This window comes from Amphiura filiformis, chromosome 16, assembly GCF_039555335.1.
Source record: "Amphiura filiformis chromosome 16, Afil_fr2py, whole genome shotgun sequence".
Lineage (NCBI taxonomy): Eukaryota > Metazoa > Echinodermata > Ophiuroidea > Amphilepidida > Amphiuridae > Amphiura > Amphiura filiformis.
Window position 1 is genome coordinate 39,475,866 of NC_092643.1, and position 144,179 is coordinate 39,620,044.

The following is a 144,179-nucleotide window of genomic DNA, read 5'->3' on the forward strand; positions in this document are numbered from 1 at the left end:
ATTTATTTGATCAAAATGTGTTAAAATGGTTACAGCGAATACAGATACCGTATTCACTCGATAGTTAGCACATGTGCTTCCTATCGAGGGCTTTTGAAAACGTGCAAAAACGAAAAAAAATGAACAGCGCCATCCACAAAAGTGACAAAAGTGTAAAGGGTTTTGAGCAAATCATCGATACACATAGCTATATACAAACAATTAAACCTACGAATTTGTGTGTTAACTACATTAGCTCAGTTGGTAAAGCGACAGACTTTGAATCATCTTAAGAAGAGCGAACTGAGCAGGAGGTGGAGGTTCGTTATAAACTTTTCCGTTGCTTTATTTTTATTTTGGGGTTTGAGCTTTTCTTCATAAATTTGATCTTTGTTTTTCATTTTGTTTCTTTATTGTTTTTTATTTGCTTTATTTTGTTTTGTTTTTTCTTTTCTTTTCTTTTTCTCCTTTCTTTCTTTTATGTTCTATTCATACTGGGGTCATGGGTTATTTATTCAAAACATACCTATATACGAACAATTCAACCTGCAAATGTATGTCTGAACCCCATTAGCTCAGTTTGGAAAACGCCGGACTTCGAGACTCGATGAAGTTCAAATCTGTTCAGTATTTCACTATTTAGATTTTTTTTCTCTGCCATGTTTGTTTTACAGGTCTTTTTTAACTACGAATATAGGCCTACATTTGACAATTCTTGAAGGTTTTTTTGTGGGCTTTTTATTTATTTATTTATTTATTTTTACCAAAGGAACAATTAGAGATCAGTTGGATTAAAAGTGGAGTGGTTACATAACTCCTTGGTAACTGGATCACGCACCTTTTGAAGGCAAATAAATACGCTCATTTCGTTCTAATAGACAAAGTGATAATCGGATTACACGTAACACTTCGCTGGCGAATAATTGGATCAACTTTAAAATTTCACCCCTACATCCAATTTCATGCATTTCTACACACATGCATGCTACACCTCAATGGCAGACATAGCTGCTGGGACACAATATAACAATAATGGCGTTGAATGCCATAGACTTTGTGTTGCGATCATATCGATCGTGGTGCAGAACTCAAAAGCGTGATCCAGCTGACAGTGATAATCGGATTACACGTAACATTTCCCTTGCGAATTGTTACGCATAGTCGTGCTAAAAGTTGGTCGATACATGTTGAACTCAGCACAATTCAGAAATACGCGTTTTGCTTTGAAAATTCTCGGTCAAATAAAAACTTTTTTTTTTTCAGTAATGTTGAATAAAAATGTTGAATAAAAACATAGTTCTTGGATATGCATTTGAAAAAAATCCCGGTGTTAAAATTAGGCACGAAATTGTTTCCTGTTGGATTTTGATAGGACTCAGCTTCACCTAGACTGCGGAACGGAACTTAGTCCTCAATGATAGTCAGTCATTTATCTTTTGGTCGTTATACATGTTATATGACTATCATGATACATCTCCGAGGAGCAATTTCAGACAATTGCTTGGGATTACTGGGGCAGAGGTTAATTGAATCCTTTCATGACCACTGATGCATAGTCAAGTCTGACAAGGACACTCGGCACGAATTGAAAGACCATATCACTCTCGACAAAAGAATGCATGCATGTCAAAGGTCATACGACACCAATTGGTGTTTGTTATGCTCATCGAAATATGTACAGTAGGTCTATGTCTGGTTCCCTTCATTGTATGTAATGTCCTTCCATATACTTCTCCAACCCACTTGGTGATCAGAATTCGTCTTCGGCTTGCTGTTATGTCATTGTTGGCGTATTTTTGGCCATTTAATCAGGGACTGGAAACAGATTATTGTCAAGCTATTGTTATCAGATTATCTTTTCGACCTTCGATTGTATGCGAGTTGCGCCGAGTGCGCTATGTTTGAATTTTATTATTTACTCATGTTGCCCTACTAAATATAAAAAATTAAAAAAACTCCAATATCTTTTTTAAGTTATGTAAAATTGTGTAAAATGTCTATCCTTTGTCGAACACAATTTCTGTGTAGCATGGAAAATCATTTACATAGGATTTTGAAGACAAAATGTGATAATTTTGTGGAGATACAGAATGCTAGAACAAACAAAATTATATTTTTTCTGGAATGTGTACACCGTACGCTTGGTATTCCTACTGAAATAATTCTTAAGATGATGTTCTTTGAAGATTTATGTTGGCATTTCTAGAGTCTGTCATTATAGGCAAACATGTAGGCTCATTTCGCAATGTACAAGACAAGCCACGCGCTGTGTTGTAACTGTGCTTGGATTCGTAGGGTCTATTCAGCATCGAAGTGGTTACGTAATTCTCTTGGTTACCGGATCACGCTATTTTTATATCCTTCGAGTACCATATACTTTGTGTGGTGATTGTTTCGATCGTAGTTCATTACTCTGGCGCGTGATCCCGTTGGCATAGTAACATTACGTAACTTCGATACTGAATTGATCAACGTATTATTCATGCTTGCTCAACTGAGGATAATTTGTAAACCTGCAACTCGCATGGTACAATGGGTGGAAGCCGTTTACAGTCCCTCCATATAGAGGCCTTGCATGTGACGTATCATCCCGTAAATATGGCGGACTACTCAAATGCATTCAATAAAAGCATGATTGCAATCTACCGTGACAGTTCGTCTCACACACATAACCCTGCACTACGATCAAATAGGTTGATGACAACATTTGATTGAATGGACTGCACTCCGCTATAACTACGGTGAAGGACACCGGTTCAAATCCTTTGTCTGGAGCCAATCGATAATTTCATGCAGGGCCTCTATACAAGGTCCCTGATTCAATAAAGCACACAATCCCTCATTTCAAATCTTTAGTTTTGGTTTCTCTTTTGTTCAGAAACCAAAAATCAAGAGATTAAAAAGTAGAGCAGATCTGGTCTGCGTTCATAACACTATTATGCTGGGAGGACACAGTATAGGGTATATAATCAGAAGTATACAATAGCCTATTGTGCTAACATAATTATTATCATGATTGATATCGGAAATCTATCCGCGGACGACAGTTGATGCTCTCTGTCGAAGGTGGCATATTACACTCACGAGTTCTAGGCCTAGAAATCATATACATGCGCGTATATTGAAGGATGGGGTGGGGTTGGGGCTTGGTTTGTTTGTTTGTTTGTTTGTTTGTATGAAACATAAATGATGCATGGATATGATTTGATTATGAATTAGTTTATTATCCCCGGTAAGCACAACCCAAACCTCTATAAGAGGGGGCTCCCCTCTCCCCCACCTATAGAGGCCCTGCATGAAATTATCGATTGGCTCCAAACAAAGGATTTGAGCCGGTGTCCTTCACCGTAGTTATGGCGGAGTGCAGTCCATTCAATCAAATGTTGTCATCAACCTATTTGATCGTAGTCATGGTAGTGCAGGGTTATGTGTGTGAGTGAACTGTCACGGTAGTTTGCAATCATGCTTTTGTTGAATGCATTTGAGTAGTCCGCCATATTTACGGGATGATACGTCACATGCAAGGCCTCTATATAACCACCTCTTTTCACTAAGTGGCCCCCTCCTCCCCTACATTCGATATCTCCTCTATCTCGATCTCTCCTCCCCTTCTCTTTTCACTTCAATTAATGCTCTCTCCCATCTGTTTCTCTTTCTCCCTGTCCTTACCCCCTTATCTCCCCCACACACACCACTCACAATCTCTTCTCCCCTCTATCTTCTACTTTTTGCAGTAAAAAGGTTATTAGAGGTCATATAATGGCCTTCCATCGATTCTGGTACATGAGATTAAGGACATGAATCGATTTTGTTTATAGCACCTATGCAATTATAATAGTAATTTTGTAATGTCGAATGCAAATATTTCGATGGTCTATATTTTTTCACAGGTGAAATAGCTTAGGCTTATTCGGTTTTGTAAACCACGTCTTTCAATGTAGATTACCATGCTCGATTTCTCTCCTCGTGAATATTGCACTGCGAATTAAACATTTCTTTTGTATACTTAGAGTAGGTAACTTCAAATCAAATAATTTTACGATTCACACCACTTATAAAACTGAAACCAAAACCGAAACTGACTGACACAAATGTTCGGTTTTAAACAAAAAGTAGAAACAATGAGTTCGATATCTTATGATTCAAGTGGTTAGGCAGGACAATAGGAAACCACGTGACCAAAACCAAAACCAAAACTAAAACTAAACATTTGAAATGAGGCAATGCCTCATTTCAAATATATAGTTTTAGTTTTGGTTTTGGTTTTGGTCACGTGGTTTCCTATTGTCCTGCCTAACCACTTGAATCACAAGATATCGATCTCTTTGTTTCTACCTTTTGTTTAAAACTAAACATTTGTGTCAGGTAGTTTTGGTTTTGGTTTCAGTTTCTTATAAGTGGTGTGACGAATAAAATTACAGGATTTTCGAGTTACCTGATCTAAGTATACAAAAGAAATGTTTAAATTTCGCAGTGCAATATTCACGAGCAGAGAAGTCGAACAAAACAGTCTACATTTGAAAGCATTGATTTAGTTTGAAAGCATTGGCTTGAGACTACGAAATAGCCTAAGCTGATTTCACTGCCTCATTTCAAATATATAGTTTTAGTTTTGGTTTTGGTTTTGGTCACGTGGTTTCCTATGTCCTGCCTAACCACTTGAATCATAAGATATCGAACCCATTGTTTCTACCTTTTGTTTAAAACCGAACATTTGTGTCAGTCAGTTTCGGTTTTGGTTTCAGTTTCTTATAAGTGGTGTGGATCGTAAAATTATTTGATTTGAAGTTACCTACTCTAAGTATACAAAAGAAATGTTTAAATTTCGCAGTGCAATATTCACGAGCAGAGAAGTCGAACAAAGCAGTCTACATTTGAAAGCATTGATTTAGTTTGAAAGCATTGACTTGAGACTACGAATTAGCCTAAGTTGATTTCACTGTGAAAATATATAGACCATCGAAATATTTCCACAGACATTACAATAGGCACTTGACAGATTATGACTTCAGTGTTATAAACACTATTATACACAACTCTATTTATGTGCATGTCGCATGACGGAAGATCAATATCATAGAAAGCTGGTTTAAACTAACTTTTATTCAATTTATTTATTGGAGAATAGAGAGAGAGAGAGAGAGAGAAGAGATCGCCAGGGAAAGAGGGTATGTGTGTGTGTGTGTGAGGGGAGGGGTAAGGGTAAGGGAGAAAGAGAAACAGAGGGAGAGAGCATTGAAGTGGGAAGGAAGGAGGGGAGAGGGGGGCTCAAGAGTGGAGTGGAATAATAGGGAAGAGTCGATATCGAGTGTGGGGGGAGGGGGAGGAGGAGGTTATATATAGGTGGCGGAGGAACAAAGGTAAGAGGTATGGGTTGTGCTTTCCGGGGAATAATCTAATTCATAATCAAATCATCTACATCATCATGCATCGTTTATATTTCAGACAAATAAACAAAACACCCCCACCCCCACCCCTCAATATATGCACATGATGTCTATGCATAACTTATCAAACGAATCTCGGAACTCGGGTGTAATTTTATGGTGTCATGGAAGTGTGCCACATACGGCAGAGAGCATCAAAAGTCGTCCGCGTTGATAGATATCGATAATGAAAATGTTAGCACAATAGGCTATTATATACGTATGGTTATAGGCCATTATACTTTTGATTATATATACCCTCTTGTGTCCTCCCAGCACAATAGTGTTATGATTGCATACCAGTTCATCTCCACATTTTAATCCCTTGATTTTTGGTTTCTGAACAATAGAGAAACCAAAACTATATATTTGAAATGAGGGACTGTGAAAATATATAGACCATCGAAATATTTGCATTCGACATTACAAAAGGGCCACTACTGTAATTGTATAGGTGCTATAAACAAAATCGATTCATGTCCTTAATCCCATGTACCAGAATCGATGGAAGGCCATTATATGACCTCTAATAACCTAATGACTTTTACTGAAGCAATTTTTACTGCTGCAAAAAGTAGAAGATAGAGGGGAGAAGATTGGGGTGGGTGTGTGTGTGTGTGGGGGGCTGGTTGGAGGGCAAGAGGGATATGGGCCGGGAGAGAGAGAAACATATGAGAGAGAGCATTGGAAGTGAAAGAGAAGGGGAGGAGAGCTCGAGATGAAGATATCGAATGTAGGGGAGGAGGAGGGGAAAGGGGTAATTTAGGAAAGAGGTGGTTATATAGGGAGGGGAGCCCCTCTTAAAGAGGTATGGGTTGTGCTTCCGGGGATAATAAACTAATTCATAATCAAATCATCTCCATGCATCGTTTATGTTTCATACAAACAAACAAATTCCCCCACCCCACCCCATCCTTCAGTATACGCGCATGTATATGATTTCTAGGCCTAGAACTCGTGAGTGTAATATGCCACCTACCTTCGACAGAGAGCATCAACTGTCGTCCGCGGGATAGATTTCCGATATCAATCATGATAATAATTATGTTAGCACAATAGGCTATTGTATACTTCTGGTTATATACCCTATACTGTGTCCTCCCAGCATAATAGTGTTATGATTGCAGATCAGATCAGCTCTACTTTTTAATCCCTTGATTTTTGGTTTTTGAACAAAAGAGAAAACAAAACTATATATTTGAAATGAGGGACTGCCTCATTTCAAATATATAGTTTTAGTTTTGGTTTTGGTTTTGGTCACGTGGTTTCCTGTTGTCCTGCCTAACCACTTGAATCACAAGATATCGAACTCTTTGTTTCTACCTTTTGTTTAAAACTAAACATTTGTGACAGGTAGTTTCGGTTTTGGTTTCAGTTTCTTTTTAAGTGGTGTGACGAATAAAATTACAGGATTTTGAGTTACCTGATCTAAGTATACAAAAGAAATGTTTAAATTTCGCAGTGCAATATTCACGAGCAGAGAAGTCGAACAAAACAGTCTACATTTGAAAGCATTGATTTAGTTTGAAAGCATTGGCTTGAGACTACGAAATAGCCTAAGCTGATTTCACTGTGAAAATATAGACCATCGAAAGATTTGCATACGACAGTAAAAAAGGGCCACTACTGTAATTGTATAGGTGTTATAAACAAAATCGATTCATGTCCTTAATCCCATGTACCAGAATCGATGGAAGGCCATTATATGACCTCTAATAACCTAATGACTTTTACTGAAGCAATTTTTACTGCAAAAAGTTAGAGGGGAGAAGATTGGGGGTGTGTGTGGGGGGTGGAGGGCAAGGGGATATGGGGGATATGGGCCGGGAGAGAGAGAAACATATGAGAGAGAGCATTGGAAGTGAAAGAGAAGTGGGAGGAGAGCTCGAGATGAAGATATCGAATGTAGGGGAGGAGGAGGGGAAAGGGGTAATTTAGGAAAGAGGTGGTTATATAGGAGGGAGCCCCTCTTAAAGAGGTATGGGTTGTGCTTCCTGGGGATAATAAACTAATTCATAATCAAATCATCTCCATGCATCGTTTATGTTTCATACAAACAAACAAATTCCCCACCCCACCCCATCCTTCAGTATACGCGCATGTATATGATTTCTAGGCCTAGAACTCGTGAGTGTAATATGCCACCTATACCTTCGACAGAGAGCATCAACTGTCGTCCGCGGGATAGATTTCCGATATCAATCATGATAATAATTATGTTAGCACAATAGGCTATTGTATACTTCTGGTTATATACCCTATACTGTGTCCTCCCAGCATAATAGTGTTATGATTGCAGATCAGATCAGCTCTACTTTTTAATCCCTTGATTTTTGGTTTCTGAACAAAAGAGAAACCAAAACTATATATTTGAAATGAGGGAATGTAACAGGCACAATTGAATCGGAGCGGGATTTTACACACAATGAGCGTGTTTATAGTAAGACAATCTTTCCGTTATTTAGCTAAACTACCGCGCAGTCTAGATTTGCAATGGTTAGTAAAACATAAACAAATATAGATTGCGTGGCAGTCCAGCTAAATACCGCATAATCTGGCTCACTATAAACACGCTCTTTGTTTTTTTATTTTTCGTATTGCACAAAATCATAAAAGTATAATGGATAAGGTTAAAATTATAAAATGCAAAAGATTTCTTTGCGGTTAAAAAGCATGTCCATATCACGTTTAAGTCGCAGTTATTGTGTCCTTCTTGATGTAAAACGAAGTCAGTATTTTGAAATAGACTGCGGAACTCAGTCTTCAATGATAGTCATTTGATAGAAGGGAACCATCATCAGAGCCTTTGAAAAATATGGAATTTCTGTAGCGTGTAATGGCAAAGAGGACCATGACCACCTCATTTTAACATTGAGGGCATACCCAACTACATTGTTGAATAAACAGCCCATGACCCCAGTATGAATAGAAAGAAGAAAAAGAAAAGAAAAGAAAAAACAAAACAAAATAAAGCAAATAAGAAACAATAAAGAAACAAAATGAAAAACAAAGCAAAAAAGATTAAATTTATCAAGAAAAGCTCAAACCCCAAAATAAAAATTAATCAACGGAAAAGTTTATAACGAGCCTCGAACTCCTGCTCAGTTCGCTCTTCTTAAGATGATTCAAATTCTGTCGCTTTACCAACTGAGCTAATGTAGTTAACATACAAATTTGTAGGTTTAATTGTTCGTATATAGCTATGTGTATCGATGATTTGCTCAAAACCCTTTACACTTTTGTCACTTTTGTGGATGGCGCTGTTCATTTTTTTTCGTTTTTGCACGTTTTCAAAAGCCCTCGATAGGAAGCACATGTGCTAACTATCGAGTGAATAAACGGTTTAAAAAGAAAGGTTAATTTTGATTAAAACGGTTGCCCACATCTATGTGGAAATTATTACAGGTTTATTTCTGAAAATGATTAAATTGCTTTTTTTGGGTCAAATAATAAATATTCAATCAATATCTAATGCTTCCAGGTAGTACAGTTTTACTGGGTATCGTGTTTTTTTACACAACAAAACCAACCGATACATGTTCAGAATAGCTTCCATATTGACCATTTTCCATAGGTTGTTGACTTCAATCGGGTGAACACTTTTTGAATGACCCTCGTATAATAGTTTATATAATGCACTCGGTATGTTCGGGTGGGATTCTCTCTGGTTGATGGTGTACGGCCGCTTATGTGCCACGGTTTTGGGTTACCTTTTATCGGATTTTAGTATATCGATTGTTGAGTTTTCAAGTGCCCTTAAAAGCACTCAATTTGGATAAATTTGAGTGCTATTTGGGTGCTTTTTGTGAAAATTTGTATATTGAGTTGCAAAAACAACAAAAAGTAGTTACAAAAGAAAGTCAGCATCCGAAAGTCTACGTGGCATATCCCCCTTACAATTCGTTTTCCAAGACCACCCACTGCTGAATCTAAATGCACTATACGTTATAAGAACTGTACTATTATACATGAATAAATTCGACCCTTTTGGTAATATCCCAGCAACCACAAAAATGTTTTAAAAACGTTTTAAATAAGTTATATTTTGGCTTTTGGTTTAGGTAAAAACGTTTCAATAACATTAAAATGTCGGGTTATATAAAGGTCATGATAACGTTTTAAAACGTTTTGTATGAAAACACACTACAACAATATTGTTTTCAAAAAATGTTATTGTAAACTATTTTTACAAACATTTTTGCCAAATATTGTGTCAATACTTGAATAACATTATGTTAAAATGTTTGAATCCAGCAAACACAGAAATGTTCCTAAAATGTTTTCTTTTTCAAAACCTTTTAATAACATTTAAATGTCGGGTTATAAAAAGGTCATTAAAACGTTTTTAAAACGTTATTGAAAATATTTTGGGCAAATATTTTTCGCAAAATATTTTTCAACCCCAAAATAACATTCTGTTTAGAATGTTTTGTAAAAAGTTTTCAAGAATGTTTTTGGAATGTTATTAAAACGTTTTTATACCCTTTATATAACCCGACATTTAAACGTTTTCTGTAAAACATTTTGTTTGCTGAGCAGTAGATTATCAAAAATGTTTTTTAAGGTTATGAAAACATTTTATACTCTTAATATACCCTTTATATAAACCGACATTTAAACGTTTTCTGACAACCTTTTATAACCTTTTGCGAATGATGTCAAAAACGTTTTGTGTTTGCTGGGATACCTCATTAGAATGAAGTTTTGAAATGCTGACCGGAAGTTTGGATCAGCTGGTTCCTTTCGATCGTGCTGTAATCATCACGACATTTAGATATTGACCTTATGAACTTTCACCCTCCTTGTACACCGCGCGTGATATACATAATAAAGCATGACATGAGATCGCGAAGTAAACACAGACTTATAAATAAAACGATCAATATAACAATGGCAGGTCACTTGTTCGCTGAACTCCACTTGACCGACTTTATGATCAAGAACACAATAAACAGCGGAATTCCATTTAGTTTCCTCATACACACCAAATTTGAAATAATTCGTATATTAGCTTTCACCGAAATACCACTGAATACCACTGCTGAATGTGAAGAGTTTCAATACCTTAGGCATATGATAGGATAAGGAAGTGTTTGCTGGCTATACAGGGTGTCCCAGAAAATATTACCGGGCAATTGAATTTGGTCGTAAGTCAAAAAATAGACATCAGAATCCAAAATCTAAACAACAGCGTGTAGCCCATCTTATTCTGCATGTTATACGCCAATTTTACCGGAATCGGTTGACTGATCGCGAAGAAATGAGCGATTACATAACGCATGTGTCAATTCACTTCATTCCATGTTTGAAAGAAAGATCATTCAACACAATGCGCACTAGTGGTTAAACTGTCAATGGGCTTATATTTTGTTCTATGAAATCCTTTTCGTTCTTTTTAAACAATCTGTTTCTTGCCAAACATTTAATTAGGTTTTGTTCCAATTTAAAAACCTGCACGATGTTTAAAATGAAAGCTTGCATGTAAGATGATGCTCGATATTTGTAAATATCTTTTTTTGTTAATGTTGATATAAATGTTGCATAAAGAATTACTACATAAAGAATTCCAGCTGGCTTACAAATTTCTCACACACATTACTGTTTTCCTAATATTTACAAGAAATTGTAATGCAAAGTTTAAATCTTTTAAAACCTCAACATTAATGTTGCGTGGTATCAAACATCACACGTAAAGCTGGAGGCACTTGATTCTTGGCTAAATGTTCTTTGTAAAGTATATTTGCACAAGATGTAAAGTTGGAGAGCTTCCAATTGCAGAAATCAAAGTTTTCTCTTACAAACTGTTATTCATCTTCACTGAAACACCGTCGGATTTTAATAGATAATGTGGACTAAATTTATTGATATACACAAACTTTAGGAAGCGGTGAGCGAGTATGAAAAAAGCGCCTGTTGATCAAACTTGGAATGAACTCCATTGATGCACGCATTATGCAATCGTTCATTTCTTTAGAACCAGTCAACCGAATCAAATAAAATGTTCGTATATGATGCACAACAAAATAGGCTATGCAATACTATTTGAATTTTTTGATTCTGATGTCTTTTTCTTGACTTTTTCTCAATTTTATTCACTCGGTAATTATTTCTGGGACACCCTGTATTAGAGCTCAATGTCTCGGTGTCAAACGAATCGGGTGTTATATTCTATGTCGACACTTTTGACGATCTCCCGGGACGATCTCTGATGTATTTTCATTGGTTACAAACTGTTGTACTGTATATTTTTTCATATACTAGTCCAAGTTAAACACACATACGTGCAGACGTTTCGATAGCTACCAGCTATCTTTCTCAATGCTACTGTTGATGTGATGATCGCTGTACAGCTGTTGTTGATCGCTGCTTGGCAACAGAGTTGCCAGACGATTTCTCCATCAACAGGTCGTCATAGATGTGACCTAGGTTGTATTGGCCCTCGTCTCGGTTCATTGTTGCTCCTTGCTTTCTGATGGTGATTGCCTCCTTTATCCATCTTGTGTATTTATCACTCTCTTTTCCGACAATCCTTGCCTCCTCCCAATTGATGATATGATTATTGTCCACAACATGGTCAGTTATCGCAGATTTATGGATGGTAGATTGCGAAGCTTTCCTGTTGGCTCTAGTGCGGATATTGATAGCGACTTTATCTGCCTCACTTCGATGTTCATCTAAGCGCTTCCCGAATTTTTCTACCGGTTTCACCTATGTATGTGAGATCACAGGTTTTGCATGGGATAGAATAAATGACATCCGTAGAATTTTGCGGCTCGCGTTTATCTTTCGGATGGACGAGAAGGTTGCGTAAAGAGGTGTGGGGTTTCATGGCGGCATGGATGTTATAAGACTTCATGACTCTGGCAACACGCTCGGACACCCCTTCCACATACGGTAATGTCACAAATCCCCTGGATTTTTCACTGTCGTCTTTGGATTTCTTGCCTTTTTGCTAAGGAGTAGCCATTTTGCTCTTAACTTTATCCACAAACCAGTCTGGGTATCCACACTGTTTTAAAGCACCTTTAATTATCTTCTCCTCCTCCTCTTTGTCCTGATCCTCGGTGACAATCTTATCTTTCCTATCTAACAGTGTGCGAACAACCCCAAGTTTTTGATGTAGGGGATGGTGCGATTTGAAGTTTAAGTACTGGTTTGTGTGGGTGGCTTTGCGATATACTAAAAGCTTCACGGACCCATCTTCGCGGCGAACAATTAGAGTGTCCAAGAATGGTATCTTTCCGTCGACTTCTTTCTCGAAAGTGAATTTGATGGACTGTGTGTCATCGACTTGGTTAAGATGGTCAGTAAGTGGTATGACTGCGTCTTTGGCTACTACTTCCAGAATGTCGTCGACCATGATGCAGTCATGTCTACAGTAGAATTCATCTCGACCTTTGTAGGACTTAAACCCCATTAAAAGCTATTAAACCAAGATAACACTCATTGAAACAGCTCAACTGATTAAATCGGATCTTCTCTGGTTGTGCACATGTGTCTGTTTTACATGTGCGATATCGCAATAAAGCTGGTATTATAGCTTCAGTTGGGTAACCGATTATAAAGGAAACGAAAGGAAACAATGGTATGTGGACCTTTGTTCACGAAATGAGACAATGGCCTGCTTTTTGTTAACCAGCATTCTTGAAAATGAGCAACATAATGATTGTTGACTTAACACGGTTTGGAAATAATTTCTTCATATTTTTGGTGTTATCTGTCGTTTACATATCCTTCCTAAAACACAAAAGTGCGCCCTCTCCAAACACCTAAATTAGCTAAAAATTTAGGACATGTTACAAAACTATATTTTCTAGAATTTCATAGAATAGTTTAAATGTAGCTTGTACCGTTTTTTTGTGGCATCCTTCAGAACGGAGCGGTCCGTTACCAATATAGCTCAATATTTTCGGTCAAATCTCCATTCAATTAACACGGGGAGTTGGCTAGCTATGAGCTAGCTATGCTTTGCCCTCACTCATATTCTACGAAAGTGCGACCCCTTCTGAACATCTAACCTAGCTGTAATTTTAGATCATGTTAGAGGAATATATTTGCTAGAAGTTTGGAGAATAGTTTAAATATTGACCGGTTATTTTTCACACAGTGATGTTAACTAGGCAATGCCCATATACCTATAACATACACTGTTTGTAGAGGTCACGCGTCAATGGTGAGAGCACTGTGTATTGTGTATAGGAAAACGGACAGTAACTGCAGTATGCGTATCTTTTCCAAAGCTTGGGCTTGCATTCAATAGGGGCGGTCATGATGGCTGATTCCTCTAAGTATTCCATAAAGATGGAGAAATCGTCTGGCAACTCTGTTGCCAAGCAGCGATCAACAACAGCTGTACAGCGATCATCACATCAACAGTAGCATTGAGAAAGATAGCTGGTAGCTATCGAAACGTCTGCACGTAAGTGTGTTTAACTTGGACTAGTATATGAAAAAATATACAGTTTTATGGAACAGTCCTAATGAATTTGTTCAAAAGAACTGTTGTACTGTACATGATGTTAAAGAAAATGAAGTCTCTTCTGGTTCTTGCCTTCGTAATATACGGAGTAACAGGTAATGTGAACGTTTGATAACAATATGTAACTTTTTATGATCATGATGATCTTCGTTATTAAAATCACGTTACATGTCATTTGATAAAATCCCAGCAAACACAAAACGTTTTCGACATCATTCGCAAAAGGTTATAAAAGGTTGTCAGAAAATGTTTAAATGTCGGGTTATATAAAGGGTATATTAAGAGTATAAAACGTTTTCATAACCTTAAAAAACATTTTTGATAATCTACTGCTCAGCAAACAAAAATATTTTACAGAAAATGTTTAAATGTCGGGTTATATAAAGGGTATAAAAACATTTTAATAACATTCCAAAAACATTGTTGAAAAGTTGATACAAAACATTGTAAACAGAATGTTATTTTGGGGTTGAAAAATATTTTGCGAAAAATGTTTGCCCAAAATATTTTCAATAACGTTTTAAAAACGTTTTCATGACCTTTATATAACCCGACATTTAAATGTTATTAAAAGGTTTTGAAAAAAAACATTTTAAGAACATTTGTGTTTGCTGGATTCAAATATTTTAACATAATGTTATTTAAGTATTGACACAATATTTGGCAAAAATGTTTGCAAAAATAGTTTACAATAACATTTTTTGGTCTGCAGGAGGATGTGTGAAAACCATTGATTTCAGATAGCCCCACAAGTAGAAATCCAGAGGTGTAACATCAGGAGATCTTAGGAGCTATTCCAGTTGGTGCTTCAAAGCAATCAAGCACTATCACCAAAATAATTCTGCAAGGCGTCCTGTCAATTACTGTAAAGAAAGTGGTGAAACTGTGATTTTCATGTTATTTTAATTGACTTCGCGCACCTGCATTCAAACGGCTCACACAAAAGCCACTTAGTCCTTATTAATGTTGGCACGCCAGTGTAGTGGTTTTACAGTTCAGGGAGGACAAGATGTTGATTAAGTCTCAACCAAATTATTTTGACCAAATACCTCATACTTTTAGTGGCATTTGTCAAACTGTATACTTTATTTTTTATACACCCTGTACAGACACTATTATTAAATAACTCTATGGCAGCACGCAATTTTCCTAAAAATTACTATGACGTGATAGATTTCTGAAGCATCGATGCATGAATCGAGATCAAGTGTGTATACATATGAAAGTATATACTCACCATGACAATGGTAGGTCAAATTGTCCAAATTTTTTAGTTCCACTAAACCAACTGAACACAAACCATTGTGTAATTCGATTTGATTTGTTTCTTTTCACATACGTATTTTGAAAACCACTCATAAATATTACATGTAAACTTTGGATTGATGTTGACAAATAAAGTCCATAACTGTTTAAAAGTTTGAATTGAAAAAAAAAATCGTTATTAGTTTCCACTGAATTACCAGTAAATATGAGCTGGCTGGGTACTTTCAGCATATGATTGGATAAGGAAGTGCTGTTTGCCTTTCATTTTATAAAGGGTTCATTATTGTCTCCGTGTAAAAGGAATCAGTTATTCTATGTCGATCTCTACTGTATGATAGCATCTACATAGCTTACTACTGTTGTGCTGTTAATTATACCAAAATGAAATCTCTTCTGGTGCTTCTTGCCTTCGTAATATGCGGAGTAACAGGTAATTAAGACTATTGGGGTTTCATAATACTATGTAATTTTTATTATTTTTCTTGTCATTAAATTCACGTCGCATGGCGTTTGACTATTCCATGGTTCAGTACGACAGCAACTTAGCTCACTTCCGGTAATTTTTACCGGCGTGACCTCTGCTGTTACGTAACGCAATGTTGAAAATCAGGTGGCAAATACGGTTTTTTAGAAAACATCAAAACAATGGAATACACGGGTCGTTTCTCCCTTCATTTCCATATTGAGCCCATAGATAAGATATGAAACATGAGTATAAGGCAAAGAATAACGTGTAAAAGTTGAATTATTGTGGAAAAAATGAATGCTTTTGGTGCGCGAAGTAGCCTAAAAAATGAGAGAAAATGCATGTCACGATCACTAAAATGGTTATATCTGCAGCTTTGAGGAAACGCCGGTCTAATGCTTTTCTTTTGTGATAAACATCAATTAACCACAGCTTGTATTAAAATTTCAGCGAAAATGAGCGGTGGAACAACCTAGTCGTAGGTTGAAAAGTTGCGTTCTTTGAGTCCTCGTGCCGGAAGCGCACGTTGCAAGTGTCACGATGCTTCACGAAATGGATCCCAGCCGGCGCTGTCTATTAATATAGCAATTAAAAACGTCTATTGTTATATATTTTATAAATGCAAAATACTCTATTGTGTAACAAAATATTGTAGTCGTCAAAGAAGGTAGTATCATCTCATTTAACTGAAGTACAAGCAGTTTTGAAAAGATTGTTGTTGAGTGAGATCCTTGAACACGAACGAGAAATAAGATGGCAAAAGAATACCCTCTGCCCGAACAAGTTGCGATGGCTTAGTGGACAGAGCGAAGGTGTGCAGTGCCGAAGGTTGAGAGTTCGATTCCCATGTTATCTTATCGATGATGTGGAATTTTTCAGTTCGTTTTTCTTTTTTTTTCCTCTCCCTTTTGTCTTTAATAATATAGGCCTAATGAATGTCGGCTTGAAGGCCCACTTTTTTCATGATTTATTTCTTGTTCATGTTTAAGCCTAATCCTACATTCGAGTTCATATCTTTAAAAAAAAATGCATTTAAGTTCAGTAGCTTTCAATATGATATAATCAAATAAAGCATGTCAAACTTAAGTAATTTTTAAAAGTTCAAGAATATATATAGGCCTAGGCCTATCAAATAAAGGAACGTCAACACAGATTTTCACGATTTTTTAATTGGACTAGACCCTCCCATATCGGCAACATATTTTATGAGCTTTTATGCATACATATCAAATCATGAGATGCACGAATTTCAAACCTAATATTTTGGCATATTTGTAATTTTTACACAATGTTCAACTTACACCTCGGATTACACCACAGTTAAGCGGTCAAGATATTAAGTGTTTTCTTTCATTTTTATCTCGCTACTTCTGCTTCAAATGTAACGTGAAAACCTTCCTGACAGTTATTTACTAATATTATAAATATTGTTATAATTTTTGGAATAACAAAACTTCAAATTTGCCCGAAATCGTATATTATGGCTTTAATAAAAATATGAAAACTAGATTTAAAAATATGAGTTAAAATCAAATCAAAAATCAAAGAGAGGTGCTTGCGGGGTTCGAACCAAGATCGAATTTCCAAATACATGTATTTACCACTAAGCCATACCAGAGATATGATTAATTCGGTGACAATAATAGCAATGTTATTCCCACTCAGTGCCTCACTCGTATATTCTATTTCTGGAATGAATTAACACCGTCCAAATAATGTAACACAAACCTTTATGCTGACTTTTAAAAATGTTTGAATTTTGGGAGTATTATTTTCAAGTTAAATAACCAACAATGGACAATTGACAATGAAAGTTTCTTTGCAGGAAAAACATCGGCCGTACAATATATGGCGTGACAGTAGTCACGCACAAAGATAAACATTTCAACATGTTCAATATACGACTACGAATATACCCCAACCAAAATTCACGAAATTTTCAGGCAAGCTAACTTAAGTTATTCTATAACATGACACCCATTTTTGATTCCGGCGCTTTTTCTTGCTTGATGATATGAACATTTTTGTGTTCGTGACATGCAATTTTTCTCATTTTCCGAGCTACTTTGGACATGTTCAAGCTTCTTTTTTTCCATTTAATTCAACTTTTACACGTTATTTGTTGCTTTACACAAATGGTTGATGTCTTATCTGTGGTCAGGGTACATGAATGATGCATATACGACCCATGTCTTCCATTTCTGGAGCTATTTTGATAAAAAGCGTTTGCCGGCTAAAATTTCAACATTGTGTTACGTAACCCGTGTTCACCAACCCGTATAAATTTTCTGTCGAACAAAAGAGGTCACGAAGTTGCTGTCGTACTGGTTGGTCACCATTTTCCATTCAATTGAAATTCCCCCGCGGTGTAAATGGAAACAGTCCGTTTGTCCGACAAGGGCTAATAGTCCGAAATTTGTAAGGAAAGAGGTCAGCAATCTGAAGGGTCGGCAGTCCGAATAATCATTAGTCCGAAACGAACCAATCATCAATCATCAGTCAATCAATCGATCGATCAATCAATCAGATCAATCAATCAATCAATAAATCAATCATATCGGCAAAAACCAAAAAGAATTTGCACCAAGGCGCTAAAAACTAGGCAAAAAGCAAAGAGTACCCCATAATTATACAATGAAAATAATACTACCACTGTACAGCAATTTAAAGCAAATCATCGGTTGTAAGCTATTATGAAATTTGTTTCCAAATGCGACGAGCATGACCGGTCGGCAAATACTGTGTGTTGCGTGCGAAGTCAACAATGCAGCTAAAGACGTAGAACGAAGCACGGCACGCAGTGTCATCGCCCCGATATCTCCATGGTAGAAATCGCCATGGTAGGTTGAATCCACAGCCACGAAAAGTCATTTTATTCCGACCTTATGAGACGCATATAATTAGCCAAGTGACCTGACTAAGGCTACTGACAATAGCCGGGGTAATTGATTTCTCGCTGTGTGAGTAAGCTTGTATACGACATTGCGGTCAATGGTCATACTGCCTAAACTGGAGTAGTGAGTACAGATTATAGCCTGTGCGCTGTAGTACAGGACCAACGCAATATAAAATTAGCGATTTTGGTCAGATTTTGAGTTCAAGACTCACGGCCGTTTCTCAAAGCGCAAACTAACGACTATCATATCTGTTCAACACGTATTTTAAAGTGTATGAGACCAGATCTGGTTTCTTGAGACGAAATCATTTACGGGAGATATTCATCATTTTCTGACCCGGTATCCGAAGATTTTCGTCTGATATCAAAATCGTGCATAGCAACTCACGTGTATCGATCCCGTGTATTCATTTTAGTGTCTCTGCTGCACCAAATAATTATTAGCCAGGCGATGTCGGTGTGCGGCAGACATGTATTCAAGGGTATACCGGACGAGGACTTTAAAAGTCGGTATACGTTGTCTGATTTTCGCATTCTGCTAACAAGGCTAGCCGCGATGCGTTGAATGTTCTGAAGACGCTTTAGGAGTGTGCCACCAGTTAGGACGCGGGACTACCAATTCTTTATAAATGCATAGTCGCGCTAAAACTCGATCGATACATGTTAAAATCAGCACAATTCAGAGATACACCTTTTGCTATGAAATTTATTTTCTCGGTCAAATATAAAGAAATATTTTTTTTTCTTCAGTAATGTCAGTTAAAGACATAGTGCTTGGATATACATTTTTTTTAAATCCTGGTGTTAAAATTCAAGCATCATATTTTGTCTTTTAGTGTGATATTTTTGATTTTTATAGGCCTTTAGTTCGCCCGTGAGCTTTTTACGGGATTCATTTTTATCGTCTCAAACTAATATAGTTTGCTAAAGAAAGATATTTCCCACCTCTGTAAAACACATCGTGTGGGTCTATATATTATAGTTTTGTCAGAATTTCCGTTTTTATTTTACCCTTTTTCCCTTCATGCTCCGAAAATGTCAAACTCAGTACTTTATCTCCAGAACAACCAGCAGAAATAATCGATATTTCAATTGTTGTCAACCAGGTCCCTTTTCCATTGAAAACCAAGATTGCCTGACCAGCGATTTGGTAGCCCAAATCCCCAATTCTGGTAAATGAGGTGAATTTTGGAAATTTGCTCCGTGATAGCCTGCAATTTCAATTTATAGGGGCTATGGATTCCATGATTATGAAAACCATTTTGTCTGTTTGTTTGTTTGTTTATTTACCTAGGATGAGGTCCTTGGGAAAATCCACTGTCCAAACCTAGAAAAATTCGCGTGTTATTAGAGGGGATTTTAATTTTCTGTCCCTCCTATCTCCAGGTGAATTTTGAATGACCCCCCCCCATCGCGGGTTGGCATTTTCATTACACCCTTCAGACTTGCGTTCGGGTTTGTGTAGGCCTATTTGTCATAATTTAGCGCTATAGGACCTACTTTCTAAATGTAGGCTATAGCTATAGCCGTGCTATATAAATAGTATAAGGTACCGGTATGTAATATTATGTAGGCCTATGGGGGTGGGGTGGGTACTCAACACATTTTAACCATGACTTACAATACAATGCTCATTGTTGCCATAAATGATTTTTCCTTTAGGTCATTATAATAGGTTGTTATAAACTTCCATGTTTAACCTTGTATTGTTTTGGCTGCTTCATTATGACTTTCGGTGGGTTTAAGCAATTTCAAACAAACACAAACAAAAGGCACTATACCCAGTCACCTTCATGACAATTGAAACACTAGGTAATTTCTTTGCTATATTGAAGTTCTGGCAACACTGTATCCAGGCCGGGCACCCAGAGATATCGATCCACAATGCTAGTATTAGCCTAAGATTTCACGCGTGGATTTGAAAATTTTTCAGCTGGTAGTCAAAAATTATGGAATCAAAACGGAAATTCTGACAAAACTATGATATATCGCTCACGGTGATGTGCGTTAGAAAGTTGGGAAAAATCCTTCTTTAGCGAACTATATTACTTTGAAAAGCTAAAAGGTTGATCCAAAAAAAGGCTCGCGGGCAGAGTTGAAGCCTATCAAAATCGAAAATCTTACACTAAATGACTAACTTTCACGACTAAGTTTAACACTAAGATTTGAAAAAAAAATACAGTATCAAGCATTACAGTTTTTCCTGACATTTACTGAAAAATGAAAATTATTGCTTTTCATTTGGCCGAGAAAAAATTTTTACACTGAAAAGGTGTAACTCAAAATTGTGTTCATTTGAATACCAAATTCGATCGTTTGTATTGCCTTATTAAATGACTGAGTGAGCCTTGCAGAACAATAACAATCGGTAGTCCCGCGTCCTAACTGCCACAGGGTTTCAATAATCAAAGTTGATAGTCCGAAGGGTCTTTAATAAAATTAAAAAAGGTGCAAGGGTCAATAATCCAAAGGTTTGATAGCCCGAATGATCAATAATCCGCAGGTTCTTTCGCTCGAAGTGCCAGTAAGAATATAAATGAATAAGAAAAAAAAAAAAAAAAGAGAACAGCCTCTTTGTCCGAAGGGTCATTTGCCTCAAAAGTGTAAGGTTGGTGTTAAGGCTTAATTAATCAATTAAACTCATGATCTCAACACAAAATTAAGACGTAGGCTACCTTCATCTGGAGACTGGCAACCCCAGTTCGGGATCAGTGACCTTTTGGACACTTGACCCAAAACTCGGTCGTACACTCTTGGTAACTTGTATAGGCCCCCGTCGTGGTTGAGTGATGGTTGGTTGACTGATGTAAATTGACTCCTTCACACCCCTTTCAAACTATCTAGCGTCCCGATCAAGGATTTTGACCTCATCCAAATCAACTTGGTGGCCGATGGATTCAATGTGGATGTGCTGGAAGATTTCCGACGAAGAAATACTCGGACGAGAATCTTGTTTTCAATGTTCACCAATGTAGGATTCTGAACACTGAGACTAATAATAATTATTATTAGGGTTATTATTATTATTATTAGTAGTAGTAGTAGTATTGCTCTACTAATGATTATCATTATATATCTTAATTGTTTAATTTGATTCTAGCAGGAGTTCACTGCAGTGACGATTCTCTTTGGATGAAGTTTGTTTTCACTTTTCCGCACAATCCATTTGGTGGAATTCCCCGCGTATTCATCACAACGGAAGTGAATCATCCAGTAATGGTATCAGTGTCGGTTCCAGGTATTGGATTTATTAGTTCTACTAACGTAACACAAAATCAGGGAGCCACACTTGACCTTCCTGTGGATGCCGGTATAACAGATTCATCTAGCATTAAAGAAACCAAGAAGACAGTGATTGTCATTGCAACAGATGATGTATCTGTACGTGGATATTATTATGCTCCATTGGTCAGTCACGATGGGTGGTTTGTTCTTCCAACCTCAGCCCTGGGTAAGGACTATGTGGCAGTAGGATATGATTCGAAAGGTACTTTCTACTTCTCGGAGTTTGTAGTAACAGCAATTGAAGATGATACATTAGTGCACATTAAAGGACATATAGAATTATCGATGATTTTGCATCAGTATGAATCCTATCAATTCGTCTCTGACAGTGTAAATCAACCGGACATTACTGGTATGTCAATTAAGGCAGACAAACCAGTATCAGTAATGTCCGGTCACCAATGTGCCTATGTACCAGTCAATATACTTGGTTGTGATTATATAATGGAACATCTCCCTCCAGTGAGCATATTGGGACATCACTACATACTCGCTCCTTTCCTGGGACGTACTTCAGGTTTTGTATACCGCGTAGTATGTACATCACCTGGTGCAACAAACGTTTCCATATCCGGAGAAACCATTTCTGTATCAAATGGAGGGTTTTATGAAGGTGACTTTGTAACGACAGATGAAGTATTAACGGTAATGGCAGATAACCCTATCATGGTCGTTCAATACGCCAAGGGTGTTATCTCTGATGGTGTTGGTGATCCATTTATGCTTGTAATTCCATCAACGCAGAGGTTCTCTAACAACGTGACATTCCCAAGTGGAACCTTAATGGATAGCATGGATAGCATTCACTTTATTTCAATAATAACACCAGAATGCGATAGCATTAACTCTTTTAACCTGGATGGCGTGCCATTGAATAGGCAAACCATCGGCTTCTTGGAAACATTTGGTGGTGTGTTCTGCGTTCTTTACACTCCAATAAGTGCAGATTTGCATTCAGTTACTCATCCGTCGGCTTCATTCATAGTTCTCGTCTACGGGTTTGGTTACTATGTGTCTTATGGATTTGTAGCAAGATACCAAGTTCACACTGACAGCATGGATGTAGCGGTTAGTACGCCTACCAATGCTATTTCTTCAGGTGAGTCACTTATTCTACTTATATCTACGCAATTAATGTTTATAAGATTACAATACACACAATTGAGACTTTATACAATGGGTACAATTGACTTTTTCCCCAAAAGACTTAATTCTTTTGTTTTTTGGGGTAAAATCCATATCTTCAATACAAAGGTCAAATTTTTCAATTGATCGTCGGCTTTTCATCCCAGCTACATACACTTTAAGTTCATATCATTAGATTTATAAAGTTTACTTCAAGGACTGTCACTGTCAAAAATATCAATTTTTAATCATTTGCCATAAAATATGTATTATATCACGAATTTAAAAAAATCTCAAATTTCAAAGAGAAGATGTATTGAGGCACGTGCACGTGCCGTTTATTCCAACATGAGATCATCGTGCTTAAAATAGACCCAAAAATTATATTTTTGGCTGAATTCTTCCGGTATTTAATAATTGCATTTTAGTTCATTTCGATAAATTCATATTTTTTATTATTTTTACAGCCACCAACCCACCGCCGTCACCTCCAGCTACCTATGTCATAGCAGCCGTGACAACTGGTGTTATAGTAATTATATTAGTTGCCAGCATCTGTGTTGTCGTTTGTTACTGTCGTAGACGTGAAAATATAGGTAATGTTGTACAATTGTAATTTTTCCATAACAAAGATAGAAGAAAAAACGATCTTCTAACGACTAGGATGGCAAACCAAGGATCTTGGGATTCTGAGACTTGCATTAGTACTTTTGTAGTTTACAATTTGTAGTTTACGTTTTGTTGAGTGACCGGCCAATGCTCGGGACACTCACAAAAAAAAGTGATAAAAGAGATCCATCTTTACCCACTTCTTTCAAAACAACAATTATTGTCCTTTTTTACTAAATTTAGTCTACCTTTGTTTAACAATGTTTCTATTTCGACACTGTTTATGTGGCATCAGATAGATCACCGAAAGGTCTTTTGCTTTGAACACCCGTTTCCACCTTTGAGCCGCTGTCATTACATGCTCATCACTAATTTGAGTAAAAGCCATTTGACTCAAATGGCTTAGCTGAGTTTAGTAACATTATTATTAATTTTTGTTTTACAAGCAGATCAGATTGGTGAACAAGAAAACGCGTCAAATAAAGAAGTCCATCTAAATCCAACGTTTGAGTCGACTGTTCCCCACGACGATCCATCGCCTAATCTTTCCGATATCTGTATGGAAACTCGGCTTCAAGACAACGGAGACTATCTCGAACCTATGCCACATCTAAGGCCTGTGGAGGCTCCTGTTATGACACTAGATCGGCTTCAATTCATGAAGGAATTAGGGAGTGGTCAGTATGGTATAGTCTGGCTTGCTGAGACACAGATGATCACAAGGAATGGCGTTGTTACCAAAGTTGCTGTTAAAACTACTAAAGGTATTATTGTCAAAGACAGACAACAAACTTTGTTATATTTACGAGACCAAGACCTAAATCATTTTTGGATCCACGCAAACTGACACAAACAAAAAATAACACATGGTTTAATCATCTGAAGACTAGTAAGTAAACACAAGAGTTTGTTGTATATGATTCAATAACAATAATTGAAAACATTGAATAAAACTTGCAAACAATTTTCATGTTCTTCCCATTTTGGTACTTTTATTTTGTATTCAAACAGTTCGTGCAAAGACAATCAATTTAATGAAAACAGAACTAATGTAGATTTAACTTGAGCATTCACATTACTAGAGTATCTTGTCATGCGTACCCAGTCATGAAGACAATGCCATGTTCCATTATTTAGGGGTTCATTCATATATTTTCATGGTTGTTTATGCCCGAGGGGCCGCTTGCGGCCCGAGGGCATAAACAACCGTTTAGTCATAAAAATTTATGAATGAACCCCGTTCATACATACCAGAACATTTTGTGATTCTTATTTCATCAAAATAATAACAAAAAAGTACAAGTAACATTATTAAAAATCACGATTTTCCTTCATTTTTCCTACCCGGCGATCGCACATCCGGGACACCGGGCATAAACGCTGTTTATGCCCGGCTCTCGGCCAATCACGCGCGCCGTTACATAGCGTGTATGTATGAATATTGGTTTATGTGGTTTGTTAGTGCCACTTCGCCTGTTTTTTAATTATAAAGGCTTGCCATGGAAAAATGCTCAAAAAATGGACAAATTTGAGAATGTGACTTTTGAGATACCAACATGTACAGAACAAGGATTGCCAACAATTTTCAGCTGGAGTCGCACGTCAACTAAACATCTCAAAAAAGTAACTAACCCCCCTTAAATAATGGCCATTATTCAAAAAGGAGCTATTGTATTACAAATCTGTAAAATGCGTTGGAAGCAGAATTTATTTCTGCGCATTTTGACACCTCATTTGATACGATAGCCCAGAAAACAATAAAACACCGGTCAATTTAATGCAGTGAGGTCCAGATTTGAAAGTTACATACAAATTTTTACCATACAAAAACACTCAGATATCATTACACAGATTTCCTTCCATTACACTGAATACAAAATCAATACAATTTACTGCAACTGTCAATCTTGGGTTACATTGATTTAAATGTACGTCGTGACGTCAATATTTAGTCACAAATTGCTACAAATGAGGTGTCAAAATGTGCAGAAATAAATTCTGTTTCCAACGCATTTTACAGATTTGTAACACATTCACCCGTTTTTCAATAATGGTCATTATTTAAGGGGGGTTAGTTACTTTTTTTGATATGTTTATTATCGCAAAGTCACCGTGACCCTTTATTCTTAACCATTGGTTTGTATGGGACACCATCGAAAGTCGCTGGAATGTTGTAAAGCATTCTGAGAAAATAACTCATATCTAAACCTTTTTAAAGCTCCCACCTTCATATTTTTGCATAGGAAAATTATTGTTTTTCTATAGCTATTTCACAGTCTTGAAAAATCAGTATGATCTCTTATTTTACCTCTTGAAAAATCAGTATGATCTCTTATTTTACCTATAGAAAAATCAGTATGATCTCTTATTTTACCTATAGAGGACGCACCGACATCTGAAAAAGAAGACCTACAAAGAGAGATGAATCTAATGAAAAGGTTCCAGCTTCATCCGAACGTATTAGAGTTTTTAGGGAGTTGTGTTGACAGAGGTAATGTTATTTTTTTCAAAAGTAAATTTCATATTCAGCTTATGGTTTTTCTAATATAAGACGTTTCAATAGCGCAATAGCAATCGTACGAAATAAAATGTCCATGGTAAAAAGTAAAAAGCTACTGCATTCCACATTTTATCTCCTGTCTATCTCTCAAACACCTTGATGCTATCGTACTTTCATGCATTTTGACCACAATTTATCACAGATATCATTATCAATGCCACAGATCAATTTAAGTTTATTGTCTGTCAATTATTGTTTTGAATCACTTCAATACACGAAGGCGTTGTTTGCTAACCAAAAACTGTTCGTTTTATTTTGTCTTAAAGACTCACTATACGTAATTCTAGAATATATGGCAAAAGGCACGCTGCGCCAAGTTCTTAAGAACAGTCGTCGATTATATGATTATGCATATACCACTGTACGAGATACCCAGTCCAGTTTGTCTCAGACTCAGTTGATGATATTTGCACAGCAGGTTGCAAGTGGTATGGATTTCATAACTTCCAACAAGGTAAATAATTGTTTTCAAACACATGAAGACCTGAGCGCAAGAAGACCGTAAGTCCATATTTGGCATTTTTAGATATGATCGTTTAAACTTTTTAAAATAAGATAATTTGGAAACCAAAAAAAAGCCATAATATTGATACTACTCGGGTACATGGGTATAGGTAAGAAGAATCATTTTGTATATCAACCAAGTAAATGTCTGTAATATTGGTCGATATTGATTGATTTATCATTTTTGGACTTACGGTCTTCTTGCGCTCGGATTGAAACAAAAGCTTATAACTCAAAACTGAATGCAGATGTTGGAAATATTTAACCATATTGGTATCTATGCGCAAAGACGAGCAATTTGACACCTTGTTTGGTGAATTTGAAGGTGATTTGACATCATTTGACCTTTAACCGGAAGTGACCCTCTAACTCATTAACCGAGCTCAAAATGTATGATAAATTATATATTTTCTTAATCGTTGTGATGAGATGAGTAATTTGACATGTCTCTTGACGAAATTGGACAATTTAAAATTTTGACCCCTCTTGACCCATCACGTTTTGAGATCGGGGAATACCAGGCCAATGAACGTTCTTTTGGAAATGTAGTTATTATAATTTTTTTTCTTCTTCTTCCGGTGTACATTTTACAATCATAGTTTACTCAGATAAATACACATAATGAGTTTTATATACCAGTTTTTTTAAATATTACAGTACCAACACACACACATGTTTAGTTGTAAAGTCCCTTCCAAACCTGTCATTTATTTTGATAAATTCGGTATTTTGAATCTTTTAAAAGAATGAACCTTTCCAATTTATGATAATATTATATTTCCTTCTGAAGAGGGAATAAAGAAAGGGTCGAATTTAGGCATCTTTTTCTGTATATATAAAACTTAGTTAAAAGGAGAATTAAATTTAGAGCACTGTTTATTTTTCCTAAATCTGTCCCGAAAAGAATATGATTTTTGTTGAGAGTGATAGGAATACCAAGTTTTTGTAAGCCCCAGGTTTCGAGCTGAGACCAAATGGGTTTAACCCTTTTACAGTCTGATAAAAGATGAATTATCGTTTCGGGTTCCTCGTAGTACATTATATTATCTTTTCTTTTGTCAATATTAAACATAAATGTATTTGGGTAAGAATTCCATTTAAAATTCTGTACTGAAACCACCGTAATATGTGTCAATAGCCAATGTTTCACTCCATGATCTGTTTACTATAAGAATTAGGTAGCCTTCAATATGTTTCCCATGTCTGTTAAGATGAAGTAAGGATCGGGCTGGCCCAACAAGGTTGTGGTTTTACTATATATCTTTTGCACAATGTTATTGTGCCAAAATCTCATAAAAGGCCAGAGTTGTTATGGGATTATCTTAAGACCTTCCGGAATTAAACCAAGCGCAAAATTTAATAATGAGTGTTTATGCATAGTTTTATAATACTAAGAAATGTGCAAGTCAATAGGCAAGCATGAGGTAGACAAAGATGGGATAGCATGGGATCATCCCATGCAAAGATGGAATGTATTTCCTTCACACGCCTTAAAGGGGAAGATTGGAATGTCATCTTTCCCAGGGAAAGATCAGACAGCAGTCCAGCCCATGGCCAGACGGTAACATGAGTAAGTTTATTTCACCTTAAAGGCATGCATAGTCTTGCAAATATGGGCTAACTTTCCTCTAGGCTATCCACTATGTAATGAATTAGTAGGCTACAACCGGTCAGTTTATACTCTATTTTCACATCTGTTATTTTTATGTGTGATTTTAAGTAAGTCATATAAACACAAACACAATTACTTCCGTTTCAGTGCGTACATCGTGACTTAGCTACCAGGAATGTACTCGTTAGCGAGGATCTTGTCTGCAAAGTATCTGATTTTGGCTTAGCCCGGGAAGAGGAAGAATATCATAGGAAATCAAATGTGAGTACTTATACTTTGATTTAGTCAAATATGGTACCAACTGTATTTATCGTGAACATCGCACCTCCAATGCTCAAATACTGTATTCAAAAAAGCTAAAGTCGCCTTCCCCTGAAGTCAAAGGCTAAAGTCGCCTTCCCCTGAAGTCAGAATAATACACAGGAATGAACAGTGGCCTAGCTAGGGATTGTGGCGCCATGGGACAAGGATACAGAATGCCGGCGAATACAAAGCGCACATTATTGCATAAATCCAATACGGCTATAACGAAGAGAGACTTTCCCAGGGTTCATCTAAACAGGATGTTTTTATCAAATGTATCCATGCTCTGTCCATCGCATCTGATTGGCTGAAAATTGCATTTATAAGTTTACGGTAGTATGTGGCAAAGTGTTAGGTAATGAACCAATGAATTACATTGAAATTAGGTATGAGTAAGGCCGCTGCTGGTGACTCATGATAACGATTATGAAGATTCTTTGTTACATGTTTATGAAAACCAGATAAAGCTTCCAATACGATGGATGTCCGTAGAGTCTTTGGCTGATGATGTGCATACAAAGGAAAGCGACGTTTGGTCTTTTGGAATTCTTCTTTGGGAGATTATTACACTAGGTATGTACAAGTTACTTGAACTACATCGTTAACACCAAAAAATATCTCATGATATTTTCCTTAATCCTTGGTTGTCTGTTTAACCAGTCGGGCCGGGCGGACTCCTAACCTGGGACTTGATGGGACCAGGCTCAATCAAAATGTTCAAGCCAAGCTAAAAATGTTATTAAAGCCTGCTGACATTTATCAAAAGAAAAGAAAAAAGCAGACTTGAAGAAAAAGAGCGGGGAAAAGAAAGTACACTCCCAACAAGTTTGCTCTTCGCCCATACATCAATAAATATGAAATTTGGAATTCTTACTTCCATGTCCCGATACAAAGGCTGTCATTTTAACGGGTGTGACTATATTAAGGTCTCCGAATTTATTAGATCTCAGTTTAACAAATGACGGACATGAAAGCCATTATGGGACACATCATTGTCACGTGATTTAGGCACTTATCCCAAATATAGAACCCCTTTATAAGTATGGCGGGCACAAAAGGACAGGGCGTATTTTGATTTTGGTAATCTTTTGTCACCTAAGAATTACCCAAATCAAATTACGATATTTTCTTTTGTGTCCGCCATTCTTCAAAAAGCCTTATTGCAAGTACTTTCATAATTATTATCATTATTATCGCAAAATGGATCGCGGAGATTGTATTGAAAAACCTAATATATATTTATAGCAGTTAGGTATTAGTCGATAGTGCGGGCATGTCTTCACTCGCAAACCACCAAAATTCGTCATGCATTTGCGTTGTTAAAAAACCATGGTAATTCAGTGCCCTCTCAAGATATTGATGTTCTATGGTACAACATTTTCTCTCCGTTGAAAATTGGGGCAGTAGGTCAACTGCATATAGTTGTCATTATCGTCTTATCACTGCTTATGGCCTATAATCTTATTGCCTTTGGTGCTCAGTTTGGCGACCTGGTGGTGTTCTTTTTGGTGGTCTACATTTATATTAATTTTGATGTTAAATGTTTGCACTTATCTTAAGGTGCAAGACCGTATCCCGGTATGGGAACCAGAGCTGTTATCCGTGAGGTTCAACAAGGATTTCGAATGCCGAAACCAGTGCACTGCACCCAAGACCTGTAAGTTATAGTTTACGGTTATTGCTTTATTCTATTTACTCAAAACGTGAGGCAAAATCAATCCTTATGGGCAGTAGTACACAACACCGGCTTCAGTTCATTTTCTTGTTCAATATTTTGGAATTGTATTATAATCTAATATTATTTGATTTGTTCTGCTTTGTCCCAAGTTATGACATAATGAGTGCCTGTTGGTCATCAAATCCCCATGACAGACCATCATTTGCAGAGATTATTCGGAACATCGATAGAATCATAGCCATGAAATCAGTAAGTTGAATACCAATAAATAAATAAATAAATAAATAAATAAATAAATAAATAAATAAATAAATAAATAAATAAATAAATAAATAAATAAATAAATAAATAAATAAATAAATAGCATCTGCGTAATTATAGATGGACACCGGGTTCACTCTATCATTATAAAAAAAATTATTTGAAGATATCAAAGAGCCCTTGGCGTAAAGATTGTAGTGTGACAATCGCAATTCGACCATAAAACAATGTAACGTTTTATATCATTGTTTAGATCAATGCTGTTTTACAATTAACCAGCGTTTATCGCTGCTTTCCTTGTTGACTTTGCAGTCTTCTTTGGTGTGACCTTCTTAGCGGCTTACGTAAAAGGGACGTAAAAGCTATTTTACATCCCTCTAAAAATAAAATACATACAATTTGTGTGCGCTATTTTGAACTGTTTAGCATGACACGTGGTAAATCTCCGTTTACCATGACAATTTCATTTGACTTTATTTTAGACCATCTTTGATATTTTTCCTCTGAAAAGATGAATTGTTTGTTGATGGGGGAAGGGGTGCACCCACACATTCTACCTCCACCCGGTTACGTGTCTGCCAGTTAATAACAATCTGTGATGCGATCAAGCAAAATCAGTCGGAACTCGGAAATATTGATTTTGAGATATAGCCATACGACGGAAATATTTCCTTTTGTTTCCTTTTGTTTTTTAAAACTCTTTAATTGCTCATATCTTTGGAACTGGTAGTTCAATTTCAATGGGGTTTTCTGCAAAATCTATGTAAATGCTTTTTACTGTCCTTTAAGAAACTGAAAATTTAATATTTCAGAGTTCCGACTGATTTTGCTTGATCGCATCACATATTTGGTCCACCCACACATAGGCCTACTTGACCCCCCCCCTGAAAAAAATCGCAGCTACACCATTCATTTAATACTCAACTTTTAAATCATTTCAGGACTGCTTGTTACTTGACGACATCGACGAAGACATTTATGACGACACCGCAGTGATTGATGAAGATGAAAAAGTTTAGTATGAAGTGGCAAAGTTGTTAGAATATACAATGGCAAAGACAACTACTCAAATGTTGTTCGTTTAAAGAAAATATATAAAAAACACAGAAACATGCTTTCCATTAAAATGTATTCCTTGGTCTTGTTTATGTTCGTGTTTTCGACTTAGCAAGAAATTTATGACGGCTATTAATAATTTATTTTCCTTTGTCGATCCTTATTGTATTTTGGACATGACATAATAAAAAAAATTGGACTGCTATAATATCTTAGTAAAATACCCCAAATTGACAGGTAATCACTTATCAGGACACAAACGATGTTACGTATCACAGAAATTTGGATTAAGTGTTTATTAACTGCAACTCTTTGCAGTGTGATAATGCCACTAAAGATTAATTCATTGCTCACTTTATATCATAATCATATGATTTTTTACGCTAATATTAACTATTACACTACTCAAGTATATATTTAACCAGGATCACTTATGTTCATGAAATTGGTATATTGAATGATTAATCAAACACAATAAAGTTCTCTACCTCGGAATTTTTGTATGGACCTCTTCTTTCTTTCATCAGGTCGTGACATTTTTTACTTTAGACTTGATCACAGTCTTGTAGGCTGTTGTGAGTAAACCAAAGAAAATGAACTCGAATCTCAGTTGAGAAGAAAGAAACGCACTCAAAAACCTTTAATTTTGGACATAACAGAATGCAATCAAAAATGCAAAACCTTGCTTAGTGATACTGCCACTTCCGAGAAACTTGGAAAACGCGACCCTGCATATTGTTATATGGGTGATTCTCTGAAAAGGTGAACTTTTATGTCCCGCGACTTTCGGCGCTCATAAAAGTTTTAAAAGCGGATTTTGTTTTTCTTTTTTGGCTTAGTCATGGACTTTTGTATGTATAAAAATAGTTAAGAACATCCCAGTGGGGAAAAATTAATTTCTTGGAGTCAAAAAATTCTTCAATATCTGACGACCCCCCTGAAAACCCCATGTCCCGATGTCACGCACCGAATTTTAGTGATTTTGTAGTATTTTTGTGAGCAAGTGTTGGAAGTGAAAATTACCACTGACTGGGGTAAATATCATGTCTAAGAAGGTTTTTAAACCTTCTTAGAAAATGCTTAAAACCGCTTCTAAAGTCAATTTTATGGAATAATTCAAAAATGTGTGTCAAAAAATTGCTGTCCCGTATTTTTGCATCATTGCCGTCACATTGGCATCAAAACGGCTGGAGGTGAAGACCAAATATCAGAGGTCAATAATTTGACCCCGTACGCTGCCGTTTACAGACGACGAAAAACATCAACCCGAAATAGCTGCACATTGGCACTCTTTTACTGCCAATTTTGAGGGTATCTTCAAGTATACAGGCGCGTACCTTTATTCAACATCATCTCCAAACGTTTCTGATCAATTTGATATAAGTGTTATTGTTGAATTTTTCCGGAAAATAATGATGGTTGAATATGTCCCACAAGCTGTTGTGGTGATATGTAACATGTGGGTAAGCTTAACCCTGCTATTAACCGTAAGCAATGTCTGAACCATCATCTCCGCTACATCAGTTGGCGTCACAATTTGCCTTGGCGGAGATGATTCTCTATAGGAATTCGTGTAGAAATATCATCTCCGTCACATCACCATCATCTCCATCACAGCACCGGATCTTGAGATACAGCGAAGTCCAGTTTAGTTTATCAGAAAATGCTTACCAATTCTAAACCTTCTCATCTGTATGAATTTCATTTTCAAGTAGTGTGAAAACATTACTGAAATCAAATTTATCGGTGCAATTATGACGGAGATGATTCTCTATAGGAATTTGTGTATAAATATCATCTCCGTCACATCACTATCATCTCCATCACAGCAATGTCATCTCCATCACAATTGTTGTTGACCTTTATTTGACCTTTGACCCAGACAACATGGAATTTACTATTTGGAAATGTAATTGATATTGTATGTGTTTACTATGTCAATAGAAATTTATTTAGTTATTTCAAGCAAAATTATGAATATACTTAAGTTTGTATAAAAAAAATATAAACAGACATGACTTTTTCCGTACAGCCTGCCTCTCATTGTCCCAACTAAATGACGGAAGTACAAAATCATATTTTTTTAAATGAAAAAAGCAAACATGAATCAAGCAACTTACAAGTTATCCATAAAACTCATAATTAAGAGTTTTAACAATTTTTTTGTCCTTTTTTCCTTGTTGGCCTAAATGTGACGGAGATGATGCTCACCTGGCACAACCTGCAGATTACGCCCTCTATAATATAGAGGGCGCCCCTAAAGATTGCGCCAAATATTGTTTTCATGCACTTGAGACTTACATCCTTACAGATAAGTAAAGGAAACATTTTTATAATCATTTTCAAATTCATATTTGCCTATCTTCCAATAGTACACCTTTTCAGAGAAATACCCATATGAAAGAACTTGTATCGGTTAAGACGAATTGAAGAAATGTGTGCCATTAATAGGGTTGAATATCGCAAATTATGTTACTCCCGAGAAACCCCAAAATTGTATGGTCTACCAATGGTGCATAAATCAAACATCCCTCTTCGCCCGATAGTTAGCTGCATTGGTTTCATCACTTACAATTTGTTGAGAACATTTTGTCTCTTCTCGTTGGTAAATCAAAACACTATATTACCAAATCGCAGAAATTTGTTGAACTTACTAAAAATCAAAGAGTAGACAACTATGAAGAGGTCCATTCATGTGACGCCATCGCATTATTTACATTATATCCCGATAAACAAAGCGTTGAACATTGTTCACTCGCGCATGAGGAGGATACAACTCTTATAGAGTTTGATAGATTTGATTTATCTCCGGATCAGATTGTTAGACTGTGTTAAGTTTGCCTCAGACAATCTTTTGTACAAAGAATACTTTTACGAACAACTTTAATGTGTAGCTATGGGCTACCCGTGTCGCCGATATTGTGTAACATGTACATGGAACACCCCCTTTGCTGTGGTATCGTTATGTAGATGACACTCACTGCAAAATCAACAGCTCTTATTCTCAGGAGTTCACCAACCATCTGAATTCCATGGATCATGACCTTAAATTCAATACTGAAGGAGAAGAAAATCACTCGCGCATGGACCAATATCTCAACTTCGTACATAATCATCCCGTGGATTATAAACTTGCAGTGCTCCAGACTTTAAGTTAAAGGGTTGATACGATAGTCACATAATACCTTGACCGCGAAGCGGAGAAGTCCCATATGGACAGCGCCTTTTGTTTTTTAAATTTGGTGTGTATAAAATTCTGCAGCAGTTCTGTTCATGAGCACAGTTGGTTAAACGGAGTTAAGGGCTGGGGTATGAACGTTTGGACAGTATTTATTTTGGGACATTAGAGCACAGCAGACATATCGAATTGCATTCTGAATACGAAGAATGTCATTCTGATATCAAATAATTTTGATTTTTGAAATTCGCAATTTAATACACATTTTATGGCAAATCATTAAAATTGATATTTTGATATTTAACAGTACTTGAAGTAAACTTTATAAATCTGATGATTTATACTTAAAGTGTATGTAGGTGGGATGAAAAGCCGACGATCAATTGAAAATTTTGACCTTTCATATTGAAGATATGGATTTTTTCCCAAAACACCAACAAAAATTAGGTCTTTTTGGGAAAAAATCCATATCTTCAATATGAAAGGTCAAAATTTTCAATTGACCGTCGGCTTTTCCTCCTGCTACATACACTTTAAGAATATATCAATAGATTTATATAATTTACTTCGAGGACTGTTATATATCAAAAATTTGAAAAATATCAAATTTGTATAATTTGTCATAAAATTTGTATTATATTGTGATTTTCAAAAATGAAAATTATTTGATATCAGAAAGACATGCTTCGTATTCAGAATGCAATTCGATAGGTCTGAGGTGCTCTCATGTCCCACAAAAAATACTGTCGAAACGCAATAAACGCTCATTTTAGATCCCTTAAGCAATTTGGAACAATTGACCTAGCATTGTTATGGCGATCATTTTATTTATAAGTCTATGTTTGCTTCATGACTCATTATGTTCATTCTTTATTCCGTCACGTTCGGTGTACCAGGAGAGTGAACTTTCATAAGGTAAATGTCGAAATGACAGGTCATGATTATGGGTCGAATGTATAATATTTAGATTCAGATTTATTGTTCAACGCCTTACAATACAAGGTAGGGCAGGGGTGTCAGACCATTCTGAGAAATGGGGAAGGGCGGACGCACAGTGATGGATCTAGTGCAGTCAAGAGGGCAACTTGGGGAAAATGATGAAAAAAAAACCCGCCAAGCTGGCAATGCGTCGCGATGTGTCCCTTTACAAAATGATGGCCAAATTAAGGATGGTCTTAACCCTGGAATTGTGGAATCTTTTGGCCCTCATAACTGCTAAATTGTTGATCTAAAGATCACGGCTACCGCGTGACTGTAATATTAGCATCTACAGAATTACCACTAAATGTGAACAGTCTCGGTACCTTCAGCATTGGATAAGGAAGTGTTGTTTGCGGGCCATGTTAGGGCTTAATGTCTCAGTGTAGGCCTATTGTATGTAATGTCGATACTCGTGACGAAACTGACGATGAAGTGTCTTCTGGTTCTTGCCTTCGTAATATCCGGATTAACAGGTAGACTCTGAGAATTTGGTTATAGTATATAACTTTTATTATGATTTTACAGTTGTTGGAGGATAAGATGTTGATTCAGCTATAAACTAAAACATATGACCAAATACCTCGTACTCTTTAATCTAGTGGCATCATTCAAACTGTTTACATTATTTTGATACACCCTACATAATGAGCCTGGGATTTTTTTGAAAATGTACATGTAAAGGTGAAAAATAGGTGCAACAAAAGATTTTTGTAAGTTGAAGGCACATTAGTATCTAATTGAATACATGAATACAAAACCCACCCAAGTTCACACTGAGTATTATTATTATTATTATTATTATTATTATTATTATTATTATTATTATTATTATTATTATTATTATTATTATTATTATTATTATTATTATAGGTTAATAACTGCGCATTAGGTATTTGGAGGGCATTGTGAAAAATCTAAACATTTTGCCTAATTTGGAACCGAGGAATATCCCTTGAGGCGCAGCCCCGAGGGATATTCCGAGGTCCAAAGCAAAATGTTTAGATTTTTCACAACGCCCGATATATAACTGATGCAAAGTTATTAACCGAATTCATAACCGTCATTTTTAACTCATCACTCAACCAAATCTCAAGATTTTATTCCCTAAAAATTGTTGAAATAAACAATTTTTATCAAAATTTATATTTCACCCTTCAAAAAGTCGAACAGGCTAAAACGGCCTTACCCATTACAGCACTACGCAATCACGCCATGTGCAAATATGTGGTAGTTGCTTGTGAGTGAAGTGTTCCGGCGCAACAGATGCGAACACGCGGAAGTCATTGTACCGCGTAAGCATACGCGGGGGTCATTGATGGTTATCAATAACCTCCGCGCCGGTAAGCGTATATCATCTAATGAGCAATTTGATTGGGATGCACATGATGGCGTGATACGCGGAGGTTATGAATTATTATTATTATTATTATTATTATTATTATTATTATTATTATTATTATTATTATTATTATTAATATTAATATTAATATTAATATTATTATTATTATTATTATTATTATTATTATTATTATTATTATTATTATTATTCAATTTGAATTCTTTAGGCGTTTTGGATGAAGTTTGTTTTCATCTTTTCGCACAATATAGCTTATAGATATGGTGCAATTCCCCGCGTTTTTATCACAACGAAAATTAATCATCCACTAATGGTATCGGTGTCGGTTTCTGGTATTTGATTTACTAAGCCTACTAACGTAGCATAACATTAGGGCGCTACATTTGACCTTCCTCAGGATGCCGGTATAGCAGATTGAGGCTGATAGTATGTCCATAATGTTTATAACCTTGAATTGACAAATATTGTAACTTCATCTGAATTACCAGTAAATATGAGAAGACTCCGCACCTTCAGCGGATAATGTCGATACTCGTGACGATCTCTGCTGTATGATATTATCTACATTGGTTACATACTACAATGAAGTCTCTCCTGGTTCTTCTTACCTTCGTAATGTACGGAGTAACAGGTAATTTTGACTATGGGTAGTTACATAATAATGTATAACTTTTATTATAATCATTGTCACTAAATTTACGCCACATGACATTTGATAAAATGATTATTTTATCCTCAGATTCTCAAGCACCATTGAATGATCACCTATTTCCCATTAAATGGTTAGTCCTTATTTGGAGAACAAACGCGCTCGTAGAGTTTAATTTCCAACGAGGTGAACAACCCGTGTGCAGGGCCGTCGCTAGACCATTCTCTCAAGGGAGGGGGGGGTGTCGTGAAATAAACAGGCATCTCATCTATGGCAAGTGTCTAAAAATGATACACAGATTTGGGATCAAAGGTCTTTAAGGGGTCACTTCCGGGGTCACACATGACTTGCTATTACATAGTTAATATATTGTATTTTTTCATTTGAGGTTACGGCCACTTCCGGTTAGAAACCAAAAATTTTGATTTTCACTAAAAATGCTTCTTCTTCCACATATTACATAGCACCGTGACGTCACTTGCACCCATGCATCATCTATGGCCAGTTTCTAAAAGTTGTACACAGAATTGGGATCAAAGGTCATTTAGGGGCCGCTTCCGGTTAGAAACAAAAAATTTAGATTTTCACTAAAATGCTTCTTCTTCCACATATTACATAGTACCGTGACGTCACTAGCACACATGCATCATCTATGGCCAGTGTCTGAAAGTTAGCCACAGAATTGGGATCAAAGGTCATTAAGGGGTCACTTCCGGTCAAAAACTAAAAATGTTCAACATTTTTTTTATTAGCCAGAAAAAACATAGCAGAGTCACAGTATGTTCACACAGGACTTGTTATTACATAGTAAATATATGGTAGTTTGTCATTTGAGGTCAAAGGTCATTAAGGGATCACTTCCGGTATAAAACGAAATACCTACAAAAAATTTTACTAGATAAGGAAACACAGGACAGTAACGATATGTTCACACAAGAATTGTTATAACCCAGATTATATGTAATATTTTTGCGGGGTCAAAGGTGATTAAGCGGTCACTTTCGGTTTAAACAAAAAAACCTTCAAAAATACCTGGCGGCAGTGCATGCTCGCGGTCGCAAGCGACCGCAACCATATCTAGTTCTTCTTTCTTTCTTTTGTCAACCTTTATATTTGCTCTATCACTGACTTGCTTCCAACGATTTTAACCTAACTCTATCAAAATCATCACTGATCATGCCCCCACATGTCACATGAAACTCGTGGGGTCAAAGATCACGTATAGGTCACGTGGGCCAAAAACGTAAATTAAACTCAAAATGTTACTTCTCCCTCAAATTACGTAGGACAGTATCATCACTTGCACAAATGCATTGTTATTATCCAGTGTCTGTAAATCATAAACAGATTTGAGGTCAAAGGTCATTAAGGGGTCATTTCCGGTGTAAAACCAAATACATTCAAAAACTTTTTATTAGCTAAGAAAAACCTAGAAGAGTGACGATATGTTCACACATGAATTGAGTTTATCCAGTGTTTATGTTGTATTTCTTATGGGGTCAAAGGTCATTAAGGGGTCACTTCCGGTAAAACCAAATGCCTTCAATGCTACTTCTCCCACAAATTACGTAGGCCAGTGACGCAGTGTCTATGAATCATTTACATATTTGAGGTCAAAGGTCATTAAGGGGTCACCCTGTGTACACGTGGCATTTTTTTATTTGGGGTTAAAGATCATTAAGAGGTTACTTCGGGTATGAAACCAAACACCTTCAAAAAATTTATAAGCTAAAAAAACATTGGAGAGTGACGGTATGTTCACACATGAATTGCGTTTACTCAATGTATATGTGATATTTTTTTATATTCTTTAAGTGGTCACTTCCGGTATAAAGCGAAATACCTTCAAAATGCTTCTTCGCCCACAAATTACAAGGACAGTAACGCAACTTGCAAACATGGATTACGATAACCCAGTGTCTATGAATCATTTACAGATTTGAGGTCAAAGAGTGACGGTATGTTCACACATGAGTTGTGTTTACCGAATATATATGTGACATTTCTATTTGCGATCAAAGGTCATTAAGTGGTCACTTCCGGTATAAAACGAAATGCTATTTCTCCCACAAATTACGTAGAACAGCGACGCAACATGCACACATCCATTTATAACCCCGTGTCTATGACTCATACATAGATTTGAGGTCATGGGTCTTTAAGGGGTTACTTCCGGCATAAAACCAAATATCTTCAAAAATGTTATTAGCTAAGAAAAACATAGAAGAGTGACGGTACGTTTACACATGAATTGTGTTTACCCAATGTATTTGTGATGATTTTGAGGGGTCAAAGGTCATTAAGGTATTCGTAACTTACGAACGGTTACTTGTTTCACAAAGGGTTCAAAGTTTCGTGAAATACACCCCTGGGTCCATTTCACTAAACTTTACCAAGCTTCGTAAGTCTCAAATTCGTCGCAATTTACGACATGTCGTAAAATCCATTTCATTAAAATGACGAATTATATTCTATTCAATGTACTTGATTGCAAATCACACACGCATCCACACCTCCACATCCACAGAGAAGCAAACAAATTAGCATCATATTCCTGTAAAATGAAGTATTACCAAGGATCTTGAACAATAAAGGACAATTTCTATGCTTTAACCATGCACAAATACATCAATAATACTTGAGCAACATATATAGATACACCGAAGATCCCACTGGCATTTTAGATACATCAAGCTGAGAATTATGTGCCATGTCCATGCTCAAGAAAGTAACCTGATAAACAAAACTATATATATCTTGTATTCAATATTTGCAGCAACAAATGGTCAAGACGTGATACCACCAGTGGTAAGCAATTGCCCTTCAAACATATTCCGTACCGTTGCCCCAGGAACCCCATCTCTTCAAGTGACTTGGGTAGAGCCTACTGCTACGGATGAGACTTCCACTGTAAATGTTTTCCTAACGAATCGACCGGGTGATTCATTCACAGTGGGTACAACCAGGGTTAATTATATCTTCAGGGATGATGCCAACAACCAGGCAATTTGTACTTTTGATATTGTAATTACAGGTAAGAAAATGATTGTGGCACTGGCTGATTCACCATGTGCTTTGAAAAGTCACAAAACTTTATGTGTAATATCTTAACAAGTTTGAGTATAGATGGTGAAAACCGTGGGTGACAAATCTCAAAGCAATTTTGATTTACATAAATTATTTGCTAGTAAATAAATACATGTAGTAACTTTCAAGAACTTCTGTACAAAATGTTTCTAGGTTTTGCATAATGAATAGAAAATAGGTTAAAAAGAAACAAGTGTAGTAAATGTCTGAAATCAAACAACAGTGAGTTTTGTTTTATGTTTGTTTGTTTATCGAAGAAATTTACCTTATTCTACAATTCCACACTGCATGCTGTAAGCTCTTAATACCGCAACAGTCTGAATCCTGGCACAGTCTTTACTGGATAACCAAAAACGAAATAAATCGCAAATTTTTGGAGGAAGACTAGGCCAGGATTAAGGTTTTTGCTTTGACACCATTTAAAACTGCACAAAGTTTACATTGAGATCTAAATAGAATGAGACACCCTTTGCTCTGTAATTATTGGAGTCCTTGGGTCAAGGGTAGTCAAAGGTTTTTACTGGAGGCCCAAATTTAAAACCTAATTAAGTAAAGCTAGTAAAATCTTGAGTGTGAAGCGAATATGAATCGCAAGCATAGCGGGCGGGGCCCAGGGGCCTGCCTTGTGGCCCCTGGGGGCCGAGTCTAGGGGACAAAGCCTTGGAAATACATCTATTATATTGGTCCATTTACAAAATATTATTATTTACTTTTTTTCGCGGCAGTTCTTGCGGGTCATTTCATATTGTTACGAGCCGTAATGATTCAAGGCCAAAATCACCTTTTACCCAAATTCACACGAATGCACAATAATAATACAGTTTAATTAAGTTAGCAATGCAAAGCCTAGAAAAACTTTGTACAGAAGTTCATGAAAATTACTCCGAAATTTGCGATTTATTTCGTTTTTGGTCATGCGGTAAAGACTATGCCAGGATTCAGGCTGTTGCGGTGTTAAGAGCTTACAGCATGCTGTGTATTGTGGAATAAGGTAAATTTCTTCGATAAACAAACAAACATAAAACAAAACTCATTGTTGTTTGATTTCACACATATTTTTTATTTGCGGTCAAAGGTCATTATGGGGTCACTTTTGGTATAAAACGAAATGCTATTTCTCCCACAAATTACGTAGAACAGTGACGTTACATGCACACATGCATTTATAACCCCGTGTTTATGACTCATACACAGATTTGAGGTCAAGGGTTATTAAGGGGTTACTTTCGGTATAAAACCAAATATCTTCAAAAATGTTATTAACTAAGAAAAACATGTCGTAAAATTCATTTCATTAAAATGACTTACGAATTATATTCTCGCATCCACACCTCCACATACACAGAGAAACAAACAAATTAGCATCATATTCCGGTAAAATGAAGTATTACCAAGGATCTTGAACAATAAAGTACAATTTCTATGCTTCAACCATGAACAAATACATCAAAAATACTTAAGCAACATTTATAGATACACCGAAGATTCCACTGGCACAAATTTTAGATACATCAAGCTGAGAATTATGTGCCATGTCCATGCTCAAGGCGGTAACCAGATAAACAAAACTATATATATCTTGTATTCAATATTTGCAGCAACAACTGGTCCTGACGTGATACCACCAGTGGTAAGCAATTGCCCTTCAAACATATTCCGTACCGTTGCTCCAGGAACCCCATCTCTTCAAGTGACTTGGGTAGAGCCTACTGCTACGGATGAGACTTCCACTGTAAATGTTTTCCTAACGAATCGACCGGGTGATTCATTCACAGTGGGTACAACCAGGGTTAATTATATCTTCAGGGATGATGCCAACAACCAGGCAATTTGTACTTTTGATATTGTAATTACAGGTAAGAAAATGATTGTGGCACTGGCTGATTCACCATGTGCTTTGAAAAGTCACAAAACTTTATGTGTAATATCTTAACAAGTTTGAGTATGGATGGTGAAAACCGGGGTGAAAAATCTCAAAGCAAATTTTGATTAGCATAAATTATTTGCTAGTATAAATACATGTAGTAATTTTCATGAATTCTGTGAAGTGTTTCTAGGTTTTGCATAATGAATAGAAAATAGGTTAAAAAGAAACAAGTGTAGTAAATGTGTGAAATCAAACAACAGTGAGTTTTGTTTTATGTTTGTTTGTTTATCGAAGAAATTTACCTTACTCCACAATACACTGCATGCTTTAAGCTCTTAACACCGCAACAGCCTGAATTCTGGCATAGTCTTTACCGCATGACCAAAAACGAAATAAATCGCAAATTTTGGAGTAATTTTCATGAACCTCTGTACAAAGTGTTTCTAGGTTTTGCATAATGAATAGAAAATAGGTTAAAAAGAAACAAGTGTAGTAAATGTGTGAAATCAAACAACAGTGAGTTTTGTTTTATGTTTGTTTGTTTATCGAAGAAATTTACCTTACTCCACAATACACTGCATGCTTTAAGCTCTTAACACCGCAACAGCCTGAATTCTGGCATAGTCTTTACCGCATGACCAAAAACGAAATAAATCGCAAATTTTGGAGTAATTTTCATGAACCTCTGTACAAAGTGTTTCTAGGTTTTGCATAATGAATAGAAAATAGGTTAAAAAGAAACAAGTGTAGTAAATGTGTGAAATCAAACAACAGTGAGTTTTGTTTTATGTTTGTTTGTTTATCGAAGAAATTTACCTTACTCCACAATACACTGCATGCTTTAAGCTCTTAACACCGCAACAGCCTGAATTCTGGCATAGTCTTTACCGCATGACCAAAAACGAAATAAATCGCAAATTTTGGAGTAATTTTCATGAACCTCTGTACAAAGTGTTTCTAGGTTTTGCATAATGAATAGAAAATAGGTTAAAAAGAAACAAGTGTAGTAAATGTGTGAAATCAAACAACAATGGGTTTTGTTTTATGTTTGTTTCTTTATCGAAGAAATTTACCTTATTCCACAATACACTATACACTGCATGCTGTAAACTCTTAACACCGCAACAGGCTGAATCCTGGCATAGTCTTTACCGCATGACCAAAAACGAAATAAATCGCAAATTTTAGAGGAAGACTAGGCCAGGATTAAGGTTTTTGCCTTGACACCATTTAAAACAAAACAAAATATACATTGAGATCTAAATAGAATGAGAGACCCTTTGCTCTGTAATTATTGGAGTCCTTGGGTCAAGGGTTGTCAAAGGTTTAAAAGCTAGTAAAATCTTGAATGTGATGCGAATATGAATCGCAAGCATATCGGGTGGGGTCCAGGGCCTACCTTTATGGCCCCTGGGAAGCCTCCGAAATACATCTTTTATATTGGTCCATTTACAAAATATTATTACTTACTTTTTTCGCGGGAGTTCTTGCGGGTCATTTCATTTTGTTACGAGCCGTAATGATTCAAGACCAAAATCACCTTTTACCCAAATTCACACGAATGCAAAATAATAATACACTGTTTAATTAAGTTAGCAATATCTGGTCTTTAATTAAAATAAGTAAAATATGCTTGGTACATTAACAATAAATGCACATACAATATAATCACTCTTTTTAATTATCACTACTTAACCGACGGTCTTCTTCTTGGTGACCATAGACTAGATATCATACTGCACACAAATAGTATCCGTACACTTAAAGGTGAACCTCATTGAAAATAAAGTTATATATCAATGGAAAGCTTATGATGTCAGGATACTAAAAAATATTTTTTCCGATTTTTTTGATGGCCGATAAAGCTGAAAAATTAAAAAAATGATTGAATTTTTGGTCTTTTTTAAGGCGCCCAAAAAGCACCCAAATCAATCGTCTATGACCTTGGGAATGCTCGTGACGTAAGCTCAGGGTTCGCAGTCACGTGATCCTACTCGGAAACACTAAACAAGACTTGCTTCCTGTACTTTGCAAGCTGCCCGGCAAGTCTGATTTTCACAATAAAGCTTGAAATTAGAGGAATCTTCAAGTTGCTGGTTCCTTCTATATATATTAGAAATAATAGAATTATTGTCAACACATAAATTTTCCGTAAATTTTTGACAAAATCAGTCACAACTGGCTGGGTATAACTGGGTAATTGAGTTTGAATTTCGCACTGGGATCAATCCCATGCGCAAATGCTTGCTGCTACCGTTCATGTCATGGACTGAATAAACATGATCGAATAACAAATTAAATACTTGTTTGTGACATTCCCTATTCTTGATTCATTTTAAAATATCTGATTAAAAAAATATCGTCTTGCAGTAATCAAAAAATTAATAAAAAAACGCCGATTTCATCAAATCTAGCACATACATAGGTTTTCATATTTAGCGCATTGCGGTAATACATTCTTTCCACACAATCGCGATTGAAAGAAACAGATACTCGGGCAGATATTTTATTATAAAATAAATACAATTTAGGCTTAGTAGACCGTTATTTGATGGAATTCTGAAATCTGAATAAAATTAAAATATTGTCACTTGTGTCACGATTCTTTAATGATAGTACAATCAGTGTATGGTACTGAAAAAGTGAAACATTCATGTTTTATGGATTGCCGAACACGATGCGTAAATTGCTGCTGAAGAAGCAGGGACGGATATGCACAAACACAGCGACTCGCTTTGGGGCTTCGTCACTTGCGCTATGTGTTTCATGGGGTGTTTCAGCAGATTTGATCAATCGTTCCCTTATATTTGGAACATTAACAGGAATAAATTTTGCTGATGAAGTAGCAATAAGTTGGAAATATCAGAATCAGTGTGAATATCAAATCGGTCATTTTGTCTGCAAGTACAGTACAGTCGCGGATACTGTACACTCGGCGTAGTGAGACTCAGTCAGTCACTGAGCTCATCCCGTATGTGTCTATATACGAGTTCGCCTATCATACATGACCGGCCATGACCGGGTGTAAAGCTAAGAAATAATTAAAAAATCCTGTACATGTACCTTATTCTATTCCTTCATTTTCTCATTGTGATAAGTTCATCTCAACTTGGTGTGACGATCTGAACTGGTGGCACTAGCAGTTATTTTTTGTAATCTGTTTCCATTCCGGTTCTTCGGCGAATCTTCGTGCTTTACTGTAATATTCCCTATGTATATCATGGATGGCTTGGCCTATCCCAAATCACCCCGGCCAGCACTTTTCCCATTTTTAAATCCACACACTTTATTAAGGAACTTCATTCTTGATTTGATCATGATATTTCCTTCATGTTATTCTTATTTTATTGAAGATATTTTTCATGTAAAGTAAGTTGACAATGACTGAATTCGTGCATTGACCCGATGCATGCCACAGTAATACACGGACATTGTGTTTACAATCAAACCCGGAAGTAACTGTGTGTCCCTGAGCTGACGTCATCAACGAAAGCGCCCAATTTGAACGATTTCGTTTTGTAATTTAGGGGGGTGCCAATATCCAATCTTTGCATGGAGATTATGTCTAGCCTGGTACGCTATGCAAATGAAAAATATTCTTTTCTGCTTCCTGACATCATAAGCTTTCCATTGATATATAACTTTATTTTCAATGAGGTTCACCTTTAAAACAAAAACAATATCCTAAAGACACTCAACCTAAATTACCAAATGAAGTATAGTCAATAGACGGGACATGTTATTCTGCGTATTTTGATACCCCATTCGGAACAATGCGACTTTATTTTCCCAAATTATACCACTTTGACTGAAAAGGAAAGCATTTAAAAAGTGACAATATTTTACTTTTCTCTCGAATCACATAAAATGTTATTTTACTGGGTCAACCATATTCGAAATCAATTCACAACATCGTGATTTCTTAATTTTTAGCAATGATCACAATTACAACGTCGAGTGTATCTTCACCTCGCATGATGTCAGTTATTGAAATAAGGTTATTTACAATGTCAAAAGTATTCATTCAAGAACAGAAACAAATAAAATGGCGAATTTACACCATTTTATTTGATTGTGGTGTTTAAATTAAAATGTGGCAAGTTTTGCTTCTTTAGGATGTCAATTTACAGGATAGTAATTACTTAGGGAAGTACTCTCTAAAGGTCTCTGTACTTTCCAGAACAAAAATAAACCCACATACGCGACCATACTATTGTTTTCTTTAACTCGTTCGTGTTTTGTGCATGTGTTATTCTTTTGCAACGTTTAGTACCACACGCTACGAGGCACAACTGTTGATATACAATGTTATTCTGCCGGATTAACCAGCAAATTCAATTATTTATCTTCTAATATAACATCTGCTGGAAGTCAATTCACACGAACCTTTATGATTTCTTACATTTCAGCGACAACTACATCTACAACGTCGAGTACGTTATTAACCAGCATTATACCGGGTGAGTTATTTGATAAAACAGGGTTACAGGGTCAGAAAAAAACACTCTTCATTTGAACATCAGAAAAGGAAAAAGGGATTAAATGGGATGATTCATTTATACCGTTGTATTTGATGCCGGAGGTACCACCAAGAAGATATGATGTTAAATATATCCCCACAATATTCACAGTAGTAGAGGTGGGATATTGATTTCAACAGGCTGTTACAACCAGAAGAGGAAGTACAAATGTGCTATGGGAAGATATAAACATGATGAAGGAGACAGTTGTCGGAGGAAAAGGAACATGTTCCAAAGAAAAAGAAATCATTGATCTCACAAAGTACTCCCGAACTTGTTGAGGAAGGCCAAGGCTCCATGCAATACAAGTGATTGACGTTAACTTAACTAAGGAGTCAGAAGAGTATATGGGAGGATAATAAGACATTCATCGAAAACAGATGTAAAGAATTGGAGAGAAAGGAGTCAAAAAAGATGTTTCAGATACTGAGAGAAGTAACAAACAAGAACTGTTGTTTTGTTAATGATGACAATTGCAGGACTCTTACCGAAACTAAAGGACATAAAATACAGATGGAAACAGTGCAAACTGTCGAAGACCTTCGGTAAATATACAACCGATGTAGTGTACAATATGAACCACCACCACTCAATCACATGAATCGATGTTATTCCTGCAGAGCTATACAAATCATCTGGGGAAGAAGGTATTTTAATACACAAGCGCCGTATACACAAGCGCCGTAGCAGATTAAAATCTGCTACGGCGCTTGTGTGTAAAAATCTGGAAAGAAGGAATAAGCCGAAGCAAGCCGATTCAGAGAGGGAAGAGTAACAAATGGACCGCATAGTTAACATAAGGAACGTCGTTGAAAATGCAAATGACTGTATCCACATTATAATATGGGAAGTCATTCATAGGATGGGTTCTCCAAAGAAGTTAAATGAAAACCAAGAATCAGCTTCGTGGACACAGATTGGTTCAGCATAGACATAAACTCCGTCAATGATGCAAATTGCCGCCAAGTCTGTTCAATGTATATGCTGAGTAGTTAACGAGAGTAGCATTAGAAGGGTTGCCAGTTTCGATTAAGTTACTCATCCGTCAGTTTCATTCCTAGTTCTCGTCTACGGTTTTAGCCCCCGTACGAAGTCAAATGGATTTGTAGGGAGTCAAGTTCGCACTGAAAATAGTGGAGATGTGACTGTTTATAGTCCTAATATGCCTACCAATGCCAATAATACCAGGCCTATAAGTGAGTCACTTGTAGGCATGTCAATGGAGATGTTAGTCAGTTCACAACATCTTGACTTCTTAATTTTACATCTCCAACGTCGAGTATCTCTTCAACTCGCATGATATGTTAATGAAATATGATATCAGTTTCTTTGCAAGATCAGGTTGGATACTCAAATATATTCATCAAAAGACCAGGAACAAAAAATGAGATGGCGAATTTACGCCATTTTATTTGATTATGATACAATTAAAATATGGCAAGTTTTGATTTTACATGAGGGTAAATACCTAGGGAAGTACTCCTTAAAATTATCTGTACGCAGGTGAGTTTTATAACTGGACCTGAACTTGGACTGTCACAGGGTTCGAACTATTTTCATGTGACACCACACGGGGTTTTGTTTTCGGGATATTTAATGTAAAAAAGACCCAAAATATGACGATTGGCCCGGGTCTTTCAATGTTGACTCGGGTCTTATGAGGACTGTCACCCCTGGTAGGTAAAATTTGTACCTTATTCTGTACTTTTTTCTTTTTTATTTGACACCACTCCGGGAGGGGGGATCATAGTTACTTTAAAGGGACCAAAAATATGAATATTGACCGGGGCCTTATGATGAGTGTCGCCCCCCCGAGATTTTTAATGTAAAAAAGACCCAAAACATGAAGATTGGCCCGGGTCTTTCAAATGAATATTGAACCGGGTCTTATGAGGACTGTTACCCATGGTAGCTAAAATTTTTCCCTTATTCTGTACTTTTTTCTTTTTCATTTGACACCATTCCGGGAGGGGGATCATACTTACTTTAAAGGGATCAAAAATATGAATATTGACCGGGGCCTTATGATGAGTCTCCCCCCCCCCCCGTGGGGAAATATGTTTATTATATTCTTTACTTTTTCACTTTCATTTGACATCACTCGGGGACATATCCGCTTGGCATTACGAGATATGAAAAAGGAACCCCAAATTATGAATAATGATCCAGGTCTTATGAGGAGTGTCACCCCAGTGGGGAAACTATATTTATTATATTTATTACTCCTTTCTCGTTCATGTCTTGGCCTTTTGAGATATGTCCATTTAAGACCAAAAGGTTGCTGAGTAAGGAAGTAAAGAAGTTCTGACTACTAATATAGTCTGACACCACCCCATCCCACCCCATTCCATGGTTCAGCGAAAATATAAACATACGTATGTGATCAGCAAAATAGTGTCATTCTGTTGTGTTTTATGTTGTTGTGTTGCAACGTTTTAACTAAAGAAACAGCTGCTGGAAGTCAATTCACATTTTATGATTTCTTACTTTTCAGCGATAACGAAATCTACAACGTCGAGTACGATATTAGGTGAGTTATTTGATGAGACAGGATTATTTACATGCTTGGGCAGGAAAAACACTTTTCGTTTGAGTGATAGAAAAGGGAAAATGTATTAAATGGGATGATTAAATCGCTGTGTGAAGCTGGAGGCACCACCAGTAAGATATTATGTTGAATATGTCCACACGGGGATTTGCCATTTGGTCTAATGCCATTTGGTCTAATATCCATTTCGTCTACATCCATTTCGTCTAAACCCATTTGGTCTATATCCACTACGTCCAATAATCATTTGGTCCTTTAACCATTTGGTCCGATAACCATTTGGTCCGATAACCATTTAGTCTAATAACCAATAAGTCTAAAACTATTTAGTCTAACAACCATTTAGTCTAATACCCATTTGGTCCATAACCAATAGGTCTAATGGAGTCATTTGGTCTAATGCGCATTTAGTCTACAAACCATTTAGTCTTACAAGCATTTAGTTTATTAATAAATAAACAAAATGGTATTAGACAAACTGGTTATTAGACCATACAAGTATTAGACCTAATGGTTATTAGACCAAATGGGTATTATACCAAATGGTTATTAAAGAAATATTAGACCAAATGGTTATTAGACAATATGGTTAGTAGACATACCAATTATTAGACCAAACAATATTAGACTAAATGGACATTAGACTATATGATTATTAGACTACGTAGCAATTAGCCTTTCTGGTAATAGACCAATTGAATATAGACTAAACGGGAATTAGACAAAATGGTATTAGACCAAATGGCAACAGACCGTCCACACAAAGTTCACAGTAGAGGTCGGAAACATATTCTAACAGTTGTTACAAACAGAAAGCAAGAGCAAACTCCAAATGTGCTGTGGGAATACATGAAGGAGATACTGAGTTGTCGGAGGCAAAGGAACATGTTTCATAGAAGAAGAAAAAGTAAATCTCGATCTTGTTGACGAAAGAATAAAGGCCAAGGCTTCAGGCAACATAAGTTATTGGTCTCAACTTAACACGAAAGTCCCCATCAGTGTTAGGGAGGACAAGAAGACATTAATTGAGAACAGATTAGATTAGATACCATTAGATACAGAAATCTTCAATACTTCGTTATGAAATGAGACAACAGGACAGCATTGAAAGCAGATCATTCAAGGCGCAGTTGAAGGGTACATGGTGCAAAGGGAGAGAAGGTCAAGCAACATCATGGGCTGAGTGATATTAATAAATTGATGGGAAGAATTATGGCAGCTGCCACATACATAGCAAGATCCAGGGGTTAATGACAAACTCTTGTAAGGGCTACAGCAGCGCCGATGGGTTCCATCTGACAAGAGAGAGAGACCCAGTTATATTGATATGGTGATGCAATAATTATTAAAATACGAGGGTCTTTCAAGGAGTTCTACCTCCATCATCTTATGTGTCAGGATATTGAAATTACTAAATCTAGGCAACAAACTAAAAGTTATTTGATGAAATGTGATCTTTGGTTGTTAAGATATTTTGGTTAAAGCGAATACAGATTTGGTACAACAAAAACGGTTAAAAACGGAAGCCAAAAGGTTAGTAAGGCGACGAAAAAAAGAAACCCTGTCCTACGGGCGGACGGACCGTTCAAGTAGGGTCGGTCGGTCGGCCTTTTTTTTTTTTTTTTTTGAAAATGACCCAAAAAATCACCAAAATCTGTAAATAATTTGCAATTTGAAAGAATACAAAAAAAATATTTTGTTCCTGAAATTTCCGAAATTTGGGTCGGCATTCAGTTGTACAGGAAAATTTTTCTCCCAATTTGTTCAAAATCTGGGTCGGTCGGGCCCGTAGAACAGGGTTTTCTTTTTTCGTCGCCTAAGCATCATATTGTAGCTTTGGACAATGTCAATGAAAATGCTTTCAAGATGTGGTTGTCCAGCTGCTTACTCAGGATAAATATTTTGTTCTATATACGTGTTTTATATGAGAGGAAAACATCGAAAGGTTCCACAGACACACAAATGTCAGTGAAATTTGCCAAATTTCGACTAGACCACGTTTAACATAAGGGTAATTCGTCCTATTTAGGCAAAGGATGCATCTTGACGTGGAAATAAGATTAGCAATTTATTACATGTAATAACCTTACAAATTACAAAATCTGTGCATAAGACTTATTTGATTTTAATTATGTAACAATTTATATGACTAGAACCAACAAGAGCTCACCCGATCGAAATCAACAACCTGGAAAAACTGGAAAATGGTCAATACGAAGCCTATTCTGAACATGTATCGATTTTGTTGTGCAAAGGACATGATACCCAGTAACACGATACTATCTGCAAGCATTAAATATTGATTAAATTATTTTAACAAAAATAAAGCGATTTAATCATTTTAAGACAAATCTGTAATGACTTCCACATAGATGTGGGCAACCGTTTTAACAAATCTGTATTCACTTTAACCAACATATCTTAACAACCAAATATCACATTTTAATCAAATAACTTTTATTTTGTAGAGTATAGCCATGTCAAATTTCAATATCCTGGCACGTAAGATAACAGATGTGGTGGTGAAGGTAAAACTTTTTGAATGACCTCGTATGACAAAGTTGACGTCTTTTGGATGTGAATTTATATACAAGAGAAAACATTGCCTATAAGAGTGGCCTCAGAAAATCTTTAAACGAGTATGATGTAGAGAGGGGAACTTGAGCTTTAACATATGATTAAAATGATTAGAGAACAAATCAACCTATATAAAATTAAATACATGACCAGGAAAATCGTTCAATTTTGTATTTTCTCCAAATGTTTTTAACTTTTAAAATGTTTGTTATAGGATGTCTTTCGTTTGAAAAAACAAGTAACGCCACAATTGTTCCCAGTAAAGATTTGTACAACTTCGGAGATTCTATAACTGTGTACTGTCGTGAAGGATTTGAACTTCAAGGCGATGAAACACTGGTTTGTTTAAGTAGCGGACATTGGCATGGAGAAATACCTACATGTTCTTTGAACATGTTGAAAACAACTCAAGGTCAGCTTTATCAGAATAAATGCATAATTTGTATTTAATTTATTGTTAAGATCTGACAGATGTTTCATTTTCACTTACTATAGTAAATTCGGCAATAAGCGTTATACAATTCTACAAAGCCGTTAGTACAGGGCGCTATGAGTTTGGGATTTTCTGTTGCTACATTATTGGAACCAATGTTTTTTGGCATCCTGAAACCTGAAATGATACCAATTTGATTGGTTCCATTTTTTCTATGCCCCCTGTGGTTCACATAAGGGTCGAAGGTCACAGTGGGGCCAAAACTTAAAAATAGTCGCATTATGTTGTAATGTATCTCAAATTGTTCTTCTCATCACACAGAATTAAAAAAGTCAAATTGTCATATTTTCTACTGTGCTTAGTTCAGGAGTTTATAAGGTCGAATAGGTCAAATGTCAAAAATTTCATAAACAGAGGTCAAAATTTTCAAACGGTCCGATTTCTTCGAAACTGGTCTCAAATTACTACCCTTTATATATGTAATCTCAAACATGTACTCAATTCACAATAATGCAATTTTTATGGTCATGTCCACATTCATAGTTAATGCACTCAAAGTCCAATAGAAATATGTATATGAATAACCTTTATGAATAACCCATGATTTCATTCCATTCTGAGGTTATACATTTCTCAAACAAATTAATTTCCTATTTCGTTTGCCGAGAGGAGTAATTTGAGACAAGAGATATTTGACATTTGACCTAGTTTACTCTATAACTCCTGAACTAAGCATTCCAGTACATTATGACAATTGAACTTTTTGTATTCCTAGTAATGAGAGGAATAATTTGAAGTATATTATAATATGATAAAACAAATTTTAAATTTTGGCGCTTGGGAAGCATAGAGGGCATAGCAAGACAAATGGAACCAATTCTAGTTTTATTATTTGAGGTGTAAGGATGACAAAAAAACATTTGTTCCACTTAATGTAGTAAAACTAGATCCTAACTTGTAATACGTGTTTATTTTTATATTTTCCGAAACGATAGCAGCAACAACAACAGCAGCAGCAGCACCAACAACAACAACAGCAACAACATCAACAAACGGTTCTATGAACACCGTAATCATCGTGTCTACCGCGTCTGTTGGAGGTATTGTGCTGCTAATCATACTTGTTGTGATATTGGTGCGTTATTGCAAAAGGTAAAGTTACACATTAACTTCTGTGCCAAATCTGTCTTGATGTACATTATCAGGTCTATGTCAGCAAACTTAGATAAAAAAAAAAGAACAGAGCACAGCCTATCACTCCAAAAATACTATCCTAACACAGCTTAAAGATACGTCAAATAAAAAACTGAAATAAAAATATAAATAGCCTACAACATAACAGGTCAATGTGCAGTATGTCCCGAAGGACAAAATGATCTCTATAATTACATCGCAATCATATTTATATTATACATGTATACCCTACTAGTATATTTAAATTTAACTTTTACCAAAGAACATTTCCTTTTTTGACATATTTTACCATGACTCCACAAACAGTGGCCTTTATAAAAATAATAATCATTGTGCGATGATCAAATTTGTCCTTCTGATCTTTTAGAAGCCATGCATCCAAATCAGACGCAGCTCCTCCAGTATATTACGCAACGCACATTCCAGCAATACCAGACTTACGTAACCAGGGTATGCCGGATGCGAACAACGAAGAAGGAAACGACAATACAGGATATCTAAGTATTGATCCTCCTAATGCGACAGCAGGATCACGAGATGATTATCACGGGTTATATGCAGTTGTAGAATGAATATGGTTTTGGTGAATAAGGGGCACTGAGTAGCAATTTAGTCGGAATTTAGCAGCGAAGAACCGTTTGTCGTTACGGGCAAACGCACGCAAAAAAGGCTGGACAATTCGGAATGCAATTCAACATGTCTTATGGGCTCTCAGGTCCCACAAAAAATACGTGAAAACGTCGCTATCCGACTCCTTAACTAGATCGCTTCTCGACCAATCGGTTTGTCTACAATTCACAGCGAAAACAGTGGGATCTGACCCCGGTCCCCGCACTCCGTGCATCCGCGGGTATTCATGCTCGTCGAAAATTTCGCGCAATGGGGGTCTTTTCAGATGAAGAAATGCGATTCGCGAAACACACAAAAAAGGGGCGTTTTTTAAAAAACATGTTCGCGAAATTGAAAAAAAGGGTATTTTCATGGAGCAGTCTACGTGTTTCTGTCAGAAAAGGGTATGCTAGAAATATCGTTCGCGTTTTAGCGAAAATAGGGGTATTGTCGAAGGGCAAATAATTCGCGAAATCGCTAAAAAAAGGGGTGTTTTTCCCCTAAAAACTTCGCGAAATGAGATGCAAAAGGGGGTGTTTTTAAAGTTCACCGACAAGCATGAATACCCGCGGATGCACGGAGTGCGGGACCGGGGATCTGACACCAAAGTTTTGTTTGTTAAATACACCCGTGTTTCATTTCCATTGCGCTCATGCAACAAACATAGTCATATGTGGGGAGGCAGAGATGGGTCAAGTTTGCTTTTTTAGGCCAAACTGTGTTGCATAAAAAAGTGTACTTTAAACTCTTTAAAGTTTGATTTTTTTGTGTCCTGTTTACAGGTTGCTAAATTGGCGGCATGATGCGCAATTCCAACCTTTACTTTGCTCTCCTTAACTTACTCTCTTTCTTCCTGCATGTCCTTGCCTTTCTCACGCATGCTACTTACCTTTTGCTTGCTTTGCTATTCTTACTATACTTGAAGGATGTAGACGCAGTTATCAAACCCCACGTTCTCGAAGATTGCAAGTCAATCGCGTACCACCTACGCCTGTTAACAGACGGGGCTCTGGGGACAATAGCTTATGGCTGTTGGAGCAGTCTGGAAGTCTATTGTGATGTTGTTTGGGGAAGATGTAATAAAACCCTTAGCAATAAACTGCAAGTCTTATAAAACAGAGCAGCAAAACATTCATGGATGCAAATTGTGCGGGAGCAGGGAGCACCGCTCCTAGGAAATGACAGTCAATTGAGGAAAATGATGCCTTGAGACGAAAAAGAAAAGCGAGGAAAAAAGAGGGAGGGAGAAGAAAAAGAAAAGAGAAGAGGAAGAGGGCAAAAGGGAAAAGAATAAAAAATAAGAAGAGGAGGAGTAAAGTAGAAGATGACGTAAAACAAACAGATCTCGGCAAAAGATAACATGTTTTAACAGGTGACGACCGTGCTACTGAATGGAAGAGAGGAAATCTCAAGACACTGGTTGTGCAAAATGTTGAAAAATTATAAGAGCGTCAAATACCCGTGAATGTAGGCGCGGACCCGCAAATTTCCTACGGGTCCGCGTAAAAATGTAACCAATCAAAGAGCAGAAATTCCTAGTTTTGTTGTTCCACTGGAAAATTTGGTTCACATAATACGTCCAGCTCCCTGAGTACACTTTCATTTTAGTTTCCCATCAAGTTTTCAACCCGGGTCTTCAATTTTCTACAATCTACATACCGTCATGATAACCTCGACTACAGACAGATTTCACTCCTGTCGTACACTTGGAAATTAGTGAAGAAACCTTGACATTTTAAAAGCATGGGTCCGGGGTCGGACCCTTGAAAATTGGTGAGGACCCTTGGATATTCAAAGGCAAAGGCCTTGAATTTTTTTTTCTTATTTCAAGGCCTGGTGTTCATGGTGTTATAATGTGAAAATGGGTAACAATGAATATTCGAGGATATATACCATTCATCACCAGAGGCGGTTTTCAATGTAATTTAACAACAACAAAAAGTTGGGTGAAGGCAGATGTAAACTTATACAGAGGCGGCCTGAGGATTTTATGGGGGGAAAGGAATTCAGTGTATCAATACTGCCAGTGAGTACGACCCGGAAAATCTTGAGAAAATATTAAAAGAACAATAAAGCACTTAACAAGTTGTAAAGGATAGTTTAATGAAATGGACCATCAACATTAACAGGTAAACATAAAAAACGCAGTAACCAACCAACAGAAATGGAGATACAAGGGTCAGCGAGTGGCTGAGTGGGCACCTACTGACTACCACGATTTTGAGTAAACAAATGGAGAAGGCTTTGTCAAAAAGTCTAATAAACTAATAACAGATGGGCCTTCAGATTTAGTAAGAAGTTTGAAAGGGTGCTTGAGGCAATTGAACAATGCCATGCAAGGGGGGCAGAATGCCCCCTGACAAAAAACGAATAAGAAAAGTGCTCCCTCTGACAACAAAAATAAAAGAGAAAATGGGAGGGGCAAGGGAAAAAGTAAGTTATATATCATTGTAAAGGGTAGGAACTCAGCTTTTGCGTTAAAATGCCTGGCATTTTAATATGATCTCTTGACCATGAGGTCAAAGGTCAATATTTTGGTACAAAAAAGGTGTTGCATACTGTTTCTTTGCAGTTAAAATGACTTTTTATTGCATTTTTACATTGTTCCATTCCAATTAAACCCTTTCAAACTAATCCAAAGAAAGTTTGATTTAGTTTAAAGTATTATTAAGTTAATTTTGGAATGATTTTGATTGATTTTAGTGATTTATTTGGGTGGACATTATTGTTGATACTTTTATTACTATTTTGCAATGCTGAATAAATAACATACACAACTAACCCTAACCCTAATCTTCACCCTAACCCTAACCTAGACTAATTCCAATCAGCCGTCTACACTTCGCATGTACTGTGTATGCTTCGTAGTGACGACTAATTATCTTACAGCCAATATCATGACGGACTTCTGAAAACTATTCAATGCGACTTTGGTTGTGCGCCGTAGCGCGACTGACTAGCGGCGCCCGTGTACCGCGTCGCTGTACCGCGCCGCTGTGACAAGATCGCGCTCTGAACTTCTAAAAACAACAAACTCGGTCAAAAGGTCAATTTGGACACAACTGCGCATGCTCTATGCCACAGGAATCCTGTTGCAAAATCCGTCACTTTTTTTCCACGTAGTTTTCTCAGTCGTCAATCCAGACGGTTGACGACTGAGGGCAGCAGTCTAACCCTAACCTATAATCTAAGCCCTAATCCTAACCCTAACCTAACTCTATCCCTAACACTAACCCTAATGCTAATTATAACCCTTACCTTATCCCTAACTCTAATCCTAGTCTAAAATGCCATAATAATCATAACTCGGACCATTGACCCCATATGGGTTAGTCAGGAAAAAAGCGCAGTGATTTATAATGCGCTACGCACAGGCACAACGCTTAGACTTTGATCCACAAGCCTCAGCACACTTAACAGGTTGTCGCTGATCACTACGAACCGTGCAATATAGACCATTTCATATCAAGATCGGAAAAGTTTGGAAAACCGCGCTAGGGGTTAAATTGTACTCAAACTGGCGGACAAGAAATGTCATGAATTACGGTATCCTTTTGCGCGAAAATACAGCTTATTGAGCCAACATTTACATGGGGTCATCGGTTTAAATATTTTCCTAGCATATTAAGCTAACACTCAGCTACTTGGTTTTCACAATAAGATACTAATGGAAAGAATTATCAAAAGTTCGTCATTTTTCGTCAGTTGAATTTTGTTTACAGAACGTTTTTGTTTATGCATCACCTCTTCCAGAAATCAGTCTCTTACGCATCACAAGACACCACAACACGCACATTGAGTATCATTGGCAAAAGTACCTCTCTCATCCATAATTGACCGTCGAAAGTTCGTCGTAGTTTATGATGCCTGTTACACATCGGAAACTTCGCACTGTACATGATGCTGAAGAGGTACTTTTATGAGCGCGCGATAGGGGAAATTATTTCATGCTTCGGGTTTTATCGGAATGACTCAGTTTGAAAAGTGCTATAGACATTATATTATTAACAATCTGTATTGCAGCACGCCATTTCCCAATTAACAAACTGTACTACAGCACGCCATTTTCTGATACGTTAGTATGCCGCGACATAAAATTTATATAAAACAAAACGAGAAATGAGATCAATCATGTATAATAATGATGCAGGATGTTTTTTCGTCCCTTATTCGTATATAAGTTTTAATGTAATTACCAGTAAATGTGAACATGCAGGCTTGGTACCTTCAGCATATAAATGGATCAGGAAGTTTCGTTTGCCCTTCATTTTATAAAAGGCTCATTATGGTCTCTCAATGTAAAAGGAATCGATACTCGTGACATCTCTGCTGTATCGGCATTGCTATACTATTGTGTTGTAAATGTAATGAGGTATCGGTTGGCTCTTCTTGTCTTCGTAATGTATGGAGCAACAGGTAATTTTGTCCGTTAAAAGTTTTAAATAGTATCAATGTAGCATTATCAATAAATAGCTCATCATACTTCGTACAGGGACGTCATCGCGTGTGTGTTGTAATGAGAAGAAAATGAAGTCTCTGTTGGCTCTTCTTGTCTTCGTAATGTACGGAGCAACAGGTAATTTTGACCGTAAAGTTTTAAATAGTATCAATATAGCATTATCACAAAATAGTTCATCATACTTCGTACGGGGGCGTCATCGTATGTGGGTGTGTGTGTGGGGGGGGGGGGTTTGTCTGTGTAAGGTCTGCGTGCACAAGTCTATGTTGGTATGGGGTGGCGGTGGGGTGTGGATGTGGATGTTCATCTCATCTGATAGCCAGACTAGAGTCAAATGACTCTCTAAGTGGAGTAAACTAGCACTGACTCTCAAAATGAGTCACCTGATTGTCACAGGAGAGTCAGTTGACTCTACTTGTGGAGTCAATTGACTCTACATTCAGAGTCGTCGACGGAGTCAAGAAATTTATGACTCTTCAAGAAAGTCAGACTCTGGAATAATTTGGCTGTTGACACCGTGGAATGTATATTCTCCCACTCCTAAGGGATGGTGGTTCAGCCTAATTTTCCTCATCCTGCCGTCTGACGATCGCCTATATGGCGTGAAACTCAAAATAAAGTCTCCTATTCCGGTAGGTATATACTTGAAGTACATCTATTATCATTATTTTGTGCTATTACCGAACTGTCGGAGTGACCCTGTAATGGAGTCTGGGTACTCTAGAAGCAGAGTCCAGCCACTACGCGACTCTATGTGTAAAATGACTCCATATTGGGAGTCAAATGACTCCTGTGTAGAGTCATCAACGGTGACTCTTCCGCGGAATCAAGAAATGTATGACTCTTCAAGGGAGTCAGATGACTCCCAATATGGAGTCATTTTAAACATAGAGTCGCAGAGTGGCTGGACTCTGCTTTTAGAGTCACCCTGACTCCGGTTTGGCTTTCAGTGTATAGTAGGACGTAGTTTGAGCCTTCGCGCAACTTGATACTGCATTTTCGTTGCAACAATTCGATAGATATGCTGATCATGATATTAGACTAAACTAATGTTAAATGACGTACAATCAGAGACTGCGTATGAATATAATATTTGTAGTGATTAAATCCACATGGATCACTCATACAGAACTGGTTATTTTACAAAACACTAAGTGTTAAATTAAATCCCCATGGATCAAGTTTAATCATTCAAAATGCGGTCAGACTTATTAAGGGATGTATAATTATAATTATTATTTAATTATACGGTTATTGTTTAATTTGAAATATTCAGGCGTTGACGGGAATGACGATTCACCCTGGACACAATTTGTATTCACCTTCCCGTTCAAATATAAAGGTGGTCTTCCCAGTGTATTCATCACAACTGAAGTGAAAGATTCAGTACCGGTCTCAGTATTGGTACCTGGTATTGGATTTATCATTTCGGTTAATGTAACACATAAACAGGGCGTCACAATTGACCTTCCTATGGAAGCCGGTATAACAGATTTATCCAGTATCAAAGAAACAAAGAATACGTACACAGTCATTGTCTGTTCATGGCTATTATTTTGGACATGATTATACCAGTCAGGATGGCTGGTTTGTTCTTCCAACCACAGCCCTGGGTAAGGACTATGTAGCAGTAGGATATGATCCTTTAGTTTTAGACCATCGCATTCTCTTCTCGGAGTTTGTAGTAACAGCAATTGAAGACAATACATCAGTGTACATTAAAGGTCATAAAGAATTGTCGGTGACCTTGCAGCAGCATGAATCCTATCAATTCGTCTCTGACCATGTAAATCAACCGGACATTACTGGTATGTCAATCAAGGCAGACAAACAAATATCAGTAATGTCTGGTCATCAATGTGCCGAGGTGCCAGTCAATGTATCCGCTTGTGATTATCTAATGAAACATATCCCTCCAGTGAGCATATTGGGACATCATTACATACTCGCTCCGTTTCTGGGACGTACTTCAGGTTTTGTATACCGTGTAGTAAGCACATCCCATGGTACAACGCACGTATCTCTATCCGCAGAAACCATTTCTTTGTCAAGTGGAGAGTTTTATGAAGGTGACATTGTAACGTCAGATGAAGTATTAACGGTGATGGCGGACAAGCCTATCATGGTGGTTCAATACGCAAAAGGGGGTGAGTCTGATCGTATTGGCGACCCATTTATGGTGGTGATTCCATCAACACAGAAGTTCTCCAACAACGTGACATTCCCAAGTGGAACCTTATTGGGAAGCGATCAACAACATTATATTTCAATAATAAAACCAGGATATGAGAGCATAAACTCGTTTAACTTGGATGGCTTGCCACTGATTACACAAAATGCCAGCTTATTGCAGACATCAGATGGTGCGTTTTGCGTTCTTCGTACTTCAGTCAGTAGAGGTTTCCATTCAGTTACTCATCCGTCGGCTTCATTCTTAGTTCTCGTCTACGGCTTTAGCCCCCGTACAGAGTCATACGGATTTGTTGGGAGATATCAAGTTCACTCTCAAAAGAGTACAGATGTGGCTGTTAGTACTACCATGCCTACGACCAATGTCACCCATACCATGCCTAGAGGTGAGCCACTTTTAATTTTTAATCTGAAAGCCTATGATACATAGGAATGTGTGATGTGCAGTGGTAGCCTATGTGAAGGAGTCCTATAATAATACATGCCCAAATATTTCTATATGAAAATGATTCGTTTAGACCTATACTGCACCACAATCTTTGGGTCGCATTTGTTCAATTTCTCCCCAAATACACATTACTGTATTATCAAAATGTTAAATGTCTTATTATTTCTTCCCAAATAACACACATATGTGTAGGGTGGGTGGGGGTGTGTGGGATGTGGGGGGGTGGGTGTGTGTGTGTGTGTGTGTTACAAATCCGATTTGAAGTGCAATTTTGAGAACACGTCAAAAAATCATCAAAAATATCACTGATATATGGGGGTTTGCAACAAAAGCAGTTTTTGGCGGGATGCATGGGTAGGATGAGCATCCCGCCAAAAACTGCTTTTGTTGAAAACCCCCTTATATCAGTGATTTTTTTGATGATTTTTCTCAAAATTGCTCAAGTGGATGTAAGGGGTTTTGAAACTAAGCTCTTCATTTGTTGAATTGTTCCTAAAGAACCGTTTACTGAAATCACATCACTACACTAGCATTGCGGCGCTTTAATGTCGGAAGACAGATGTTTGCAGGACGCAAATAAGACGACTGAAATTAATACCAGTAGTATCTCCGCGCATATGCCCGCATACGCGTCTCTCCGCCGGCAATTGAGCGTACTTTATCTCCACACCGTCTAAGCTCAACTAATAAACTCTTCCCGATTCCTTTTCTTATTTCATTCTTCTTTTTATTTATAATACTAATGATCCCAATTTCTCCATACTATATACATGTATTTCTATTGTCTCTAAACTGGTTATGATACAACAATATGTTATTTCATGTATATTATGGAATAAGATATGAATATGGATGGATAGGTGGACAAGTCGACGTGTTTTCCGACACGTTGTTTTGATCCCTGTTCCAAAATGTTAGAAACATCTTAGACCGCCTTTGTTTTTACAGTGCAATTGTTGAAACAACAATAACATGATAAAAACAGATTGAGGCGAGCTGGTAAGAAGTCTATTGATTATGTTTATTAACATTCTACCATTGCATATTTGCTATATTCTTATTTTTAAGCAAAGAAGGTCAAATACCACCTATCACAATGCATGAGGTAAGGGGTGACTTTAAAGCTCAATCGCCGATGGCGGCCGGTTCCGTCCAGTTGGAGCCGGTATCAACCGGCGTTCTACTTGCGGTAGAGTTTTGATGCCGTCCCTAAGAATGTATTTTATCAAACCAACATAACTCATGTCACGTAGCATAATGTAAGAGTGCATAAGGTAAGAGTGTATGTTCTTATACGAAATAGAATACATATAACAATGTGTAATGGTAAGAGTGTATGTTCTTATACGAAATAGAACATCTCACAATGCAATAGGTAAGAGTGTATGTTCTTAAACGAAACAGAACACATTTCATAATGCATGAGGTAAGAGTGTATGCTCTTATACGAAATAGAACATATATCACAATGCAGAAGGTAAGAGTGTATATTTTTATACGAAATATAACACAAATCACAATGCATAGAGTAAGAGTGTATGTTCTTATACGAATTAGAACACATATCAGAAGGCATATGGTAAGAGTGTATGTTCTTATACGAAAGAGAACACAAATCACAATGCATAAGGTAAGAGTGCATGTTCTTAAACGAAATAGAACACATATCACAATGCATAAGGTAAGAGTGTATGTTCTTAAACGAAATAGCAGACATACCAGAAGGCATAATGTAAGAGTATAATATGTTCTTATACGAAATTGAACACACATCACAATGCATAGGGTAAGAGTGTACACATAACACATATCAGAAGGCATAAGGTAAGAGTGTATGTTCTTATACGAAATAGAACACATATTAGAAGGCATAATGTAAGCGTGTATGTTCTTATAGGAAATAGAACACATATCACAATGCAGAATGTAAGAGTGTATGTTCTTAAACGAAATAGAACACATATCATAATGCATAAGGTAAGCGTGTATGTTCTTGTACGAAATAGAACACAACTTCTAATGAATAATGTAAGAGTGTATGTTCTGGCATCAATGATCGCTTACTTGGCAAACTTCAACTCGCACAGAATGTTAGAAATCAAGAAGATTTGATCACATAACTCCTATTTTAAAAGACCTTCAACAGCTACCTATTCGTCGGAGAATTGACTCGTTTTAACTTGGAACGCTTTGAATGGTACTGCACCAGAGTATTTAACAAATCTTCTTCTTCCTTAATCTTCTGATTAACAATAATATTATTACTTGTTCCACGGGCTTCATCTGCATTTGTGACCGTACAGCACGAATGAGCCGTAAATGTCCTCAATTGTATTCTGAGTTACAGTGTAAAATGGGCATGAAGCACCATATTGAAATATTTCAATTGGTGCTACGTTCATCATTTTACACTGTAACTCAGAATACAATTGAGGACATTTACGGCTCATTCGTGCTGTACGGTCACATTTGGAGATCGATTTTTTTCACAATAAAGGTAAGAGTGTGTGTTCTTATACTAAATATAACATATATCACAATGCATAAGGTAAGAGTATGTTCTTAAACGAAATAGAACACATATCAGAAGGCATAAGGTAAGAGTGTATGTTTTTATAAGAAATAGAACACATATCAGAAGGCATAAGGTAAGAGTATGTTCTTATAAGAAATAGAACACATATCATAATGCATAAGGTAAGAGTGTATGTTCTTATACGAAAGAGAACACATATTAGAAGGCATAAGGTAAGAGTGTATGATCTTAAACGAAATAGAACACATATCACAATGCATAAGGTAAGAGTGTATGTTCTTAAACGAAATAGAACACATATTAGAAGGCATAAGGTAAGAGTGTATGATCTTAAACGAAATAGAACACATATCACAATGCATAAGGTAAGAGTGTATGTTCTTATACGAAATAGAACACATATTAGAAGGCATAAGGTAAAAGTGTATGTTCTTATAGGAATTAGAACACATATCACAATGCATAAGGTAAGAGTGTATGTTCTTATAGGAAATAGAACACATATCACTATGCATAAGGTAAGAGTGTATGTTATTAAAGGAAATAGACCACATATCAGAAGGCATACGGGAAGAGTGTATGATCTTAAACGAAATAGAACACATATAAGAAGGCATAAGGTAAGAGTGTATGTTCTTAAACGAAATAGAACACATATCACAATGCATAAGGTAAGAGTGTATGTTCTTATACGAAATAGAACACATATAAGAAGGCATAAGGTAAAAGTGTATGTTCTTATACGAATTAGAACACATATCACAATGCATAAGGTAAGAGTGTATGTTCTTAATGAAATAGAACACATTTCAGAAGGCATAAGGTAACAGTGTATATTCTTAAAGGAAATAGAACACATATCACAATGCAGAAGGTAAGGGTGTATGTTCTTATACGAATTAGAACATATATCACAATGCATAAGGTAAGAGTGTATGTTCTTATAGGAAATATAACACATATCACTATGCATAAGGTAAGACTGTATGTTATTAAAGGAAATAGACCACATATCAGAAGGCATACGGTAAGAGTGTATGATCTTAAACGAAATAGAACACATATCAGAAGGCATAAGGTAAGAGTGTATGTTCTTAAACGAAATAGAACACATATCACAATGCATAAGGTAAGAGTGTATGTTCTAAAACGAAATAGAACACATATCACAATGCATAAGGTAAGAGTGTATGTTCTTAAACGAAATAGAACACATATCAGAAGGCATAAGGTAAGAGTATTATGTTCTTATACGAAATAGAACACACATCACAATGCATTAGGTAAGAGTGTATATTCTTATAAGAAATAGAACACATATCGTAATGCATTAGGTAACAGTGTATGTTCTTAAACGAAATAGAACACATATCAGAAGGCATAAGGTAAGAGTGTATGTTGTTATAAGAAACAGAACACATATCATAATGCATGAGGTAAGAGTGTATGTTCTTATACGAAATAGAACACATATCAAAATGCATAAGGAAATAGTGTATGTTCTTAAACGAAACAGAACACATATCAGAAGGCATAAGGTAACAGTGTATGTTCTTAAATGAAATAGAACACATATCACAATGCAGAAGGTAAGAGTGTATGTTCTTATACGAATTAGAACACATATCACAATGTATAAGGTAAGAGTGTATATTCTTAAACGAAATAGAACACATATCAGAAGGCATAAGGTAAGAGTGTATGTTCTTAAACGAAATAGAACACATATCATAATGCATAAGGTAAGCGTGTATGTTCTTGTACGAAATAGAACACAACTTCTAATGAATAATGTAAGAGTGTATGTTCTGGCATCAATGATCGCTGACTTCGCAAACTTCAACTCGCACAGAATGTTAGAAATCAAGAAGATTTGATCACATAACTCCTATTTTAAAAGACCTTCACTAGCTACCTATTCGTCGGAGAATTGACTCGTTTTAACTTGGAACGCTTTGAATGGTACTGCACCAGAGTATTTAACAAATCTTCTTCTTCCTTAATCTTCTGATTAACAATAATATTATTACTTGTTCCACGGGCTTCATCTGCATTTGGAGATCGATTTTTTTCAGTCGTTGTACCTACGTTTTGGAACTTGTTACCTTTGAACATAATTAAAGGAACTGTGATTCTTTTCAGACATTTAAGGTTATTAACTATTTTAAACTGTTGTGATTTGGTAGTTCACAGCATCTTACGAATGGTAGTGAGCTTTGGCAAAAACTCTATTGCTTAATTCATAGCTAGCGTGTAGAAGAATTACAATATCACAGATATACTTTTATAGGTGATGCGGTTCTTGAGTTACGTTGTAAAGAGGGCTGACACAACAACACTTTTGTAAAACGTACATAACTCATTTAACAACAATAAGTTAAGCAAGTTTACAAAGTATACGATTTGTAGAATGAACTTTTGCAAAACAGCAAGGTTTTATTTTTCAATAATATATTGATCTAGATAATGAAAATCGATTTTTAGGTTGCTTCGACCAACAATACCTCGTCTACCCTTAAGAACTTATTTATATAACAAATTGTATTCAAAACGTAACTGATTTTTACTTATGTATGTCATTATTCATGGTTATACTTATATAGGCGTATATATGTATTTTAATGTTATTGTACTTTAATACTTATATGTATTTTAATGCTTCTTTGTACTTACTTGTTTTTCATATCTGCGCCTCGGAAAAGAAGATTGATGGCGCATTACAACAAATGCTTATTATTTTTATTTATTTTTATTTTTATACGACTGCATAATCACATTATATTAGGAAATAGAACGCAGGAGGCCACTTAGAAGGTATGTAAAATGCTTGATGCCAAACCTGTCACAACTGAATTTGAAAAGGGGCTGTGGAATAAATTATGTAAAATTAGGTAAAAGTTCCCAATGGCGTACCCGCTAGATACTCGATATGCCACAAATATATGTGTCATCCCTCTCGGTATAAATATCGTGACACCCACCCACCTCATGTTTACCCTTGATATTTTTGCGTTCAAAAAAGGCAGATTTCAAGTTTAACGTCCGCCCGTAGAATTGGATACCCTCACTAGAAATATTTCATAAATTCAGAGACACGATAGTGTTTTGTTTCAATATTAAGCTTGCCACACACTTTGCTCAGTTTTTGTCGGCATTCGTCGACATTGCGGCCTTTAACAGCGATGTTCGCGTACGGCTCTTCATAGTGTGTGCTCTTTACTTCATGTTTGAGCTTAGCTTCATCCTCCATTATCGTAAAAATCACGGCACCCCTAGCTTGAAGATCATCAAGAACCATACGCAAGTCGTTGTTGGTCATTACAAGCCTATGTTCTGACGGAATCAGATTCACGCCCAAGAGAAACTTCGTCGAGGGCATGCACGGTACGAAGGGCTTGATGCCGCATGAGATCATCATAGCGCACTTCATGAGATCTATGCCATATAGACGTTTGATCCAGTCGCGGATGTAAAAACCACCCATTCGGGCGTTGATTTCGATCAGTTTAGGTCCTAAATCAGTCATCTTCATCTCAACATTGTACACACCGTTGGACAGACCTAGAATATGAAAGGAAGTGTATATTATTATAAGCAGCAAGTTTTAGTATTGCTTAAGAAACTTGAAAGAACAGTCACATTTTATTTCCAAGTTCAGTTATTATGTCTGGGGTACATTTACATTTAAATCAATTAACCCACGTTTAAAATAAGCAGTTTTCTCTCTGAATAGCGAACAGCGCATACTTGATCAGGCTAAGCATCATGTGCAACCTTATCTGAGTTAACACTGGGTGCAAATGACTAAAGACGCACATTTTAGCCTGGTGCGGCTCCGAAAGTGAGGAGACCAAGCAGAGCACGGCTTGATTTTTTTTATATGGTGAATACTGAAACTCACCCGGGCGACACATCATAATAATTGTTTTAGCAAGTATGTTCCCCTAGGAATTTGAGATGGCGGGTCTTTGGGAGCTGAAGGCGTGCCGATACCAGGGGGATCTTTTGGATCTGCGAACGGTCCAAATCAAGGGTCTTTTTTGGTTTTCTGGATCAAATCGCCCGGCAAACCAGTTATGAGAGGAAAGAGCAACTTAGGGGTCATTAAAAGCTGAAATTATCAAAATCAATGGTCTTTCATAGACTAATTCCAATCAGCCGTCTACACTTCGCAATCCCCTGCGTATGCTTCGTAGTGACGACTGATTATCTTACAGCCAATATCATGACGGACTTCTGAAAACTATTCAATGCGACTTTGGCTGTGCGCCGTAGCGCGACTGACTAGCGGCGCCCGTGTACCGCGTCGCTGTACCGCGCCGCTGTGACAAGATCGCGCTCTGAACTTCTAAAAACAACAAACTCGGTCAAAAGGTCAATTTGGACACAACTGCGCATGCTCTATGCCACAGGAATCCTGTTGCAAAATCCGTCACTTTTTTTCCACGTAGTTTTCTCAGTCGTCAATCCAGACGGTTGACGACTGAGGGCAGCAGTCTAGGTCTTTCAGGGGTTTGTTTTGGTATAATTCGGGGGTCTTCTAGAGCGATGCAGTCCAAAATAGGGATCTTTCCGGGGGAACATACCCATATGTTCATTTGTGTTACCTATCTCAGTACAGCACTGGTAAGCAGCTGTCACCAGCTGGGCCTGTTTGTCGGAGGGCAGGTTTGATGGCATCAGGGCTACCGTCTCTGTAATATATGAGTAAATATTATATACAGTGACACTAAGTATTAAACTGGAAATCATGCAATTTTTTGAGATGGTAACAGCGTGATTATGTGTTTTCTTCGCCACCAATGTCTTCATAATCCTCAGACATTTACTAACCCTAACCCTAGCTAAGCATGATATTTCCTTGGTAAACATGGTATGTCCCATGTAAGATTGGCGAAGAAGTAAATATTTCAGTTCAGTCTGGAATCAAGATGGACGACAAGATACTTAGCCGAGTTAACGATCTCCAGTGTGTGGCCATGGAGGGAATATGATGCAGGAGTGGGCTTGCGTATGTTGGACACCTGCCATACTTGGCACTTGGTTTCATTAAAGCTCATTAGCAGGTCAGATTCCCACTTCTGGAGCGCGTCAAGGTCATGTTGAAGAGCAATTAAGTTAAGTCTTGTTGTAGAGTCAGAGACACAATCAGACAACCAGGAAGGTCGTTGATGTAGATAACAAACAGCAGGGGTCCTAACACGCTGCTCTGTGGAACCCTGGATGTCACCTGTCCTTCAAAGCTCTTATTGCCATCAACTACGACTGATTGGGATTGATTGGAAAAAATCCATGTTGTGCGTCAGATAAGATCTTACATGCGTTGAGATGACGAATAACAGCACAGTGCATAATATATTAGCAAAGCTTGCATAAGACTGAAGTGAGGGAGATTGGCCGGTAGTTCGCTGCATCAGAACGGCTGCCCTTCATTTTGAAACTTCATGAATTGTTTGGTAGCTTTCATTGTGTTTTACTATAGAATGTCACGCCAGCCATTTATGATGCCCACGATACGATCTCATATCAGTTACAATTTCACATTTTATACAAAGCGGACCATTAAAGTACGCATGACCAGGAAGGATACACTTTACAAACACGACCGGTAAACATGTAAATGAGTAAGCTTATGGTCTAAGATGATATACCGGTTAGCTATGATGTTGAACCAGCTCTCCGTATTAGTAATGATATTAGTAATGAATTGTTTGGTAGCTTTAATTGTACCTTACTACGCCATTATGATACAATCACGATCACGATACGATTTCAGTTTATTTCACAGCTTATAGGACCATTCACCATGTTTACGTGACCAGGAAATCAGCTGCCGAGTGCCGGCCGGACCAGGAAATCAGGTTGAACAGTTGGTGGCGCTATAGCTGTAAGAATTTTGGTAAGATCGGAACTCTTACAAAATGAACTTTGTCCTAAATCGTGCCACACATGGAAACCTCGGCATGTCTCCGCCAGTTAGCGCTCTAGCCTTGCTGAACCAATTTATTGTTTCCCAGTATTGGTCTATCTCGTCTCTCCGTCTCTTGCATTTTCTTCTACTGATGTGCCCTGCCCAATTCCATTTCATGTGTTTAGCTGTTTCTAAGATGCTTTGTGTCTTGAGTGTTTGTTCTCTGACTCATTTGTTTGTCTTTCCGTATAGGAGATCCCTAACATGTTTCGTTACATGTTGTGCTTTGCCGTTGCAAAAGAAATGCCCACCCCTTTGTCCGGCCAAAAATTGCCTGCCCCTCCCCCCTCTTTTTTCCCAGGGGAGCAGGTAATTATTACACAGCCCCTATATCGATAGATCGATAGACTATGGTGCGTGAGTGCATGACTATACGAGTAAGCTTGAGATTACAAAATATTACTTTCCTTGACACAATATTCCTAATAAATAAATGCATATGCATACAGCGTAAATTCATCTAAAAATGTCAAAAAGTGTGGCACATACCAGTATAAGCTGGATAGTTAGTCGGGCCATTATCGGTGACAAAGGCTGCGACCAGTTTCCTTTCGAAGATAATAATGTCAATATCGTGCTCAGAGCCTTCGAGGTGATCCATGAGTAGCATGGTATTGCCGTGACCGAGTCCGATTCCATGGTAGTCGTCGTTTATGCGGAGACTATTGGTGATAGCACCGTGCGCGTTACGTACGTCTTCCTCAGTTTTGCACATGTTTACACCGATGGCGCTGGAAGCATACTCGAGTTTGATGATCGCTGGGAAGCCGACTCTGTGGATAGAGAACACACATTTTATGACAATGTCTTGTTAACAAATCTAAGTTGAATGTGTAGTATACAAAGAGGCTTGGTGGTCCCGGCACGTTAAGTGAAGAGAGGCCCTGAACAACTGTTGAGTAGTCGTTAGACTATGCCATAGTCGAATTTTGATAAACAGAAATATGTTATTATTAATCATGATGAACGCCTCCTGTTGAAACTCAAAATTATACCGATGTTTATAATTAATAGTAAAATGGTCATAAAGAGTTTATATAATTAGTGACAGTAAAAGTAAAGTATACTTATGTTATTGAATGCAACATATCTTGCATAATGGCTCAATTTAATACTGACCAATTCTGATTTTGGAATCTACCAGTTTACTGATCGCGAAAGGCCGAGTAAAAAATGGGAAGCTAATAAACAGAGGGAGTACGGTGACTGAAAAGATCAGATGTGAAAATCTATCAATTGCACACAAATTAATGCTTAATGTAATAGCCGGAGTATGCAAAATGGGCAAGTGGACTACGGAGAAGTCTAAGTAGTCGTATGACCCCGAGCTCCACTGAGCAAGGGTGCAAAGTCTCAATGCTATAGTTATGACTATTGTTACACAGAATAGTACCTTATGTGTGACGCGGACGCAGACGAACGGTTGATCGTAATAGCTCTAAATCGTCGAATAGTCGAGCTAAACATCATACGTCAATTACTTACGATTCTCAACCTGTCAAGCATTCGCCATATAATCAAATGCTACAAAGCATCCACTTGAACTGAAGGCCTATAGATAATAACATCACTGCTCTTCTCTATCTGACTCATTAGCTCAGTTGGTAGAGCATCGGTCCGGTGATCCGAAGGTCCCAGGTTCAAATCCTGGATGGTCAGTGAAATTTTATCACTGGCTGTCATTTATGTATGTGGAGACTTGTGTTAAAAACCTTTCTCATAAAGCATCCACTTGTAACCATTTCAATAGATCTGTTTCTACTGGCAGAGTATCAGACAGTCTTAGAATAGCAAAGACCATTCCCCTGTATAAGAAGGGTGAAAGTATAACTATCATCCTGTTCCTGTATTACTCAAACTATCAAAGATGCTTGAACATCTTGCAAAGGCAAAGGAGCAAGGGGGTCTTCTGGTGACAGAAAAACAACTAGACTTAGCTGTGGTCTAAGACCACGAACACAGCCGTGTTGTGACCCCTTAATCACCTTTGACCCCAAAATATATGAAAACCCCATAGACATTGGCTAATGTCAATGCACGTGTCCACGTGGCATCACTTTGCTATTTTTTGTGGCAGAAGGGCATTTTGAAGGTATATCGTTTTATACCGGAAGTGACCCCTTAATGACCTTTGACCCCAAATGTGTGTACACCATATAGACACTGTGTTATAACAATGCATGTGTGCAAATGGCGTCACTGTCCTACGTAATTTGTGGAAGAAGAAGCATTTTAAAGGTATTTCGTTTTATACCGGAAGTGACCCCTTAATGACCTTTGACCCCAAATAAAATAATACCACATATAAACTGGGTAACCATAATCCATGTGTGAACATACCGTTAATGTGCTACGTTTTTCTTAGCTAATAGAAAATTTTGAAGGTATTTCGGTTTATACCAGAAATCACCCTTTAATGACCTTTGACCCCAAATCTGTGTACACCCCATAGATACTGGGTAATAACAAAGTGGCGTCACTGTCCTACATAATCTGTGGAAGAAGATGCATTTTAAAGGTATTTCGTTTTATACCGGAAGTGACCCCAAATAAAACTAGACTAAGCTGTGGTCTAAGACCACAAACACAGCCGTGTTGTGATCCCTTAAAGGGATCACCTTTGACCCCAAAATATATGAAAACCCCATAGACATTGGCTAATGTCAATGCACGTGTCCACGTGGCATCACTTTGCTATACTTTTTGTGGCAGAAGGGGCATTTTGAAGGTATATCGTTTTATACCGGAAGTGACCCCTTGATGACCTTTGACCCCAAATCTGTGTACACCCCATAGACACTGGGTAATAACAATGCATGTGTGCAAGTGGCGTCACTGTCCTACAGAATCTGTGGAAGAAGATGCATTTTAAAGGTATTTCGTTTTATACCGGAAGTGACCCCTTAATGAGATTTGACCCCAAATAAAAAAATACCACATATACATTGGGTGACTGCAGATCATGTGTGAACATACCGTTACTGTCCCATGTTTTACTTAGCTAATAAAACTTTTTGAATGTATTTCGTTTTATACCGGAAGTGACCCCTTAATGACCTTTGACCCCAAATTTGTGTACACCCCATAGACACTGGGTAATAACAATGCATGTGTGCAAGTGGCGTCTCTGTCCCACATAATTTGTGGAAGAAGATGCATTTTAAAGGTATTTATTTTTATACCGGAAGTGACCCCTTAATGAGCTTTGACCCCAAATAAAAAAAAAATACCACATATACATTAGGGGACTGCAGATCATATATGAACATACCGTTACTGTGCTTTGTTTTACTTAGCTAATAAAAAATTTTGAAGGTTTTTCGTTTTATACCGGAAGTGACCCTTTAATGACCTTTGACCCCAAATATGTGTACACCACATGGACACTGGGTAATAACAATTAATGTGTGCAAGTGGCGTCGCTGTCATACGTAAGTTGTGGGAGAAGATGCATTTTTAGTTGAAATTACGTTTTTGACCCCTATGACCCCTGCGTGACATTTGACCCCCAAGTTTCCCCCCACGGTCAATGATCATTGTGACCAAGTTAGATCAAAATCGATGTAAGAGGGTGAGTGCTAGAGCAAATGTAATGGTTGACAGAAGAAGAAGAAGAAGACTAGACATAGCTGTGGTCTAAGACCACAAACACAGCCGAGGGGTGACCCCTTAATGACATTTGACCCCAACATTTATTAACCCTCCATAGACATTGGCTAATGTCAATGTTTGTGTGCATGTAGCATCACTCTGTTATGTTATATGTGGCAGAAGAGGGAAGGTTTCTCGTCTCGGACCGGCAGTGACCCCTTAATGACCTTTGACCCCAAATAAAAATACCACTTATATATAAACACAATTCATTTGTGAACATACTATCACTGTGCTGTTTTTCTTGGCTGATAAAATGTGTTGGTATTTCGTTTTATACCGGTAGTGACCCCTTAATGACCTTTGACCCAAATAAAAATACCACATATACATTGGGTAAACACAACGCATGGTTGTTCCCAATTTCGTGATGTTTAAAAAATAGGGTTGTTTTTGACGATGGTGTGCTCGATATCAAAAAACAGGGTATAAAATCCAGAATAAAGGCCTACTAATAGTCGTATTTTTGCTTATTTTGGCGATGTATCTGATCGTATGCTTTGTATTCTTTGTACTTGGGCAAGCTTCCCATACCGAAAATAGAATTCGTATCGCTCTGCATTTAGTACGTGTTTAATATTATTATTATACAATACTCATCACAACAAAAGTAATTAGAATCTTCAAATAATTGTAATGCACGGTATAAATTGGACATCGCCTCAAAATGACCTTTTACATTTTGCTTCAGTGGTAAACGCTTGAGGATGGCCCTTTTTAATTAATGGTATGAAGATGTTTTAGGGTTCATACTACTAAATCTGCCTGTGAAGCGGTTTCCGGCAAAAGTTTATCACGCCTATAGTCCCAACTTTGCATACAAATTGTGCAAAATCGGTACAATATTAACACTTTTAGTGTTGCAAATCGTGTTTTGCTAGAACTTGTGAATGTGATCTCTAATTTGAACAGAAAACGCGAAAATTTGAGTGATGTTTACGATGATGAGCGCATGAATACACGAGGTCAAAACACGGTTAGCAGTCGGACGTAAACACGGGAAAATCGGGTCTTTTTATATAGCGCTATTTTTCTCAAAAAGTAGACCTAAAATTTGGTGTCATTTTCAGAAATCTCTACTAATTTGGCGTGATTCGGGCTCGAGCAAACTGGCATATGAAAATATTGAGAGAGAAAAAATCAGGACTCAGCGGGCTATTGAACCCCGGTCGCTGGATTACCGGTCCAGAGCTTTACCACTGTGCTACCTGATTTCACAGTCGGTACTCGGGCAATCTCAACTTAAGTCCCCATGATAACTCTCTCATTGTGTCTCAGCGGCCAATTATATATTAAATAATGAAGAAGGAGGCGGCCTATATGCTTCACCCTAGCAGGGCGTAAGACAATGCGAAACACAAATTAATATATGCGAGGATCGGAAATAAACGATGCAAGCTCGAGAAATTATAATCATTTAAATGGCGTGATTGGGGCTCGAGCAAACTGGCGTATGAAAATATTGAGAGAGAAAAAATCAGGACTCAGCGGGGATTGAACCCCGGTCGCTAGATTACCGGTCCAGAGCTTTACCACTGTGCTACCTGAGTTCACAGTCGGTACTCGGGCAATCTCAACTTAAGTCCCCATGAAAACTCTCTCATTGTGTCTCAGCGGCCAATTATATATTAAATAATAAAGAAGGAGGCGGCCTATATGCTTCACCCTAGCAGGGCGTAAGACAATGCGAAACACAATTTAATATATGCGAGGATCGGAAATAAACGATGCAAGCTCGAGAAATTATAATCATTTAAATGGCGTGATTGGGGCTCGAGCAAACTGGCATATGAAAATATTGAGAGAGAAAAAATCAGGACTCAGCGGGGATTGAACCCCGGTCGCTGGATTACCGGTCCAGAGCTTTACCACTGTGCTACCTGAGTTCACAGTCGGTACTCGGGCAATCTCAACTTAAGTCCCCATGATAACTCTCTCATTGTGTCTCAGCGGCCAATTATATATTAAATAATGAAGAAGGAGGCGGCCTATATGCTTCACCCTAGCAGGGCGTAAGACAATGCGAAACACTTAATATATGCGAGGATCGGAAATAAACGATGCAAGCTCGAGAAATTATAATCATTTAAATGGCGTGATTGGGGCTCGAGCAAACTGGCATATGAAAATATTGAGAGAGAAAAATCATGAGTCAGCGGAGATTGAACCCCGGTCGCTGGATTACCGGTCCAGAGCTTTACCACTGTGCTACCTGCGTTCACAGTCGGTACTCGGGCAATCTCAACTAAAGTCCCCATGATAACTCTCTCATTGTGTCTCAGCGGCCAATTATATATTAAATAATGAAGAAGGAGGCGGCCTATATGCTTCACCCTAGCAGGGCGTAAGACAATGCGAAACACAAATTAATATATGCGAGGATCGGAAATAAACGATGCAAGCTCGAGAAATTATAATCATTTAAATGGCGTGATTGGGGCTCGAGCAAACTGGCATATGAAAATATTGAGAGAGAAAAAATCAGGACTCAGCGGGGATTGAACCCCGGTCGCTGGATTACCGGTCCAGAGCTTTACCACTGTGCTACCTGAGTTCACAGTCGGTACTCGGGCAATCTCAACTTAAGTCCACATGATAACTCTCTCATTGTGTCTCAGCGGCCAATTATATATTAAATAATGAAGAAGGAGGCGGCCTTCAGTTGAGATTGCCCGAGTACCGACTGTGAACTCAGGTAGCACAGTGGTAAAGCTCTGGACCGGTAATACAGCGACCGGGGTTCAATCCCCACTGAGTCCTGATTTTTTCTCTCTCAATATTTTCATATGCCAGTTAATTTGTGTTTCGCATTGTCTTACGCCCTGCTAGGGTGAAGCATATAGGCCGCCTCCTTCTTCATTATTTAATATATAATTGGCCGCTGAGACACAATGAGAGAGTTATCATGTGGACTCATGCGGCCTTCAGTTGAGATTGCCCGAGTACCGACTGTGAACTCAGGTAGCACAGTGGTAAAGCTCTGGACCGGTAATCCAGCGACCGGGGTTCAATCCCCACTGAGTCCTGATTTTTTTCTCTCTCAATATTTTCATATGCCAGTTAATTTGTGTTTCGCATTGTCTTACGCCCTGCTAGGGTGAAGCATATAGGCCGCCTCCTTCTTCATTATTTAATATATAATTGGCCGCTGAGACACAATGAGAGAGTTATCATGTGGACTTAAGTTGAGATTGCCTGAGTACCGACTGTGAACTCATGTTTTACTGTGGTTAGAATCTGGACTGGTAATCTTGAGACCACAGTTTAATGCTGATTTTTCTGTCTCAATATTTTCATATGCCAGTTTGCTCGAGCCCCAATCACGCCATTTAAATGATTATAATTTCTCGAGCTTGCATCGTTTATTTCCGATCCTCGCATATATTAATTTATGTTTCGCATTGTCTTACGCCCTGCTAGGGTGAAGCATATAGGCCGCCTCCTTCTTCAATATTTAATATATAATTGGCCGCTGAGACACAATGAGAGAGTTATCATGGGGACTTAAGTTGAGATTGCCCGAGTACCGACTGTGAACTCAGGTAGCACAGTGGTAAAGCTCTGGACCGGTAATCCAGCGACCGGGGTTCAATCCCCGCTGAGTCCTGATTTTTTCTCTCTCAATATTTTCATATGCCAGTTTGCTCGAGCCCCAATCACGCCATTTAAATGATTATAATTTCTCGAGCTTGCATCGTTTATTTCCGATCCTCGCATATATTAAATTGTGTTTCGCATTGTCTTACGCCCTGCTAGGGTGAAGCATATAGGCCGCCTCCTTCTTTATTATTTAATATATAATTGGCCGCTGAGACACAATGAGAGAGTTTTCATGGGGACTTAAGTTGAGATTGCCCGAGTACCGACTGTGAACTCAGGTAACACAGTGGTAAAGCTCTGGACCGGTAATCCAGCGACCGGGGTCAATCCCCGCTGAGTCCTGATTTTTTCTCTCTCAATATTTTCATATGCCAATTTGCTCGAGCCCCAATCACGCCATTTAAATGATTATAATTTCTCGAGCTTGCATCGTTTATTTCCGATCCTCGCATATATTAATTTGTGTTTCGCATTGTCTTACGCCCTGCTAGGGTGAAGCATATAGGCCGCCTCCTTCTTCATTATCTCTACTAATTTGAACAGAAAACGCGAACATTTGAGTGATGTTTACGATGATGAGCGCATGAACACACGAGGTCAAAACGCGGTTTAGCAGTCGAACGTAAACACGGGAAAATCGGGCCTTTTTATATAGCGCTATTTTTCTCAAAAAGTAGACCTACAATTTGGTGCCATTTTCAGATATGTTATGCAAAATTTTGTTCTGATTAAGATGATATCAAATATATATTTCAAAGTAAGACGTAACTCGACCTAAAGCCTAAAACGTGACCCCTATTTTGCACGTAAAGTCTATGGAAAGCTATTTTGTGGTATGTACCCTTTACGATGAAGAGCCCAGTGAAGAGGCGGCGATAAAGGAGTCCCGGGAAAGTAGTTAATCACCGTAACCTTCCGAGTCCAAAATGTGTAACCCGTACATGTAACCTAGTTCTTTTGAAAGAAGACACTGAGCTAAATTGTTACAATGACCCCTGCGTGACCTTTGACCCCACAATTTCCATGTGACATGTAGGGGCATGGTCAATGATGGTTGTGACCAAGTTAGGTCAAAATCGGTACAAGCATGTCAGTGCTAGAGCAAATGTAAAGGTTGACAGAAGAAAGGTAGACGATCTCGTAAGAAACAAAACACAGCTCTCGGCTGTGTAATAAAAGCCCTCGACCATTGCGCGCTACCACGTGTAGGATTGTAGGCTGCTATGCTGTGCATACATGTCAAATTTGAAGGATATAAGTCTTTTAATTAAAATGACCTCTAAATGACCTTTGATCCCAATTATTTTTACACCACAGAGACACTGGCTATAGCCAATATATATGCACCAGGCACATATCCCTGCGCCGTGTAATTTGAGAAAAGAAGCATTTTGAAAGTATTCGGTCAGACATCGAAAGTGACCCCTTAATGACCTTTGACCCCGCCGAAAAAAATACCACGTATACACTAGGTGACATCAATTCATGTGTGAATATACCGTTAGTGTGCTATATTTTTCTTGGCCGATAAAAATTTTTGAAGATATTTTGTTTTATACAGGAAGTGACCCCTTAATAACCTTTGACCCCAAATAAAAAAAATACCACATATACATTAGGTAAACACAATTCATGTGTGAACATACCATCACTCTCCTATGTTTTTCTTAGCTAATAAATTTTTTTGAAGATATTTCGATTTATACTGGAAGTGACCCCTTAATGACCTTTGACCCCAAATCTGTGTACACCCCCATAGACACTGGGTAATAACAATGCCTGTGTGCAAGTGGCGTCACTGTCCTACGTAATTTGTGGGAGAAGATGCATTTTTAGCTGAAATCACTTTTTTGACCCTATGACCCCACAATTTTCATGTGACATGTAGGGGCATGGTCAATGATGAGCTATGATGGTTGTGACCAAGTTAGGTCAAAATCAGTACAAGCATGTCAGTGCTAGAGCAAATGTAAAGGTTGACAGAAGAAAGGTAGACGATCTCGTAAGAAACAAAACACAGCTCTCGGATGTGTAAGAAGAACCTGTAAGAAAAAAGACACAGCCGTGACTAACGTCAACGGCTGTGTAAAAAGGGGGTCATTGGGTGAGAGAGTGTTCAGTAAAACAAGAAAGGGGGAATTGGGTGAGAGGGAGTTGAAAATGGGAGTCAATGTGGCCGCACATCCCCGTCACCCATTTTTAGTGCGTGCCCCCCAGGCCCCAGCCCTTAAGCATTGTAAACATTATATTGTTCGTTACTATTACAGTGATATCTCCTTCATAGGCCAATGGTATACCATTCACCTTGTGTGTCAGCTTATTCACTTCAATATTTGATGTTTTATTCTTTTTATCAGCTATGACCCTGATCACTCTAACCACCCCCAATTCTTAAAGATGTTAAAAGTACCAGTGGGCATACTAAAATAGGCCTTTATCAATGTATTAAGTATGCTAGCCACTGGTATACCATACAGTACCAGAGCACTCTTACTTCCCTGAGGATCGGAAATAAACGATGCAAGCTCGAGAAATTATAATCATTTAAATGGCGTGATTGGGGCTCGAGCAAACTGGCATATGAAAATATTGAGAGAGAAAAAATCAGGACTCAGCGGGATTGAACCCCGGTCGCTGGATTACCGGTCCAGAGCTTTACCACTGTGCTACCTGAGTTCACAGTCGGTACTCGGGCAATCTCAACTTAAGTCCCCATGATAACTCTCTCATTGTGTCTCAGCGGCCAATTATATATTAAATAATGAAGAAGGAGGCGGCCTTCATGCTGTAGGCCTATAACTTTATACCTATAGCCCTGTGCCATTATATACTCTTTGCTAATTACTCTAATCTAACTCTAAAGTTTCGTCCTCCCTCCCCTCTGGCTGTTTTATAGTGACATGCCTTCATGGAGTTCTTGCTGTTGTCCACTGGAGGGTAACACAATCTCCCGGGGGGAGGCACTTTAACTTTGGAGGTGACGCGTACGTAGGGCTGTTAAGACCCCCTTTTTCAACATCGCTGTTACCCAAAGACCCCACATATTTTTACAAACACATGTTCTGTCACCCAAAGACCCCTTATTTTTTCATTTGATCTGTCACCCAAAGACCCTTACTTGTTCAATTTTAACAGCAACTTTCATGTATCACTGATTTTGTCACTTATTTTGATAAAACAAAGAAATTTGAAGCCATTTAGAACTAGAAATTCGATTTTCGAGGTTTCTGTTGCACTGTTTCGGCTCTCGCACAATCTTTGAACATGTGGTCACTGTGACTTGTGGCTAGTATAACACTGATTTGATAGTAGTCTAGTAGTATTGGATACAGGCTAGGGTTTGTCCCGGGGGTATGTCACAGATATCTTAAGTAGTATCTGTGAAAGTATGTTGTAAACTTTAATGCAAAATCAAAACATAGATAAATACTACTATCCTAGATGCACTTAGGCTTGAATCAAGACTACTATTTTCATGTTTTTGTGTCAGTTCCTGCAGAACTGACACCTTCTCCTACAGGTTTGACGATCACGTGACAAATCGAATCTGTGACGTCAATATCAATTTAAGGCTGTTCTAGTTAAATTACATACCCATTGGCATTTTGGCTGTTCCATTTAATTTACATACTCAACATTTCCCTGTGCACTTAGTCCATGAATTGATCCTGATTTGCATTGTCGTATAGAGTTATTTATATTTTTGTACACAACAGGGATGCTACTATTGTTTAACTAAATGAAGCATACTTTTGCTTTTATCTTTCTTTGTCCTTTATTAATTATAAATTAGGTGATTTAATTAATATAATTCTTTGTTTCAGCGACACAGGGGTAAACAGAAAAACAAAAACATAGGTCAAAATCCTTCAATTTCTGTGAAAATTGAACAAAAAGTACCCAAATCCCTACATTTTATATCTCCCTGTGTTATAGACAAATGTTATACGTCACATTTAAAATCATTTAAAATGACTTATAAATTGCCTTATGCTATAATGGGGTCTTATATATTTGTATTGTGTGAACTTTGTTTTTAAATGCCTTTGGCTTCCAGGTTAGTTTCTCGGAGCTGGTGAGGTGTATCTGATGCAATTTTGGCGCAAAATATGCAAATTAGGTAGCTAATTTGCATATTTAACTTAAAAATTGTTTTGGGGTGTTTTTTTTTGCCATTTCGAAGAACTGGTGAGGCGTATAGGGATGTAACTTGATGAGGTTGTAGTAAGCGGCAGTTTCTCGGTGAGGTGTATTGGGGTATAACTTGGTAGGGTGGTGGTAAGTGGCTGCCCTAAGACTTGATGCAATTTTTGGCGCAAATTAGGTAGCTAATTTGCATATTTAACTTAAAATTGTTTTTGGGTGTTTTTTTTTTTTGCCATTTCGAAGAACTGGTGAGGCGTATAGGGATGTAACTTGATGAGGTTGTGGTAAGCGGCAGTCGTAAGATCCGATGCAATTTTTGTTGCAAGATATGCAAATTAGTCACCACATTTGCCTATTTTTTTATTTGTCGAAATGCTTTTGGCCATTTTTCGTAACTGGTGAGGCATATAGAAATGTAATTTGGTGGGGTGATGGTTAAGAGCAGTCTTAAGATCAGATGCTATTTTTGTCACAAAATATGCAAATCAGCCACCTCATTTCCATTTTTTCTATTTTTAAAAACACTTTTTGCCATTTTTCGGAACTGGTAGGGGTATATAGATGTAACTTGGTATGGTGGTGGTAAAGGGCAGTCTTTTAAGACTGCCCTTTAAAAGATCCCACGTGATTTTTTTCTCAAAATATTCAAATTAGCCACCTCATTTGCATATTTGTTTATTTTTAAAAGGCTTTTGCCATTTTTTGGAACTGGTGAGGCGTATAGAGATTTAACTTGGTGGGATGGTGGTAAGGGCAGTCTTAAGATCCCATGTGATTTTTGTCGCAGAATTTGCAAATTAGCTACCTCATTTGCATATTTTTTATTTTTAAAAACGTTTTTAGCTAGAATAGAAGACTGACGCTGCGCCAAAACACGTATGTAAGTGTATAATTATTTAATGATAAATGAACTACCACTAAATGTTCCTGTCAGTGCTGTAGTGCAAAACTTCTCATGTAATTCCATCTTTAACATTACATTCAAATAATAATTACATTGTAAATTGGAACTGACACCAAATTTATATGAGTAGAACTTTATTGAATGACCCTCGCATATCCTTCTTTTTAGTACAACACAGTTCATCCTATCCAACAACATGCGGGCCACGTCCAGCTTGTGATTTATGGGGTGGTACGAAGAGAAATTGTGGTACTGGTCTGTGTGCGTGGCTTTCCTGTAGACCAAGTTAGACCAGCAGCTGAACAGAACCATCGGGTTTGCAAACGATAAGCGTATCGAGAAACGGTATTTATCCATCATGTTCTAACTCATAGATGAATTTGGTACTGTCCGTGGGGCACAAGTGTCATCGCCCCGATATCTTCATGGTAGAAATCGCCATGGTAGGTTGAATCCACAGCCCCCATGGCCATTTTATTCCGAGATGCATAATTAGCCAAGTGACCTGACTAAGGCTACTGACAATAGCCGGGGTAATTGATTTCTCGCTGTGTGAGTAAGCTTGTATACGACATTGCGTTCAATGGTCATACTGCCTCCACTTTAGTAGTGAGTGCAGCGCTGTAGTCCATACAGGACCAACGCAATATAAAATTAGAGTTTTGGTCAGATTTTGAGTTCAAAGCGCACGGCCAATTTTCAAAGCGCACGCCGACGACTATCATATCTGTTCAACACGTATTTTCCAGTGTATGAGACCACATCTGGTTTCTTGAGACGAAATCATTTACGAGAGATATTCATCATTTTCTAACCCGGTATCCGAAGATTTTCGTCTGATATCAAATCGTGCATAGCAATTCACGTGTATCGATCCCGTGTATTCATTTTAGTGTCTCTGCTGCACCAAATAATTATTAGCCAGGCGATGTCGGTGTGTGGGGTTGGTTTGATTTAGATGACTGGTTAAAATGTCAACTTGACTCTCGTTAACAAATTCCAGAATGCCATCCACATACCGTTTCCAGAGCCGCTGTTTACAGTCTAACGGAGCAATTGATTGTTGTTCAATAAACTCCATTTACAAATTCGCAACAATCAAGGACACTGGGCTCCCCATCGCAGCACAAAATCTTTGTTTGTAGATTTTTGCCCGAAACAAGAAGCACCGAGTACGAACCGTAGGAGATCGATGACATCCTCTACCGAGATCAAAGTCCTATTTTTGAGAGTCTCGTACTGTTGTAATCTAACTTTCCTGTGTTTGTAAACAGCGCGACGACATCTTGCGAGGTGTCAGCCACGTATATAATCCACTTCTGGGTTAGCTAGTAACAAAAGCCAAATGCCAAAACGACTCCATGCAGAAAATCACCTCTTTTTATAAAACTAAGCAAAATTACAACAATCACTTCAGGGAATAAACACACCAAAGTCATATCTAGCACATATGTCAAAAAGAACCTGAAAATTCATCAGATAAGCGAGAAAGGTTTGAAATTTCCTCACATTTTTGGTCAAAAATTTTTTCGAAAAAAATCATATTTTTTGGCCTAAAAATTGGCCATAAAAAGATTTCATGAATTTGAATTAACTGAGTAATATTCATAGTGTTTTCAAGTCAATTCCGCGGGAGACGGAAAAACGGATATATAGAAAAAAAGATATTTAATTTTATCCACAAATTGACACCTGAGTCGGAGCGTTGCAAAGGTGCCATATACGGCAAGTGTGTGTGTAAATGTATGCGAGTTATGGGTAGGGACAATAAATTATTTTGTTGATGCGTGAGATTCTACTCATTTTCCAGCTTTTTGCGTGAGATTTACTACCTAGGAGTGAGATTATACTACCTTGGCGTGAGACCGTGAGAAAGCCAATGCGTGAGAGTTGATAGCTCTGTGTATATTCCCTTTAAAACTCGTGGTACATTTTTAATTTATATTCTGTTTCCGTCATTTTTCACCAAATACTCTGTAAAAAAAAAGTTCTTTGCGCATATGTAACAATAATTAGAACTGAACTTTTCCACTTTGATCGGTTAACCTTTGAAATTGGGTGAAGTCGTTTTGAATTGCCTTGTATAAATTGGCATCATTATAGTTATTAATTACTGGAAACTGCTAAAAAAAGCAACATACTACTCACGTCTTGCAAGCTGTCTCAATATCGGCCTCCGACGAGATGGGACAGGACGCAGAGGAATAAAGGTTAGCAATGGGCCAGTGCGGGATGTCCAAGTTACGTGTACGCATGGTGGCCTGCGTACAGCTCTTCTTCTTTGCGACAGAAGCTGCTTCATAGCTTGAACCTGGAATCAGAGAGATTGTATTAACATTATATTATTAACATTTATAGTATAAACATTAACATTAATGTGTCTATTAAACAATTTTAGTGTTAAGGAGACAAAAGATCAAAATTTTCTTATAATAGATACATATTAGAAGGTTGCGATTTTTAAACCATGTGATCGTAGCCCGTCTTTCTATTCAAAATCACTCTCCTGTGACGGAGAGAGGTCGCTTATCTATCCAGTATTGAAGATTTTGCACGTACAAAATGAACGCGCGGATAACGTAGAAAATGTACAAATGTTGTGCATTTTACAAAGTATTTAAGACAGTCAAGGATAACAAACGAAGGAAATTCTAACTATAAATATGATCTTTTTCATTGTAAGAAATCATTATAATAAAGCAACAGTGAGGTGTGAAAATTTGACATCATTCATACACGAGGTTCATGCATACAGATTGTCCCTAGAAATGCGTGTAAGATCGGCCGTATAAAAAACCCTATTTCGATTTGCATCTCTGATACAAACGCACCGAATATACACACGATAGAAGTTGAAACAGACAGTTTTGTACGGCGGCGCGTCACGACGGTCATGCAATGCGACTAATTTTCGCCACAAAAAAAAACCGTATCATTTTGAAATTAGTTATTTTATTTTACACGTCTTTCAGTTAATTCCTTCACGATTAGATTAAGTTAAAACTAGATGTGACGCGGTCTAAAAGGACCACAAAGTCCAGCCGTGATCTTAATATGATCTCTGATGGCCTTGAAATGACGTTGGACAAAATTTAATAATAATAATAATGGTCATTATTATCTTTGATGAATCCAAGTGTAAAAATATTGGATCCAAAACTGAATAATGATAAAATTGGATGCTTTACGCCCAATATTAATTAGTCTCGCCATAGCTGGAATAAATATGGGCTCAATCGTTCCAATTTTATATCATAATCGGTCAAGTAATGAAGGAGTTAGAGCAAATTATATCAGGTTGCCAGACGAAGAGAGGAAACCACTGAAAAACAATAGTCCAGCCGAAGGTCAGGTGAACTGTAATTGAAGACCGAATTAAAAAGACTAGTTTGCGTCTGACGTCCTGTCAACCAGACCAAAAATGCCGTACTGCGCAGGTCAGCAACCAATCACACCGCGCCGTTGCCCTGACGTCAGACATCATATGCCAAAGCTACACGAAGGCGCAAAAGCTGGCAATAGCGATAATAGCGCAAAAGAGTGCGAATATAATACGAGTATATATATGACAATCGGAAAAGGATTCGCGATGCAGTTCACGAATAGTAACAGCGGAAGATGACTGTCACCTTCCGAAGGCAAACGAAATTGCGGTCATATTAAAGTTTCCGGTAATCATAACATTTTGCCTTATATGTTAGAAAAGTAATTATAAAGCACGAATCACATGGTACAATGACGTAATGGTTATTTGTGCTTAATTGCCGTCAGCCTTCATTGTATTACTGGGACGTCATTGCACTAGACAATTTCGGCGCCCAGGAATTTGAATATCACGTGTTGAGAGACGGATGTTTTTATTCGTTTTTATGGTCATTATGAGTTTGTTTTAAATAAAACCACGTGATTCGTGCTTGATAAATATTTTTCTTACATATAAGGCATACTGTTGTGATTGCCGGAGACTTCCTTTAAACCTAACTTTTATACGTTTTAAAGACGCCGTTTTACCTTTGGCATTCTACATCACTTTGTACGTTCAATAATTACATTTTTTGTTTGCTGGTATGGATCAGTATGCCCATATTAAGACAAATAATCACAAAGATCCCTTGGTGAAGATCAGGCTGCACACGATCTATGAGGTTGATACTGGAACATTGCATGATGGGATATAAGAAGAACGTCTATGTTGACATCAGTGAGTACGTATATCCCGATAGGCTCAAAGGGAGCTGAACCCCGAGAGTGGAACCCAACACGAGCGCTTTTTAAACGCATAGCATGCGCAAGTTGCAATTATGAAAATGGTCTTTACACGCCGTGCTATTCGTGATGTTAAGCTATTACCGTACTTCCTTGATGTGTCATGCGATTCGCCATAATACGCTATAAGAAATTTATTTCTGGGGTGATTTTGCGATTATGAAAATGGTCTGTCTACATGAGTGCTATTCTTTCTGTTATTTTTATTTCGATTTCAAGCTCTTGCTCTCGAAAACCACTGTGCGTGCGGTCCTCATATGCCGACTCAGTGAGTGGTGTAGCACGCGAATGTTTATATAATACAGTCCATAAAGTTTCCCTATTTTCAGCTGAGGGAGAAGTGATTTAATATAAAATCTAACGGAATAGGATTAGAAACACCTAACAGACTTCGACCGAATTTGACGTTACATTTTGTAGTATAGCGAGAATCCCTAGACTATACCTTTCGTCTTTAAGAGCACAGCACACATTGCGGCCAGCGGTCCACAGTCCTCCCAGAATGTGAGGCATCCATTGACTGTGATTTCTTTGTTCCGCAGGATCTTCATGATCTCCCGGGCGTGGGCGTGATCCTGTGTGTGATCCTCGATGTCCAGGTTGATGAACTCGTAAACCTGTAGAGATTTTTTTTGTTGCAGTTTTAGTAAGTTAAGTGATAGGTAATTTTCAAATGTTATTCATTCGTAGTGGAAATATATAATGTTCACTGATATTGCCATAGAATATAAGTTTGCATTCGAATGGGATTCCTTTTCCATCAGAATTGGGTAGATACCAGAACCAAATTTGTTCGATCTTTGGATCGAATGTCGATACTGCTTGTTATTAATATAAATAATAAGGATGATCGACGGCCGACCAAGCATCGAAGATCGAACTAATTTGGATCTATTGCCGTATAAATTTTTTATAATGGTAACTTAATGTACCCTCTTAGCCTAAACTTTTCTCTATAATTTTATAAGTGCCTTTACCCACAGACAGCATGATGTCTGCATCGTATGTATCGGGAATAAATTACCACAGTACCTTGTGGGGTCACGTGTCAGTTAAAGGAAACTTAAGGGCACTACACTCTTTAAAAAGAAAACAGCTCAAAACTTGAGCTGTTATAGGCTGTGAGTAAGCTCAATATTGAGTGCATTTTTAATATACCGTAGTTGAGTACAATTTATTCAACGTGGAGTAATCATATTGACGCAACTTGTTGCGCTGTTCCTTGTTACTCAATATTGAGTAATTTTGAGTGTGATTTTCAATAATTATGTTTGGGACGCTGTCAGCACAGTCAATGCGAAACTCCTATTACTGTGCCACAGTAATATAGATTTCCGTTTTATTTATTTATTTATTTATTTATTTATTTATTTATTTATTTATTTATTTATTTATTTATTTATTTATTTATTTATTTATTTATTTATTTATTTATTTATTTATTCATTTTTTTTTTTTTTTTTTTTTTTTTTAAATTGATTGAGACATCAAAAAGAAAGCACAAACAAAAACAAAACACTGACCTGGTCCTTTGCGAAGTGGTTCGGATTCGATTCGACCAGGATCACCCTGACACCAAGAGCGACTGCGTCGTGCCAGACGAACGCCTTACTGAATCCACCAGCACCAATGATCAGGATATGTTTCCCCCTAAGAACATGGTTCTGGGATCTCTGGATCATGGATCGGACCCATGGTCGGACACTGCGGCCGAGGATCGAGTCTTGCTTTAGCGGTGTTTCACTGTCGTACTCATTATCAGATCGGCACACCTGGTAGATGCTTTGTGCGTTGATCGGTGTGTACTGCTGGGTCAGATGGAACATGAAATCCACCACCTGGCAGTTGAACGTACAGTTGTGGCTATTCACTTCAATGGCCACTGGAATGATTTGACCATCCTCGTCCGTAAGGAAGAAATCAATACCTAAAACAATGAATTGAAATGAACAAGTTACGTAATTATTTTTAAATATCATTTTTGATCTTCATACTAATTGCTGTTTTTAAAGTAAGACGTTATCTTCAAACTCCAGCTGCAGTGATGGACTACAACCATCGTCAAGATGTGTGGGGACACTTAGTCTATATTATGGCTGTTATTTCCGTAATTTTTAACGTGATGAAATGAAGGTTACTTTGGTGTCAAGCCTATACCTTTTCCTAACACTCTAATTCCCCCTCCCCACCAATGAATGTTGGGCGCCAGTAGGCGCCCATGAAAAAAAAATAGATACAACATTGATTGAGGGAGTGAGGGCTTATTTACATTACCCCATCAAAAGTGACCCAACACTTATGACGGCCATTGTAGTTTTTCAAGTACATTTTCAAACTAAATTTGATAACTACCGTACCAGTGGATCTCATTTGCTGGTGTCAAAATTTAGCGTTTTTCAAAAATAATTAAATTGGTGATGATTATATTCAGCGGATGATGTGACGATGTGTCATTTTATTCCACAATATACTTCCATCTTCATAATAATATGATAATGGAGATTAATTTTAGCGCCCACGACCGCCAATGAAGATCTATGAATTAATCCACCACCAACATTAATGCTTGCAATATTCGTACCAATAATATCGGTGTATCCACCAAGACCACCTCTCTGTACTTCGTCCAGTTTACTTTCCTCCTCCATGATGATTCTCATCAGGTCCTCGCCCTTCTTGCGGATGTCACGATCAACAGCACGCCTGACGGCGGGGTCGGTCAAGCCATAAGCCAGTAGGGTGGAGTCGAGACCCTGGCAGACACTGTTGTATCCGTTGATTGGGGAGTCCTTGGACGAAATCCCACAGGTGATCTGTAAAGGTCATAAACAAACATGTTTAAAGAGTATTATTCCTATAAAACAAGTTGTATCATTTATAAACATGATTACCAAATTATACAAGACACGGAGTAAAGCAATAATATCGTAACAGTTGTGTTTTGTTCCTTAAAGGCCCATTCAATGATCCAAACGAAAGTGTCACCAAACTAAAATTGTGTATAAAGTGCAAAAAGTTAGGGGTAAACCATTAATATTGTCATTAGGTATTTTTGCAATGAAAAATTACAGAATGGACAAAGTTGAAGCCACATTCAATCACCATGTAGCTTATTTCTCTTATTTAAGTAGATACATTACAGTTTCCGAATGACCAAATCGCTGAAGAGACATTCAATCCAGGGAGTCAAAAGTAGAAAAGAGATTGCTGTTGTTGAAAGATTATGTTTTAAAGCCACACATATTTTATTTTGTATGTCTGTAATTGACCTTTTCGGTAAATCTCATAAGCCTTTGCGAGTACACCTGAGATGTCGTCATTTGACGTTACGTCGATCTGCGCCGATGCACACATCGTTTATCGAACATCGTTACTGTGCGTGACAAGTCGGCGGGACGTCAAATGACGACATTTCAGGTATACTCGCAAAGGCTTATGGGATTTACCGAAAAGGTCAATTACCGAAGTTGTGACAGGTGTTCCATCAAAATCTCTACAGACGGTCGAGCAGACTCGAAAACTGTGTCTCTTATTAGCCTTCCACAAATCCACCGACTGGCTCCCACTGACAATGGACCGTGGAGAAATGGGCTCCACGAATGTCTCGACGAGAACGGTGTCGGCACCATTTATTTTCTCGAGCAGATCTTTGACAGCGTTGGTGATGGATTCGAGCTTACCGGCCTGGTGAATGGTGACGCCGATACTGCTGTGGGATTCAGGGCCCGATGGCTTAACAACAATCTGAAATAAGAAAGAATGACTCCAGTCAAATTGGTATTTTAACCTAAAACTATTGCTATGATGAGCAGATGAGTATGGCTGCGCCGAAATTGTCTTGCCACCGAAATGCCAAGTCTACTTTGTTCAGCTACGGTAAGACTGTTACGGCACTGTTGAAGATTTACTCACAGCTCATGCTGTTTTTGTTTAAAGTATTTTATACTATTATAATTTAGACAATAGAAAACTATTTCACACTGTCAAATTTTGTATCATACATGTATAGCAGGTATTTTCGACCAAATATGTCAAGAAGAGATGATACGAGTGATCAGATATGTGACTGTACTACAATACGAGATGACGTGCAATTACGTGATACCAGATATCTCGTCCTGTATGTCGTCTCATATCCGACTGGTATCACGTCATCATTATCGTGTGCATTATCTGATTATATCATCCTGTATGGCATCACCTCGTCTTCTCAACATGAGCAAGCTTTTAATTTGTTTGGTCTGGTTTGAATCTTTTGCTTTAGATAGGACCCATCGGGACCCAAGTATGTATCCACACGGAGCGACCGTTTAAACAAACAAACAGGGTACACTATAAACAGTACATATCTGCAAGGAAGTAAGCAGCTGCCGAAATTTTCTAACGGTAAGGCACTTTATGCAATAGCGTCTTACCGACGTAAATAAATAAATAAATGTAGACATTTATATAGCGCTTTATGCCGTAAACAGCCTCTAAGCGCTTTACATTTATTCCGCCGTCATTAGAATATGTCGGAACCACGTTTGTAGCCTACAAGTGGCGCAGGGTCCATCAGTACAACGACTGTGACTACCCCTAACAGCTTCCCATTGCACCTGGGTGGGGCGAGGCAAGCGAGACAAAGCGCCTTGCCCAAGGGCGCAACACGGTGGCGGGACGGGGAATCGAACCCACGCACGTCGAGCAAGCTCTCAGATTATGAGTCCAAGGCCGTAACCACTGAGCCACCGTGCCCGTAAGCCAACTTATTGCCGAAGTAAGCTAATTTCGTCGATAAAGCAATTTCGGTGCACCATATAATGCACTGAATGCTTGTTAAGAAGTTAATCAATCAAGAAATTAACCAACAATAGTCAACGTAAGGTATTCGTGACGACTGCGGGATGGATGGTTACCGGAATAGAAGAATGGGTCACCTTGCAACAAATAAGCCCAATCGCCATTCTAACTTCCGGTTTTTGAGAGCAGTTTTGGGACACTTTGACCTCTGACATATCGGGAAAATTGATATAATTATTATAATTACTTTTCTTATTATTGTTGATCATTAAGAATACTAAATAATTAATTTATAAAATACTAATATTTTTTATATTTGTTTTAATTATTGTAAAACATTTTATATTATATTTTGTACGCACAAAAAAACAATATTTCTGAATTTTCTGAAAGGTCAAAGGACAAAGTGTCCCAAAACTGCAAAAACTGTCCTACAATGCATTGCAAACTTCCAATGCCGATTTGGCTTATTGGATATTGTGCATGACTTTAAAGAAATTTCCTTTAGGAATCTAAAATCCCTAGACTCACCCTCTTGCCAATGACGTTAGGTTTATCCAGGAACTTAGCGATCTCCTGCTCCATAGAGATGGCATGTTCACATACACCATCTTTGAGCTGTTTCTCGATATACACGCACGGGTTGTCCGCGTTCGCCTTGGCGGCCATCTTGGCTAGAGCCTCGATGCGACACGAGCAATCCTGCTCCTGGCACTTTACGTTATGGGTTGGCTTATCGACAGGGGGAGGCTCTTCAACTGGGGTTGGCTCCTCGCTGAGCTTTTTGGCTTTCACACATTTGCCCAACAAACACACTCTGATTGCCTCAGAGTTAGGCACCTAACGAGAGAGAGAGAAAATAATAGTGATTATATGACCAGCGTGAATGACACGCGAAAATCTTAATGTCCAAATATTACAATACTACATGTATTGAGCAATTTAGTAATAATGTTTTAAGATTAACTTTGATAACGTATAGTCTTATCAGAGTCGACACTGTTTGTCGTTCCGTCAAAATACCTTCCGGCAATTTGAATCCTGATCAGACTGTACAGTTGCAGGCTTATTTAAGTCCGCATTGGTTTCAAGAGACAAAAGAATCAGAATCTTTTGAAGGCATGAAAGAATGTATTGCTAAGGACACGTACTCTGATAATCATTACAAAGGGCTGAATTAACTTGATAAAATCTGAAAAATTAAAATTACCATACGCTTGTCTTTCACTCTCAAAGACAATGTCTCCGGGACGACAATCCCTACTTTAGCCATTAGGTAGCGGGTCCATAGTTTGTCGTCTATCATATCACACAGTGGTAGCGAGCTGCTCATCTGACAGTCCAAATTCCTCTGCAAGGAGAGATAATTTTAAGTTTATTCTTTGAAGTCTGCGATTGAATATATTACTCATTAAAGGTATTAAAACAGGTATTTGTAATTTAAAAGGAAGATTCTTAAATTATGACAAAGGGTTAGGTTAGCTACAATGCAAGTTTGCAGTTTTATATCTGTTCAGAAAAGGACGCTATGAGCTACCAAAGGTAGTAGAAATCACCAACGACAGTCTCGAGTGCCAAAACGGGGATTCCTGGCCAAACTTCAAGGTCCCATTTCTCAAGTACGACATAGCCAAAGTTTTGTGTGTGTTCGTTGGTTGTGGTCACTAAAGATTATTCTGATGTACTTTCATCAAAATCTGATGCCACCTCGGAACCTTTCATAAAATTGGTTGAATTTTTTTACATGGAATGACCTATTTATTTATTTTGTAGAATATTTTGCAAAAATTAATTTTTATTATTGTTGTTCACTTGATTCATGATGTTACCATTTATTCGCGTTCTTCATTGATGATTTTTTCCTTCAGTTTGGTAGCCCCACATTGAAAACCTTTCTCGGGAAAACAGGAAATAGCAGGCCAGAGGTGAAGTTGGTTTTCATGCTAATCACCCAGGTCATCAATGCAAACAGATAACAAAATTGGGCCCAATATTGACCCTGTGGAACTGATGCATTGATGGAGGAAGTACTTCATGACTGGCCAGATAAGGCAACTTTGATGGAACGATCTATCAGGTAGCTCCTAATCCAGTTGATCAGCTTGCCAGATACTCCTTTTATCATGAGTTTCGAGCAAAGGCCATTATGCCAGACCTTGTCAAATGCCCTTTTGATGTCCAGGGCAATCAGTGGGAGTTTGACCACTCTTGGGTCAGAATGGTGAGGATGCCAGGTGTGTTGTGGTGTGGCCTAAATTCAAACTGCCTCAGTTGGAAGTACCTCCTTGGAAACCAAGGAGGTACTTCTGAAGTTAGTTCTGTACAACAGCCTCCATGACCTTGCTGATGATGCAGAGCAGAGAGATGGGGCGGTACACAGACGGATTCGACTTCGAATCTCTCTTGTGAATAAGGATGATGCAGTCTTCCATTGGCTTAGGAAAACTCCTTTGGAGAAGCAAAAGCTCGAAAAGTAGGCTACGCGTGGCCTTGCAAGTTCTGCGCTGTACTTCATCAGGGCTCTTGCGGGGATTTTATCAGGACCAGTAGCTTTATCTGGTTGCAGGTTCCTGAGAATCATCTTAACATCGTTGACCTTGAAGTCTATCATTTCCATTGAGCACATTGCTGAATGCTGAACTTCAAGAGCAAATTCTTCTTCTTATCTGAAGCCGGATACCTCAAATTGAGAACCAAATCGACTTTAGGGTTCAACAATCTTTACCGATGTCAGGAGGCTGAACGACTGTAAACTCAGCTCGTCCATCACTTTCGACTATCACTTAATAGAAACAATGATGTGGACAACAAAGTCTCGCTCAATTTGCAAAACGTCAATGTATACCCTCACCTCAAAGTCCGAGCCCCAGTCTTTCAGGCCATGGGTTATGGCACTGGTGAAAAAGTTAACCAGGTAGGTCACACGTCTGGGCGGTGAGAACTCGTCAATGTATGTGGCCCCGCCCTTGTGGAATGTGATGGCCTTGTGCACGTACACGCTGTACATACTCCTGTTGTCTCTAGAGGGTTCCTTGGACACCCAAGACTGGGATAAGATTAGGTGACTGCTATCGGACACCTGTTGTCCGCCTGTAATACACAATAAGAATAAAATGTTAAATATGAGCTGCGCCACGGATTATCTACAGTCTCGGGGCCAGACTGCTTGTGGCTCAACCGCGAATCCAGTTGATTTTGACTAACATCAAGTTTGTAACGCCGTTCACAATTGGTCAATAACATAGAACTGCGGTGATCAGATATGTGCCTATTCTCGGCCAATACCGTATATATGGCAACAGACTGCATGTGTGACGAACATACATATCAAAGTCGATGACAACATTTAGTTGCAACCAATTACAGGAGCCCTGTTTGTGCCGTTTCGCTAGAAGATTTGATGTTATTATGTCTTGTATGTTCACGATCGAGCTACATGCAGTTTCGGTCTGAGAGAAATTTCTACTTGAATATCGAAAAGCTTTAGACTAAGATCAAAACACGCGCAAACTGAACAGTGTGTAATTTTGTAAACTGTTTGATATGCAATCCATGTGAGTTCACCCCTACCCATGCTCATGGAAAGAAATTGAAAAAATAACCTTTTTAGCCCATTAACACAAATTGCATAAGTCAAACTACTTTCTAATACTGAAGTAATCTAAGCTGAATAATAAGCCCAATCGCCATTCTTACTTCCGGATTTTGAGAGCAGTTTTGGGACACTTTGACCTCTGACATATCGGGAAATTTTCTTATTATTGTCATAATGTTGATCATTAAAAATACAAAATAATTATATACAAAATATTTTTTATATTTGTTTAAATTATTGTAAAACATTTTAGATTATATTTTGTACGTACAAAAACCCAATATTTCTGAATTTTCTGAAAGGTCAAAGGGCAAAGTGTCCCAAAACGGCAAAAACTGTCCTACAATGCATTGCAAACTTCCCATGCCGATTTGGCTTATTATATTGGATAATTTGATACGACATTGTATTTTTTTGTGAACATACAACATAAAACATTTCTGTCAACATACATTCTAGCAGCATTCCAATGCATTCATACGGAGCCGAGAGCACTGCTACGATAACTCCCTCTTTGTTGACGTTCCGTCTTGGCGTAGACGTTCGATCTACAGTCTCCGGAAACCCTGTCTCGTACAGGGTGTATTGAATAGAGTTGTAAAACTTCTCAACCTCCTCTTCAGGTTTATGTACCTGTAGACAAAACAAATATTCCCAGATGTCTGTATTAGATTTACCCTAATGGTGTTATCATAACCCTTTTTGACAGAAAGATGTATAAAATCTAACCCAATTATAATCAAAGTACATATATCACATTTCATTTTAATGAAGTAAATGACCCTTTCTCCCGCCCTTTCTGCATACATGTGCCATTTATCCATGCCGTTTATTTTATTTTCCTCTCAAACATAAGTTAACTACCTTCGACTATATTTATAAATACGTATCATGATGCAGTCATGTATACAGTAGAATTCAATTCGACCTTTGCAGGACTTAAACCCCATTAAAAGCTATTAAACCAAGATAACACTCATTGAAAACAGCTCAACTGATTAAATCATATCTTCTCTGGTTAAATACACACAACATATGTGTCTGCTTTACACGTACAATGGAGCAATGAGCTGGGATTATACTTTCAGTTGAATGAACGATTATAAAGCGAGCGCTAGAGAACAATTCTGTGTGGTCTTTGTTTACGAAATGAGACAATACGTGCTTATTGTTAACCAGCGTTCTTGAAAATGAGAAACATGGTGGTTTGCAGACTTAACACGGTTTGGAAATAATTTCTTCATATTTTTTGGTGTTATCTGTCGTTTACATATCCTTCCTAAAACACCAAAGTACGCATATTTCCAAACATCTAAAGTAGCTTAAAATTTAGGACATGTTACAAAACTATATTTTCTAGAATTTTAGAAGAGTACTTTTAATATTGGCCGGTCAATGGGAAAGAGCACTGTGTATTGTGTATATGAAAACGGACAGTAACTGCAGTATGTTTATAAACACGCACGTGTATGGCAGGCCGAGTGTCCAATAACCTCGAACTCTTGGATTTTCGATCGAAAATTGGATTTTCAACCGATAATCCAAGATTTTCGAGTAAAACGTGGACTTTCACCTGAAAATTTGTATCGGTCCGTACATGACAAACTTGGATTTTCAGTCCATAATCCAAGATTTTCGACTTGAAAATCCAATATTTTCAAAATAGTGGAAAAAACTTGGATTTTTGACCGAAAATCCAAGATTTTCGACTTGCAGCAGTGAAAATCCAAGTTTTTCACTTTGATAATCCAAGATTTTTAGATTAAGCTGAAAAACTTGGATTATCAACCGAAATTCCAAGTAGTGTACGCCCATGTCCAATAACTCGAAAATCTTGGATTATCAAATCGAAAAACTTGGATTTTCAAAGTGAAAATCTTGAATTTTCGACTTACTACACATTGCAACTGATGAAATCGAAAATCTTGGATTATCGGTCGAAAATCCAAGATTTTCGATTTACTATGTCCTATAATTTGAAAATCTTGGATTATCAAAATAAAAATCCAACCTTTTCAATTTGATAATCCAAGATTTTCGAACTAAGCTAAAAAATAACTTGGATTTTTCAATCGATAATCCAAGATTTTCAGGTGAAAGTCCAAGTTTTACTCGAAAATCTTGGATTATCGGTTGAAAATCCAAGATTTTCGCCGAAAATCCAGATTTCGAGGTTATTGGACACTCGGCCTGCCATACACGTGACCCATGGGCACCACATACCAAGACCACCAAGCATGAGCAAATCCTCTACCATTGAAAAGGATAAGAACTCTTTGATAAATATCAACAAATTTAAGTATTAATTAAATAGCAAAATTATTACACATAGGGGGATTCCGATTTTTTTTTAATTTGTAAAATGCAGGCCTTGCTGCCTAGTTTTTAAAGGCGAGTGGTTAATCACTCGCTAGCACGATGGTCGGCGAGTGGTCGAATCTATCTCTAGTATGAATGATGCTAGGTGAGCGCTGCCATTCTGCTCGGTATACAGGCTGAGTCAAAAAGAAGTAAACTCATGTTTGAGGAGCTGTAACTCGAGATCTGCAAAGAGCAAAATCTACACGTCTAAATTAAAAAAAGAATTGTTGCAATTGCTCACAGCAAACTAAAGTTATACTCATTTGAATACAACCACCCATTTTTGTAGCTGCACACGGCTGATTGATTTTCATCCATTTCAATTTCGAAGAATCAGCAAAGTGCTACCAGGATTCATTGTTGAAAAGACAACTTTTGCTTTTAATTAATATTCAACAACGTCCATGACGGTACTATAGTTTGTAGGGATACCAATTCAAGTCTTTACGATCGATCCGGCAGAAGCTTGATTGGGGAATGTTGGGTAAAGGATTGAGCTGATCTTTGGTCATGCTGTAACGCATGTCACGTGTGATCTAGCAGTTTGTGGTCTGCCTGAAGCTTCCGGCTGTCTATTCCTTATAGTACCAATGCACATTGAGCTTGTTCACATTCTTATACCGTAAAAACTCGATAGTTAACACATGTGCTTACTATCGAGCGCTTTTAAAACATGCAAACAAACATGAAGAGCCCCATCCACAAAATTGTCAAGGGTTTTGAGCAAATCATCGATACGCATAGTTATATACGAACAAGTAAACCTGTAAATGTGTGTCTCAACCCCATTAGCTCAGTTGGTAAAGCGCCGGACTTTGGTACAATTTCACGTTTTCAAAAGCGATCGATAGTAAGCACATATGCTAACTATCGAGTTTTTACAGTATACTGCTCCCTCACATGAAACCCGGTTAGCTGTAGGAAATTGGAGACAACAAAGACGCTGAACTTCAGTGGGACTCTTAGTTTCATGATACTTCGTCGACAGAAACGTGCGCTCCCGTGCAGTAAATTGTGGTGCCATGTTGTCATTTGGCCCGTTTTATTGTAATGTAGTGCAATGAGGTAAAATTCATATTGAAAAGAGCCCTTTAACAGGAATTATTGGTCGAAACCACACCTGCCACAGAACGTTATTTGCATTTGGATATCGCGCCTTACCAATCAATATAATACGTAGGCTCTACTTAGGAAGTGAAACCGTGTGCAGCTACAAAAATGGGTGGTTGTATTCAAATGAGTATAACTTGAGTTTGCTGTGAGCAATTGCAACAATTATTTTTTTTATTTAGATGTGTAGAATCTGCTCTTTTCAGTGATATTTTCATTTTTAGCAGATTCCTTACAGATCTTGAGTTACAGCCCCTCAAACATGAGTTTACTTCTTTTTGACTCAGCCTGTATTGTATCCAGTGATGCCAGAAGCATTAACATTTAGGGGGAACTTTATTACCGGTTTGACTGGGCATTTATAGCGCGGGAGCGCGAGTAAAATTTCAAGTGTTGGCCCAAAACATAGTGTTTTTTCGTGCATTGTAGGTACATTTATTAGTCGCTATCAGGAGTCCAAAGGTAAATTACCTGTTAATCTTGGTCCTGCAGGCTCAATGCAGATAATATTAAAAGGTCCTAATAACCCAAATATAAATAATATTTACAGGGGCCCAATGGTAAAGTACTTTTTTCAGCTCACACGAAGAAACAAGGAATTTTCACACATAACAGATCAACTTTCTATTTTTAAATTTTACGAACTTTCTTTTGTAAGGGTTTGTAAGCTCCATTAACTTTGTTCGCAATATACCAGGTGATGATTGTTATGATTTGTATTTTTTTTCATTTTATCGTTTCATGTGAAATTTAAAATATACATGATTATAATTATTACTTTCATTGCAACTTTTAATTGTTGATGAATCCTTAAGGGGGTACTACATCCCTGTTGTGCCTGTTTTTGCAATTTTCTCAAAAATTATAGCGCATTGGTTACAAGTAAGATATGTATATTATAGGGGCAAAGACTACAACTACGGCACTGAAAATTTTATTTCAACACAGATAACAGTTGTGGAGTTACAGTCAAAAATGAGGGAAAACCAATATTTGATCAATAAATCAATAACTATTTGCCTTGAGTTGCCGCATTTTCAGTGTAGTTGTAGTCCTTGCCCCTACAATATACATATCTTAATGGTCACCAACGCGCTATAATTTGTGAGAAAATTGCAAAAACAGGCACAAAATTGGCCAGGGGTGTAGTACCCCCTTAAATCCGCGGGTTTTTTTTGTTCTCATGGCTTAATGCTTCAAATTGAGTGTAAATTAATTGAATTTTTGGTGATTTGCAGCGAGCGATGTTTACTGTGTATGGCGAGTGGAAAATCGCTCACTAGAAATCGATGCCATACCCTGCCAAAGCCTTACTGATGTCCAGGCATGATGCAGTCATGTCTACAGTAGAATTCATCTCGACCTTTGCAGGACTTAAACCCCATTAAAAGCTATTAAACCAAGATAACACTCATTGAAGCAGCTCAACTGATTAAATCAGATCTTCTCTGGTTGTACACAAGTGTCTGTTTTCAATGTGCGACATCGCAATAAAGCTGGTATTATAGCTTCAGTTGGGTAACCGATTATAAAGGAAACGAAAGGAAACAATGGTATGTGTACCTTTGTTCACGAAATGAGACAAAGACCTGCTTTTTGTTAACCAGCATTCTTCAAAATGAGCAACATAATGATTGTTGACTTAACACGGTTTGGAAATAATTTCTTCATATTTTTGGTGTTATCTGTCGTTTACATATATCCTTCCTAAAACACAAAAGTGCGACCCTCTCCAAACATCTAAATTAGCTAAAAATTTAGGACATGTTACAAAACTATATTTTCTAGAACCTATTTAGAATAGTTAAAATGTAGCTTGTACCGTTTTTTTGTGGCATCCTTCAGAGGTGAGCGGTCCGATACCAATATTTTCGGTCAAATCTCCATTCAATTAACACGGGGAGTTGGCTAGCTATGCCTTGCCCTCACTCATATTTTACAAAAGTGCGACTATTTCTGAACATCTAACCTGGCTGTAATTTTAGGTCATGTTAGAGAAATATATTTGCTAGAAGTTTGGAGAATAGCTAAAATATTGGCTGGTTATTTTTCACACAGTGATGTTAACTAAGCAAGTGCCCATTCTTCCAACGTACATCATTTGTAGAGTTCACGCGTCAATGGTGAGAGCACTGTGTATTGTGTATAGGAAAACGGCCAGTAACTGCAGTATGGCAGGCAATTGTACTTTCTTCTCTGTCATTATTGCAGTTTGATAGCTGCTAGGAGATTATGTTAGGGCGTCAGACTCAGAGGTGGAATGGCCAGCCCTGCAACCAAATATTCAAATTCGTTGGTCGTGATCCGTGAGCAGATTTAGTCAAATTCTTTCGGTCCGTCCGTTTAATCACTTCACTAGCTTTCGTGACAAGTAATGCAGAATTTGGGAGGTTAAACGAAGCACCCATCAGGAAATCCAGACACATTTGACATGGTCAGAAGAAAACTGCTCGCTGCAATGTGGATAAATTTGTAAATGAATCAGGTGTCTGGCAAAGATCATTCTCTGCTTAGCAGCAGCTGCTCTCCAATAGTGCTTGCCTTTCTTCACTTAGTAAATTGAATTTCTACTTACAGTATATGCTTCGACTATATTTATAAATGCGTATTTATAAATACGGAAGTGAACACTTCCACGCAGCCATAACAGCTTGTAGACATTAAGTCTCGAAGTGACCTTCTACATTACGGGTGATCTTCCTGTACATTTGAATGCAAAAAGGCGAAAAACAACGCGAGACTGTGCAGCAAAATTGTCTATTGTTCAACTTTGTGATTATATTGTAAACGTTTCCGTCGATCAATATTTTTTCCCGTCGGCAAATATTTTCAAAATGTTGTTTTTGATAACATATTCAAGCCTTGCCGTTTGAGGCAAGCGATCACTCTCGCTTTGATGAAGATGAGTCGCTGGTTTCCTACGATGTTTCAGCCCTGTTTACCAGCATCCCGATTGATAGCGCCCAATACGGACCAGTATTTGCACTTTGAAAGCCACCATCCACTTCAACACAAACTTAGTGTGGTCAAAACACTGTTCCATAGAGCTGACAATATCGTAACCGAGAAGGAGGATTGCGATCAGGAACTTTCGCATATAAAGGGTGCGCTTTCCAGATGTGGATACGAGAACTGGACTTTTTCTAAAGCTACTCAGAAAGAAAAAGAAACCAAAAACCAACAACACTGCAGTCACATCTGGCTCTGGCTTTAAAAGAAAGCCGCCTCTCACGCTTCTCCCGTATGTGAAAGGAGTTTCAGAGAAACTCAAGCGCATTTTTGGCACCTACATAGTTCAGACCGCTTTTAAACCGCTCAGTACTCTCCGTCAACAGCTTGTTGCTCCGAAGGACAAGTCCAAGATTGTAGATAAATCAGGTGTGGTGTACCGTATTCCGTGTTCGGGCTGCGAGAGTGTGTACATCGGCGAGACTGCACGGGCTTTTGGTGATCGTCTGAAAGAACACACGTCACAAAGCAAAAGTGCGGTCAAAAGTTCTGCTGTCGCAGAACATCTTAAGAACACAGGTCACAAATTGGACTCCCCCAATATCAAGATTGTCAAGAAGGAAAGCAAGTTCCTAAATCGGAAGATAAAGGAGTCCATAGCCATCAGACAGGAAAAACAAGTCAAGCTCAACAGAGACGGGGCACAGCGATATTTCATCTATTGACCACGTACCAAATTATTATTTCTCTACTGGACTCGAACCCAAGACTGCATTGTAGTTTATTTCAAGGTTGTACCAAGCACGGCCAGAGCATGTTCAAGAGACAATACCAGGCATTAATCATGAGGGCTACGTATACCATGCTGGTTTCATGAATACTCGGATTTACTCTTTTGTTCATATTGCTAACAGAGTATTCTTGTGATGAGTTTATAAAAATCGCTCTAGGAATTTTAGAGTTTAACTGATACCATGAGGTATATTTACATTCCATTCGGTACATAACTGCAAACTGAAACTCGCTTCTATTAACCTCTACTTGTTCAAGTATGTCTGTGTACTATAATACATCCGAAAGCATGCCGAGGCGTGGAATATGTAGTAAAAGGCAGGTCCGATAAAATCCGAAGATATGACCAAATTGATGGTTGAAGGCGGAAAATTCCGCTAAACGGCGGAAGATGCCATATGCATGTATGTGTGCATTGTACTTGCATACACCTAGAAAACTTCCAAAATTCTCAACAAAACTCGAAAAATATTGTAAAATTGGAATACAAAATGTCATCATCATATTGGCCTTTGATGAAAATTTTATCAAAATAGCCCTTCGGAAATTGCTTGAATCGATTCAAATATCAACCCATTTATTTTCTACAATACAGTATGTATTCTTGGGAATATGAGAGTTGTAAAATGATCTTCTACATGAATGGTTTTGTTTCGGTACATAACTGCAAACTGAAACTCGCTTCTATTAACCTCTACTTGTTCAAGTATGTCTGTGTACTATAATACATCCGAAAGCATGCCGAGGCGTGGAATATGTAGTAAAAGGCAGGTCCGATAAAATCCGAAGATATGACCAAATTGATGGTTGAAGGCGGAAAAATCCGCTAAAAGGCGGAAGATGCCATATGCATGTATGTGTGCATTGTACTTGCATACACCCCAGAAAACTTCCAAAATTCTCAACAAAACTCGAAAAATATTGTAAAATTGGAATACAAAATGTCATCATCATATTGGCCTTTGATGAAAATTTTATCAAAATAGCCCTTCGGAAATTGCTTGAATCGATTCAAATATCAACCCATTTATTTTCTACAATACAGTATGTATTCTTGGGAATATGAGAGTTGTAAAATGATCTTCTACATGAATGGTTTTGTTTTGAAAGTGGTTGTACGGGTAGTTTTGCATAGTTCAATTACTCGGGATGTTTCGGAAACGCCTCAAAATATCGCCGTCAAACATATCCGTATATCAAGAGATGGCGCTATTTTTGGGGTAGGGAAATATCGCTGTGCGGGGGCCGGGATCTTCCAAGGATTTACGACTGTCTTCTAGAAACACCTAAATCATCCAAGTGTGAAGAAGACAGTCAGCCAGTCATTACTGCCTGAGGATGGTAACTGTTAGTTACCGAAAATATTAGCAGGTAAATATTTATTTATTTGCCTTCAGTTTCCGTTGAAAGTTTTAAAATTGTCTTGGTTATTTTAACTACCGGAACGTATGAGCCTACATAGCAGCAATATTATAAGTAAACAATCTCTATAATTACCTGCCATTTCTTGGTACTTGCAAAAGGAGCGCCTAAGTTCACATTGGTTTCCCAGGCGATGTACGTTCCATGGGCCACGGAGTATCCGTCCTCTTCGTAATCTCCCGTCTTAGGGATACAACCGAGCACTGCTTGTTCCTTCACAACGAGCTGAATATCCTCCACCTGGGATAATATAGGGGGAGACACAGTTTTTAAATAGTATTTGTGTACATAATATCTTATAAATGTTATTATTAGTAACATCAGGAAAGTTATCTGATCATTTTAGGCCGAAATGAGGAGGTAAAATGAAAAAAAAAACTACTTACTGACTTGGCTGTTTCGTGTCAAATGACACGAATTGTCATCATTCCAAGATTTTGACAGTGCCCTCTGTCGTTATTCCAGAATTACGACAGTTCCAGGTTTTTGATGCAGCCTGTCATGACTTGGAACTGTCAAAATTCTGACAATTCCATCTTTTGACAGACTGTGTCAGAAACCTGAACTGTCGGAATTCCAAAATTTTGACAATTCCAAATTTTTAACAGGCTGCGTCAGAAACCTGGAATTGTCAGAATTCCTGAGCCGGTCGCGTCTTGGTCGAGCTGGCAACGGCTATATATAATTTGACATGAGGCTGACATCCTTATAGTATGTTTTCGATACAGCCATTTGTGTTGCGCATGACAGTTGACAAGCTATATTCTGTCAATCAACTTGTTGCCCAGCATCGGTAAACAAATTTAACAATAGGGGATGATAGAAGGTGACAAAATAAGCTAAAAAGGGAATTTTACACCTTTTTTAATGTTTTTTATTTCACACGATTGGTGTGTTTTCTTACGTGTAAGATAATAATTAAAAACATCGGTCGATTGTTTTGCAAAGTTTTAAAAATAACGGTTACTTAATGAAATAACAGAAATTTAGCAAAACGCGACGAGGTTTATTTGCCCGTAAGAGAGCTCTATTGTTCCGCTATTGTATCCGCTATTGTATCCACTATTGTATTCTATTCATAAAATCTACTGCAAGAATCGCGGCAATCCCTGATATTGCTGGTGTCTACCACCGGCGTTTCGCATTTATTAACATTCAAAATGATCCGATACTCTTACATTTATAGACTTATTTGTGCTTTTTATATAATATTCAGAAATTGCAATTATGAAAACTACAAACTTTGAAAGTGAAAATATATTAACATCGAAAATATATCATACTTAAATTCTATAGAATCTATAGATACCCAACCCAGAAGTGCCCATTTATTTTCTAAATTTTTGAGTGAACACGATAATGCGATTGATTTTCTTACACGTAAAAATACGGCCAATTCAGAGAGAAAATCTTGTTTCTCGTATAGGGCCTACTATAGACATTTTTTTGTTAGCTGGCCGCTGAGCTACATCTTTTTACTAATTATAGATACGTCAAAACGTGTTCCCATGTTGAAAGTGTACAAGCTATTTCTACTTGCTTTAAAGAGAGCACAATTGAATGAAGACGATTTATTTGTGCCAGGATTTCATTTAATATAGCTATTTTTATTTTAATAATACCCCATACCTAACAAGAACATAAGAAAATATTGTAAAGGCCATAAATATACGCACTCGTGCATAGGGAGACAAACATGGTAAAGTTAATCTGTTCTTTTCATTCTCGTTCATTAACCTTTGGAACATTTCACACGCATGATGTTTGCATCAATGCCTTCTCGGCAATCTAGGGCATAGGCCTATAGTCATTTAAATCGTGAAACCGTAGAACGATCTGTTGGTCAGCATAGATATTGAATAAAATTGAATCCCATCACATCAATTCAAAGCTACACCCTTATTGGAAATACCAGCGGCTTCAAATGAATTGACAATAACTTGAAATTTGAACATTTTGAGATAAATCCATATCATGGGTAATGTGAGGGCGTCTTTCCATTGGTGACATCCCGAAATCACCACCATGCCACCAAATAATGAAAAGTAATTGAACAAATGGTCTTGTTCAACGATGTTTTATTATAAAATTATACACTGACGTTTCGTACAAAAGTACTTTATCAAAGTGAGCAAAATAGAGAATGTCTGCGAGCGCGGAAAACAAAAATGAGAAACGCGATGTTAAAGGTGCGTACTAGAAATGTCGCAGACAAACTCTAGATATTAAATGAAATGCAAAGAAAGAGGAATTTAAGAGAGAGTGATGAAAATAAAGGAAAAGAAAGAGAGGAAGAAAGAAAGAAAGAAAGAAAGAAAGAAGGTGAAAAAGAATGGAAGAAAGAAAGAATGAGATAAAGGGAAAAAAAGAAAGGAAGGAAAAGGAAAAGAGAAGAAAGAAATAAAGAAAAGAAAAAGAACTAAAAAGGAAAGGAATAATGAAAGTAGGCCTATGAAAGAAAGAAAAACGAAAGAAAGCAGGAAAGAAAGAAAGAGAGAAAGAAAGAAGGAGAGAAAGAAAGAAAGAGAGAAAGAAAGAAGGGAAAAAGAAAATGAGGAAACACAGTAAATTAGTACAAAAAACTGCTATAATGGAGAGAATGAAGATCTACCAAATGGGCAGGGCGTGACCAAAAGGAAATTAAAGTTTGAATGCAGCTGCTCTCGTTCCGCTTGGGTTGAATACACTCTATATATAGTCATCAATATTTCGTTTCCAGTCCCTGGCTGAACATTTTGGTTCAGCTATTAATTTTTTTATAATTCTTTTACCCCATGCAGCTGATTGGGGTGGTTACGGGTCGTTAAAACCACTAACCGCGAAATGAGGATATCGAACTATATAGTTTGCCCCGCAGGGCTACAAAATACTGCTAACCGCGAAATATGGATATCCAACTAGTTTGCCCATCGAAGCTGTAAAAAACCACTCATCGCGAAATATGGATATCCAACTAGTTTGCCCGCAGGGCTACAAAGAACCACAAACCGCGAAATATGGATATCCAACTAGTTTTGCCCCGCAGGGCTACAAAGAACTGCTAACCGCGAAATATAGATATCCAACTAGTTTGCCCCTCGAAGCTTCAAAAAACCACTCATCGCAAAATATGGATATCCAACTAGGTTGCCCCGCTGGGCTACAAAGAACCATTAACCTCAAAATATGGATATCCAACTAGTTCGCCTCGCATGGCTACAAAGAACCACTTACTATCCGAAATATGGATATCCAACTAGTTTGCCCATCGAAGCTTTAAAAAACCACTCATCGCGAATATGGATATCCAACTAGTTTGCCCCGCAGGGCTACAAAGAACCACAAACCGCGAAATATGGATATCCAACTAGTTTTTTTTCGCAGGGCTATACAAAGAACTGCTAACCGCGAAATATAGATATCCAACTAGTTTGCCCCTCGAAGCTTCAAAAAACCACTCATCGCAAAATATGGATATCCAACTAGTTTGCCCCGCTGGGCTACAAAGAACCATTAACCTCGAAATATGGATATCCAACTAGTTCGCCTCGCATGGCTACAAAGAACCACTTACCGCGCAATATTTTTACCTCAAAAAAGAATTAATATCTACCAAAAAACGTTTCAAAACGTAAAAAGGGGCCAAGTTTAAAAATCTTTCCTGTGTGGCTTTTCACCCTTTTTTAAACTTGGTCCCATTTATGAAAGTTTCTAAAGACCCATACGAAGTCATCTTTAGGCTACTTGTTTGTTTTCTTAGTTGTCAGTGTTCATTTTGTAGAGTAAATTAATTAATGTTCGTGCTTGATTGAAGTTTTCCCGTAAAGACGTTATAATGTATTTTGATTTAAGCAAAAGTAGCAAATACTCACTTTGTTAAATTCTTCATCGTCTTGTGCGATTCTGCGCCTTATGTACAGATGTAGGGCATATATGTAGCAGGTTGACAGCAGTCAATTTGCTAAGTATATATAATACTCTACTACTCTTTATGAACACGCAATATTATAATGAAACATAAACCTTCAAATGTTTTTGATAATACATAGCCTACGTCATATTGCACCGCTTTCGAACAGTCTTAAACCTAATTGTTGCATGTAGAAATTAGGACTCATTCTTCATGTTATTACGGTACTACTTTACTGAATGGGACCAAGTTTAAAAAAGGGTTAAAAGCCACACAGGAAAGAATTTTTAAACTTGGCCCCTTTTTACGTTTTGAAACGTTTTTTGGTAGCTATATTTTTGCAGCTGACAAAGCCATCAAAGACTTTATATAACCTTAACGCTTCATATGTTTTATCGTCTTTCAACATTATTGTATTTAAATGTAATTCAAAAGCATTTAGCATATTTATTGGCCGATACGATCTGCATCATGATTTCTTTGCCAGAATGCGTGTTAGGAAAGTATTATGGTATTATGGTTAATGTTTCATGTTTTTTCGTTATCTACTAAGATGGCATTTAGGGCCTAACAAAATAGAAAATGATTAATACATTTAGCAGCGCGCGTTTTGGAAAAATCTTTTGTTTTATGTTGATGTTTTATGTTTGTTTGTTTTGTCGCTATCTACTGAAGATAGCATTTATGGCGCAGCGGGTATGTCTATAAAACAGATATTAATTCATACATAAGCATTTAGCATTTTCATCGGCCAATTATTATAACTGTATTATATTTTAATTATTTGTTTGGATGAAATTTGATGAAATAAAACTGAACTGAACTGAACTGAACTCCAGTTGAACCCGCAGCTTCGTCTCTTTTACTATTTTTGAACAAGCGCCCAGCTATACGCTTGTTAAACAAATGTGTTTCTATAAGTTGGTGGTTCATGTTTTTCATCATCTACTGAAGATAGCATTTCGGGCTTAATACGTACAGGAGATAATTCATACATTTAGCAAAATGCGTGTTAGGAAAGTCTCATGGTATATTTTAATATGGGTGTTTTTTTTCGCTATCCACTCAAGAAAGTATTTACTTCGCTGAAAATACAGAAATGTTGAAAAAAAAATGTTGAGCCCCAAAAATTGAAGGTATAGCTGAATAATTTGTAAAGTTGGAAAAGCCTTTAAAACACTGAAGGTAATTCATCCTTATAGCATTTTGCATTTTTATCGGCTAATTATCATAGCCCATTACGACGTGCATAATCAACTTTCTGAACGCTATACACTCTTAAAACAATATACTGATTTTTGAATAGACACTTGTCACATTTGACAGGGAAACTATTCAGAAGGAGATATATCAGATTTCTCTTTAAAATGACTCGGATATTCTCATCAAAATGACAAGAAACTCATCAAATTTGAAAAGATTGTCAATTATAGAATGAATCGATTATTGGCAAAAATAACCAAACTTATCAAATTTGAGTAGTTTGTCTTGTCAGAGGGGACTTAACAGAATCTCGTCAAAATGAAATGGGAAATCTTGTAAAATAATGAGTTGGAGATCTTGCCAATATGAACGACTATTTTGCAATTTTTATAACAAAATTGTCACTAAAAATGTTGGAAAATGCAAACAAATATAAATGCATCCACCCGCAAGAAAAAATGAACGCGTCCGAAAGCACAGCGCGTACAACGTGGAGTGCACGCCCGTGCAATTAGGCCTATACACTATTTATGCACGGCTAGTAATTTAATAATGCTTGCTCTGATTGGTTCTCACTACATTTGAAATTGGATTTGGAAGATACCTTCTCCTAATTCGAACCACCAGCATCCATGGTTCGATGTGGAGAGTCTTTCCTATTCAGAGGAAATATTGCAATTACACACCTTATTGCCTTTTAACAATAACCAATGACACTAGCACATATGTGACCATCCATCTCAAACCGCTCGTAATGCGCCTGTCACACTACACCGAATAGGTCTTCCGTACAAGAAACGGATGGTATTTTAGTAAATCCGTTGTTGTTCGTCAATGATCGTTTTATGTTCTTTTTATGTCCTGCTATCATCCGCCAAATGCGTTTCGTGTTAGGTGATGTTCGTTAAGTCCGTCGACAATCGGCATGCACAAAACTTGAAACGGAGTGTGCCGAATACACATGTTCGGAAGTTGTCCGATGTGTGTTCGTACTGTTCTGTATAATACCCTGGGTTTGTTCGTTATTCTTTCGTTTATATATCGCAGGTGAGGTGTTTGGAAGGTTTCGCAGGCGGTTGTGCCGGATGTAGGCCTATGGCGAACATGTGCATCGATCATGGGGGGGGGGGGCTTTCTGAAGGGTGTGGGACGCAATATCATATTCCCCCCAGTACTTTAGTGACTGACAAGTAGAAAAAAGGGGAAAAGAAAAAAAAAAAGAAAAGAAAGTGAGAAAACTTGAAGAGAGAAGAGAAGAGAAAAAGTTAAATTGCACGTAATTTAGTAGGCCTATGCATGTAAATAGTATGAAGGGAGGGACACTTTCTGAAGGGTAGAGGACGCAATATCAAATTCCTACCAGTTTTAGTGATTGACAAGAAAGAAAAAAGAAGAGAAAACATGGAAAAGGTTAACGGGTGCATCACATACTGGTCTATCTTTATTTTTTGACTTTTTTGAGAAAATTGGTATATAGTTCTTTTTACGAAGCTCTTCCAATACAAATATTACAGACCTCGATTTTTCCTAGATAATTAGTAATAAAATGTTAAATTTAAACTATCTCTGATTTTTTCAAAATACGTTTTTCACATACTGATCTATCTCGAAAAAAACACGCATTTATAGAAAATCTCAATTGAAAATCTTCGTATTAAGTTTACCTTTCTATAATTTAATTAGACTATGGATTTTCATGAAAGTGGTTTTAAATTAAAGCATATACTTAACAGATTTATTTAAGTGGAATCTTTTATTATATTTACGTATGTAATATTATTTAAAACTATACTAAAGTTGTAGTTCTGTATGTGAAATCGTTAATTTCCCGATATCGTATTGAAAGTGCATTACATACTGGTCTATCTCGAGATAGACCAGTATGTGATGCGTCTAAAATCACGTCAGTATTGTTCGCGAAATCGAGATAGCCCCCAAGATAGACCAGTATGAAATGCACTTTAAATACGATATCAGGAAATTAACTATTTCACATACAGAACTACAACTTTAGTGTAGTTTTAAGCAATATTGCAAAGGTAAATATAATTCAAGATTCCACTTAAATAAATCTGTTAAGTATATACTTTAATTTAAAACCACTTTCATTAAAATCCATAGTCTAAATAAATTATAGAAAGGTTAACTTAATACGAAGATTTTCAATTGCGATTTTCTCGAAATGCGTGTTTTTCGAGATAGACCAGTATGTGATGCGTCTGACGAATTGTACGTTATTGAGTTGGCCCAGGATAGTAGTAAGCCTAAGTATAGGCCTGTGATTATTATAGGCAGTGTTTAAATGTGGTTCCTTGGCCCAAAAGCCTGTGAAAATTACTGCCGGCCAGTCCATATGCAGGACCCGTGATATTTTGTCACCAAAGTCAGTATTTAAGACGGACTTAGGTCTATTCCTGACTTTAACATATAATCCATGCATGCTTTACCTGAAATTACGAGTCTGAAGTCTTATATCGAAGTGTCAGTGGACCGTGTAACATTTTAAATTTTGCAAATTCAATTCGGGCCTTCTTTGTTTATTGTTTAAGGCAATAATAGTGTAAAAATGATGCACCAAAAAACAATTTTCCAAATTTTCCATTTTTAAAACTAAATTTTTACATAATAGGCCTTATGATATATCCTGTGGAAATTTCAAAGCAACGATCATGCGTTAATATTTACAAAATGGCGAATGATGTATCCTAGGTCGAACAATAGCGTGACGTAGTTTCCGGCATTGTTCCTATGCGCTTTCACCCTCCTGACTGTGTGATGAATTCCAACATGGATATGTTGCGCAAATAGTCCAGATAGTGAGGGAAAATTTGACTTGTGGTGGCTTGCGGTCCCTATCGAGACATGCAATTGATCGAGCCAATGCAAACCGTACAAAACCTTTCATACCGACATCTGGAATGCAGTTTTGAAGAAGTACAAAGAGTATTATATTTAAGACTCATATTGGTGGGTACTTCTTAGACTGCGGAACTCAGTCCTCAATGATAGTCAGTCATTTATCTTTTGGTCGTTATATGACTATCATTTGAGGGACTGAGTTGTTATGATATATCTTCCGAGGTGCAATTTCAGACAATAGCTGGGGATTAGTGGGACAGAGGTTATCTATTGAATCCTTTCATGACCACTGAAGCATAGTCAAGTCTGCCAAGGACACTCGGCATGAATTGAAAGACCATGTCAACTCTCGACAAAAGAATGCATGCATGTCAGGTCATCGACACCAATTTGGTGTTTGTTATGACACCAATTTGGTGTTTGTTATGCTCCTCGAAATTAGTACCTTACAGTCTATGTCTGGGTACTTCTAACAAAGGAATGTTTCAACTCGTTCAACATTGTTCAAAAACAGTTCCTAAAAACAATCCCTACCTACCTACCCTCTTTTGGATCAGCCCGTTACGCCAACATAACATTTTTTTGGCCTTATTGCCGGTAAAGTTCGTCCGTTTTTAGTAGGCCTATATAGCTCGAGATACTCTAGCTAAAATACAGGTTTACATTTACTATCTTACATTATCTTGCTGTATTTCAGCTAGAGCCCCAGACGACAATCTTCCGGGTTTTTTTGGAGAACAATACTATTACGTAAGACGAAGAAGAAACCCGCCTCGGAGCCCGCCCTACTCATTATTTCATTGTACTTATTGCAATTTGCCTCCACACATTGGGTAATCAACACAAAGCTTTTGTGAGGATTAGTGAGTGGATAAGAAATTGACAGCGGAGGATACGGTTTTTTGGTTGTCAATCATGAATTGCCGCAACGTTTTAGTATTTTACTGAGCTTTACTGCATGACATTCCGCAAGCACCAAGACAAATTATGCCGTATTTTTCCAAAGATCATCTCATATGAAGTAAGCTGAATGCGATCTGTACTTTTGTTACATTCCGATCGCTTTTGATCACCTATTATCGGCGAATTTGCTTGAAAACACGTGAGTTCAGGTTGTGTAAACATAATTAGCATAGACACAAATGAAATTACGATGCAATACAATGCAATTTGAATGCGCAACAGATCTATAGAAATAATGTGGCCCGGTTTTATGCAGAATTAGACCCCGTCTGGGCCTATACAACCCTCACCGACTTCTCTATACATGTTCACATCCAGATCCCTTTTTTCGCGAGCGACAAGTCTTTCAATTCGCGCGAGTGTCCTTGACTATGATCCAGTGGTCATGAAAGGATTAAAAAGAAAACCTCTGCCCCAATAATCCCAAGCTATTGTCTGAAACTGCTCCACGGAGGATGTATCATAATAGGCTCAAGTCTTGTTCACACAGTCGGACTTAAATCACTTATTACCTGTCTTAAATTACGTCGGTAATAGAGTGTATGCAATAAACCAACCGGAACGGTATAACAATCGAAATGGCAACCATGTTGGAGGATAATTCTAAGACAGCTTAAGATGACAGAGGGACAGGTCTCTTGATCGATTCCACAGCCATTCAAACCTATCACCTGTTTTAATGTATTATCATGCGAATTGCCCCATGGTACCTTATGGAGGACAGAATTGTATTTAAATGAGCTGACTCTGTCATGAGTGACGTCGTATTGCATACCCTCTATAGTATCGGATATAAGTGGCAGTGTGAATTAGCGTCGGATATAACTATATCACCATATATATACCATAAACCTCTCCTTAAAATGCTAGGAAACAGGTGCCTGGAGGACATCCCCAACCCCCGACTCCGCAACTTGAAGGAAAAGTCCCTCCGCTACCAATTTCGGATAGTCCACATTCCAGGAGTCCGTCACCGAGCTTCAGATGGTGTTTCTCGCCACCCAGTTGGAAATCCAATAGGCATCCCATTGCCAGATGATGTGGCTACCCTCACTCATGAGGTTTCATGCCCCTCGGTCACCTACTGGATATCATTAGGACCAACGTTCCCCAAACAACTCAAGCCCTCAATCATGACGAATCCGATGCAGCAGAGGCCATAACAGCTGCCTTGGCTACACTGCTCTCCATCACCTGGGATGCTGTCCGCCTGGCAACGGCCAGTGATGAAACCATGTCTAAACTGTTGTCCCTCATAGAAGATGGCTTGCCAGATACACGCCTTGAGATGCCACCTGATCTACAGGAGTATTTCAGCCTGAGAGATGGCCTTTATACATTAGATGGAGTAGTCTTATACAATGACCGCATTGTCATCCCTCCATCTCTTCGTGACGAAGTACTTCAGTCCCTCCACTCGGCTCACCAGGGTGTCACATCTATGACATCACGAGCTGAAGCCTATGTTTTCTGGCCGGGGATAACATCTGCCATTGGCGAGATGCGTGCTCGATGTTCCCATTGCAATCGCATGGCTCCGTCACAACCCAACCCACCTCCTACCCCACCAGCTATGCCAGTGTACCCGTTCCGGGCAATTCCCACTTGGTCCAATCCCATTTGGTCCAATCCCACTTAGTCCAATCCCATTTGGTCCAAATCCCACTTTGTCCAGACCCAGTTAGTCCAATCTCACTTAGTCCATGTCCCACTTGGGCCATGTCCCACTTAGTCCATGTCCCACTTAGCCATGTCCCACTTAGGTCATTCCCACTCAGGGCCATGTCCCACTTAGGCCATGTCCCACTTAGGCCATGTCCCACTAGGTCCATGTCCCACTAGGGCCATGTCCCACTTAGGCCATGTCCCACTAGGGCCATGTCCCACTAGGGGCTTGGGCCATGTCCCACTTGGGCCATGTCCCACTAGGGCCATGTCCCACTTCGGCCATGTCCCACTAGGGCCATGTCCCACTAGGTCCATGTCCCACTAGGGCCATGTCCCACTTGGGCCATGTCCCACTTGGTCCATATCCCACTAGGGCCATGTCCCACTATGGTTATAATATTTGTGTTTGGTCATTTTCAGTACTTGTTTTAGTTTTCATAGGAGGGCCTATAGTTGTAACGGGGGGCTGATGCAAAAGTGGGTCCTAAATATTTTAATCCGTCTGTAGAGGCTCATTAAAAAATCACCAAAATATTTTCTTGCAGAACATGAGTTTACACTATGATTTTCTATGGGGTTGACATACATTTTTCATGGCCAAAAGGGGGCCCTGAAAATAAGTTTAGGTCCCCTAACAAGTGTTTGTGAACGGAAAGATAGTCAATGTCTGCCTTAAGTTCTTCTGTTCTTTGGTATAGGATCACAGTCGTCTAAGTATATCCAGTAATTGAAAATGTTTAAGTTGTTTATAATGTAAAAATGTTATTAACCTGGAGTTTTCATATGCTTTGCATGCTATATACCTATTGCATCAGATTAATAATGTTTCAGTATATATAGCTGTGACAACTATTATTTCTAGTGAGATATTAGGGTGGGACGGGTTTGTTAGCCTCTAGTTTGTTTATAATGTCAGAAGCATCGTTTACATATAGATTGTTTTGAGGGTATAAGTTTTAAGAAATAGTCATAACATGTGGAGATTTTGGATGTAGGTCCATTATGACTAATAATTAGTATATAATAGGATGTGCATGGAAGAGTAAGTTATCTGGAGGTGGTTTATGGACTTCTGGTAAAAAGCATGTGTAGTTTGTTCTAATATCAGAGTTGTATGGGTCAAGAAAGGCCCCATCTATCTTCGTTGATATATTTGGAGTTGTACATATCTACGAGTGTGTTAATATGTACATGTTGAGCTTTATCATGCATTTTTGGGACGTTTATGATGACTATATCGTGGATGTTATAGAGTTTATTGTAAAGAGCATTTCTTTCTTTTGTTGCAAGATTTGGCTGTGGTCACGTTAATCTTAGATGACGAATTTCATTTTTAGTTTTCAGAGTCTAATGGTATCCATTTTGATTTGAGTCTGAAAGGAGCAATTTTGTTTTTGTTTTCAGGCAACAAAAAAAGAAAACCCTGTTCTACGGGCCCGACCGACCCAGAGTTTGAACAAACTGGGAAATTTTTTTACCCGTACAAATGAATGTCGACCCAAATTTCGGAAATTTCAGGAACAAAAGTTTTTATTTGTATTTTCTCAAATTGCAAATTATTTACAAATTGTGGTGATTTTTTGGGTCATTAAAAAAAAAAAAAAAGAAAAAAAAAGGCAGACCGACCGTAGAACAGGGTATCTTTTTTTCGTCTCCTTATCGTGCATGATAGAAGATACTCTCATTTTTCTTGCAAAATTGGTGTGTGACGATGTGCGTTCGCACAATTTGCAAACCTTAAATGGTCTATATAATATAATGCGAGCTATGCAAATTACATAGGCCTATGATAAAATGCCACTTTCGTATGATTATGCACATAATTATTATACAAGCCAAAGATCATCATTTATGGGTCATTTCTGTTCATAGTCTCCGGCATTATGTTGGCAAACAGTCCCTTCCTCTCCTTCAGTCTCCATCTCCTTCCTTTGTCCTACTGATTCCTTCTCTTTCCTTCCTCTGTCTATTCTTCTCCCTTTTCATCCACCTTATTCTCCTCCTTCTACATCATCTCATTTTTTTCCTTTCTGTTCTTCTGAACCTTTTCATCTTTTTATGTACATCTAGGCCTATGTACGGGTCCGAATGGGATATGGCCTAAGTGGGACATGGCCTAAGTGGGACATGGACCTAGTAGGACATGGCCCTAGTGGGACATGGACCTAGTGGGACATGGCCCTAGTGGGACATGGACCTAGTGGGACATGGACCTAGTGGGACATGGACTAAGTGGGACATGGCCCTAGTGGGACATGGACCAAGTGGGACATGACCCTAGTGGGACATGGACCAAGTGGGACATGGCCCTAGTGGGATTGGCCGAAGTGGGATTGGACCACATGGGATTGGACCAAGTGGGAACTGGACCAAGTGGGAATGGACCAAGTGGGATTGGACCAAATGGGATTGGACCAAGTGGGATTGGACCAAATGGGATTGGACCAAGTGGGAATAATCCCCCAACAATGACCAGGTAGTTATGACCAGCATCCATATGTGCAGATTTCTTCCACTATGCTGGTCATAACTACCTGTAACTGGCCAATTGTTGAAAGAGCAATGGATGGCGCCAAGGGCCTCATAGCCAGCCTTAGACGAACCTTTGTCACATTTGGTATTAGTGATGAATTGACCTCAGATGGGGGTCCTGAATTCTCAGCTTCAGCAACCCAAACTTTCCTTAAGAATTGGGGCGTACGACACCGCATATCATCAGTAGCTTACCCACACGGTAATTGCAGAGCAGAGGTTGGAGTCAAAACAGTGAAGCTTAATAACGGCCAATACCAATGCCAACGGCGACTTGAACACAGATGCATTCCAACGGGCCATGCTTCAATACCGCAACACGCCTGATAAGGAAACCAAACTGTCACCTGTCCAGTGCCTCTTCGGCCGTCCCATACGAGATTTTATCCCTATCCATCCTGGTCGGTATGTACCCCACCCTACATGGAAGGAAACACTACTTGCCAGAGAGGAAGCTTTGCGTAACAGGCACATGAAAACAGCAGAGCGACTCTCTGAACACACAAAACACCTTCCCCCCTTGTCATTGGAGACCATGTTAGAATCCAAAATCAAGCAGGGCCCCACCCTGCCAAATGGGATAAGACAGGCATCGTAGTAGAGGTTAGACAATTTGACCAATATGTGGTTAGAGTAGATGGCTCCGGTCGAGTCACGCTTCGTAACCGGAAATTCCTGAGAAAGTATGTGCCAGCTACACCCTGCAACCATCCTAACCATGTGATAATGGACAATGCATATAAACCCCCCTCCCACCACTGTCTCAGCCCTGTACCAATATGCACCCTAACCCACCCAGAAACCACCGTGTCCCAGCAGCCCCGGCACCTGACATTGGCGCCAATCAGCTGACACCACCGACTATCACCCCAGTGTCACCTTCACCAGAAAGGCCCATATCTGTTCCAGTGGCCACATCGCAGCCACTGAATACCCCCGATCTGACTATAGCCACAGAGCGTGCACCTCGCGCCCTAACGCGCTTGCTCTCTCACAATGCCCCCGGTCAGAAAGAAAATGGGTTCATCCCTCAAGCAGATAATCCATCTTCCCCCCGCCGCTCTGCTCGGCTGCGGTCTACCCCACATAACTAACTTGTTTTCAGTCCTTACGGACTTGGGAGGGCGTAGTGGAGTGTGTTAGTTAGTGTTATCGTAGTATGTTATGTAGTTCCTGTAGTTATAGTCTCCTATATCCTTATATCTTCCAGATATACAGAACATTAAAGACTTGTTAAGCATTGTCAGACAGACAAATACTTACAGAGTTATCTAGTAATGAACTTGAAACATCACATACCTTGTTAATAACGGCGGTCAGCATGTTGTCCAGGTCGGTATTCTCGGTCAAAATATTGTTGTCCATCATGCAGCTGTCCGTTTTCCTGTGTACAGTACTGTCCTTTACAGCTCAATTTAAGTTCAAGTTCGCATTTGATCGATGGATGCGATGACCAGATTTGGTGTGTGTGTTTTTTATTTTGTTCACTCATTCGTAGTTTTCTTGCAGACGTGCTTTGTGCATGTTGTAGGGTCGGTACGTGCTATTGTTGATTCTGGCACTGCGTTCTATTAGTAGGCATGTCCACTAAAAATTGATTCATACCTAACTTATTGGCTGGGAATTGATGAAAGAAACATTTTGGCGTTTAAATAATCTTAATCGGACGTTTCATTCCAGAGATATGGCCTTTCGAGTGTCACGGTTTTATATAGGGCTGCTAGAACATGTTAAAAAGTTTAAGTCTAAAAAGGAATACTAACAGAAAGTGCAACATTAAGGTGCTTTTTCTTAATCTATTTATTAACTAGCGTTATCTGGAACATTACATTTGCTTATAACAACATGAAATAAGATCATTCTGAAAATTTAAGCGATTTTGTTGACATACAACAAAAAATATAAGACCTCAAAACCCATGGTTTGTTTGGTGGAACCTCAAATATGACCATAGATGGCTGCCATGGAAAATATCTCCATAGAGGAGCTGACAAAAAATGCATTATTTCACATGAATAGCGGTAGTCTTAAACATTGTTCAATCTTTTAAGGTCAGCATATTTAATCTTCAAATATGATTATATTTCATCATGACATAAGTTTGGTAACATAAATCCAACTCAAAGGTTATCTTTACTACATTGAGCAATATACTGTGTGTGCATGGAAGCCATGATGGGGAGCATATATGTGACCCGTTACAGCAAAAGGTATCTTAAGTCGGGAGCTACATATGCCTTATTTTGCTAGTAACAAATGCATTCTAAACCAATCATTAATCCTATTGTTGTAGAGGATAATAAGCTTGTACCTGTCTATAGAACTGTTTGTTATACAGCTCTAGTCTTTATTTGATATGGCTAATCCCTGTTCAAGTGGCGTGAGTGGTGGGTTACAAAAGCATTGTATTGTATTTGTATAGGTATGTAGCCACCCACTAACAATGAGAGGACATTCCTGAACCTCGTTGACTTGTAGATGATTTGAAATGACCGCCACTTCAGATTGTCATTATTGTTTGATATTTTCTGTCAACATTGGGGAAAAAGAGACACCTGTAGCAGCCGACATAAGGTACCTTTCGCTGTAACGGGTCACATATCTAAAATGCACATGGTGGTCAGAAGTGCATAATTTGAGATGGGTTTTGGCAGGCTTAAACATTCTTTAATTTCTTAACATCCTGTACATTTTGTCTTCAAAAAGAGTTAAATTTTATGAGTATGTAAGTTTGCTTGTCTGAATCAATCCAAATTCGGAGATAATTGCGTTTCAAGACCTGATGCACAGAATGGTGTCACTTTAACCTGTTGTAGTTCTCATCTCATTAAATTTTTCTTTAAAAAAAATTGATCTCTTGATAAAGGAAGGTCTTCTCTATTTACTGACCAATCAGGAAAGAGTTTGGTTAATGGTTTCTGATGGAATCAGGAATTTCTTGAAACAACCTGTTTTAGGTATAAATCGGGCCAATGCAAATACTGCATACCATGGGACTTCCTCAAATGATTGATTTCTGCATTGGCAATACACACACAACAGTAAATGCAAAATCGTTCTAGCATTAAATTTATTGACAGTGGTCATCCCTACTATTAGGGAAAATAAAGTTGATCAAGTACACCTGCGGCTACAATTTGCTTAACAGTTTATTGTTACGTCATTATGCAGTTAACTGTCCGTTTTTCCTATTCAGTGCGCACACACAGCGCTTACAATTGATGATTGACCTCTAGCTCACTCACTGTACCGTAGGTTCAAGTTCAAGTTCAAGCTTATTATTTGAATTGTAGTTTTTGGAGAAATTTCAACTCTAGCTGCAGTCATGGCAGTTGAGCTTGTGCTATCTTGCTAGTATAAGAACCTTGAAAGTGTACAATGTAATTGTAGTTATTGTACAAAAATATTCTTCTGCCTTAATTTGGTCCACACCTTTATAAGGTGCATACCTTACATAATATACAACCAAATTGTTATGATAGCAGCATATATAATATGTATTTACAGTACCTAAATGTGATCACATCACTGACACAGCCTATAATTTTTGTTTCAAGTATTATAATTTATTTACAACAAATAGCTTACCATAAAGCTTATCAGTTAATTGACACATTAGCTGATGATTAGTAATTTAATTGACATTAATTTACTGTCAAAATAATGTATGATTTACTAGAAAAGATATAAACTAAAACATTCAAATGTGTCATATATTAGGTACATAGTGTATAAAGACTGCATCAATACAAATCTTTCATACACATTTTCCTACCTGCATTGTCATATGAAATCAAGCAGTCAATGCTTTATAATTCCTACAGCATGTTCCACATTAATTAATAAACATCTTGTAATGTCCTATATGTAAATCCATACATTTTGGACCACAAATAACTTGAATATTCTGCACAAATATATTCCAACTGCTAACAGCTAGCTGCTCCATTTTGAATTCATTCAGTAACCTTTGGTCATATACCCACCCACAATGCATTCTTAAGATACTTAATGCTATTTTCAAGGTCAAATTAAAAGCGGATAACCACCGGGTAACTGCTGCATAAATCTAAGTTTCTGGGAACCTTCTGGGTAACTCATTTGAAATATTTGAGTTTTTGGGAGACTTCCTGATGTCTACCCAAAAACTTTTGGATAATTTAATTAGGTATCCGCAAGGTATCCGCTAGCGGGCACTTTCGGGTAACTCTGGAAAAGGTACCCGAAAGGTTTCTGATGAACACCGAGTGGTCATCGGGTGGTCACCGGGACACTTTTCTTTTTGCTATGGGATACTACAATTTGAAGTAAAAAATGTCACGGGAAAGCTGTTGTCGAGCTGTTTTTCCGAAGAGAGTCTTCCAAAATTTCATAATAGTCGGACGTGTAATTTTAATGGCAAATTGTGCTCAACAGCTGACTCGAGATATCTCCAACTTCGAACGAGCACCATCGTGTGATCGGTTTTATCAATTTTCGCCATAGAAGCTGTAAATAAACTTCAATTCTTTCCCTCTATGGTCATCTAAAAATGATTAAAATGCGATTTTGGGAAGATTGTTGTCGAGCCCTTCCAAATATGGAGTTCTGACTGCCCGATAGGGAGCTAAAAATGGAAAAAACTTTTTCCAAACCGTGTTAAGTCTAAAACTACATGTTTCTCATTTACTTGTGTGATACGATCACAATAACTGTGACAAGTTTGACGTGAGTTGTACCATCAACATGGCTGGATAACAACATGCAGACTTTTGTTTTCATTTCGGAAACAAAGGCCACGCTCAGTATTGTTACTGTGCGTTTGCTTTAATGGTGCATCCAACTGAAATTATAATACCTATTTCATCACAGCACATTGCGATATCGCACAGGTAAATCAGAAACATATGTTTATGGATTTAACCAGGGATATGAGACACATCCCTGATTTAACATAGTTGAGCTGTTTTCACTGAGGTTTATCTTGGTGTTATGGGGTTTAAATCCTGCAAAGGTCGTGGTGAAGTCTGCTGTAGACATGACTGCATAATGAGTCGTACTGACTCAAGGCCAAAATCACCTCTTACCCAATTCACACGAATGCACAACACAAATAAAATACACTGTTTGATTAAGCTAACAAAATCTAAGTCTTTAATTGACAGTAAAGATATGATTGGTACAATATATGTCAACAAATGCATATACAAAAATAATCACACAATCACAATAATATTTTAACTACTTGTAGGTGATCATAGAGTTCTTGCAATGTTCTGGACGGTTGATGTAAATCACTTGTCCTGCGAAATCAGCAAAGTCCTACAGTTGTACACTTGCATATCCTTGCGTATAAAATCCTCACACAAAAATGGTGCTGCTTTCTCCAAACATTTATCTCCTTGCGCTGCTTTCTCCAAACTTGGTGCTATTTCCACCTTTCACACAATATCTTCAGGAAGCGGGACTGCGATGCAGTTGTCCCTACTTATATTGACAGATGTGTTGTATAAAAAAAAAACAGACTTCAGCAAGTCGACAGAAGAATATATATTCCTTTCTTGGAAGAAGTACATATTGACGTATTCTAGATCTTCTCCGACAACACTGGCAGGTAGAAGTACATTGACTACATAAGATAATTCTGGTTCGCAATTTCCTTTCTTTGAAGGAATTGGACTGTGAGCATATTAGCTAGCTAGCCCAGATCAACACTATAAACTGTGAAGAATCATGTTTACATTTTCTTTTTTACCAAGCACTGGAAAGACCCCATTCTATTAATAACCAATTACTACCTTCACACTATGCTGCTATCTGGGAAATTCCCAAGTCTTAATTATAACATTAACCTTTCACATGACATCACTTCCTGAGGGGAATCCCATGACATCACTCCCTGAGGGGAATCCCATATGATGTCATCTTCACTTTACAATCTCAGGGGAATTCCCATGATCCAAAATTAGAAATGAATCAATTTGTTTTTGATCAAATTGATGCAAGAAAGCCGAATCCCTAAAATGTATCATGAAATAGATTTTAATCGTAAATAAAGATAAATCATCAAATTAAATTACTCAGGGCACATCACACCCTCCCCCTTAAAAGACGAAAGTTTGAATTACATCAACTTCAACATAATATTAACTTTGAGTGTTTAACTCAACATACACAGTGACTACTTGTCACACAAGTTCCTTTTAAGTTTGTCAGTTTTATGCAATTCTGGACAAGGCATCAGCCATTACATTGTCTTTTCCCTTAATATGTTTGATGTCCAGATTGTACTCTTGCAAGGTCAAATTCCACCTCACCGGTCTTTGTTTTTTGTTCTTCATCCTCTTGATGAAGGTGAGGGGATTGTGATCTGTGAATACAAGCACAGGGTATACTGTGGTACCCAAATACACATTGAAATGTAGCAATGCTAATAGCAATGCCAGACATTCTTTTTCAATTGTGGAGTAATTTCTCTGGTGCTTGTTGAACTTCCTTAAAAAGTAACATATAGGGTGGTCAATTTGATCTTCACCCTCTTGCATCACAACACCTCCACAGCCTATGTCACTGGCATCAACAGTCAACTTGAAGTGCTTCTGAAAATCAGGTGCAGTTAGTACTGGTGAACTCATGAGTATTGATTTGACTTTGTGGAAAGCATTTTCACACTGTTCTGACCAAATGAATTTTGCATCTTTCTTCAAAAAATCAGTCAAAGGACTTGCTAATTCTGAAAAGTTTGGACAGAACTTTCTATAATAGCCAACCATTCCTAGAAATCTCATGAGTGCATTCTTGTTTACAGGTGTGGGGTATTGCTCAATTGCTTCAACTTTGGCTTTGATAGGTTTCACCTGAACATATCCCAAGCATGTGACAATGTTGCAGGTGCGTTTTTTCAACCCGAATGGCATAACTTTGTATTGGTAAAGACCAAATGGTGTACAAAAGGCAGAAATCTCTTTGGCACGGTCTGTGAGTGGAACCTGCTAGTACCCTTTCAAAAGATCAAATTTGCTAACAAATTTTGCATTCCCAATTTTGTCTATGCAATCAACAATTCTTGGAATAGGATACGAGTCTGTCTTTGAATGAACATTTGCAGCTCTCATATCTGCTACTAATCTGTATGAACCATCAGGCTTGGGAACAAGGATACATGGTGAACTCCATTCACTACTACTTGGTTCTATGATATCATTGTCTAGCATTATAATTGATCTCATTTTTGAGATGTTCCATTTTCAATGGATTGACTCTGTAAGGATGCTGCTTGATTGGTTTTGTATCACCAACATCTACATCATGAAATACAGCATTTGTAATTTGACTTTGTTGATCTTGAGAAAGATGACCTTTGAGTCCAAATTAGTGAGCACATCAGAATTGTTCAATTTTACATTATACTCTTTGTGCTCTAGCTCTTTATCCTGGTCAAATGTGACATCAGAATTGTCATCTTTACTCTTGTCTACATTGGTAATTTTGTCTACATGCCACTGTCACTTCTTACAACATACTCTTTGAGCATATTTTGGGATATTTATGTGGCATAACTGCCTGCTCTTGCATCTACCAGGATTCTTGATAATATAATCTACTTCACCCACTTTTGACTCTACCTCACATGGACTATGATATCTGGCTTGTAATGGGTGTCCTGGAATTGGAAACAGTACTAGAACTTTGTCACCTGGTTTGAACACTCTTTCTCTGGCATGTTGATCATACCATTGTTTCATTTTGGCCTGACCCTGTTTCAAGTTATCTTTGGCGATATCAGTTGCTCTGTTAATTTGGTTAAGCCTATGCTTAAAATTGGAGACATAATCCAATAAATTGATATCTGATTTCTCATCAGCCACTTTTCTTTCAACAACTTTAAGGGCCCGCGCACTGTGTGTCCAAACACTAACTCAAAAGGACTAAATCCTAAAGTTTCCTGAACAGCTTCCCTAGCAGCAAACAATAACAAGTGTACTCCCTCATCCCAGTCCCTCTGAAATTCCAAACAGTATGTCCTGATCATGTTTTTCAAAGTTTGGTGGAACCTTTCTAATGCACCTTGTGATTCTGGATGGTAAGCGCTCTATACCTAATTGATACATGACCTGCTGAAATACTCCAGAAGTAAAGTTTGATCCTTGATCTGACTGTATGGACTTGGGGAGCCCCACAAATGTGAAGAACTTGGTTAAAGTTTTCACTATTGTCACTGCTTTAATATTTCTCAAGGGTATGGCTTCAGGAAAGCGTGTTGATGCGCACATAATTGTAAGAAGGTATTGATTACCAGACTTAGTCTTTGGTCATGTTGGTAGGGGGCCTACACAATCAATAGTAACCCTACTAAATGGTTCATCAAAGGCTGGAATTGGCTTCAATGGAGCAGGAGGTATTTTCTGATTTGGCTTCCCTACTACTTGGCATGTGTGACATGTTCTGCAATATTCAGAAACATCTTTTCTGAGAGTGGGCCACCAGAAATGTCTCAGAATTCTTTCATGAGTTTTCTTAACACCCAAATGCCCTGCCATGGGACTATCATGTGCTATGTTAATAACAGTGTGGTATACTTTTGGTACCACAATTTGGTGCACTACCTTCCACTCTTCATCGGCAGGTGCATCAGCGAGCGCCATTTTCTCATTAGCACATCATCTTGTTTGTAAAAACAGACAGAATTTTCTTCTGCTTCTTCTAGGGTCAATGCCCTTTGATTGATTTCTTTGAGTTCTGTGTCATTTGGTTGCTCCAGAATCAGCTTTTCATGACTTGATGGGTCTTTTATAGTTTCCCCAATTTGTTCATGCTCAGAAGCTGTGTCACTTTTAGGGGTATTTTTATCCCCAGGAGAAGGAAGTTTATCTTCTTTCTCATTCAACTTTGACACAAATGTGTCTTCCAAATTGTAGCTTAAGTCATCAATTTGGTTGTCCCCAATTGTTTCTACAGAGGCCCTCTTACTCATTGCCCGTGTAACTGCACATGCAGGAAATATCTCCTTTTCCTCAGTATTATCATCCTGTAAACAGGAATCTGTGACTATTGGGTCAGGAAAAACCTTCCCTCCTGCCAAATCATTTCCTAGCAACATGGACACTCCTTTGACTGGCTATTCGTGTCTAACTCCAGATGTCAAGTTAATTTTGTGGAGAGGTACATTAAGTATTTCCATCCCAATACCCTGGATCAAAGCATTACCAGCTGAACTATCCTCATTAAAGGACAAAGTCATTCCAGAATCATAGACCGTGCACAACAAGTATCTCGCACAATCTTAATGGGCTTTGGACTGCCATTCTCACCAAGTGATACTACTCCCTCTAACACAAATGGTTCAAATTCTTCACACACCTTGTCTGTCTCACCTCCCTTTTGTGGGAATTCTTGTTTCTTGATTTGACTGACTTGTTTCTTTGACTCAAGTGACACTGCACATCCTACATTATTACTAGCAGATTACTGCTGTTTCTGTGATTCTTTTTTTGGCTTTTAAGGTCCGACACATGGTCACTGTATGTCCTGTTTTCTTACAGTAATCATTGCAAGTTAATTGGGATTTAAATTCAGTCCCACCTGTTGGTTTGGTACCTGAACCCCATGAAGTCACCCTACCGCCAGCACTATGCTGTGAGTTAGACTGAGGTTTCCCTTCTTGTGTACCACCCTGATTTTCTCTAGGTTGGTTATGGCTGAACCTGGTTGAATAACTTCTGTTATGACTAAATTTACTTGAATTCAACTTGTGCGTCAACCCATAGTCGTCAGCCATCGTCGCCGCCTTATTCAGCGTTTTAATTTTGCTAGCGCTTTCATCCAAATGGGTTTTAATGTCAGCATTGACACATTTCTTGAACTCTTCTATAACATGTATTAGAACCAATTCTCTAAGTTGGCCGAAATCATCTTTGACACCAAGCCACCTGTCAAACATTTGTTCTTTTGCTCTATCAAATTCTACATGGGTTTGATCTGCTTGCTTTCTTGAATCTCTGAACTTTAGTCTGTATGCTTCGGGCATCAGTTCGTAGGCCTTAAGGACTGCCTGTTTGACTTCTTCATACTTATTACACTTCTCTATTGGTAGAGCTGAGTAAGTCTCCCTGGCCTTCCCCACAAAACTACTTTGTAAAAGTAGGGTCCAATGCTCTTTAGGCCATTTCAAATTTGTAGCTACCTTTTCAAAATGTTGAAAGTACTCGTCAACTTCTTTTTCTTTGAATTTAGGCACAAGCTTTACATACTTTGTAACATCAAAGCCTGACTTTGACTTTGAGGAGAAACTTGATGAGTATTTGTACTAACAAAGCTAACTTCTCTTGTTCAAACTCAATTTCTTTTTCTTTCAAATGTGCTTCCATTTCAATTTTAGCCAGTTTTTCCTTTTCTTCCATTTCCAATTTTTGGTGTTACAGCGCCATCTTTTCATGGCGCACTTTGTCTTCCATAGCCATTTTCTGTTTCTCCATATCTTATCTTTCTTGCTTTTCTTGTTTTTCATTTGCTAACTTGATCATTTCCAGTTTTTCTTTTTGGTCCAGTTCTATTTTCTTTTAGTCCATTTCCATTTTCCTCACTTCTAATTGAATTTCCAACTCTTTCAACTTAAATGCTGAGTCCCCACCAATTTCAGTTTCTACTTCAAGTTTCTCTTCCAAATAGGATTCATCAAAAATATCTTCCCCGACCAAAACATCAATCAAGGCATTTTTGATTATTTGCTTTCTTGTAGCTTGCTTTACTTTCAAGTCATAATGTTTGGCAAATGCTAATAAATCAGGCTTCTTCAACTCATCAAACTTCCCCCAATTTATAGTTTCAAGAAACTCTTCTGCTTTGAACTCTGCCAAACTGTACTTTCACTTTTAAGACTTTTTTTACAGTGTATATTCCGGACGAGCCCCCAATTTTGTTACGAGTCGTACTGACACAAGGCCAAAATCACCTCTTACCCAATTCACACGAATGCACAACACAAATACACTGTTTGATTAAGCTAACAAAATCTAAGTCTTTAATTGAAAGTAAAGAAAGTGAAGAACAAAAACCAAAGACTGGTGAGGTGGCGTTTGACCTTGCAAGAGTACAATCTGGACATCAAACACATTAAGGGAAAAGACAATGTAATGGCTGATGCCTTGTCCAGAATTGCATAAAAACTGACAACAAATGCATATACAAAAATAATCACACAATCACAATAATATTTTAACTACTCAGTACTTAACCAGCAATCTTCTTGTAGGTGATCATAGAGTTCTTGCAATGTTCTGGACGGCTGATGTAAATATACCGTAGTAACTCAAAGTAGGCCATGGCATTTAGATTTTCGCTGCTTTGTATCAGTATAAAATACGAGCCATGTTCCAACTGAATGCACGTCTGGTTATGAATGAGCAACTTTAAATATCAAAATATTTCATCTGCGACACAGTGTTTTGACCATAAATCCCTCAAACAACCTCCATGTTGTAAAACTCAGTGCATACCACTGAGCCAAGTAACTATAAGCTGCGAGAAGTTTGATAGTAATCCTTGATATTGCTGAATAGCAAAATCAATACTTATAGCCCTATTTATCTAATATACGATGCAATTCAAAATTAATAGACGTTCCATAGGGCCTATATAAACTAGGAATATGTGTGAAATGACTATCAATCGATCAATCAATCAAGTAATAATTCTATTATTCTATTATTTACACCATGTTCACTCAATAGTTAAACTATACTGTATCCCTGTGGGATTATCTTCTGACCATGTGCTAAAGTGGATGCTTTAACAGTACCCAAACAAGTGTACATATCAAGGTCATAGCAGGGCATTATACAAAGAATGGTCAAAGGTCAACGTTTCCAAAGAAGTAGAGTATAGAAGCAGACGCAAGCTTTCGTGTGGGGAAACATAAATACATACTCGCCAGTCGTGGCCTTTTTATGAGATTTGATACGGCGCCGAAGACTAGAAGACTAGAGCTATTCTATAATTTAGTCCGAAACCCTTTTTCCAGACGAACATTTGTGTGTTGTTACAAGGAATACAAAGTAATTTTATCATCAAGTGACCCACATAGAGGAATACGACATCTATCGTGAGCCAATCTGCATTATGTTGCCTGCAAAAGCCGACGATCAGGTAAAAATTATAAAAGGAGCATGACCAGATATTTTTCTTAATTTCATGATAAGCTTATATTTCATTGAAAACGCCAAATTGCAGTCACAAAATATACAATATTCGTAAATCACCAAAGCGAATGGTAACGTAGGTATCTGGAAAAGAACTGCAATAACAATAACAAACTATGTGCCCAAAGAGTTATCTTTTTGGAAAAACACCCCAGTCACTACCTGCCGCTGTGATTTGGGGTAACTCGTTGCTTCCCCTCTCCAGATACCTGTACTTCAAGTTCGCCCATACCCCATGCCTTAATGTACGTTTTACAAAAGTGATTTTGTTTCAGCCCTCTTTACAACTTAACTCAAGAACCACTACACACTCGCTATGAAATGATCAATGCAAATTTTGCCAAAGCTCACTACCATTCGCATGATGCTGTGAACTGTTGCTAACCTTATCAAATTGCTAATTAAAATCTAGTCAACTGGACATACTATTTTTAACTGGCGACGTTTCACATCCTATCCTGGATGCTCCTCAAGCCGTCTGATTTCTCGGCGGCGATTGGTTAGTGACCCGTGACGGGGTCACAGAACTGAGTCGTCAAGGGGTCTTTTTGATAGCAGAACTGCCCCCGCCAAGTTGTGGCGCAGACCTCCTCCTCTGTTCAGAGATGGCTCTTCCCGCTCCACAGCTTCTTTCAAACCACCGCGATTCTCTGTCCAATATGACAACGTCTTTGTTATCGAATGTGTGGTTGGTACTGTTGAGATGGAGTAGTTGAGATGCGAGTACACAACAGAGTCTCCACAACCGGATGCGCTCGCTCTTCTATGCTGGTACATGCGCTTGGCCAGCGGAGGCATTTCCACTTGGTCCAATCCCATTTGGTCCAATCCCACTTAGTCCAAACCCATTTGGTCCAAATCCCACTTTTTCCAGACCCAGTTAGTTAGTCCAATCTCACTTAGTCCATATCCCACTTGGGCCATGTCCCACTTAGTCCATGTCCCACTTAGCCATGTCCCACTTAGGTCATTCCCACTAGGGCCATGTCCCACTTAGGACATGTCCCACTTAGGCCATGTCCCACTTAGGCCATGTCCCACTAGGGCCATGTCCCACTTAGGCCATGTCCCACTAGGTCCATGTCCCACTAGGTCCATGTCCCACTAGGTCCAAGTCCCACTAGGGCCATGTCCCACTAGGGCCATGTCCCACTAGGGCCATGTCCCACTTGGGCCATGTCCCACTAGGGCCATGTCCCACTTGGGCCATGTCCCACTAGGGCCATGTCCCACTAGGGCCACGTCCCACTAGGTCCACGTCCCACTAGGGCCACGTCCCACTTGGGCCATGTCTTAAGTTCTTCTGTTCTTTGGTATAGGATCACAGTCGTCTAAGTATATCCAGTAATTGAGAATGTTTAAGTTGGTATATAATGTAAAAATGTTATTAACCTGGAGTTTTCATATGCTTTGCATGCTATACCTATTGCATCAGATAGCTGTGACAACTATTATTTCTAGTGAGATATTAGAGTGGGACTGGTTGTTTGTTTATAATGTCCGAAGCATCGTTCACATATAGATTGTTTTGAGGGTATAAGTTTTAAGAAATAGTTATAACATGTGGAGATTTTGGATGTAGGTCCATTATGACTAATAATCAGTATAATAGGATGTGCATGGAAGTAATCTGGAGGTGGTTTATGGAGTTATCAGAGTTATATGGGTCAAGAAAGGCCCCATCTTCTTTGATATATTTGGAGTTGTACATATCTATTATCTACGAGTGTGTTATGTACATGTTGAGCTTTATCATTTTTGGGGGGTTTGATGACTATATCGTGGATGTTATAGAGCAGGCCTTCTCAACTGGCGGCGCGCGCGCCACTTGTGGCGCTTGGAGTTAGTCGAAGTGGCGCATGAAGTGACGCACGGTAAATTTACTAGTTTTTTCCTCATAAATTGTTTACAAAAAAGGGGTGAAAATACCACAACTGAGTCTTTAGATAGCCTTTAAAATCTCAGAGCTTCCGGGGGCGCTGCCCCCTGGACCCCCGCGGCTGGGGCTTTCAAACTGGAACCCTACAGTGGCCATAAGGCGCGGGCCTACTGGACCCCATCCGCTATATGCGTTCGATCGCGCACTCTCCCTCACAAAATGCTCCCTAAACATGTTGGCACTTCACTATCACTAAAATTTCCCAGTTAGCACTTCAAATAAACTAGTTGAGAAGGCCTGTTATAGAGCATTGTAAAGAGCATTTCTTTCTTTTGTTGCAAGATTTGGCTGTGGTCACGTGAATCTTAGATGACAAATTTCATTTTTGGTTTTCAGAGTCTAATGGTACCCATTTTGATTTGAGTCTGAAAGGAGCAATTTTTGTTTTTAGGCAACGAAAAAAGAAAACCCTGTTCTACGGGCCCGACCGAACCAGAGTTTGAACAAATTGGGAAAATTTTTTACCTGTACAATTATAGGTTAATGAACGCGTATTACTTGTTGGAAGAGAAATTAGACAAAATAATGCACACGCGCTGATGTTGATGTGTCTAATGCACGAGCCCCGAAGGGGGGAGTGCATTAGACGCATCATTAACCTATTTCATACACGAGAAGAAAAAACATGTGATAGGCCTATTTGCTGTTTTTATAACAAAATTATCATTAAAAATATTGAAAAATAGAACCAAATATAAATGCATCAACCCGCCCGAAAAATGAATCAAGCCTACAAGACGCGAACGCGCGCGAAAGCACTGCGCGTAGTACCCGGAGTGCAATTAGACACAATCAATGCATGGTTTGGATTTTTCTAACGCTTGCTCTGATTGGTTCTCGGTATCTAAGAGTGTATGAAATGAATGTCGACCCAAATTTTGGAAATTTCAGGAACAAAAGTTTTTATTTGTATTTTCTCAAATTGCAAATTATTTACAAATGTTGGTGATTTTTGGGTCATTTAAAAAAGAAAAAGAAAAAAAAAGGCCGACCGACCGTAGAACAAGGTATCTTTTTTTTCGTCACCCTATCGTGCATGATAGAAGATACTCTCATTTTTCTTGCACAATTGGTGTGTGACGATGTGTGTTCGCACAATTTGCAAACCTTAAATGGTCTACAGGTTGAGTCAAAAAGAAGTAAACTCATATTTGAGGGGCTGTAACTCGATATCTGTAAAGAATCTGCTAAAAATGAAAATACCACTGGAAAGAGCAAATTCTACACGTCTAAATAAAAGAAAGAATTGTTGCAATTGCTCACAGCAAACTTAAGTTATACTCATTTGAATACAACCACCCATTTTTGTAGCTGCACACGGTTTCACTTCCCAAGTAGGGGCCTACCTATTATATTTTATTTATTTATTTCAACTTTCTTTATACAGGGTAGCTCCTTCAGTGTAAGAGCACTGTTATTCTTGGAGGCCCTGTGACATACAGGGTGTAATTTAATTAAATATTACACAATATTACAAGAAAACATACAAAACCATTATAAAGAAATTACAAGAATCATGAAAAATTATATAAAAGTGAAAATCAATGAACAGTGGGGTTTGTGAGAGCTCTTGATTTAAATTCACTTAGGCTCAAGGAAATATAGTTATTATGAGTGTCAACATCAACAGAACTATTCCACAAATTTGCTGCTCTCACCTGAAACAATCTCTTACCAGAGTTATTGTTAAATTGAGGAACAACAAGTGAATTGGAGGAAGTACCTCTTGTGTTATGATCATGAGTGAATTTGGTAAATGAAAATTTGGAACAAAGATAATCAGGAGCTCTACCAGTAAGGCACTTATATAACATAATAAGAATATGATTATTCCACCTATTATCTAGTTTGAGCCACTTGAGAGAAGACATCATTGAATCAATATTAGTTCTGATATCAACAGAAAGAATAATTCTGGCAAGGTTGTTCAAGAGAATTTGTAACTTGCTTGACAGAGTAAGAGAGCAGTTGGACCAAACATGACTGCAATAATCAAAATGAGGCATGACAAGAGAATCAGCAAGTTTTTTGAGAATATAATTTGGAAGATAATATTTAACACGACGAATAACACCACAACGTTGAGAAACATTGGAAGCAATTGAATCAATATGATGTGACCAAGTCATGTGACTATCGAAAATAATACCAAGATATTTGAAATTGTCAACTCTCTCAATAGTCTCATCATCATAAATTAAAGAAATATTTTGGTACTTACTAAGATTTTGTGGGGTACCAAAAAGCACCAATTTTGTTTTGCTGATATTCAGAGTGAGGTGGTTCTTTTAAACCAACTAGCAATTTTACACATGTTAAGATTGAGGCTGTTTTGAAGACACAAAGGATCTGATGAGCTAACAAGTAATGACGTATCATCAGCATACATTACTGTTTTACATATAACACTATCAGGAAGATCATTTACAAAAATAATAAATAATAAAGGACCTAATATAGACCCTTGTGGAATTCCAATGTTAATTGGTTTTAAATCTGATAAGGAACTACCTACTTTTACTGACTGCATTCTATTTTTAAGATAGGATTTGAACCAGTTGAGTTCAAAGTCCCTGATGCCAAATTTCTTGAGCTTATTAAGAAGAAGACTGTGATCGACAGTGTCAAAAGCCTTCTTAAGGTCAAGGAATATGGCACCAGTTACCTTTCCCTCATCCATGTTCATAAGAATAAAATCTTCAACATCAATAACTGTTGTTGCAGTTGAATATTGAGAACGAAACCCAGATTGCGATGGGTTTAGAAAATTATTTACAGACAAATAAGAATACATTTGATCATGAACTGCACGCTCGATTATTTTAGAAACAATACTTAGCACAGAAATTGGACGATAATTTTCAACATTAGATTTACAACCATTTTTGTAAATAGGAACAACTTTTGCATTTTTCCAATCAGAAGGAAAAACACCAGTAGCTAAAGAAAGATTACATATATACGCAAGTGATTTACAAATAATAGGAGCGGCAGTTTTGAATAATTTGACATCAATATCATCAAGTCCAGGAGACTTATTATTTGAGAAATTCCAAATTTGATCAAAAACATACTCAGCAGAGATGCAATAGAAATTAAATTTACAATCATTATTGGCAGCATTATAATCATGATTTACACACAAATTATTGACTTGAATATTATTATCATCTTCATCATGAGAATTAAATTTACTAGCTAGATTTGAGCCAATAGTAGTAAAGTAATCATTAAAAACATTAGCAGTATCTTTGTCATTAGTAGTGACTTTATCATTAACTTTAATTTTAGCTACTGAACTCTTATTTTTACCAGGAATAACCTTCCTAATGGTTTTCCATAATTTCTTAGAATTGTGCAAGTTATTTTCAATCTCTGTGTTGTAGTAATTTTCTTAAGACTTTTACTTAGGTTATTGACTTTATTGCGAAGAGTTTTGGCTTTATCCCAATCAAGGGGTCATTAGTTTTATGAGCTTTATTATAATAGAATTCTTTATCTTTAGTGAGCTTCAGGAAGTCAGTAGTTACCCATTCAGGGAGGTATCCTCTAATCTTCTTTTCCCTAATTGGGGCATGATTATCACATGCCTCGTTGAACATATCAAACCAGACTGCCCAGGCAGAGTCAACATCTGAGTAACTATTAACTATATCCCAGTCTTTAGTTTTAAGTGAGTTAATAAAATCAACATCATTGAAATTTTTATATGAGCGAGATTTAATTAATTTAGGAGGGTTTTTAATTTTCTTACTTTTACGTACGACATAAATCAATGAGTGATCACTCAAGCCAAGATGATGTACTCCATGAGCAGTGATCATGTCAGGATGTGTTACAAAAGCAAGATCTAAACAAGATCTTGTTTTAGGAGTAATTCTTGTAGCTTCAGTGATCAATTGAGTAAAGTTTGAATTTTTAGCCAAGTTTTTAACCTTTTTAGAATAGTTACTTTTAAATAAATCAAGGTTAAAATCTCCAACAACTATAACCTCATTATAATTAGCCACAGCATTCTGTAACACAAGATCAATTTTAGTTAAATACTCAGCATTTGAACTAGGCTGTCTATAAACAGTACCAAGCAAAATTGGTTTAGTACAAGGCAAATTAATTTCAGTGAATAGAACTTCAACATCATTATCAATACTTATATTTACCTCTTCATTGTAATCAATACCTTCTCTTATATACACAACAATACCACCATGTTCCATACCAACACGGTCTTTTCTATATAAATTGTATCCATCAATAACAATTTCATTATCATCAATGTCAGGTGTTAACCATGTCTCAGTGACACATAAGATATCAATATTATTTGTGAAAAGAAAAATTTGAAGATGATCTGTTTTGTATCTGAGACTCTGAATGTTAATGTGACAAATTTTTAAACCTCTATTCAAATGGCACTTAAGATCAATAAATTGACCCTCACTGAAAGGAAGTTCATCTAAACAAATTTTGGTGAAGCAAGAATTACAAAGCCAATTTGAGTGGTGATGAATAGAGTTAATTTGGTCAATATCAGTACAATCATAGTGAAACTGAAGAGAACATTGAGAACAAGACACTGAGTTGTATACAAATACCTTCTTAAAACATTCTCCACAGTTGGAGGTTTTCTGTGAATTTTTAACATCAATACATTCATTTTTAGAAACATTATTAGAAGATTTGACACTTGTATATAAAGTAAGATCATTAGAATTTATATTAGAAACATGTTTATCAAAGTCTTTAGACCCATCATTATTTTGAGAGTCTATATCTTTGTCATAAGGATGCGAAGCCAGTCCGGGATTGCAGATGGAATATTGCGATGATTTGGTTTTAGATTGAAGTTCTTTTGCCTGCCCTGCCGAAAAAGGGCTGGGTGAGCTTCTCTTAGAAAGTTTTGAAAGTTTGTAGCAAGGAAGCTCATCCCTCGCGTATTTGGGTGGAGTTTATCTCTATGAAGATTAATTATGTTTGAATTGTCTATGTAAGTCCATTTGTTTCGTGAACACATATCGCGTAAATGACTATTTATGCTATCTAACTTCTCTGTTAGTTCAGGTTTGTCTTGTCTGCTTACAATTGATGAAATAGCGACTTGACTTGATGATGGGACATTTGCTTTGATGGTATTTTCGAGTTCATTTGCGTCTTTAATGATGTCCTCTGTGTTCTGCTTTGGCAAGTTATTGGTTCCAACGTGCACGATGACAGAGTTTGCAGAAGAGCAGTCAACGTCTATAATGTCCTCACATACCTCACGAATCTTTCTACCCCATGGGCTTCATTTTCTACTGTAGCTTTACGTGTTAGCCGCTTGCCATCGATTCTCGTGGCTATAGAATCCCCAAAGATGATGAGCTTGGGAGACTGATTCTGGGGCTGAATATTGTCAGTTGGTTTACTGGTAATGGGGGCCTTAGGGGATGAGTTATGGATTGAGTGTTGTCTGTTGGCTCACTGGTAAACTTGTTGGCTGTTGCTACTGGATTAGTATTGGTAGGATGTTTTGAACATGTCCTTTGTACCTTGGGTTTGGCATTGGACAACTGCCACTGCAACACTTCACTGTAAGTAGGTGGTTTAACGGGGGTACAGTCAGAAGTAGGAGGGGTACAGTTGGGAGCATGAGTGCTTTGGGCATTTGTGAGATCCTCAATTTGCTTTAAGAGTTGTTTTCTCTCTTCATCAAATCTTTCTTCAGTGTCTTGGAGCAATTTTCTGTCACACTCTGCCTCAAATTCAACAATGTTGATTTCACTAACTCTAGCACTAAGCATACTGATGTCCACTTCCTTTTCTGTAACAGTTTGATGCAGATCTTGTATTTCACTCTTTAGTTCATTAATCCTGGTATGAAGCATTTTGTTCTCTGTTTGATATAATATAGCCTTTTCTTCAGTTGCAGTTAGAAGAGATTGAACAAGATCCAGGTCGAGTTGCATTAATGATTTGCGTGGAGTTGTTGATGAGGCTGAGATACTGGGGTGGCAAGGAGTTGATGTAGAAGGAGATGCCAAATTAGTTGCTGATTGCTGCTGAGATACATTATTCAAGGATTCCATCACTTTCTTTGCAAGTTTTGGTAGTATTTTGTGAATCCACATAGCATAACCTGCTCCTTGAATTCTTACAAGGGAGGTAGACTTGTAAAATGTGAGGGTCACTCTAGAACATACATGTGTATCATCAATAGTTCCAAGTTCTGCTCTGTATATTCTGCCATTATTTACCATATTCTGTGGAGCTCCATAATTTTCACAAACTAGAGACTCCAGGGTGTCAAATGCAAGTTCATCATGAATTTCCATGGTTGCAGATTCCTTCCTGGCAAGAATTTCCCAAACATTAGCAGGGACATGGGAAATTTCTGAGTTAGAAAAACCCATAAAGTCAGTGCTATTGAGCATGTTGAGAGTGGCATGATGACTAACAGAATCCATTGTCCTGTCTATTGTCCCATCCATTGATCAGTGTATTGATTGATTCAGAGGTGAAGTCCAAGATGGTTGACTGGTATGCTATTTACACACTATACAGTATGAAAAATGAGCATAATAAACACAAAATATCAGCAGAATTATTTCCAGAAGGTTGAAGAAAAATACACCATAAGAATCCTGAAGATAAGATCTGGATGATGGTAGTTGATAGATGACTTAAAATATTATATTGAAGGAAAAATCAATGATTATCTGTAGAGCAACTCAGGAGACATGTATGCACAGCCCAACTGGCAACTGATTGGTAAGGCGCGATATTCATATGCAAATAAAGTTCTGTGGCCCAGGTGTGGTTTCGATCAATAATATCATGTTAAAGGGCTCTTTTCCATAATGAATTTGACCTCATTGCACAACATTATAATAAAACGGACCAAATGACAACATGGCATCACAATTTACCGCACGGGAGCACACGTGTCTGTCGACGATGTATCATGAAACTAAGAGTCCCACTGAAGTTCAGCGTCTTTTTCGTCTCCAAGTTCCTACAGCTAACCGGGTTTTATTGTAAGGGAGCAGTATATATGAATGTGAACAAGCTCAATGTGCATGGGACACTAAGGAACAGATAGCCGGAAGCTTCAGGCAGACCACGAACTGCTAGATCACAAGTGAACATTGCTAGAGTTAGACATACGTTACAGCAAGACCAAAGATCAGCTCAATCCTTTACCCAACATTCCCCAATCAAGCTTCTACCGGATCGTTCGTAAAGACTTGAATTGGTATCCCTACAAACTATAGTACCGTCATGGACTTTGTTGAATATTAATTAGACGCATCATTAACCTATTTCATACACGAGAAGAAAAAACATGTGATAGGCCTATTTGCTGTTTTTATAACAAAATTATCATTAAAAATATTGAAAAATAGAACCAAATATAAATGCATCAACCCGCCCGAAAAATGAATCAAGCCTACAAGACGCGAACGCGCGCGAAAGCACTGCGCGTAGTACCCGGAGTGCAATTAGACACAATCAATGCATGGTTTGGATTTTTCTAACGCTTGCTCTGATTGGTTCTCGGTATCTAAGAATGTATGAAATACATGTCGACCCAAATTTTGGAAATTTCAGGAACAAAAGTTTTTATTTGTATTTTCTCAAATTGCAAATTATTTACAAATTTTGGTGATTTTTTGGGTCATTTAAAAAAAAAAGAAAAAAAAAAGGCCGACCGACCGTAGAACAAGGTATCTTTTTTTCGTCACCCTATCGTGCATGATAGAAGATACTCTCATTTTTCTTGCACAATTGGTGTGTGACGATTTGTGTTCGCACAATTTGCAAACCTTAAATGGTCTACAGGTTGAGTCAAAAAGAAGTAAACTCATATTTGAGGGGCTGTAACTCGATATCTGTAAAGAATCTGCTAAAATGAAAATACCACTGGAAAGAGCAAATTCTACACGTCTAAATAAAAGAAAGAATTGTTGCAATTGCTCACAGCAAACTTAAGTTATACTCATTTGAATACAACCACCCATTTTTGTAGCTGCACACGGTTTCACTTCCCAAGTAGGGGGCCTACCTATTATATTGATTGGTAAGGCGCGATATTCATATGCAAATAAAGTTCTGTGGCCCAGGTGTGGTTTCGATTAATAATATCATGTTAAAGGGCTCTTTTCAATAATGAATTTGACCTCATTGCACAACTTTATAATAAAACGGACCAAATGACAACATGGCATCACAATTTACCGCACTGGAGCACACGTGTCTGTCGACGATGTATCATGAAACTAAGAGTCCCACTGAAGTTCAGCGTCTTTTTCGTCTCCAAGTTCCTACAGCTAACCGGGCCGGGTTTTATTGTAAGGGAGCAGTATATATGAATGTGAACAAGCTCAATGTGCATGGGACACTAAGGAACAGATAGCCGGAAGCTTCAGGCAGACCACGAACTGCTAGATCACAAGTGAACATTGCTAGAGTTAGACATGCGTTACAGCAAGACCAAAGATCAGCTCAATCCTTTACCCAACATTCCCCAATCAAGCTTCTACCGGATCGTTCGTAAAGACTTGAATTGGTATCCCTACAAACTATAGTACCGTCATGGACTTTGTTGAATATTAATTAAAAGCAAAAGTTGTCTTTTCAACAATAAATCCTGTTAGCACGTTGCTGATTCGTCGAAATTGAAATGAATGAAAATCAATCAGGCGTGTGCAGCTACAAAAATGGGTGGTTGTATTCAAATGAGTATAACTTTAGGTTGCTTTAAGCAATTGCAACAATTCTTTTATTTATTTAGACGTGTAGATTTTGCTCTTTTCAGTGGTATTTTTATTTTTAGCAGATTCTCTGCAGATCTCGAGTTACAGCCCCTCAAACATGAGTTTACTTCTTTTTGACTCAGCCTGTAGATAATATAATGTGAGCTATGCAAATTACATAGGCCTATGATAAAATGCCACTTTCGTATGATTATGCACATAATTATTATACTTAAGCCAAAGATCATCATTTATGGGTCATTTTTGTTCATAGTCTCCGGCATAATGTTGGCAAACGGTCCCTTCTTCTCCTCCAGTCTCCATCTCCTTCCTTTGTCCTACTGATTCCTTCTCTTTTCCATCCTCTGTCTATTCTTCTCCCTTTTCATCCACCTTATTCTCCTCCTTCTACATCATCTCATTTTTTTCCTTTCTGTTCTTCTAAACCTTTTCATCTTTATATGTACATCTAGGCCTATGTACGGGTCCAAATGGGATATGGCCTAAGTGGGACATGGCCTAAGTGGGACATGGCCCTAGTGGGACATGGCCTAAGTGGGACATGGACCTAGTGGGACATGGCCCTAGTGGGACATGGACCTAGTGGGACATGGACCAAGTGGGACATGGCCCTAGTGGGATTGACCGAAGTGGGATTGGACCAAATGGGATTGGACCAAGTGGGAACTGGACCAAGTGGGAATGGACCAAGTGGGATTGGACCAAATGGGATTGGACGAAGTGGGATTGGACCAAATGGGATTGGACCAAGTGGGAATAATCCGTAACGGCCAGCGGTTACTTAGTTTCAATTAGTTTCCCCTATATACAAGTCCTTCCACCCATTGTCTGTACGTTGAATAGCATAGACGAGGTTATTCTGTTTGTATTAAGGTCTGCCTTATCCTTTTAACAAGGTCTGTGACCCCGTCACGGGTCACTGACCAATCGCCGCTGAGAAATCAGACGGCTTGAGGAAGCATCCAGGATAGGATGTGAAACGTCGCCAGTAATAATCCAGTTGACTAGATTTTAATTATCAATTTGATATTTTATAGGCCTATAACTTAGAATATACACAAGTATAGTTGCTGCTAACCTTTAACAGATCGTTATTGAGTGAAACTACACGCAGAGGGACGTATTATATCTACAGGGTGTCTCAATAAAAATAGGCCATGTGGATTGGGGAATTAGCTTAAAATTTCGGCAGTAAAATCCAAACTTTTTGGTAGATTCAAGAACCATGACGTTTCTTCTTTAAAGTGGTGCACAAATCATCAAAATCTGTTCACGCGTCACTGAGATAATTGGGGACTATACAAACAGGCCATTTTTGGACCGTTCCAATGGGGTAATAGAGGTTATCCACGTTATAGGTCTGTCACACTACACCGAATTGGTCTTCCGTACAAGAAACGGATGGCATTTTAGTAAATCCGTTGTTGTTCGTCAATGATCGTTTTATGTTCTTTTTATGTCCTGCTATCATCCGCCAAATGCGTTTCGTGTTAGGTGATGTTCGTTAAGTCCGTCGGCAAGTTTGTGCATGCACAAAACTTGAAAGGGAGTGTACCGAATACACATGTTCGGTATTTATCCGATGTGTGTTCGTATGGTGCTGCATATTGCCGGAGTTTGTTCGCTCTCCTTTCGTTCATGTTCGTTCTTTGTTCGTTGCACTCGGCCCGTGTTCGTTGCAAATACGTTCCTGTGAGGCCTTCACCACCGGATAGCATATTTTGCATTCGGTGATGTACGTTGACCTAGACCGTCTTAGTGTCACACTACACCGGATCGGTATTCCGTATAAGAAACGGATGGTATTTTAGCAAATCCGTTAGTGTTCGTCAATGTTCGTTTTATGTTCTTCATATGTCCTGTTATTATCCGCCAAATGCGTTTCGTGTTAGGTGATGTTTGTTTAGTCCGTCGACAATACGTTTCAAGTTTTGTGCATGCACAAAACTTGAAACGGAGTGTGCCGAATACACATGTTCGGAAGTTGTCCGATGTGTGTTCGTACTGTTCTGTATATATACCCTGGGTTTGTTCGTTATTCTTTCGTTTATATACCGCGGGTGTTTGCAAGGTTTCGCAGGCGCTTGTGCCGGATGTAGGCCTATGGCGAACATGTGCATCGATCATGGGGAGGGACTTTCTGAAGGGTGTGTGACGCAATATCATATTTCCCCCAGTACTTTAGTGACTGACAAGTAGAAAAAAGGGGGAAAGGAGAGAAAAAAAGAAAAGAAAGTGAGAAAAATTGAAGAGAGAAGAGAAGAGAAAAAGTTAAATTGCACGTAATTTAGTAGTAGGCCTATGCATGTAAGTAGTATTGAGGGAGGGGCACTTTCTGAAGGGTAGAGGACGCAATATCAAATTCCTACCAGTTTTAGTGATTGACAAGAAAGAAAAAGAAGAGAAAACATGGAAAAGGTTAAATTGTATACGTTATTGAGTAGGCCCAGGATAGTAGTACTAGTAAGCCTAAGTAGGCCTATAGGCCTGTGATTATTATAGACAGTGCTTAAATGTGGTTCCTTGGCCCAAAAGCCTGTGAAAATTACTGCCGGCCAGTCCATATGCAGGGCCCGTGATATTTTGTCACCAAAGTCAGTATTTAAGACGGACTTATAGGTCTATTCCTGACTTTAACATATCAATCCATGCATGCTTTACCTGAAATTACGAGTCTGAAGTCTTATATATCTAAGTGTCAGTGGATCAGTGTAACATTTTAAATTTTGCATATTCAAATCGGGCCTTCTTTGTTTTTTGTTTAAGGCAATAATAGTGTAAAAATGATGCACTAAAACAATTTTCCAAATTTTCCATTTTTAAAACTAAATTTATACACAATAGGCCTAGGCCTAATAATGTAAATAGGCCCTACAGTCCCCATGCAAATGGCTTCAATTGGACCTTCATTTTCAAAAATGGACAAGTCTTCCTTTTGCTTCTGCTATGGACATCCACGTGTTATTTTTAAAACAATTGTTTATATTATACAATAATGGTGAAAACTTTTTAATGGCTTCAATTAGGCTTTCGTTTCACCAATTTGCGGCTGTTTCAAACTAAAATAGTACCCAATAATAGTGCTAAAATTGATCCAAAAATGACAAATGGCTTCAATTGGGCCTTCATTGTCCAAAGGTTTCTCACCTCTATTGCCCCCGGACGCTGGTTGCCCTGATATATCAGATTTGTAGCCCTTTTGTACTTATTAGCCAATATTTGACCATTTTCGTCAAAATTTACCCCCTTAAAAGTTGTCTTTCCCCACTTTGTTCACCCTCTGAAAAAGTGCTTGCTACGTCACTGCCTCTAAGGGGGCAAAAACCTCTCAAACACCCTCTCCTCCCCCACTTTTCTGATAGGGTGGACGTCCCTGTTGGTGCCACATGCGACGGATTCGCCGGTCATTTGTCGGACGTTGAACGATTGAATATAAAACGCCTGCAGGATTATTAGCGGCCACAACGCATAGAGAGACGAATGGGAATCGGACCCCCAAATCCGGACATTTGTCGGACGTTGACCCCCAAATCCGGTCATTTGTCGGACGTTGAACGATCGAAAATAAGACGCCTGCAGGAGTATTCGCGGCCACAACGCATAGAGAAACGAACGGGAATCGGACCCCAAATCCGGTCATTTGTCGGACGTTGAACGATCGGATATAAGACGCCTGCAGGATTATTAGCGGCCACAACGCATAGAGCGACGAACGGGAATCGGACCCAAAATCCCACTGAATCTTCTGCCGGACTGGTGATTTTTCCACCGAATAAAATATTTTTGTATTCGGTGATGTACGTTGATCCAGTCCGTCGTAGTGTGACAGACCTATTACTCATGTGTGACCTCTAACAAAAGGTGCTGGTTCCCGTAGTATTCCTCATTCAAACCAATTCAATGCACGACCTCGGACTTACTTGCATGACTTCGGCGGGCTATTTTGAAACAGTCATGGTTGCACATGCAGGTACTTCTTTTGAAAATCCTAAACAAAGTATAGTAGTCGTTGATAGGATATGCAGCTTACAGAACACGGATAACCTCTATACACATAATGTGCTGCATTGTAGTTTAGAAGGAAGAAAGATATGAAGTAAACTCTCAGTTTTGAAAACATCAACCAACCAACCAATCAATCAACCTCTCAAGGAATGTTTTTCACACCTTTCTCTTTGGGTTTAAAACATGTGAAAATATACCTTCTAAAAATATTGTTCATGCATTTCTCAAGCAACAACAAGGCCATGGGTCAGTTAATTTTCATAGTATACACATGCATCAACATTTTATTGAGCCCATTATTTCACTCAAAACATTATAAATATTCTTTTAAAATCCTGTGGTGGTACCTTAAATTATGCTTATTTGTTGTTAAAATTCCCGTATAGGGGTGTTTTTGCCTGTTTAGGCTGTGTTTTGAAAATCTCTAATCACGTATCAACTAGCGTTTTTGACCCCCTAAACGGCATTTGTGAGATCCATTCTTGGAAAATAACCTTTTTCGTGT

The 144,179-nt window shown here is 37.9% G+C and overlaps 4 protein-coding genes across 4 annotated transcripts; 2 read left to right on the forward strand and 2 right to left on the reverse strand.

Annotated features, from left to right (window-relative positions):
* Positions 1 to 15,247: 15,247 nt before the first annotated feature.
* On the forward strand, positions 15,248 to 31,927 carry LOC140136593 (uncharacterized). The gene is made up of 11 exons (XM_072158278.1): positions 15,248 to 15,580; positions 21,616 to 22,896; positions 23,390 to 23,518; positions 23,981 to 24,295; positions 25,912 to 26,022; positions 26,358 to 26,545; positions 28,355 to 28,468; positions 28,972 to 29,083; positions 30,071 to 30,167; positions 30,338 to 30,437; positions 31,391 to 31,927. Exons 1-11 carry the CDS (start codon positions 15,532 to 15,534, stop codon positions 31,466 to 31,468), a joined length of 2,574 nt encoding a protein of 857 aa, XP_072014379.1. The 5' UTR covers positions 15,248 to 15,531; the 3' UTR covers positions 31,469 to 31,927.
* An 8,811-nt stretch (positions 31,928 to 40,738) lies between these two features.
* On the forward strand, positions 40,739 to 54,714 carry LOC140136405 (uncharacterized). Its single transcript, XM_072158130.1, has 7 exons — positions 40,739 to 40,808; positions 42,356 to 42,613; positions 47,034 to 47,084; positions 49,639 to 49,674; positions 52,484 to 52,681; positions 53,698 to 53,854; positions 54,264 to 54,714. Exons 1-7 carry the CDS (start codon positions 40,739 to 40,741, stop codon positions 54,466 to 54,468), a joined length of 975 nt encoding a protein of 324 aa, XP_072014231.1. The 3' UTR covers positions 54,469 to 54,714.
* An 11,845-nt stretch (positions 54,715 to 66,559) lies between these two features.
* On the reverse strand, positions 66,560 to 84,713 carry LOC140136594 (carnosine synthase 1-like). The gene is made up of 4 exons (XM_072158279.1): positions 84,559 to 84,713; positions 70,599 to 70,882; positions 68,746 to 68,832; positions 66,560 to 67,699 (listed from the first exon to the last, which is right to left on the reverse strand). Exons 1-4 carry the CDS (start codon positions 84,663 to 84,665, stop codon positions 67,206 to 67,208), a joined length of 972 nt encoding a protein of 323 aa, XP_072014380.1. The 5' UTR covers positions 84,666 to 84,713; the 3' UTR covers positions 66,560 to 67,205.
* A 2,397-nt stretch (positions 84,714 to 87,110) lies between these two features.
* LOC140136407 (carnosine synthase 1-like) lies at positions 87,111 to 104,419 on the reverse strand. Its single transcript, XM_072158131.1, has 10 exons — positions 104,390 to 104,419; positions 103,763 to 103,927; positions 95,506 to 95,686; positions 94,310 to 94,548; positions 92,669 to 92,809; positions 91,990 to 92,298; positions 90,139 to 90,420; positions 89,258 to 89,489; positions 88,200 to 88,603; positions 87,111 to 87,293 (listed from the first exon to the last, which is right to left on the reverse strand). The coding sequence occupies exons 1-10, from the start codon at positions 104,417 to 104,419 to the stop codon at positions 87,111 to 87,113; spliced, it is 2,166 nt and encodes a 721-aa protein (XP_072014232.1).
* Positions 104,420 to 144,179: the final 39,760 nt, after the last annotated feature.

Bases quoted from the DNA above. Each gene is read 5' to 3' on its own strand.
- LOC140136407 (XM_072158131.1), bottom strand. From the start codon at position 104,419: ATGGCTGTATCGAAAACATACTATAAGGAT. The intron at 92,299-92,668 runs GTAATTTTAATT...CTCTCTCGTTAG, and splicing joins GAGTGAAAGACAAGCGTATG to GTGCCTAACTCTGAGGCAAT. The intron at 87,294-88,199 runs GTCAGTGTTTTG...AAATCTCTACAG, and splicing joins ACCACTTCGCAAAGGACCAG to GTTTACGAGTTCATCAACCT.
- LOC140136593 (XM_072158278.1), top strand. From the start codon at position 15,532: ATGAAATCTCTTCTGGTGCTTCTTGCCTTCGTAATATGCGGAGTAACA. The intron at 26,023-26,357 runs GTAATGTTATTT...TTTGTCTTAAAG, and splicing joins AGGGAGTTGTGTTGACAGAG to ACTCACTATACGTAATTCTA. The intron at 30,438-31,390 runs GTAAGTTGAATA...AAATCATTTCAG, and splicing joins GAATCATAGCCATGAAATCA to GACTGCTTGTTACTTGACGA.
- LOC140136405 (XM_072158130.1), top strand. From the start codon at position 40,739: ATGTGCTTTGAAAAGTCACAAAACTTTATGTGTAATATCTTAACAAGT. The intron at 40,809-42,355 runs GTGGGTGACAAA...CAATATTTGCAG, and splicing joins GAGTATAGATGGTGAAAACC to CAACAACTGGTCCTGACGTG. The intron at 53,855-54,263 runs GTAAAGTTACAC...CTGATCTTTTAG, and splicing joins TTGGTGCGTTATTGCAAAAG to AAGCCATGCATCCAAATCAG.
- LOC140136594 (XM_072158279.1), bottom strand. From the start codon at position 84,665: ATGCGTACACGTAACTTGGACATCCCGCACTGGCCCATTGCTAACCTT. The intron at 70,883-84,558 runs GTGAGTAGTATG...CTCTATCCACAG, and splicing joins ATTGAGACAGCTTGCAAGAC to AGTCGGCTTCCCAGCGATCA. The intron at 68,833-70,598 runs GTATGTGCCACA...CATATATTACAG, and splicing joins TAACTATCCAGCTTATACTG to AGACGGTAGCCCTGATGCCA.